The sequence below is a fragment of the Garra rufa genome, chromosome 21, assembly GCF_049309525.1.
Source record: "Garra rufa chromosome 21, GarRuf1.0, whole genome shotgun sequence".
In the NCBI taxonomy this organism is placed as follows: domain Eukaryota; kingdom Metazoa; phylum Chordata; class Actinopteri; order Cypriniformes; family Cyprinidae; genus Garra; species Garra rufa.
The window spans coordinates 24537802-24660953 of NC_133381.1; the positions used below are offsets into that span (position 1 = coordinate 24537802).

At 37.4% G+C, this 123152-nt stretch overlaps 4 protein-coding genes across 8 annotated transcripts; 3 read left to right on the forward strand and 1 right to left on the reverse strand.

Annotated features, from left to right (window-relative positions):
* Window positions 1–23228: 23228 nt before the first annotated feature.
* calm1a (calmodulin 1a) lies at window positions 23229–34705 on the reverse strand. The gene is made up of 6 exons (XM_073826499.1): window positions 34578–34705; window positions 29188–29218; window positions 27983–28126; window positions 25130–25236; window positions 24603–24738; window positions 23229–23446 (listed from the first exon to the last, which is right to left on the reverse strand). Exons 1-6 carry the CDS (start codon window positions 34578–34580, stop codon window positions 23418–23420), a joined length of 450 nt encoding a protein of 149 aa, XP_073682600.1. The 5' UTR covers window positions 34581–34705; the 3' UTR covers window positions 23229–23417.
* Window positions 34706–37110: 2405 nt separating this feature from the next.
* Window positions 37111–59493, forward strand: nrde2 (NRDE-2, necessary for RNA interference, domain containing). Of its 2 annotated transcripts, none has more exons than XM_073827125.1 (14): window positions 37111–37220; window positions 38270–38378; window positions 39644–39811; window positions 41341–41484; window positions 45630–46110; window positions 49342–49753; window positions 51665–51798; window positions 52766–52889; window positions 53140–53312; window positions 53493–53882; window positions 54914–55830; window positions 57929–58070; window positions 59070–59141; window positions 59250–59493. In XM_073827125.1, exons 1-14 carry the CDS (start codon window positions 37160–37162, stop codon window positions 59373–59375), a joined length of 3453 nt encoding a protein of 1150 aa, XP_073683226.1. In that variant the 5' UTR covers window positions 37111–37159; the 3' UTR covers window positions 59376–59493. The 2 variants fall into 2 exon arrangements, with proteins under 2 accessions (XP_073683226.1, XP_073683225.1); XM_073827124.1 differs by having other exon boundaries at window positions 37139–37220; window positions 38267–38378.
* Window positions 59494–62723: 3230 nt separating this feature from the next.
* On the forward strand, window positions 62724–101928 carry larp1b (La ribonucleoprotein 1B). Of its 4 annotated transcripts, none has more exons than XM_073826910.1 (19): window positions 62724–63443; window positions 73417–73478; window positions 76523–76582; window positions 78400–78625; window positions 81470–81592; window positions 82545–82707; window positions 89005–89149; window positions 89234–89408; window positions 89574–89794; window positions 91780–91884; window positions 91981–92343; window positions 94970–95087; window positions 95177–95334; window positions 96191–96297; window positions 96457–96620; window positions 97080–97224; window positions 98246–98355; window positions 98593–98720; window positions 100127–101928. In XM_073826910.1, exons 1-19 carry the CDS (start codon window positions 63086–63088, stop codon window positions 100523–100525), a joined length of 3330 nt encoding a protein of 1109 aa, XP_073683011.1. In that variant the 5' UTR covers window positions 62724–63085; the 3' UTR covers window positions 100526–101928. The 4 variants fall into 4 exon arrangements, with proteins under 4 accessions (XP_073683011.1, XP_073683013.1, XP_073683012.1 ...); XM_073826912.1 differs by having other exon boundaries at window positions 96460–96620; XM_073826911.1 differs by having other exon boundaries at window positions 78403–78625.
* Window positions 101929–104986: 3058 nt separating this feature from the next.
* On the forward strand, window positions 104987–118209 carry pgrmc2 (progesterone receptor membrane component 2). The gene is made up of 3 exons (XM_073826895.1): window positions 104987–105346; window positions 108459–108614; window positions 116220–118209. The coding sequence occupies exons 1-3, from the start codon at window positions 104995–104997 to the stop codon at window positions 116315–116317; spliced, it is 606 nt and encodes a 201-aa protein (XP_073682996.1). The 5' UTR covers window positions 104987–104994; the 3' UTR covers window positions 116318–118209.
* Window positions 118210–123152: the final 4943 nt, after the last annotated feature.

Here is a 123152-nt window from a genome sequence, read left to right on the forward strand (position 1 = left end):
AGTCGAAAGTTGAACTTTTTTTGATAATTGTTCATATTCGCTCTCCAGAGAATCTTTCTGCACTGGTTTGGTTCTGATTGAGAGAAATGCCTAGGACTAGCTTGCAAAAGTAGTTTTTTTAAAACATCCAAAATTTCGCCAGGCTCACGATTGAATCTGAGGCAAGGATTCCAATGACATAAGACACAGCGTTTTCGTACATTTGATCAATGTAGCGCCATGTCTGTTGTGTTGAGCCATGGTGACGTTATTGTGGTGTGAAGTACTACCAACCTTCCAAGTTTCAAGTCTCTACGGCTTATGATTTGGTCTGCACAATCATCACATTGAGACCGCTGATCCTTGGCCATTCTAGCAATTACAATAAGGTTTCAGCACTACGCACGTGAACCCTTAATAACACTGTGGTAAAACTACAAACCAGTGTGTTGATAATTATGATAATAAATTCAAATAATATGGTAAGACACGAAACGAGCTGTTTTGTACTGTTAAAAATAGCTGGATGCTGATGAGGATGACTTGAGGGTCAGTAAAAAATGGGATAATTTTTATTTTTGGGTGAGCTAACGTTTTAATTCTAACTCTATCATAACATTATCTCATATATTACTTTAAAGTCCCCATGAAATCAAAACAGATTTTTTTTTTTTTTGCTTTTAGTATGAATATGTTAGTCATAACATTGTCTATAAGCTATTACGCTCCAAAACAATGATACAGTTTGCATTTACAAGATATAAACTTTTAAAATATACAGTCTCTAACTTCTGTTAATATGTTTAAAGTATATTCGGCTGTACTTTTTCCCCATTTAATTTATTTTCCTGTCACTCACACACGTTTCCTTACATGCCCTGCTCACCTCAGCTCATGTATGTTAGATGAGCCCACTGTTTCCCTTACTCGTGGAATGGTTGAATACCTTTAAAAAGCTCTCAAAGATTGATGAAGGTCCAAAAGCTCACAAGCAGAAAAAAATAATGCAGAGAGAAAGGACGAAGGCAGCCGCCTTTGAAAAGTAAATGAATGACATGACCTAATAAAGGAGTCAGGGAGAAAGAAGGATGTGAGGTGGGAAATGTAGAAGGTGAATTATTTAATGCACTTACAGGCCTGCCTTAAACTAATGAGCGCTTGCCGCTTGCTGCTTTACGGGACAGGCCGCACTCCCAGGAGGATTCTGGGACGTACAAAGAGCTGCAGCAAGAGTTTGGTCGTTATTAAAGAGGTGCGTTTTAGAGTGTTTACGCCTCTTGAGACCACTTCTTTGACTCATTCCTGCTGTAAAGAGCCAACATCGTAAACAGCCCGGTACAGCCACACGCTGGGTCTTTGATCTGGGTCAGGAGCATGTTAAACCCTAATGAGCCCTCAGTGACAGCATTATTCCTCTGGCTTCTGTAAACACTAAAGGCTAGTCCTGACCAGTGTATCTCTGAAGGGTTTCCTTTGATCATCTTTAGTTGTAGAGCATTAGCGAGGGCTAAAAGATGGATGAGAGGTGTTAGCTGGATTTCACTGACCATTGTACAATGCAATACCTGATTGTAGGTCAGACTCCCAAACAAGAAATTGAAGTTGTAGTGCTTACTAAGGCAGTTATCACTATTATTAGTGCACATGCTTGTGGTTAGGGGTTTGGAATGACATAAGGGTGAATACTTAATGACAGAATTTTTATTCATGGGTGAGCTATCCCTTTAAATATACCCTAACACTACTAAAATATACCCTAAATATACCCAACACCCTAGCAACCACCCAAAATTTCATAACCAACCATTAGCAACACCCTAGCAATCATTCAAAATACTCGAACACTTAGCAACACGATTGCAACCACCAAAAATATCATATCCAACACTTAGCAACACCCTAGCAATCATTCAAAATACATTAACACTTAGCAACACCCTAGCAACCACCCCAAATATAATAATCAACATTTAGTAGTGCATTAGGAACCACATTGAACATCCTGTCAAACACTTAGCAATGTCCTAGCAAGTTTTTGAAATACCCTAATGCTTAACCTCGTAAAATATAAAAAAACTAACACTTAGCGACACCTTAGCAACCACCCAAAATATCATAACCAACAATTAGAAACACCTTAGCAAACATTCAAAATATCTTAACATTCAGCAACACTCTAGCAACCACCCAAAATTGCATAACCAACACATAGCAACACCCTAGCAACTACTCACACTTAGCAACACCCTAACAATCATTCCAAATATCCTAACACTTAGAAACACCCTAGCAACCACCCAAAATATCATAACCAACACTTTGCAATACCCCAGCAATCATTCAGAATATCCTTACACTTAGCAACACCCTAGCAACCACTTAAAATATCATAACCAACACTTAGCAACAACCTAGAAATAATTCAAAATATCCTAACACATAGTAACACCCTAGCAACCACTCACACTTAGCAACACCATAACAATCATTCCAAATATTCTAACACTTGGCAACACCCTAGCAACCACCCAAAATATCATAACCAACACTTAGCAACACCTTAGCAATCATTAAAAATATTCTAACACTTAGCAACACCCTAGCAACCACCCACAATACCATAACAAACACTATATAGCAAAAACCTCTCAGAAGACCTTAGCAACTGCATAGCAACACCCTGACGACCATCCGGCCAGAACACAGTGATATTGTGATATAATGTCAATGATCATACAATCTCAATATCTAGTGATTATAAATAAATATATGTGATATAGAATCTCATCTCTGAGGTGGTCTCTCTCTGGACAGTGGCTTGTGTTTCATTGGTATTATTGCTCTGATCCTGTCATTGATCGGCAGCCCAGCTGAATTCTCACATCAGAGAACAGCAAATCAATACTAGAGACTCCAGGGAGTTTGAATTTTGTAGGGTGAGCTCATATTCTCACACAGCCATGGGAATGTTTGTTTAATGTCCTGTCAAAACCAATACCATTAGAGACATTAATGTGATAGTTCACCAAAAAAAGTTTTGTCATCATTTACTCACCTTTCACTTGTTACAAAGTTTTTTTCTTCTGTTGAACACAAAGAAGATATTTTTAAGAATGTTGGTAACCAAACAGTTGACGGTAGCCAGTGACTTCCACTGTATTTTTCCCCTATAGTCAATGGCTTACCTTAAAGGGATAATTCTGTCATCATATTGTTTCAAAACCCTAATTTTACTGCAAATCACATACACATTCAGTAATTTCTCCAGAAGATCTACTATAGTGATTGCCCATGGATCCATATGCCCTCTCCCCACATGCCTGTCCACATGTTCTCTGGCGATTATCCCAGTGAGGGGTGTTGACAATGCTCAAGGACATTTACTGTCATTTGTCCCGACAGCATTAGCTTAGCATATAATGCACTCATAGTTTGCACAGGCTTTGGGACATGTAGGGGAAAGCTTGTCTTAATGAAAGTGTGTGTGAGCCGGTGAAACAGGGTAAGGTGACTCCTCTAGCCGTGACCCCTGCTGTTTCACAGACCTAGAGTGTTGATAGCAATGTGTCATCTATCACCAGCAGATTAGTGAGCATGTGAGAGAGAGATAAATAGAAATGTTGCTCATTGTTTCAGAGCGTGACAGTTCTTGGTGTCAGTGTCACACACTGGGCGTTCTCAGGGGTTGTGACCCTTCACTCAGTTCATGGGATCTGCGGTCTATACAGTCTTGCATTACCGTTTGGATCAGTATTGTGCCTTTGATCCATTTGTGCCTAACTGAATGTCTCCAATAGTCAGGATTCAGACATTTCAGAGATTTTCGATAGCTTATAGGTGACACCAAAGTGAAATACCCTAACACTTAGCAACACCCTATCAACCACTCATAATATCATAACCAACACTTAGAAATACCCTAGCAATCATTTAAAATACCAGAATACTAAGCAACACCCTAGCAATCATTTGAAATACCCTAACACTTAGCAACACCCTAGCAACCACCCAAAATATCATAACCAACACTTAGCAACACCCTAACAATCACTTTAAATACTCTAACACTTAGCAACACCCTGACAACCACTCACAGTACCATAACAAACAATTAGCAACACCTTAGAGCCAATCGATCGTCATTTTCATGCTTGATTGTCGCTGATGGGTTCGAGTAATCGATTAATCGAGTACTCGTGCACATCCCTACCTAACACTTAGCAACACCCTGGCAACCACCCACAATACCATAACAAACACTTAGCAACATCTTAATCATTTAAAGTGTCATAACCAACACTTAGCAACAACCTAGCAATCATTCAAAATATCCTAACACTTAGCAATCATTAAAAATGACAGAATACTTAGCAACAACTTACCAATCATTCAAAATGCCCTAACACTTAGCAACACCATAGCAACCACCAAAATTTTATAACGAACATTTAGCAACATCCTAGCAATCATTTGAAATACCCCTAACACTTAGCAAAACCCTGCCAACCACCAACGGTACTACAACAAACACTTAGCAACACCTTAATCAAATGATGCTAGTTGCTAGGATTTTGCTAAATGTTATGACACTTAAATGTCATAACACTTAGCAACACCCTAGCAACTACCCAAAATTTTATAACCAACATTTAGCAACACCCTAGCAATCATTAAAAATGCCAAAATACTTAGCAACACCTTAGCAATCATTCAAAATGCCCTAACACTTAGCAACACCCTACCAACCACCCAATATATTATAACCAACACTTAGCAATCATTCAAAACACCCTAACACTTAGCAACACCTTAGCAACCACCCAAAATATCACAACCAACACCTAGAAACACTCTAGCAATAATTTAAAATACCCTAACACTTAGCAACACCCTAGCAACCACCCAAAATATCATAACCGACACCTAGCAATCATTTAAAATACACTAACACTTAGCAACACCCTGACAACCACCCAAAATATCGTAACCGACACCTAGCAACACTCTAGCAATCATTTAAAATACCCTAACACTTAGCAACACCCTAGCAACCACCCAAAATATCCTAACCGACACACCATAACACTTAGCAACATCCTAGCAACCACCCAAAATATCATAACCAACACCTAGCAACACCCTAGCAACCACCCAAAATATCATAACGACACACCATAACACTTAGCAACACCCTAGCAACCACCCAAAATATCATCACCAACACCTAGCAACACCCTAGCAATCATTCAAAATAGCTGATTATGTAATATAAACATTTCATATTTATTTAATCACATGCATCAATGAGTTAATGTTTCCTCTAAGGAATATTTGTAACTGCTAACAAAAAATAATGAATGCATCTTGTCCTCTAAAAGTTCTTCTACCCTTTAAGAATTGTGTAACTTCTCTAATTAATACAAATCAACAAACACAAGACACGCACGCACACACACTAATTCTTACAGCTGTTCTACTCTGAAGCTACTCAAGACTGCTGACACAAGGTGGTACAAATTATGCATTTCCCACAGGGGTGTCCAGTCTGTAGCAAACTGCTACAGCAGATGACTGCCCTATCAGCACCTCCCTCCTACACACAACACAAACATACACATATCGAACCCTCACAATCTCCTCATCCATCCATCCATCTATCCATCCCTCGGATGGAAGCGTGGGAGGAGAAGGAACAGATGGAGACTGGGGAAAGAGACGGACATAGCAGGAACACCCAGTGAGAGAGAGATAGAGGGAGAGGGGATTACGGGAAGGACTCTCTGTACTCTGTTTTTAAAAAAATGAAAATTCAATTCAAGTTAATTAACTTTATTTATAGCACGCATAACAGTGGCGATTGTCTCCAAGCAGCTTTACAAAGTGGCAGAACTAAAGGCCCAAGTGAGCAACCAAGCAAAGAAATGCACTTAGACTGACATGAGAATACATCCTGGCAAGGGCCGCTTGAGCTGAAAATGGAGAGAATAGATCAAAGAGACACTCTGCTGTAGTCCTGAAGGACAGACTCCAGGGAAAACTGGTCTGGAAAAAAATTGTCTGACCGATCTTTGTTGAAGTTGCACTGAGCCTCAGAAAGGTGAATGATCATTAAAATGTTCTAATTAGATTTAAAAAAAAAAAAAAAAATCCAAATATATGGAAGAATTGGGATTGGTTAGCTGAATAAATAAATGCACTTAAAAGGGTCTGGCTATAAAAAATTAATCTTATTAAAGGGACAGTTCACCCAAAATTGAAAATTCAGAGTAATTACTCACCTTCATGTTGTTGCAAACTTGTAAAACATTCAAAATAAAAATAAATATATTTTTGGTGAAATCTGACCCCCTATAGACAGCAACGCTGCAATAAACATATTTATTATATAAATAAAAATATGTACAAAATAATAATAGTCATGAATTAACAAAATTTAAAAACATATTTTTGTGACACATTGTCTATATGTTTTCCTTTTTTTTACCCAGATAATTTTTATTTGCACATAGTTGTGCAATTCTAATATTTGTCCAATTAAATTAAATAAACAAATTAATTAAATATACAGTGATTATTTAATTACAAATACCAAAAAGACAAACCTGGAGCAAATCCAGTGTTGCCAAGTCTTTTACGTGGAATTGGGCTACTTTAACACTGTTGCCGCTGGTTGTTTTTCATGTCTGCGGGTTGAATCAGCCCCAATAACAAGATACTTAATCCTTAAAATGCAAATTTTACCAGGGGGGACCCCGCCAAAAAAAAAAAAAAAAAAAAAAAATTGTATTTTACCCCCTGGAACATGTTTTTACTGTTTTAAGGCCTCCGAATCTCAACAGGGCTAGTTTTGAGTAGCAATTGGGTGGGTTTTCTTGTAAAAACTTGGCAACCTTGTGAAAATCGTTGATTCTTCTTATTGAATGTGGTGCAAATGACAATTTTAGATTTGAGACTGAGACAAATTTCAGCTTTATTAATCAGTAAATATTTGGTTTATATGGCATTTATATTGGAAACAGCTGTAATGCTTTTCATTTATTTACTTATTTATTTAGAACCTGTGATACTCTTTTCAGGATTCTTTGATGAATAGAAAGTTCAAAAGAACAGCATTTATTTAAATAGAAATCTTTTGTAACAACATACAGTACACAACTTTTCAAGATCAGTACATTTTTTCTTTCTTTTTAAAAAAAGAAATTATTACTTTTATTCAGCAAGGATGTTAAGTTGATAAAAAGTGATAATAAAGACATACAGTGCCTTGCGAAAGTATTCATACCCCTTCATTTTTTTCACATTTTGTTTTGTTGCAGCATTATGTTAAACTGCTTTAAATTACTTTTCAATCTACATCTCATACACCATAATGACAAAGCACAAAACAGGTTTGTAACAACTTTGCAAATTTATTAGAAATAAAAAACTGAAAAGATCCCGTTGCATAAGTATTCATACCCTTTTCTGGGACACTTGAAATTTAGCTCAGGAGCATTCATATTGCTTCTAGATGTTACTACACTTCGAGTGGAGTATGAATGAGTATGATTTAGAAAGGCACACACCTCTCAGAAAAGGTCTAACAGGTGAAAATGCATATCAGAGCAAAAACCAAGTCCTGAGGTCAAGATAACTGCCTGTAGAGCTCAGTGACAGACTTGTGTTAAGGCAATGATCTAGGGAAGAGTTCAGAAAAAAAAATCTACTGCATTGAAGGTTCACAGAAGCATGTAGCCTCCATTATCCATAATGGAAGATGATCGGAACAACTAGGACTCTAGAAAGAGTCTGCCAGCCCCCATCCAAGCTGACAGAGCTTGAGAGGTGAAAAGGTGAGGCAAAGAATGGCAGATAATTGCCAAATGCAGATGTGCAAAGCTTGTCACTTCATACCCAAAAAGACTTGAGGCTGTAAAGTTGCTTCAACTATGTACTGAGTTAAGGGTATGAATACTTATGCAATGTACTTATTTCAGTGTTTTATTTTTAATACATTTGTAAAATTTGCAAATCTGGTTTTTGCTTTGTCATTATTATGGTGTATGGAGTGTAAATTGATGTGGGGAAAAACTAATTTACAGCAGTTTAACATAATGCTGCAACAAAACAAAATGTGACAAAAATGAAGGGGTATGAATACTTTTGCAAGGCACTGTATTTCTATATTTCTACACTGACTAAAATTATAAATGCAACACTTTTGTTTTTGCCCCCATTTTTGCATGAGCTGAACTTAAAGATCTAAGACTTTTTCTATGTACACAACACAAAGGCCTATTTCTGTCAAATATTGTTCACAAATCTGTCTAAATCTGTGTTAGTGAGCACTTCTCCTTTGCCGAGATAATCCATCCACCTCACAGATATGGCATATCAAGATACTGATTAGACAGCATAATTATTGCACAGGTGTGCCTTTGGCTGGCCACAATAAAAGGCCACTCTAAAATGTGCCGTTTTATCACTAGCACAATGCCACAGATGCCACAAGTTTTGAGGGAGCGTGTAATTGGCATGCATAACCAAATAATTTCTGCACAAACTGTCAGAAACCATCTCAAGGAAGCTCATCTGCATGCTTGTCGTCATCGGGGTCTCGGCCTGACTGCAGTTCATCGTGGTAACCGACTTGAGTGGGCAAATGCTCACATTCGATGGCTTCTGGCACTTTGGAGAGGTGTTCTCTTCACACATGAATCCCGGTTTTCACTGTACAGGGCAGATGGTCGACAGCGTCTATGGTGTCGTGTGGGTGAGTGGTTTGCTGAGGTCAGTGTTGTGGATCGAGTGGCCAATGGTGGCGGTGGGGTTATGGTATGGGCAGGCATATGTTATGGACAACGAACACAGGTGCATTTTATTTATGTGGCCTGTGGACCAACATTCCACAGGCCACAATCAACAACCTGACCCCCCCCCCCCCCCCCATTACAGTAAAACTGCACATTTTAGAGTGGCCTTTTATTGTGACCAGCCTAAGGCACACCTGAGCAATAATCATGCTGTCTAATCAGCATCTTGATATGCCACACCTGTGAAGTGGATGGATTATCTCGGCAAAGGAGAAGTGCTCACAGATTTAGACAGATTTGTGAACAATATTTGACAGAAAAATCCTTTTGTGTACATAGAAAAAGTCTTAGGTCGTTGAGTTCAACTCATGAAAAATGGGGGCAAAAACAAAAGTGTTGTGTTTATAATTTTGGTCATTGTATATTTCTATTTTTCTATTTCTTTTTCTATCCCTTTTCTATGTTCCACAAGATTTCTATTTTGAACATATGCTGTTCTAACTTTTCCTGAAAAAAGTATCACAGGTTCCAAAAAATGTTCAAACAACTTTAGTACACAAATAATTTAAAAGAGTTTTATAGTACTTTTATGGTGTTTTCGTCATTCTCGCCCATTCTCATTCGGTACATTGTTATGGTGAGTAAATGATGACATATTTCTTTAACAAAATTAACCATGGTTTTATTATAGTAAAAGTACAGTCGTGGCCAAAAGTTTTGAGAATGACACAAATATTAGTTTTCACAAAGTTTGCTGCTCAACTGCTTTTAGATCTTTGTTTCAGTTGTTTCTGTGATGTACTGAAATATAATTACAAGCACTTCATGCATTTCAAAGGCTTTTATCGACAATTACATGACATTTATGCAAAGAGTCAGTATTTGCAATGTTGGCCCTTGTTTTTCAGGACCTCTGCAATTCGACTGGGCATGCTCTCAATCAACTTCTGGGCCAAATCCTGACTGATAGCAACCCATTCTTTCATAATCACTTCTTGGAGTTTGTCAGAATTAGTGGGTTTTTGTTTGTCCACCCACCTCCTGAGGACTGACCACAAGTTCTCAATGTGATTAAGATCTGGGGAGTTTCCAGGCCATGGACCCAAAATTCAACGTTTTGGTCCCCGAGCCACTTAGTTATCACTTTTGCCTTATGGCACGGTGCTCCATCGTGCTGGAAAATGCATTGTTCTTCACCAAACTGTTGTTGGATTGTTGGAAGAAGTTGCTGTTGGGGGGTGTTTTGGTACCATTCTTTATTCATGGCTGTGTTTTTGGGCAAAATTGTGAGTGAGCCCACTCCCTTGGATGAGAAGCAACCCCATACATGAATGGTCTCAGGATGCTTAACTGTTGGCATGACACAGGACTGATGGTAGCCCTCACCTTTTCTTCTCCGGACAAGCCTTTTTCCAGATGCCCCAAACAATCGGAAAGAGGCTTCATCAGAGAATATGACTTTGCCCCAGTCCTCAGCAGTCCATTCACCAAACTTTTTGCAGAAGATCAATCTGTCCCTGATGTTTTTTTTGGAGAGAAGTGGCTTCTTTGCTGCCCTTCTTGACACCAGGCCATCTTCCAAAAGTCTTGGCCTCACTGTGCATGCAGATGCGCTCACACCTGCCTGCTGCCATTCCTGAGCAAGCTCTGCACTGGTGGCACTCCGATCCCGCAGCTGAATCCTCTTTAGGAGACGATCCTGGCGCTTGCTGGACTTTCTTGGACGCCCTGAAGCCTTCTTAACAATGCAGTGGAAAGTTTTTTTTCGGGATTAAGTTAATTTTCATGGCAAAGAAGGACTATGCAATTCATCTGATCACTCTTCATAACATTCTGGAGTATATGCAAATTGCTACTATAAAAACTTAAGCAGCAACTTTTCCAATTTCCAATATTTATGTAATTCTCAAAACTTTTGGCCACGACTGTATACTAACCATGTTTTGTTTAGCATACTTGATTACCATTTGTATAGGGGGTTTGCACTTACGTCACGATTTGGTCAGTTACCCGGATGCGCGGCCATATTGGCCACAGGAAAAAAATGTGTGGAAGCTGCTAAATCATATAGAGAAGGACTTAGTAAGCAGGAAAGGGTGTAATATTTTGACAAACTAAAGTTAATAGTTGATAACGATACATACGAGCAATATTAATTAAGATATTAACCTAATATTTCACCCACCTGAATGGAAATGATAAGAACAAACACGAATGTTGTCAAGATTCTTGCCCTGGAAATTCTGGTTTAATTTGGCCAATCACAATCGCCTTTGTGCCTCAAACAGTTTTAGCACTCTTCTGCATGATTTGTTATAACTTTTGGCAGTTTATAGTACTCCAAATGTTGTTCCCTGTCCAACCGATTAGTGCAGCCTAAAACATGACAATAATTTATCATTTTCAGCAGAAATAATCAGCAAAATATGCAAGTTTTGTTTGGTTCAGTGGCATTGTTTACGTTCAGTGCTGCCAATATGGCCAACTTATTGTTAAACTATGGTTAGTGTAGCAAAATTTGTGGTTACAATGGTTTAACTATAGTAACCGTGTATTTTTGGATTTATTTGTAGTAAAACCATGGTTAATTCTCATAAAGGAAGATCAAAGCTATAGATCAGTCATGGCATTAGCCTATATATCTCACCCCACCCAAGTTATTTTGAGATCCTACAACAATGCTGTTCAATGTGACCTGTTCTAAATGTGGATGCATTTTACAATATCTATCAACAGCATAGCCTTTACTCCATATACGTGTGTGAAGCGTGAACTGCGAACTCCCCTTTGAGCTGCTTGATTGTGTGTTTACGTGGATGTGTTCCGTTTCTCGTGTTACTGTAACGCAAGCCTGTTATCTTTCAGTTGCCAGTGTGTTGCTGCCCCGCAGTGTGTATGTGTGTGTAAAATATTAATGCAGCGTTTCACTTCAGCATCATTTAACCCCACAGTGCAGCCTGTCAATCAGTAAGCCCCGCATCTTGTGTTGAATGACCTCACTCTGTTCCGCTGTGCGGCAGCAGGGACTCCCTCACAAACACAGACAGGGAAGCGCGAGGTGGAACAGTTCAAATGCTGATGGCTGCATTCTTAAACAGCCCACTCGTTATACACTCATATCTCATTCCCCCCGCTGTGCATTTTTCTTCCACCATATGGGCTTCCCCACCTCACACACACAGAGAGACACACAGGGCTCCGGGTAGCTTTGAGTCTTTCCCAGACCACTCTGGAGTTGGGCCAAATGCGCATACACACTGCGCACTAACGGTGCATTCACACTACAGCTACAACGCGACTGCTTTGGGGAGTGTCTAATTTAGCATACCTCTGAAACAGTGTTCACACCCTATTTACGTTCCATTGTCTTCTTTTAACGGCGGTTCGCAAACTAAACTGTAGCATATAATGAAAACATGCAAAGTACATTTACTTTTGCTTGACTTTTTTATAATGTTATGTGATTTCAGCTCAGTAATCCACCAGTTTCAGTAACATGCGTCATAATCTTGCCTTGCCTACTTTTCACAGCGATTGGTTGTCGCCCGGCGTTTTGCGCTCGAGATTTGCATAAAGTTGAGGAATGCCCAACCTTTTGACGCTCTCAGCTGCTCTCAACGCTTCCTCCGCGCCGCTTACAATCCCAAAATGCACCATGCGACCGTTTACGCGCAACTTCGCCCCGCTCCCTACGTGCCAGTGTGAACGCACCGTAACTGATCAATTAGTCTCGCGTAGCCAGACCTTCAGACTGACGGCTGAAGGTCTGGAATTCATGGCAGCTTTAATTGGCCAAGGCCCGCCCATAAGGCCGTTTGACCGACATGTCAAACAACCAATCACAGTTCGTTTCGTTCAGCGTCACGTTTCAGTGCATGGAAATGCCTCAACAACTGAGGTGCAACAAGTCAGTCATTGAAATAACCAGTTAAATAAGAAGAGGGAGAACAAGCAGTAAGTCAGTAATTTGTTCGCGAACATCGCAAAAGTGTATAACAACAATCGAGTCTGCATAAGCACCTTTTAACAAAACGCAGAGTAAATCAGTCTGTGCTTTGTTTCCCGGAGGACCGAAAGCAAACGCGACACTCGCGTCTCCCGGAAATCCGGTCAAATTCAACTAATCAGAGGACGACTTCGACATTCCTGAAGTGTTTCCAGTTAATTGTACCATATGCATCAGACGTTTAGCCAACATTCCGTGGGCGTGACGTCTGAGGCTGAGACTACTGATCAATCAACTCCAGTGATGCTCCGTGGAGCAGAACCTGCAACACACACCAGCGAACTCAACCAACGAGTGTGTGCGCTCGCGCATTGTGACAGATGAACAAAAGTAAACGTAGCGATACAGAAAATAAACTCAAATTATGGGTTTGGGAGATTCACAATTTCGTTGTGTTCACATTAAATGTTTATTAAGGATAAACATGAGTGAAATGGATAGAAAAGGAATAGTTAAAGGTATAGTTCACCCAAAAATGAAAATTCTGTCACTAATTACTCAACCTCATGTAGTTCCAAACCCGTAAGACTTTTGTTCATCTTTAAGACACAAATTAAAGGAGAACTCCGGTGTGATATTGACCTAAAGTGTATTGAATCATGATACCGAGTGTGAACGTACCTTGCATATCTCATCTCGGTTTGTGTCCTGCAGTCTGAAATCTGGGGTCAGTTAGCCGATGCTCACAACAGGTTGTCAATGAGAGTCAACAGGGCATCAAAGTAGCCATGTAAATAAATCACTGTTTTACGCCATTTACGAGGCACAAAGTAGCTCCACACTTCATTGGTAGACTTCCAAGGGCCCTGACATTTAAAACGAGACATTGAGAACTCAGAAAAAGCACCGGTAGTTTATTTACAAGAAGATTTATACAGACAGTAACTGCAAGAAATTTAGCGGCCGCCGCCTACCGGTGCTCAGTTCTCAATGTCTCGTTTTAAATGTCAGGGCCCTTGGAAGTCTACCAATATATTATATTATATATTATATTATATTATGTTATATTGTATATTTGGGAGCACTGGGAGATATTCCAATGTCTCAGCTTTCAAAATCAGTCAGTTTTATAGCGAAATACAAACAATATGTTTATTACTATAATGTGTTTTACTGTGGCATGACAGATTGCTGTATTGAGCGTGAAAATTATTGCAAGACATATTGTTTGTATTTCACTATAAAACTGATAGATTTTAAAAGCTGAGACTTTGTTTTATATTAAAAGTACCAAAAGCACAAAGCTTATCGCTATTTTGGTGGCTAGCGCACTACAAATAAACCTAATGGATGCAATCAAAGATGTGAAAAATTATTTTCAAGCATACTGTCCCTGCGAGTATAACACGTGCTATGATTTCTGCCAATAATCCCACATATATTCAAATCGATTCCGATGGCCTGGCAAATTCTTTCGGTGCTCCCAATCTGGGCCATTTGCATGTGCAGGCTATACTCTGAAAATATTATAACTTTAATTGCTACAATTTCTCATAACTTTATTCTTGAAACATTTCAACTTTATTCTCGAAACTTTTCGACTTTATACTCGAAACATTTCGACTTTATTCTCGAAACATTTCGACTTTATTCTTAAAACATTTCGACTTTATTCTCGTAATTAAGAATGAACAAAAGCGAATATGATGTAAAAACGCAGTTGCAAGCATGCTGTTTTAACTTATTTTTCGACCTCTCATGTTTCAGCTTTTTCATTATGAGTCATGTTTTTTATGGGATTTGTACCCAAGGATTTTGCATCCTAAATCCAATTCCGTGCTGACTGAGCTACCGAACAAGCTTATTATGTCTGGAAAACGAAACGTATGGAGATGTAATTAGAACTGCATACGAAAATGATGACAAGTGCTCGTTGTTTTACTGCCTCTAGTGTTGATTTCTCTTGGAAACTGCAGTGATATGTACTTATTGGTTTCCACAGGTACAGTACGTTTTCAAAATGAGATCAGGTAGCGAAATTGAGATATAAACCACCTGTTAGGTTATCTTGTAATATAATTTAATGTGTCCAAATAATTTTCCCCAGTTGTATTTTCCATGGACCCCCTGTGGTACCTCCATGTACTTTTGGTTGAGATCCCTCTCTATTCATTTGAGCAGGTCAGGGTGTTAACAGATGACAAAAGCTCCTCTAATACATTTCATGGCGTGCTGCAGTGTGAGCTGTTCTGTACAGGCACATGACACATTGTCTGGTTTCTCTCATGACCATCCCTCTGCCCAGTCGGAGGGCCGCAGTGCTTCGTTTTTTTGTTTTGTTTCAGGACACTGCTTGTGCTTTAATGTTGTAGAGGAGGTGCCAAACCCTCGGTCAGGTATAAATTAAAAATACTCCTCTGGATGATTTGCCAGCTCAGGGGTCAGGGAGAGAGCAATTGGGATAAGATAACCTTATTGGCATTGTGTGAATACAATGTAGATGAATGCATGACAGGCCTTTAGAGTGTAATCCATGTGTGTGCTTTGAAGCAGCACACTAGGTAGAGACCTTATATTCAGCACTGCTCAGGAAGAGGTAAAAAGCATTTGATGGAATCTGTTCGACCAAGCATGAGTAAGCCTGTGTTTGGAATAGAATATGCCACACGACTAAAACCCTGGAGCAGTTAAAGCTGCAGTGTGTCATTTCAGCAAGACTGCAGTTTGAATCTATAACTTACTGATTACCATCTCAGATTTATTTCACATAGAAGACATTTACATATAGTCCATAAGAGAAAATAATAGTTGAATTTATAAAAATGACCCTGTTCAAAAGTTTACATGCACTTGATTCCTAATACTGTGTTGTTACCTGATTGATCAACAGGGCTTCAGGTATGGGATTAGATATCTGCCACAATTTTTGCATTTTGCACGCGCGTGAATTGAGTTTAGTGAAGAAATGTTCAAATCTCAAAGAAGAATTCATTTTGAGCGGACGAAAATCAATTTTGCTTTTAAAATAAGCTTTTGGATGTGTGCAGATCTTCTCTTTTGCGTGTGCAACGTTTCACTCACTTGCTCCCCTGATGCCCGCCCTCAGTGCTCTCTAAATGCTGACGGCTCGCTTGCTCAACACAACCCAGTACAGTGCATGCATAATTATTATGCAAGTTGATATCCTGATCATATTCCAAACAAAATAACTACTCTAAGTTTTGTATTTTAATCATTTATAAGTGATACAATTGTAATTGTAATATATAAAAGTGAATATAGCAATTGGAATTCAGCAATTCCAAACGACATAAATCTTAATAACTACTATTTATATTGTATTTATTATATTAAACTATTATATATAAGTGCAGGGCTCGCAAAATTTCAAAATCTCTGGTAGCCCTTCGGGCAGGTACCCTTCAAATTTTGGTAGCCCGAAAATTAATTTAACTAACCCAAATAAAAAAGCTTTTTTTATTATTTTTTTATATAGAGAAAATCAAATAGGAGTCTAAATTGTTTCAATACACAAATATAAACAAATATCAAGAAAGGAATTTTATTTCACTTTTAGTGTATATATGCAAAATTTTTAAATACCAATTTAAGGCAATTTATGACCCTTTTAAGAGCTGCACAAGTAAAATGAACACACAATATACGAATATTAAGCCGTAAAATTGCATGATTTATAATTCAGATAAAGGTTCACACAAAAACAAAATATCTTATACAATCGCATTTCAGCCTTTATACCATTATCATTTATTATATTTATTTAAAACATAAATATTACTTAATTGTTTAGATTTTTAGAAGGCACGTTAACTTTTCACATTTACAGCTCCGTGTTTGCTGCATAAAAACATGGGTCAGTAATTGCAGTTTATACAGCTGAAATAATGTATTGGAAATAAAATTCGCTGTCACGAGGGGGCGCTTTAGGAGCGATGAAATATTACGGTTTCTCTAGTAACCGCATGTACACAAAGCAGCATTAATGCTGCTTTATCAGGCATGAAATGAAAACGCCAACGACACGTTTCTGAGAACAGTCGGTTCCCTTCAGATACATTCATATAAAGACATGTGCCGCCTTTTGACTTTGAAACGTGCAACGCGCATAGTTGACATCATTGCCTTTTAAAGTTTTATCCAGCGATTCTCGTCTTTCCGTCCACAACTGTAAGACTCTTAAATTATAATTAAGGCTTTTCTTAAACTATTTAACACATTTTAAACTTATGGCCTTACATTTACAACTAAATTGAGGAGTTTTTAAGGACATGCAGGAGCCCTTGATATTAAGTCGGAAGTTGATATTCTGATCATATTTCTTTCCAGGCATATTGTAGCAATTACAAATGAAATCAATCTTAATAACAACTCCAGAAGAGCAATGTGACAGGTTCTCAGAGACTTAGGTTAAAGGGATAGTTCACCCACAAATGAAAATTTGATGTTTATCTGCTTACCCCCAATGCATCCAAGATGTAGGTTACTTTGTTTCCTCAGAAAAACACAAACGAATATTTTTAACGAAAACCGGTGCAGTCTGCCAGCCTTATCATGGAAGTGGATGGGCACCAGACCTTTAAAAGTAAACAAAAACATGCACAGACAAATCCAAATTACACCCTGCGGCTTGTGATGATACATTGATGTCCTAAGACACGAAACGATCGGTTTTTGTGAGAAACTGGACAGTATTTATATCATTTTTTACCTTTGATACACAGCCGCGTCCATCTCTCCTGAGCACGAGTTTGTCACAGTCACGTCACATGTGCACGCGCTTCTGGCGTAGTATACGCATATATTTAAAGATATTTAAAAAAATATTTAAAGATAGATTTTTTTAAAGGCTTTATAGATAAGTTTAGAATTACTCTTGAAGGACCACCACCACATCCTCGTGTGCCACTGTTTGAAGAATTTATTTCCAGAATATGGCAGTAAGTTTTGGAAGTTCATTTTTAGCCTATATTCACTTTTATATATTACAATTACAATTGTATCACTTATAAATGATTAAAATACAAAACTTATAGTAGTTATTTTGTTTGGAATATGATCAGGATATCAACTTGCATAATAATTATGCATGCACTGTATTTTTTCACTTTCGCTGTCATTGGTAATGCAGGGAATGTTGTGATTGGTTGTCAAGACAGCCAATCAGAATTTAGCAGCCTTGTCTCTGATTGGATGGAATTGTGGCACATTGTAACACTGGGTTGTGTTGAGCAAGCGAGCCGTCAGCATTTAGAGAGCACTGAGGGAAGGCATCAGGGGAGCAAGTGAGTGAAACGTTGCACACGCAAAAGGGAAGATCTGCACACATCCAAAAACTTATTTTAAATGCAAAATTGATTTTCGTCCGCTCAAAATGATTTCTTCTTTGCGATACGGACATTTTCTTTACAAAACTCAATTCACGCACGTGCAAAATGCACTTTTGTGCGCTCAAAATATGATCTTTCGCGCTCAGAATTGTGGCAGAGATGTAATCCCATATTCAGGTTCCACAAATTCTTTGGTTTTTTTAGCATTTTTGTGTATTTGAAACCTTTCCAACAATGACTGTATGATTTTGAGATCCATCTTTTCACACTGAGGACAACTGAGGGACTCATATGCAACTATTACACTAGGTTCAAATGCACACTGAAGATTCATTAAGAGCTGGGGGTGAAAACTTTTTGAATTTGAATATCAGGGTAAATTTTACTTATTTTGTTTTCTAGGGAGCATGTAAGTACATTCTGTAGCTTCTGGAGGGCAGTACTAAATGAAAAAAATATGATATTTAGGCAAAATACACGCCTGGCTCTGCATAATTTTTCTTTCTGAAGCATCCGTGAGCATTTCGACCTTCTGTAATAGTTCCCTCAGTTGTCCTCAGGGTGAAAAGATTCTGCAAGGTATGTAAACTTTTGACTTCAACTGTATGTGTGTGTCTAACTGTCTGTGCTCAGTTGAGGTCACAGCAGGCCACTGAAGCTCACTTGCAATTCTGACTGTGCATTCAGAGGATAGGGATCTGGGGGATGTTTTGGAGTATTACATTTCATTTGTTTCCACCACTAACAAGCTCTTTACAAATGTTTTGCACTTCCATGCATGTCCATATATGGATACTGTGTGGAGTACTCAAGTTTTATAAATGCATAAAGTACTGGATGACTTGTTACACTATTTTTAGCTCATTATATATGTAAAGCACTCAGTTTGACCTCCTATTATGTAATTGATGAATGAACCAGAATTCACTTTTACACAAAATGAGAAAAAAAATGTTAATTAAACATGCCAAAAAAGCCACTACTGAACAAACGTATCTTATGATTTTTTTTTTTCACTTCCAGATTATAAAATTTTTCTGATTTACTCATCCCAATGTTCTTTCTTCAGTTGAAAAGAAATGAAGGTTTTTGAGGAAAACATTCCAGGATTTTTCTCCATATAGTGGACTTCAATGGGGATCAGCAGGTTAAAGGTCCAAATAGCAGTGTCGTTGCAGCTTCAAAGGGCTCTACATGATCCCAGCCAAGGAATAAGACCCTTTTGTAGTGAAACGGTCAGTTTTGGTCATTTTCTGAAAAAATAACAATGTATATACTTTCTACCCACAAATGCTCAACTTGCACTAGCTCTACGATGTGCATTTGTGACGTCACGCATTACATAATTATGTTGGAAAGGTCTTAGGTTAGGTTAGTTCTTCGTCTGTGTACTTTGGTTCAAAAAGGTGGGGTAGGGGGAAAAACTCCATCTCATTTTCTCCTCCAACTTCAAGATCATACGACATCATTGTTTTACCTTTTTTTTTTTTAATAAATGACGTTTAACCTTTTTTGCATGTTCCCTTTCTCACTGGGTCAGTACTACATCACACCTGACCTTTCCAGCGTGACTATGTAATGCATGAAGTCGAGCTAGTGCAATACCAGCATTTGTGGTTAAAAAGTATATACATTTTTGAGCTGGGATCGTGTAGGGCCCTTTGAAGCTGCATTAAAACTGCAATTGGACCTTCAACCTGTTGGCTCCCATTGAAGTCCACTATATGGAGAAAAGTCCTGAAATATTTTCCTCAGAGAGCTAAATTTCTTTTCAACTGAAGAAAGAAAGACATGAACATCTTGGATGACATGGGGGTGAGTAACAGACAACATGAGAAAAAAAGGTTATTTAAACATGCCAAAAAAGACACTACTAAACAAACGTATCTTATGATTTTTTTTTTTTTATTTAAAAAATTAGTTCACTTCCAGAATAAAAATTCTCTGATAATTTACTCACTCACATGAAATTTTTATTCTGGTAGAAACTAATTCTTTTTAAATCAAATTTTGTAATGACTTGATTGAACTGCTTGAAGTTTATAAAAATAAGATTAAAATGCCCCAAAACTAGCAAGATTAAAATCTTACAAATTAACAAGTGGAATGCAAGTTTAATTTAAAAATTAACAGTTTGTTAGTGACCTTGAAATAGTGTATAATATTAAATATATTTTAAGAATAATATTATTCAAGATAATCTAGTGTAATAAATCTTTGATATAAAAAGAAATATATCTTTTTTATTTGTTTAGTTGAAAGCATCACATTTTTAGGATATTTTTGGACTTTTGGACCCCCATACATCTCTGTGTTATACCTCTGTGGTGCCATTCTGTGTTAAACATGCTACAGTCAAACCAAATTTTATTCAGACACCCTTAACATTTCTCACATTATCACAGTTTATTCATTACAGTTGTGCCGCATTTGCAATTAAATAAAAACACTTAAGCAAAACATGGTCAAGTCAAAGTAAAATTTAAAAAAAAAAAATTAGGTCCCAAATTTTATTTTTATGTTTTTTCTTTAAAGGAACACTCCACTTTTTTTGGAAATAGGCTCATTCTCCAACTCCCCCAGAGTTAATAAATTGAGTTTTATCATTTTGAAATCCATTCAGCCGTTCTCCTGTTCTGGCGATATCACTTTTAGCATAGCTTAGCATAGATCATTGAATCCTATTAGACCAATAGCATCACGTTCAAAAATGACCAACGAGTTTTGATATTTATCCTATTTAAAACTTGACTCTTCTGTAGTAATATCGTGTACTAAGACCGGCGGAAAATGTAAAGCTGCGATTTTCTAGGCTGATAAGATTAGGAACTACACTCCCATTCCGGCGTAATAGTCAAGGAAGTGTGCTGCAGTAACATGGCCGAAGCAGGCGGAGTAATATCACACAGCACATGTGCAAATGCTAACCTAGCTGGAAACTAATTTCAGGCGCTGTGTTATATTACTCCGCCTGCTGCGTCCATATTACGGCAGCAAACTTCCTTGACTATTACGCCGGAATGGAAGTGTAGTTCCATCTTATCGGCCTAGAAAATCGCAGCTTTACATTTTCCGCCGGCATTAGTAGACAATATAACTACAGAAGAGTCAAGTTTTAAATAGGACAAATATCAAAACTCGTTGGTCATTTTTGAACGCAATGCTATTGGTCTAATAGGATTCAATGATCTATGCTAAGCTAAGCTATGCTAAAAGTGATATCGCCAGAACAGGAGAACGGCTGAATGGATTTCAAAACGGTAAAACTCAACTTATTAACTCGGGGGGAGTTGGACAATGAGCCTATTTCCAAAAAAAGTGGAGTGTTCCTTTAAGTATTTTTAGGTATAATACATCACTGTTTATTTTGTGTCCTGAACCCACTAGTCAAAAAAAATATATCAAAAATGACATCTTGTGTCTGAATAATTTTTGATTTGACTGATGTTCATATAAGACATTTTGTCTTTTCTAGCTCAAAGATTCTTCCCACAAACCCTGAGAGGACACAGAGAGTGTGACCAACCAGTGCCTGCAACCAAACCATCCTGAAAGGAAAAGGCATCTAGCCATACCTCAGAGGCACTGAGCGACCAGAATATTCGACATATTCAGCCGAACATTTTCTGAAGCCCTTCAGCCATTCTCTGATTATTCTTCTTGGATAAAGTAATGCATTTAATGCACACACACACACACACACACACACACACACACACTTGGCCACGTGCAGCTCATCAGTCAGAAGGGCAGAGAGATGTGGGCTGTTAGCACTCTCTCTCTCTCCTCCCACACGCCTGTCACTGTATCCTGTTTCTCAGCGCCGAGCACATAGTAGACGCACAATCATCTCCACACCCCCCCAAGCACACTGTCACCGAGCTCAAGCTTTAAATAGCTGTAAATTAAGAGCGAGTCTGAAAACTGAGTGCAAAAGTCTTACATTAAATCGGATGCAAATAATTTCAGTAAAAAAGGGCCGTACTGTAGATTTGCTGAAGAGATAAACTCTGCCTGACTACAGGAGGTGGATCTAATCAGCTGTAGATTTTCACACACATGCGCGCGCACGCTCTCCATCTCTCCAGAGTCTCTTCTCCAGCTCCCACATGGTTTTTGATATCCCCCTCCATCCACCAGAGCCATAGATCCAGGTTGCCAGGCAACCCCTAAAATCCCCAAAGACAGACGCGCTCAAGCCTGCGCTCGGATAGATCAGCGCTCATGCAACATGACACATATATATACCGAGATGTACAGAAAGAGAGCGGTTGCCATGGTGATTTCTGTAGGTTGGCTGCAAAAGCTTCCCTAAATGTTGCTTTCTGTAAAGGACGAATGACAAAAAGGACAAACAAGGTTGAGAGCTTCAAGTTCATGTTCTTTTATTGGAAAAAAAATCAAAAGACGAGCATGTACAACTTGGAATGAACATAAACAGAACTGAAGGTGGGCAGTCGAAACAAACCCCTGGCAGCCAAAGCCCTCTTTCGCACTCTCCAGAGAAAAAAATAAAAATAATAATAATAAAATCGACATGCTCACGGTCAGAGCCCAGAGAAGAACTAAAGATAAAAACATTTATGGTACAGTCACCGTTGCCCTTACCGGAAAAAGCCTTCACGTAAGGTGAAAGGTCACGACGCCCTGAAACCCCCCCAAGTCAAACCCCTCCCGCTAAACGCCCCTACTGTCGGGCACAATGCACAAAGAAACAAAACTCCAAATATCCTGACATGCCAAACATAGTTGAAAATCTCTTAACTGCTCATTTTTCTTAAAAATATCTCTTTATTTAGTTATTGAAGCAAACTGCAAAGGTCCCATTCATTCGTCCTCGATGCAGATTCCGAAATCCCGCCCACCACCCGATCCCATATTCAAACCTCTTTTAAATCAGAACGCTCCGACAGACATCGCTGAGGTTTCCGCCCCGATAGCGGCTCTGAACTCAAGCTGCATGCATGTAGAACAGAAACAGGAAGTAGAAGACGATTGGCCAGCCCAAACATCGCCACTAGCAAATGGAACCAGTTAAGCAGTTCACCATATGCTTTTACTTTAGTTTCTGAAGGTTTGATATCAGGATTAATTCATTGATCTTTTTGTAGATGTCTAAGCAGTTCTTTGGGAACAGGACCACTAACCAGTACATGCAGGTCATTTATGTTTTTTTTTTCGTTTTTGTTTTATATATTTTTTCTATATATGGACATTTTCCTTTTTTAACATTCAGTTTTTTTTCTATACAGAAACAGTATGAATAAATGAATATTTTTGCGTAAGAGGTAAGTAAAACATTTGACTGATTTTTTTTGTCTTCTAAAGAGGTCAGGAGAGAACAGAAGAGCTTCACTTTGCCGTCATCATTTGTACAAATTCTGTGGAGAGAAAAAGAGATTTACACATCAGACAACAACCTACGTTAAATTCATCTCCATTTTTGTATATAGGTCAAAGACAATAAGTATAATACTGCTGTTATTTTTCCAATTTTTTTTTTTAAGTTTTCTGTTTAATTTAATAGCATTTTTGTTTTAGTTTTTTTTGAGTGAAAAATAAATATCATACATTTTTCCCGAATTTACAGAAGAGACCCACTAAAATGCTATTCAGTGTAACAATCTTGTCAGACATATTTACAACAAAAATCAATTTATGACATATTAAAAGACTAATTACTTTCACCCCAAATACTAATTAGTTGTAATTCTACATTTTTAAAAGTTGCCACTATCCTAGGTTTTGCCCAATTGTGACCCTAGACCACAAAACCAGTCATAAGTGTTTATTTTTCAAAATTGATATTTATACATCTTCTCAAAACTGAATAAATAAGCTTTCCATTAAAGTATCTGAAGGTGCAAAAAAATCAAAATATTGAGAAAATAGCCTTTAAAGTTGTCCAAATGAAGTTCTTGTCAATGCATATTAAATTTTGATATAGTTACGATAGGAAACTTAAATAAAAATATCTTGATGAAACATGATCACTACTTAATATCCTAATGATTTTTGCCATAAAGGAAAAAAAATTATAATTTTGACCTATAAAATGTGTTTTTGCCTATTGCTACAAAGCTACTCAAGACTGGTTTTGTGGTCCAGGGTCACATTTGTAAGCAAGAATTTACTCATTAAAACACAATAAAAATTTAATATGCTCCCTTATTATTTTATACATTTTAATATGTACAAGGCAGAATAAGCATGTTGTTTGAATTTTTACATAAATATTGTGTTACACTAAATGACAATGTAACATTGTTTAAACCAAATTTTGACATTTTATTCTCAAGAAACTTATTTGAAACCTTAAAAGTAACACTTTACTTACATTTAATGTCATTTCTATAGACATAAAATCACTTTTGTTAATTTGTTAACGTCTTTGACCCATATATACGCGAATAACCTTACATTATCCAAATCCGAACTACATTATAATAATTGAAGTGGCAATTCATAAAAGTAATGTTTAATCTGCGTAAAATGGTGACCCTTTCCAGGTAATCTCGGTGCACAGCTGCATCGTACCTTCGTAATTGACCTGACCGTCGCCATCAATGTCAGCTTCTCTGATCATTTCGTCGACCTCTTCATCCGTTAGCTTCTCGCCCAGGTTTGTCATGACGTGGCGAAGCTCTGCTGCGCTGATGTAGCCGTTCCCATCCTGCCAGAGACAACAGAGATCAACAAGTCAGTCGTGTCATGCTTTTAAAATATTAAAGCACTAAATCCAAAGTAGGTGATTTTGAAAACATTCAATGACGTATTGTAAGGGGCAGCAGTGGTAACATTCAACAAAGGGAAGCAACTGAGCTCGATGAGGATTTTTCCGAAACATTTGACAATCAGATGTCCCAGTAAACTTGTAGAGAGAAATGTCTGACTGTGGAAATGATTGTGCTATGAATCCTTTCAAACCAGCTGCAGCTTTACATGAAACAAGGGCTTGTTATTTAGTTTTCCAAGGGTTGGTTTGTTTTTTCCTGCCTCCTCACTCTTTCCATGGAAGCAAAAACATCATCTTCCCACAATGCACTCTTCTTTTCAGCACTGACCTTGTCGAACACTCGGAAAGCCTCGCGGATCTCCTCCTCGCTGTCGGTGTCTTTCATTTTCCGGGCCATCATTGTCAGAAACTCAGGAAAGTCAATGGTTCCATTACCTGAAAGAAACAGAGAAAGAATAAACAGATATGGTCAGAGATGTTTGGGAAAACTCGGATAATGAGTGCATAAATAGGAGTACACATGCAGGCGAACCAAAATGTGTTCAGATACCCTGCAAAATTTCTCACATTATCAGTTTATTCAGTATAGTTTAGAAAATGGTAATAAAATTACAAGAACTCAGAGTTAAACTGTGTCAGAACAAATTCATCTTGATAATCACAAATGAATTACAATCAAACCAAAATTATTCAGACACCTTCAAAATTTCTCCTGTTCTGGCGATATCATTTTCAGCATAGCTTAGCATAGATCACCGAATCCTATTAGACCAATATAGCATCGCGTTTAAAAATGACCAACAAGTTTCAATATTTTTTTAATTTGCTGCCGTAACATGGAAGCAGGCGCAGTAATATCACGCAGTGCCTGAAATTAGTTCCCAGCTAGGTAACTTCCAATGTGACCGGCGTGATATTACTGCGCCTGCTTCGGCCATGTTACGGCAGCAAACTTCCTTGACTATTATGCCGGAATGGGAGTGTAGTTCCTCATCTTATTGGCCTAGAAAATCACAGCTTTACATTTTCCGCCGTTTTAGTACACGATATAACTACAGAAGAGTCATTTTAAATAGGAAAAATATTGAAACTCGGTCATTTTCCATTTTCCAAAAAAAGTGGAGTGTTCCTTTAAAGCAGGTGGTAATTTGCACTGCTCTTGCTATTGTGCTGGTCATTATGGAAATGATCTGGCTGCATCTATGTTCTTTAATGTGTGAATTATTAGTAAATCACATGCTGAAATTTCCCCTTCCATTGGCGCTTTTATGGAATTGCGCTCTAATTGTAATTTGGCCTGTTTAGTAAATCTGGCCCTAGTAATTTAATAAAAGTAAAAAGTGACAGTGGACAAAATGAGTCAAAAGTAGCATGGATATATTTGTAGAAATAGCCAAAGTCAAAATTATAGATTTTTCTTTTATGCCAAAAATCGTTAGGATATTAAGTAAAGATCATATTCCATGAAGATATTATATATCAAAACTTGATTTTTGATTAGTAATATGCATTGCTAAGAACTTTATTTGGACATCTTTAAAGGCGATTTTTTGCACCCTCAGATTTCAGATCTTCAAATAGTTGTATCTCAGCCAAATATTGTATCCATACATTCAATTCAATCAATTTCAATTTCACTTTATTGTTGGAATTTCTTCCAAAAATTGTCTTGCATCCTATTTGCGTTTACTGTCTAACATTAATTCACAACAATACACATTACACAATACAAATACATTCAAAGACATACATGTCAATACCAATCCATCTACTGTTCAAATACTTAAGTATCCTCCCTTCCTCCGAGTATTACTGCCTACTTTGACCCCCAGTTCTGGTTAATTAATTTTACTGACTGATGAACAAAAGATTTCCGTAATCTATTCGTTCTGGCATATGGTACTCTCAAGTCTTCTATTTGATGGCAACGGTTGATATTCCTTATATAGAATATGGGAACAGTCAGACATAATTTTATGTGTCAAGGACAGCATTTTTTTCTTATACAACTCATGAAAACTTGGCTCAAGGCTTTGACCCACGGTCTTAGAACAGTTTGATATCAGCCTTGCCATCAATGGAATCAATGGAAAGCTTTCAGATGATGTATAAATCTCAAATTAAAAAAATTGACCCTTATGACTGGTTTTGTTGTCTTTATATCTTTAGCAACCTCAAAATAAAGATGCATTTTTAATGCTGTAAATGTACTTGTAGCATTTAAAATGATTTATTTAGTTTTTTGACTTTCATGTTTAATTCATTAAGACAAAACAAGGCCGAGTTGTAATATTTTTCCATTACTAATTTGATTCTAAACAAGCAATGTTGACAGTTGTTTTTTTCAGCCTGAAATGAGTTTTTTATTTCCCTTGACGTTTAACCAAGCTGAGGTGGGATATTTCCATTACACGGGACAAATATGACGTCCTCCTGTGTGCATGCATGTGTGAAAATGATCACTATAGCCATTCCCAGAGGGCTCACACTGCGTGTGTAATCTGACAATGTGGGTGTAGACACGTGCTTACGTATGTGTGTGTGTGTGTGTGTGTGTGTGTGTGTGTGTGTGTGTGTGTGTGTTTTTCTTCACATCGCATGTTCTTCTCACTGCAGCTCTTCACAAACACTCTCTCGATTCCATCGCCACCACTGCCAAAGTGGATTATGTAAAGGATTCCATGAGGCCTTTATTACCTGCTGTTATTCAACGGGCTTTACTGCTGTCTGACCTACAAAAATGACTCCATACCGCACAATCCCATCTGTAAATAATCAGTATATCAGAAACCCAGAGCGCTCTGCGTGATCTAACGACACGTTAAAATGACACTAGCGTTAAAGGACACCATTGCATACTGCAACACAGCTAATTACATCAGCTGTAACATGAGAAGCATCCCAGGCGTATTACATTTGGTGTTATCTGTGAGCTTGCTTGCTTGCACACAAGCTAATTACAAAACAAGATAACCGTTTAATCGCTGAGAACAACAGCTCTCGATAGGAAGGTGTCCCTAACATAATCTTTGGTCATTTGAAGCACAGTGTTGACTGCCTACTCTGCACTGAAGCAAACATTATAGTATAGTGTAGGTAGCATATCTTGATAGATAACATTACTTTTTGTCACAAATAGATCCATCTATAATTCCTAAAGTCTGAACTGAATCCAACTCACCGTCAGCATCCACCTCGTTGATCATGTCCTGCAGTTCAGCCTCCGTGGGATTCTGCCCCAGTGAGCGCATCACTGTGCCCAGCTCTTTGGTTGTGATGGTACCATCACCATCCTTATCAAACAAGGAGAAAGCCTCCTTAAACTCTGTGAGGCAACAGATGAAAATAGCATTAAAATCTCAAAATTTATTAGGGTTCTAAAGTACTTAAATTTGACTTTTAAAATTTAAAGCGTGGGAAACCCTTGAAAATAGCAATATTCATGAAGAGGTACTTGCAAAGTATCTTTTTACGCAATTCAAAAAACATCTTTTTTGCTTATTTCAGTTAATGTCAGAAAACTAGTGAGCTAAGCTTGTAGTAGTACTGACAGTATTGTGTGAACATGGCTGAAGGCGTGAAAAGACGAACAGATGAACCGAATCAACTGAGTGAATCATTTATGCTGGAACTGCTCTGTTTGATTCAAACTCATGACTTCGATCATTCTTTTAAAAATCATGTAGTGAGGAGTGAAAAAAACTCGGAATTAGTTAAAACACTGCGTCGCAAAATGTTTTGAGGAGCTCTTAACATTTCGCGTACCGTGAATCATTTGTTTCATATCGGGACTTCAGTTTAGGAATCATTTGATTTAGATCAGACTTTGCATATCACAAATGATTTGATTCAGATCGGGACTTCGAAGTGCGTTTTGCGAATCATTCAATTTAGATCAGAACGGGTTTGTGAATCATTTTGCAAATTGAACGATTCAAATCAAATGATTTGTGATACGCAATTTAAAGTCCCGATCTAAATCAAATCAATACACAAAGTTCCGATCTAAGTCGAATGATTTGCGATCCGTGCTCTGAGTTCTGATCTGAAATGATGGTCCGTGAATGACTGTTCAGATCGGAACTTCGGAATGCAGATTGTGAAGCATTTGATTCAGATTGGGACTTCAGAGCATGTATGGCAAATCATTTGTTTCAGATCAGGATTTTGGAGTGATTTCGTCAAATTTTGAAAAGTGAAAGTCCTGAAATTTAATTTTACATTATTTGTACAAACCCTGATATGTGAACCCCTTATTTCCTGAATCGTTTGTCCAAATGAAGGGCAGGTGTACTCATTGTAAGCAGTTAATATGTGACTTTCATCCTTGACAATGAAGTTAATTCAGGCCATGTTTACACCACAAACACACACAGATTGGCTTACCAGCAATTTGTTCCTCGGTGAGTTGGTCAGCCTGGAAAAGGAGAAGGGGAAAAAAGTGATGAGTAAACGAGTGTCATAAACATATATATTCATGGTTTCATTGTGCTAAGCACTTTAGAAACTGCGCAAACCCTAATAGCACAGATGTCCTGTCATGAAGACAACAAGTCACAAAATCGAGATCAAACCACTGCACATCCAAAGTCTAAAGCTTTCTTAAAAAGCAGAAACATCTACTTTATCTGCATCCTCGCTCCCTGATACTGACACTCAACGCTTAACCAAATCAATGCCATCAAACAAGAACAAGGCAAATTACCACTTTGACCTCTAATTCATAAACAGCTAAATGTATTCAAAGATAACGCAACCTTTAAACCATCAAACTGAATGTCGGTCAGATCAGCCACCAGCCTCTTCGCCTTGGGTTCATTGGCCCAGCCATCAGTCTTCTTCACATCTTGCCTGTCCATTTTAACTGGTGCCTTCCTTGGTTTGACCTCAGCTGTGGGGCTTTTCAATAAGGTCAGGCCATCGACCGCTCCTCGGACCATCACCAGACCTTCTGCCAAGCACTCAGTCCGCTTGGCGTTTTGCACGCCTTGCCGTCTGACATCCCCAAGCTCACTCCGGCAGTGTTGGAGACAGTTCTTCAAATCCTGGACATCTCGCACCACGCTGTCAATGCGGCTGTTGGTGGAGTCCACCAGCATCTGCAGGAAGGACTTGTAGTTTCTCTCCTGTAGCTCGATCAGCTCTTTATAAAAGAACTGCTGCTGGTCGAGGAGATCATACACCATGGTTAATGAGACCAAGTCCTCCTCAGGATAAATGACAGGTCTCTTTGGAGGCATTCTGGTCTTTGCGAGTAGACGTTACCTCAAGCACGTAGCGGCGAGTCTGGCTGATCAAGCTGATGAACAACGGACCCCGAGAGAGCTCACCTGACCCTGGAGGCCAGTGTTACTGTACCAACCTCCCAGGCCGCATTGGGTATCGCTCAGCAAGATATTAGGCCGATTTTAGAGAAGCTTAACGTCAGCAACTCACTACGGTTACAAAGCCGAGGGTCAGGGATCGCTTCCATTTGAACTTAGTCAAATGGGCGACCCATCAGGTCAAATTGGAATGTATTCAAAAGTACACAGTCAAGTACACAGAATGACAGCTAAACCAAAGGAAGGTTTTAAGGTTTGTCTGTCCTGTGGTCATCTCAGTTTACAGCAAGCCCTGGGTTTGCGTTTATATCTCTATCTCTTTGATCATCTGAGTGGCATCGCGTCTCTGCTAATTGTGGAAACACCTCTATCCGTCTGTGAACACAATGGCAGGTTTTACCTTTCCCTGCACGGATGCATTATCTCACCTGTCTCACTGTTCTTGTGATCAAGTTTGTTTTTCTCTGCCCTTCCTTCCCTGGGGGTCCTGTTAGCCTGAGGGTTAGGATCTGGGCTGCTAGCATAAAGATTGTGAGTTCAAATCCAGGTAGGGACAAAATATGACCTGGAGAGTTACAAAGGTCCCTTCTATGCTGTTGTGCAAGGCATCTCGGCACATGTTGCTCAATTTAGTGTCCATAATTCCCTTGAAATTTAACCTAAATATGAAGATATGTCCTTTACCCTTGTTAAAGTCCCTAATCATTAAAGTAGCTACAAATCATCAGAGTGAATTGTATTATTGAAAATAAAGTGTATGAGTGTGAAGATTTGGTGCAGTTCCTCAGATTATGACTTCCTGAATGCAAACTCATAATTGATTTTAAGGGTGTGTTCACACTTGTCATGTTTGGTTTGATTAAAATGAACTCTGGTGCAATTGCTCTGTTAGTGTGGTTCATTTGAGTAAGTGTGAATGCTGCCATCCGAACCCTGGTGCGCACCAAACAAGTGGACTGAGACCACTAAAAAGATGGGTCTCGGTCTGCTTCCAAACTGACTCTGGTGCGGTTCGAATGAATTATGAATGCAACATGGACCAAATACCTCTAAATGAACCAAAAACAAGAAGTAATGACAAGATGTGATGCGATGCTATGCGACATGATTTCACGAAGGGAACAAACGTTGTATCCAAAACAAAATGAGCAGAGGGCAAGCGTGGAGCAACAGGGTGGTAAAGTGCCTTTTATGAAGTCTTTGTGAGTTCGCAGCAGGGATGGAAATTAGCACCCGCCACCAGCCAAATGTGGGTGATTTTGTGTTGTGGCGGGTAAACTCGCTCCCCCCCAGACCAATTAGGTTGTGAACGTTATCACTATGTCTTTAGGTTCGGTATCTTTAGGTTCGCTGTAAAAAAAAGCGAGTGTGAATGCTAAGTGGACCAGGACCAAATGTATCATTTTCCTTTTTGGTCCGGACCAAATGAACCAAACAAACTGAACTACAAGTGTAAACAATGCTTGGAGAAGTCCCACATATGTCACCAGAGGAGTCTGTATTTTCACTGAAAGACTGAGTTACGACATTCTGAATAAAGAAAATGAGATGATAAAACAAATGCATGTATGATTCGTTCATTGTAAGATCAACAACATGCATAGGAAAAATGATGACTTTGTCATCAACTTTGTTGTCCAAAGTGTTTACACTATATGCACAAGAGTGATGACACATCTCTATCTTCGGTTGCACCAGCAGTATCCCATCTTCAAAAAAAAAAAAAAAAAAGGCTCTGGTAGCTTACTTCCCAAAATGAATTACTCTTAAGAGGCATTTCTTTTCAAAGTCAGCATGAAATGGAAATTGCAATCGTCTTTTTTTCCTTATTGTGACGTATATCTGACTGAAACTGCTTCTTGAATGAAGTAACATAGGGCAGAACTTGATTTTGTCCATTACGAATTTATTTGGATATTTCCCAATTGCTGAAATAGTTTTATTTAGTCACAAGTTTCTGAAGGGGAGGGATTAAAACTCATGAGAGAATGTTTCTTTTTTATATATACATATATATAATAAATGGTGCCTTTAATGAAAAGTTAATGATTTGAAACACTACCCTGTATAATTTACAGTACTGTTAGAGAGAGAATGGACATTATATTTGAAATGCGTCCAAGTTAATGAGAGTCAAATTGAATCAGAATTGGAATCATGTTGAAGCAAATCTACAAAATGAATCAAAACGAATATGGTAATCTGTAACAATATCCAAATGTGTGTTCATTTAGTAAACATTTCAGCTTCTTTCCCTCCAATAATCAATGTGGAAAATGCAACGTCTGCAGATTCCCCATGGACCCTGTCCATAAAGGATAATTTCTTCTCTCCAGCTGATGGGGGAGAACAGGATCCTGTACCTCTACTGGAAGCCTTCCAGGCTGTTTGCCATCCAGCGAGGCTTCAAACATTGAACACCACTGCCAGGAATTTGGCCTGGATCTGAAAACGCTGCGCAATGTTGCCTGGAATCTGGCCTTGATTTAGGGAGTCGCCAAGCGGCAGGAGCAGCTGAGAGAAGGCTGGCCTGGCGCTCGGGATGCCCAGTGTACGATAATGAGTGTGGTATTGCCACTTTCACACCATGTTAACAGGGAGTCCCCAAGGCCCTTAACCATCACGCTGACAGATGCAAACTCTCTACTGAGTCTAGTTCCAGTAACTGTCTTTCTTTACAAAATGAACACCAACATACCCACAACTTAGCACCTAAGACAGGAAGATGGCTGAATATAAACTCATGACCACAACTGTGAAAACAGCTTCCTTATGAACCAGACCAAATGTGTAGTGTAAAAACACTGAAAGAGCAATTCATTGATGGTTAATGGCCATTTCAGCTACCAGGTTACCCAATAAATTCTCTCTTATATATGCGTGTAGTCATTATTGTTTAGCAGTTTAGCTTGAATCTCATTTCAGAGGAGCTTCCAAAGGGCCCGTACGAAGAAGCACAAACTGTTTCTAGACCATTCTACATGATGGGTGAACAGAAAAAAAAAAAAAAAACATGGTTATTTTCCACAAAGGACCCACTGAATCCCATGGCACGACTGCCCGTACAGGCAGGACAGCGAAACTAGAGCTGCATCGTGGCCAGGAAGGTCCTGAAGACGCAACTCGAGGGAGGAAACAGACACCTCACACAGCAACTAGCCATTCATAGTTCATCACAGAGCTGAGATAATTCTCACCAAACAGCACAGGCACAAAAAAAAAAAAAAAAGATTTCTACTGAGCCTTCTGGCATTGTGCTGCGGAAAAGCTGAAGCAGAAGCGTTTGTATGGGCTCATTTAGTCGGCATCGACTTTATTGAACACACTCAGGACATTCTTTCCATGCTTCACGAACAATGTTTGCTTTCTTGAGCTAAAATGCACCATTTAAACAAAGGTTTGTTTATTTTCTCGTTGGGTATCCAGCTGTACGATTTATGAACTCTGTTTCGAGCTCTCATGAGGAAAGATATTCAAGCCCTGAGCCCAGATAATAAACAGACCTGTTACTTTCACAACAAGTCTGAAATGAATCAAATATGTTTGTGCCAACCTAAACTAATACATAAAGCCAACTTGTGGTGCTAGTCCTGCTTATTTTTGACAGATTTCAGTTATTTAAAATTATAATTTTAAGAAGCCTAATAAAACAGCAGCTAAGATGAATAACATGGTCATATATGTAATAATGCTTTTTCTTCAAAAACGAAGCAATGGTCAAACCTTCATTTCACTAACGCTACACTGAACAAGAAACACTTAAATCAAATAACCTCTGTCATCATTTCATCTATCTATCTTTCTTCTGTGAAACAAAAGGAGACTGACAGCACAGTCACCGTTCACTTTCATTGCATCATTTTCCATACATTCAAAGTAAATGGTGACTGAGGCTGTCATTCTGTCTAACAAACATCCTACAGGTTTCCAACGAGTAAATGATAACAGAATTTACATTTTTCCACTTCTTTAAGATCTTTCTATACTCTTTATTCAGACTGGCCTGATTTTGTACAGGAGCTGTCAGTGATGTCTACAGCCAAATCATTTGCTAAAGCAAAGCAAATATTGTCTCAAACATATCAATTACAAATGCAAGCACAATGCGTTCTTATTTAACAGAACGTGAGCACTGATCATCTGTATGCTGCTGTCCAGCACATCACACCATAATAAAACGCGTATGTCACATTTCCTGCCGCACTATGACATCAATAAAACACTGCAACACGTTGAAAATAATAATCAGACGCAACCACCGCTTGCGAAGTGCAGTGAAATACAGAACCGAGTCTAATGCATAATGAAATCAAATTTGCTGTTGCACGAATGCAAACGCAGAAGAGGAAGGCAGGTGGTTAGTCATGTCTATATTAACCGCAATGCGTTAAATACATAAAATATAAACATAGGTTCATAAATGAGTAGTGTATGATAAAAGCCTATACATACCATGTCTGAGGGTGGAGAGTGGACTAGGTTTGTTAATCTACACTAGACTGCAGCGATGCTCCGCTCTCAGTTAAAGCTCCACCTGACCGTGCGACTGTCGCTCGCAGAGTATTGAAGGTGATCCGGTACTATATACAATGGTGTATTCCTCCGCTGTACGGACCCATATCACTCACTTCCGCATAGAGCAGTCATAAGCCCCGCCCACCTACTTATAATAACCACCTCAGTCAGTCCTGAGAAGGAAAAGTGTTTATTTATAATAATAAAAAAGTAAACGAAAAAACATATAGAAATTCAACATTTTCTCATCGCTGTTGGAACAAACACAGCATATTTACAGTGTACTGCATGTAAAAAAAACTTAAACTTAACAGGTTTAATATTATTTACATATAAGTTTAGTGCCATAATTAGTATTTTCTTATTACATAATTTCAATATGTGATCCTGGACCACAAAACCAGTCTTAAGTAGCAGGGGTATATTTGTAGAAATAGCCAACAATTTATTGTATGGGTCAAAATGATCGCTTTTTCTTTTATGCCAAAAATCATTAGGATATTAAGATCATGTATTCATGCACCCATGAAGGTATTTTGTAAAATTCTTACTCTAAATATATCAAAACATAATTTTCGATTAGTAATATGCATTGCTAAGCACTTCATTTTGGACAACTTTAAAGGGAACTTTCTCAATATTTAGATTTTTTGCACCCTCAGATTCCAGATATTCAAATAATTGTATCTCAGCCAAATATTATCCTATTCAAATCATACATCAATGAAAATTTATTTATTCATCTTTCAGATTATGTATTAATTTCAGTCTCAAAAAATGTATATGTATTTTTGCCTGGAGCAGTTTACACACTTATGTTTTGTAGGTGTGTAATTATGACCAATTAATATGTTTTGTAAGCTAAGTTGGGGAGAAACATAAAAGTTGGCCTGACTAAAATAGAAAGTAAATTCATACGATATACAGAATGAGGAGAAGTGTGCCTCCTTCAAAAGAGCAGGGCCCTGATAAGACTCTGAAAATGATGCAAAATGTACAGAAAGAAGAATATTATAGGCTAATAAAAACATCCAACATTCACATTCAAAAATTTTAGCCTTTCTGTAAATTAAGTCATTTATATTGTTATAAAAAAGCAATTCCATTGGCCTTTAATTAATTAATCAAATAATTCCCAGTGAACAAAGTTTTAGGAACATATGATACAAATTAAAGTCAGTTATTCGTTAAAAATAACAGAATCTATATATAAAAATGAAGGACAAATCGACATCCAGTATAAATTTTTTTTAGGCTCACAGTACTAAAAACAGTCTAGGAACACTTTACATCTTGAGGGACTACTTCTCAAAAAGGCACTAGTTTCTTTGGTCGGAATATTACTTATTGCATCAAGTCCTCTGTCTTTGTTGACGCCAGAGAGATTTCGCCTCAGCATGTCACAGCTTTTATGATTGGCCAGCTGAGACCTGCAATCCGCTCGTGACTGTAACGGCGTCTCTGATTGGTTACGTTAGACCTGCAATGCGTCAAGCCATTGCGCTCAGTGTGTCCCGGATCACGCAGCAGCACTGGAACCGACGGGCCAACAAGCCCTTCGGTTAGACAGGACAGGGCTGATTAAATTTCTCTCCCGGGATCAGATCTCATATTATAAACTCACCGTGAGACTCCTTCACATCCAGAAAGTTAGGGTTTAATTGAGTTTCTAGAAAGCAATGGTAAGCACAGAATGCAGTGCTCTTTGTATTTAGCGAATAGGACACAGTTGCAGATTTAAAATAAATAAGACTTCAAACAGGGTGAAATGAAGATTGCGGCAACGAAAATAAACAAATATGTAATAATAATGTTATGATAATAATACAAGAATTAACTTACGAGGACCAACGCTTTGTTAAATACATGCAGTAAAACTTTGCAAAACTATTACTATAATAGATTAACTTCTTTGATTTTAAACTACTGTACAATAAAACGTATTAAAATGTCTTAATGGCCACTGTTTCCCCTTCTTTTCTGTCAAATCCTCTAATAAATCGGCTGAACCAGTTAAAAAGTTCAACGATTCCTTCACGCAGTGAACTGAATCAGTTCGAGAGGTTATCGAATCAACAAATCACTGATTCATTGAACCGAATTCACAATGTGCTGAGAACCGATTTGATGTGGATGATTTAACAGGGTGAAATGCAAGTTTACTATATTAGCAGGAATATTACAAATTAAAGGAGCTGTAAACATATAAACATATATGTATATATTACATAAGACATATTGGTTTTAACATGCTAGAACTTTTTTGAGGTACAAGATTTTTATTATTGTAAATTATGCTTAGATTCTACATGTTTGAACCAACTCTTGTTGGGTATGTCGTAATTAAGTCATGACATAATTGAATTGCTGAATCATTTCTGAAACTGGGTCCTTAAGACAAACTGTTCGAAAGAACCGATTCGCAGAAACGAGTCTTTTTTATCACCGCATGCTTTTCTATCAGGTCGCAGGCGGATGACGCAACCGGAGCGCGTCTGTTTTGATCTGTGTGAAGAAACATGGCTCTTTTCCCGTCCTTTTCTGGACTGTCAAGCAATAATAGCTCTACTGGGGATAGAGGTAAGCTCTCTCTGACCTGCCTTCAGAGCTTCATACAGGAGAAAGTCAGGTGTACTTGATATTGGATGAAAGAAAGAGAACCTGTAAACGAAGTCTAAAAGTTGTTCTGATTATTACTATAACTGCTATATGATTTACTGTAGCGTTACACGTAGATTAACAGTAGTAATGTGTGCATAACAGCCTTTATATTTAGTGTTAATTTAAATGTTAAAACAGTTTTGGCTCATTTGTAGTATTATACTTATATATCAGTGATTTGTGATTAATCTGTTGGAAAGTACTGCATTGAATCCTATTTGAAGCACATCTGCTCTGCATTTTCTTAAAGTAAAAAAACAGTGCCACATTAATAGTTTTAAAATGTAATTCATTCAAAGTACAAAAACATTCTGCATCATTTTAAGAACTTTTTTTCTGTTGTTTCTGTGTATGAAAAATGTAATTATGTCCATACACAAACTTTTTCAACAAGTTACACTGCAAGGTTTAATACTTAGGGTTGAATCAAAGTGCGCAATAGTTGGAAGAATGCTTACAAGCACCAATAACCAGCACACAAATGATCTTGTATGCCAAATCCTGGACCTTTATGGACCTGGCTGCAGTTCAACGCACTGTAATCAGTCAGCCGTTCTGTTTGAGTGGATCCCATCATCAAGCACTTAATAAGCTAGATGAAGACACACATTCCAACTAATCAATATCAAATTATTGGGAAAGGACGGTTCTCACGTTGAGTACAGAAGAAAAGAACAAACTGCTCTTGCATGCAGATAACCCCTGCTGCCGTGCGGAGATTTGTGCAGAATATCGGCCAGGTCAGCAATGCATCTGGCTCCTTCCCAGGCTGAGTAACAGATAGCATCATGCTTTTGTCCTTCTCACTTCTTAAAGGAACCAACCGTTTTTCTGCATGCGAATCACATCTGAGTTTTTTGCTTCATTTGGACAGGCTGTCTGTCATGACTGACTGATTTATTCAGTTGTTAAGAGGCCAGCAGAGCTAATTTGGTTTGACTAAGTGTTTCTTCTCTCTGCTCCAGCAGATCTAGAATGGCTGAGTAATCAGAGCTTCAGCACAGAAGATGCTTTAAAGACTCACCAGCGCTCAACAGAGAGGGTGAAATTGGAAGCAGAGGAACCAGCAAGCCCAAGGTCACAGACTCTCAAAGCGCAGTGCAGTTAATCACTCAATAAATTCACTTTATCACCTGTGGAACTTAATGTGTGATTAAAGAGCTTGCTAAAATGAGATCAGTTTTTATTTGATTTATAAATCTTGTAAAATAAAAAAACGCTTCAATGTCCTTTCAACATTAAAGTGTATTAAGTCAAATTAAAATGTCATGTACAAGTAAATGAATCATAAATTTTAATGTTTAAAACTAAGTAAGCATGTACGTTAATATAGTACTCTTCCCGTTCACATGTCGCGCCTAAAAACGCGTGGAAAACGCTAGACGCGCCGCTTTCTTCCTTAACAACAAAGCGCTCGGGCGCTTGCGCTCCGGAAGCGTCTGCCGTTTCTAAGCAACCATCAGCTGCGCTCTAGCTCCAAGCCTATGCTTCTCCATGCATTGTTTCTTCTATTAGCGTCAAAATAATGGGGGCTTGACAAATCATAAAGTTCAGGAAATCCCTGGACCACAATGATGAGCTGCTCCTCCATGTTTCTACAGAGGTTTCAATGTAACGGAAAAACGTGAGGAAGCTGATTGGTTAGTTCATGTCACATGACCTGCGGTGCGCTTGCGACATTCTGAAAAGTTGAGATGTTATTAGGTGCGTTCGACTTCATGCGGCGCCGCAAGAAATCGGCTGCTGCCTTACAAAACAATGCATTCTGGTAAGATCATTTGTCCGACTTTGATCGGCGCTGCAGCCGCCTTTCGATCACGTGTGCCATCAAAGTACCGTGAGAGCAAAACGAGAGCAGTCGCAGAGGTCAGGCGCTGCAGCTGCTTAAAATCGGCTGCGAAAGCCTTGATGACGACACACTTTATTCTCATTGGTCAGATTATGTGACGACAAGCACGACGTGTGCTGCGTGTTTTTTCTTAAATAAGTTTCTGTATGGAATCAATCTTTATATCGAATATCTAATATTCAAACAAAACATTATTGATGAAAATGAATTAGGAATTATCTTGATGCGGCGCGGACGCGCCTGGAAAAAACGAGCGCGTCGCTTTATGCGCGTGCAAGCCGCGCGTCTACATTTGAAATAACGAACTTGAGCGCGCAAAAGATGCTACATGTGAACGGCCCCGTATGCCTGTTATATTGACATGGCTTGAAATGCATTAACAAATATTTACATATATACCATATTGAAAACACATTAAAATATTAACTTGACTGAAAACAGAGTGTTTGTTTAACAGAGGACATATTGAACGTTCTTTTCTATGTCTATGCAGAGAGCAAAAGCGTAAAGAGAGAGAAGACAGCCATGGCAGATCGAAAAAGAAAAAGAAAGACAAAAAGAAAAAACACAAGAAGAAGAGCAGAGATAACTCGGAAAGCAGTGGATCTGAATCAGACACAGTTTACCCCAGCGACCTGCTAAAAAAGGAGAACGCTGACAGGTGTGTTCATAGAAAATCCTGCAGTACATTGATCTACAGTCGGTCTTTGATCTTTGTACCCACTTACATCTATATCAGGCTTAAAAGGCTTCACACATTTAATCTCTTAAAGGGACAGTCCACCCAAAAGTCAAAATCCTGTCATTATGTACTGATCCGCATGTTGTTTCAAACTGCATGACTGTCTTTCTTCCACTAAACATGAAAGTAGAAGTTTAGCAGAATGATAACACAGCAATTTTGTACACAACAAAAACAGGATGTGTCTTTTTGTGGCATGTTATTTCAGTTTTTGGGTGAACTGTTCCTTTTGGGGGAATGCAAAAGATTTTGCATTGTGTTAGAACATTGAAATACACAAAACATCAACCAGAATTCTAGACTGTCTATTTAAAGGGATAGTTCACCAAAAAAATGAAAATTCTGTCATTAATTACTCACCCTCATGTTGTTCCAAACCCGTAAGACCTTCGTTCATCTTCGCAACAAAATAAGATATTTTTGATTAAATCTGAGAGCTTTCTGATGGCGCTTTTCCACTACACAGTACCAGCTCGACTCGGCTCGACTCGACTCGGCTCTGTTTGGTTTTCCACTGTGTAAAAGTTGTACCTGTACCGGCTTCCAGGTACTTTTTTTCGTACCACCTCCGGCGAGGTTCCAAGCGAGCTGAGGCGATACTAAAATGTGACGTGAAAACACAGCAGACTGCTGATTGGTCAGAGAGAATCGTCACTATTCACTGCGTTATCATTGCACGCGCCAGCAACAGTATCCAGAATAACCCCGCCATTTTTAAAAAGTTTGGCCAGAGATTGCGTGACATATCCAATCCATTACATATTATGGCAACTCGGAAGAATACGCCGTGGTCAAACGAGGAGGTGCAGACAGCGGGTGTGTGTTGCGTAGAAGATTACATCACGGCAGTTTCTTGCAGCGTCGCTATGACAACCAGGTACTATTGTGGAGGTACAGGTACAACTTTTACACAGTGGAAAACCAAACAGAGCCGAGTCGATCCGAGTCGAGTCGAGCCGAGGCGAGCTGGTACTGTGTAGTGGAAAAGCGCCATGACTCTGCATAAACGGTGCAGATGAAAGTGCACGCATGCATCGTGGTACTCTCCAATATGGCGTTAGGGTGATGCAGAGGAGAAGAATTGTTGAATAAAGTCATTATTTTAGGTTTTTTGTGCGCACAAAAAGTTTTCTCATAACTTCATAAAATTACTGTTGACCCACTATTTTGTCAATGTACTTTACTGGACCTTGAATGTGGAAGGACCCTTGCTGTTTATGGAGGGTCAGAAAGCTCTTGGATTTGATCAAAAATATCTTTTTCAAAATTTAAGTTCTGAAGATGAACAAAGGTCTTACAGCTTTAGAACAACATGAGGGTGAGTAATTAATGACAGAATTTTCATTTTTGGATGAACTATCCCTTTAAGACACTTTTAACCCTGGATTTTTGGATAATGGTGTGTGTGTTGTTTTTAATGCCCTTGTCTTTCATCTTCTTGGCTGCAGGGAGGAAGCTCAAGTTCGGGTGAGCGAGACCTTTATGTGGCTGGATGACCTCCAGACCCCCACTGACTCCCCCTTCTGTATCGACAGAAGAGCTGACCGTGCCAACTGGGAATACAAATCCCTCTATAGGGGAGACATAGCCAGGTAACTTTACTCACTATCTCTGTGTGTCTGTCTGTCTCACACACAGATGCTCTCCTCTTTCATTCTTTCTGTTTAGCTCTGAAGGTCAGCCAGTCTCAGCAGCAGCAGCAGGTGCCAGACGCTCCATAATGCAGGGGAGCACTGCGACTGTGTGCATACGAGAGAGCTGTAGTGTGTGTTGCACTGATGTGTCTCTTTCAACTGCTTTTATAACCCCAGCTTCTGTTCGCAGAAACCTTTTGAAATCCACATGAAGTTGTCTGCATCTAACTCCAGAAGCACTTTTTGTTCTCCCTTTGACACTTTTTTTTACTCCACACTTGAAATTAATTAAATAATTTAACATGCAGACTCCATTTAAACTTTGTTCTGCAGATAATGTGTGTGTAGTCTTTACTCAGAAAAAAGTGTGACATTTGCAAGAAAGGGAAGTGTGAGACGAGTCAACTAAATAATACTGCTGCTGTTAGTCGACTTTGGAAATACTTGGCATATTTATGTTTTGCTTTATATTCTTACAAAAGCTATGTTTAAATTACTGTATCACACCAAAATGAAAACCGTTTGAAAATGAAAAGTTTTTTTTTTTTATGAAATCCGAGGGCTAATTGACCCTGCATAGACAATGCAACTGAAATATTCCCAGGTCAAGAAACGTAGTAATGAATCATTAAAATAGTGACATCAGTGGTGTAACAGTAATTGTACGAAGCTACGAGAATCATTTTTGTGCCCAAAGAAAACAAAAATAAGCACTTTATTCAACAATTCTTATTCGCAACATGCATGCATCGTGGTGACTTGGAGAAGAATTGTTGAATAAAGTCATTATTTTTGTTTTGTTTTTCTGGACAAAAAGTATACTCGTATTTTCATGAAATTAAGTTTGAACCGCTGATGTTACATTTTAATGTTGCTCTAACTATGTTTCTAGGCTTGGGAATATATTTTAGTTGCATTGCTGTCTATGCAGGGTCAGAAAGCACTAAGATTTCATCACAAATGTCTAAATTTGTGTTCCAAAGATTGAACAAAGTTCTTACAGGTTTGGAACGACAAAAGGGTGAGCAATTAATGACAAAATGTTTGGGGGAACTATCTGTTTAATGTAACGTGTTAAAAATAATACATTGTTTGTATATCTGAAATGTCCACTCAGATGATGAGCAAGGTGAGGGAGTATTATTACCTACACACAACTTTTCATTTTTATTCTATGTCAAACTGGTATATAACAATTAAAGTTACTTAAAGGCTATAAAGCGTTATGAAATTTTGCACAGATTTAATGGAAATAATATGAATGAAATTTACTTGACAACAACACTAGATTCTATATCAATACTCTAATGAATAGAATACCCTTAAATAATATATAGTTGCCTATACACATCAAGCATTTCCTGCAATTATATGTACAAATATTTTTTTATACACTGCCATGAACAAACAGTTCCTTGATGTGCTAACTTATGTTAACTAACTTTATTTTAATTGTAGAAATATATACACACTACAGATAGTCTTGACAAAATCAAAAGATCCTCCTAACTAACTATGTGAGGGATTCTGTTTATAATAGGCTACTGAGTTTGTACTTATTGGTCACTGCCTGTTGATTAAGTTCATTTTAATAAATATTGGTTAATTTTATTAAGTATATGCTTAAAGGTGACATATAATGAATATATGACTTTTTCCATGTTTAAGTGCTATAATTGGGTCCCGGTGCATCTACCAACCAGAATTTGTGAAAAAGAACAACCAAGTAAATTCTATTGGTAAGCCTTTATCTGCAAGCTTTCTCTTGCAGATTTCGCTCCCCCGTGACGTAGAAAGATCTTATTGTAATATTAGTGCCCCTTAATCTGCACATTTCCACCCACAGCACTGCCATTGTGTTTTAGCAACCAACAATGGCGTACCAGTTTGACTAACTGATTCATAAATTAAATAGGTGATTTCAAATTGATTGCTTATACAGACCTATACAGGGTTTTTTTGCCTTCTATGGGATTTAAGTGCGATTACAGTCTGAGTACATGGAGTGTGTTTATATCCATATCTTACATCAATTATGCTTAATAACATGACAATTTGTAAGGTTATGTAAAAACCTTTAAAAGTGTTTTTTAAATGGTTCGAGTAAAACCTTGTCAGGCAATAAGATTTTACCTGTTTGCCCAGTTTTTCTTTGTATGTAAACATTTCCACGGTAGTCTGTAAATCTGCACTTGTCTGTTTATGTTTTGATAGCTATCAGTTTAAATGCACTCAATTTTAAAATGTTTGTGATGTTGCATACTGCAGAGCTGTCCAAACCTAAGAGTTTAGCTCCAACACACCTTAAAGGATTAGTTTACCTCCAGAACAAAAAGATGTTCATGTTTTTCTTTCTTCAGTCGCAAAGAAATTATGTTTTTTGAGGAAAACATTTCGGGATTTCTCTCCATATAATAGAAATGTATGGTGCCCCCAAGTTTGAACTTCCAAAATGCAGTTTAAACACAGCTTCAATTGGCTCTAAACGATCCCAGCCGAGATAGAGGTTCTTATCTAGCGAAACGATGAGTTATTTTAAACAAATTGACAATTTATATACTTTTTAAACTTAAATGCTCATCTTGTCTCGTCTCTGTGATGTGCATGTGTAGTCTTGTAATCCGGGTCAATACAGTTAGGGTATGTCGAAAAACTCGTCTTCAACGTCAAAATCGCCCTACAACGCTGTTTTACTTTTTTGTAAAGGATGTTTGATCTTCTTTGTATGTTCACTTCGTAAACACTGGGTCGGTACTTCTGCAGTGATGTAAGAAGATTTTGAAGTTATGGAAGAAACAAGATGGGAGGTTTTCAACATACCCTGAAAACAGTACCCATAACTGTATTGACCCGGATCACACAGACTATGCATGCGCATCGCAGAGATGAGGCGAGCATTTGAGGATAAAAAGTATATAAATTTTCAATTAGTTTAGAAAATAACCGATCATTTCACTAGATAAGTCCTTTATTCCTCGGCTGAAATCGTTTAGAGCCCTTTGAAGCTGCATTTAAACTGCATTTTGAAAGTTCAAACTCGGGGGCACCATAGATATCCATTATATGGAGAGAAATCCTGAAATGTTTTCCTCAAAAAATAATTTCTTTTACGAAAGACATGAACATCTTGGATGCCAAGGGGGTAAGTACATTATCTGTAAATTTTTGTTCTGGAACTCAACTAATCCTTAAACCGAAGTAATGAAGGCCCTCTAGGAGCAGGATTGGGCACAACTGGCATACTGAATAATTATTGGTCTTCTCTGTCTTGCATCTATTCAAACTTCTATAGCCAAGCTTTACTGTAAAGACATTGTCAATTTATCCATTAATTTTCATGCTCAGCCGTAAAAAAATCAAGATGCGTACTGAGTGCCATGATAATGGCAAAGCGGTTCTGATGGCTCATTTAATTTATGCAAAACTAAAGCCTAAAACTTCTTCCGCTGCCTTGCAAGCACTGATGTTACCTTCTGGAAATGTAAATCTCATTTACTTTGATGTCAGCATGCAGCTGTAGTTACGGTTCTGTACCCCTGCGCTCCATAAGCATCGTTCTGGGTCTTATTTACTCCAACGTTCTGGCACCGCAGGCTATAGTGAAGGGTTTATTAGCTGCTCGGAGGCAGCAAATCTCACACCTGGCAGTTCTCCAGCTCCTATCAGCTTTAATCTGGTGTCAGAGCTGCCATCTGTAACTGAAGAGACCACAATCAATACTCACATTCTCTCTCACTGTCCCTCTCTCCTGACATCCCCCTCTCACATACACACTCCTCTAAAGCTGATCGGTATCATGCGTGAAGAGTGTGTACAGAATGAGTGTACAGAGGTGCAGCACAGCACTCTTTTCTTGAGAAGGTCAAGTGCTGCTCCGGAGGATACAAATCCCTCGTCTTCGATCTCTTTCCTTCACTTTCTGAAGTTATCTCATCCGCACTCAGACACCTGCCAACTCCTGTTTTTACTTTGTCCTTCATCTGTCAGTAGGCCTGGATGGAATCTAAAAAGTTTCTTCATATTTTCTGCACTGTTTCTGAGGAAAAAGCTCAGTGGTTCTTCACCAGTTACGTTAAAACCTGTCCTATTTTTCTGCTTTTCAGGTATAAGAGGAAGGGAGCCTCATGCCTGGGGTTAAACGCCAAGACCCAGGCTGTGAACTGGAACGATGGAGGCCCAGAGAAGAAGCGCGTGGACAAGAAACCCGAGCGCTATTTCTGTCCTTCCACCCGTCAGCTGCTTCGGTCAGATAGTCAACCTGCTTTGCCCATACTCTCTAAGGGTAATGCCGTCAGCTCTGATTCCTACATCAAACTCTCAGCCTGCACTGAAGAGCAGGGCTCTTCCACCCAGGCACCTGTATCATGGGTAAATCCACTGGGCATCTATGACCATGGTACCTCTCTGTGGCTGGAGGGCAAGGGTAAACCGGAGGTAAAGGGAGATCAGCAGGATGTTGAGGCTGAAGGGAGCAGCAGCAGCAAAAGCAGCACCTTCCTGAGTGCACGGGTGGAGGAGTTTAACAGGAAGCTACGGGAGAATCCTTCAGACATCAAGCTGTGGCTGGACTTTGTACACTTCCAGGTAGGCCTCCAAAGAGGAAAAGTGGCAGTTTCATTGTTTCCTTACCTAACTTAAAAGAATAGTTCGCCCAAAAATGAAAATTCTGTCATTAATTACTCACCGTCATGTCGTTCCAAATCCGTAAGACCTTTGTTCATCTTCGGAATACAAATTAAGATTTATGATGAAGTCTGAGAGCTTTCTGACGATCCATAGACAGCAACATAACTGCAATGTTCCCAGGCCCAGAAATGTAGTAAAGACATTGTTAAAACAGTCCTTGTGACATTAGTGCTTCAACCGTAATTTTATGAAGCTATGAGAATACTTTGGATGAATTAATTGAACAATTGTGACATGTGCTGGCAAACTGAGTCGGAATGGGCAGTTTCAAACAAGTTCTTTATATTTTCATTCTCCATTAAAATACCTTCTAAATGATATATGACTTCTTGAAATCTGACTAAAAATACTTATCAGCCGTTTTAAGGCGATAGAGTTGATTTTGAAAATAAAATCGAGTTGAAGTTTTCTGAAAATTCTAAAGCAAAATCACCAAGCAATGTTGCATATTTTCCTCAAATTCTTTTCTTAATAATAATTACTATATTATTAATCACAATATAGCTGTTTTTTATTTTGTCTTTGTTATTAAAAAAAGAACAAAGAGGCAAAAAGTCAGTAGTTTAATCAAAAGCACCCAGTGATTCGTCTTTTAATGTTTGGTTAACATTGAGAAAAATCTACATCAGGGTTCCCCAAATCTTACCCTGGAGGTCCAATGCGCTGCAGAGTTTAGCTCCAACCCTGATCACACTTACCTACCTGTTATTCTCTAATGATCCTGAAGACCTTGATTAGCATGCTCAGGTGTGTTTGATTAGGGTAAGAGCTAAACTCAGGAAAATGGATCTCGAGGTCCAGATTTGGTGATTCCTGATCTACATTAAGACCTACTAATGCATGGATCTAATATAATGTTACACATCAAATTTTTCCCCAACCATTAACTAAACGTTCATGTAAGACATAACAGATTATGTTTGTGTGAATCTCCCAAGACATATTTCACGTTAATGTACAACCCCAATTCCAGAGAAATTGGGACGTTTTGAGAAATGGCATAAAATCAAGATTATTTTATTTATTCTATTCTATTTAACCTTTATTTAATTCACTAAAGTACAAAGAAAATTTTTTCGAAAGTTTTCAGTGGCCAACTTTAATTTCATTTTGAAAATATAACCAAATTTTGATTTTCATGGCTGCAACACACTCCAAAAAGTTGGGACAGAGCCATGTTTAACACTGTACCACATCAACTTTCCTTTTAATTACTATGTGTAATTGTTTCAGAACTGAGGATACTAATACTTCAAGTTTTGCAGGCAAAATTGTTGTCCAATCTGGCTTAATAAATTTTTTTTAGATGCTTAGCAGTCTGTGATCGTTGTTGTCCATTTCTCATTTTCATGATTGGTCATACATTTTCAATAAGAGACAGATCTGGACTGCAGGCGGGCCAGTCTAGCACATTCAGTCTGTGTCTACGAAAGCACACTGTTGTAGCACATGCAAAATGAGACGTGGCATTGTCTTGATGTAATAACCATGGAATTCCCATGAAAGACGTCATCTTGATTGATTCCAGTATATGTGTCTGTACAATCCCAATACATGCCTCCATTTCAATTACCTTCACACATATGACAGTCTTTGGGTTTGCATGTGTTGCTGATGAAAGTCTGGATGCTCCCTTTGGTCTTTGATACTGAAAACTCAATGTCCATTTTTTCCAGAAACAAGCTAAAGCATGCACTCGTCCCACCACAGCACACATTTCCATCATCTTTTTGACTATCTGAGATGAGCTCTGGCTCAGAGAACCCCATGGCATCACTGCATAAAATTGATGTATGGCTTTCTGCTAGAGTAACAGAAATTCAAGTTGCATTTATTGATGCAGCTGCAGAATGTGTTTAGTGACAGCAGTTTTCCGAAGTACTTCTGGGCCCATGTTGCTGTATTTAACACCACAGCATGACAGTTTCTTATGCAATGCCATCTAAGGGCTCAAAGGTAATGCACATTCACCCGAGGTGTCTTGCCTTGCCCTTCACAGACTGGTATTTCTCTGGTTTCCTTGAATCTTTTCACAATATTGTGTGTGGTAGTTGGTCGTAGACCTAAATTCTTTGTGATTTTATATTAATAAATTAGATTTTTTGATTTGTTTGACACTTTGTCATGAAATTTGGCACATAGTGATGAGACATAGTCCAGCTTCTCTTGAAAAGACTGAAATGCTTTTTTATACCCAAACATAATATCCTCACCTATTTCTATTTCACCTGCTTACTGTGAACTGTTTCAAAACAGTTAAACTTGAATATTCTATAACCAATTGTTTTTATTTGCCTCTGTCCCAGTTTTTTAGAGTGTGTTGCAGCCATAGAAATCAAAATTTGGTTATATTTACAAAATAAAAAAAAAAAGTTGGATGAAAACATCTAATTAACAGAAAACATATTCTTGATTTTATGGCATTTCACTAAACATTTCTGGAATTGGGGTTGTACTAGGGAGATCGCATGCCCTCTGAGAGGGGCATGTTATGCACATGCTTTGCAAATGTCAGTCAGCGTGATTGTTTTATTTTCACAGCATGGGTTTGAAATTCATATTTCACTGGTTTGTACTCATGTCGTTAAGAATTCAACACAATTTTTCACAAAGCCATAGACCTTCAACTTGTGGTGAGAAGCAGCAGCAGTCATCCAGAAGTAAGCAGAGAAAAAGGTGGTACTCTCAAAAAACGTACAAATAAAGATCATTTTAGATGTTTAATTACTATTTGGAGCATTGGGATCACTAGAAGAGCAAAGAAACTCAATGAAACCTCAAATTTTACTTTTAATTTTTCATATCTTTTGCCTGTAGCTCAAAATTAGACAGTGTGCAATCAAACTTATTTTGCCAGCAGCACGGGTCACAATTTTTGTTCTCCAAGTCATGTCCTCCGCCATTATCAAGAGTAGGGCCTACCTTACTACGTTTCTGGGTCTGGGAACAGTTCAGTTGTGTTGCTGTCTGTGGAGGGTCAGAAAGCTCTCAGGTTTCATCAAAAATACCTTATTTTGTGATTCGAAGATGAACAAAGGTTTTACAGGTTTGGTACAAAATGAGGGTAAATATTTAAAGACAGAATTTTCATCTTTTTTCAAATTTCTCTCTCTTTTTGTTTTTTAACAGGATGAAATGGCCTTTGGTTCTGGTTCATTCTTTGCTGCCAGTGACAGTGACGATGGTGACATGAAGAAGATGTCTTTTCGTGCCGTGCTGGAGAAGAAGCTGTCCATTGTGGACAAGGCAGTGGAAAGTAACCCTGCCAACGTGGACCTGAAACTGGAGAAACTCCGCCTGTGCAAAGAACTATGGGAGCCTGCCACCCTGCAGAAAGAGTGGAAGAAACTAGTGTTCATCCATCCAAACAGCGCTCCTTTATGGAGGAAGTATCTTCTCTTCACACAGAGTCATTTCAGCACTTTCTCAGTGTCAAAGGTCAACAGCGTGTTCGGAAAGTGTTTAAGCACACTCAGTGCAGTCCAAGATGGCAGTATGGTGTCTCACCCTCCACTTCCAGGCACCCAGGAAGACCTTTTAGGTATAGTGATATTTTATACTTGTCAAATTTAGATACTTACCAAATCTAGCAAGTGTTGGCATCTTTTAGACTTTCCACCTTGTTCCTATTAAAGTCTCCTAGTGTCCTCAGATAATATTTGCATTGTCATAGTTTGAGTTTCACTTGTTTAGATGTGAATTTGCAGTCGTGGGTTATTTTTTCTCTCCCTCCCCTCATGTTGCTGTGACAGCAGTTGGTGGAAACTGTAAACGTGTTTTGATTACATGCAGAAATATTTGTAGAGTTAAGCACCTACAATTTGTGTATGTTTCGAGCTGTCCTCCTTTTTTGTGTGTGTGTGTGGCAGGGATCGACTGGCGAGCAACAGTAAAAGGTGATGATGTGGTGTTTTTGAAGTGGACTGGCATGTTGTTTGTCAGCTAGTTTAGAGGGTGTATTGTGTGGGTCTGTTTAGAGAGAGGCAGACAGTGAGTCGGAACATAAACATCACTGTCCTGGGCTTCCCCGTACTGGGATTCGCCGAAATGAACAGGCGTTAAAACCTCTGTGACATTGTGTATGTGTGTGTGTGGATGAATGATCAGATTTTGAGCCAGGCCCCTTGCTGTTCTGTGCTCTCTATCACTGGCTTCTCGATTAGCCTAATTAAACAATTACCTCGATAGATTGGGTCAGTGTGCAGCATGTGTCTAGATCAGCACTCCCTGAGCCACATTTGCTGAACTGAGCTGTAATTTACACTCAAACATACAATTATTTTTGTACAGATTGGACTAGACAGATTATGTTGTGTATAGGGAAATGCAAATGTTTTTTTTAAAGAAGTCTCTTTTGCTCATCATTGTTCGATTTATTTGATCAAAAATACAGAAAAAAGTAATATTATGAAATATTAATATTTCATATATTAAAATAACAGCTTTGTTTAATGTACTTTAAAATAATATTTATATCTGTGATGCAAAGCTGAGTTTTCATCAGTCATTACTTCAGTCTTTAGTGTCATACAATCCTTCAGAAATCATTCTAATATTCTGATTTATTATCAGTGTTGGAAACAGTTGTGCTGCTTAATATTTTTTGGAAGCTGTGATGCTTTTTTTCAGGATTATTTGATGAATAAAAAGTTCAAAGTACTGCATTTCTTCAAAATAGAAATCTTTTCTAACAATGTAGGTCTTTACTATCACTTCTTATCAATTTAACACATCCTTGCTGAATAAACGTATTAATTTCTTTCAAATAATGAATAAATAAATAATTGTACTGATGCCAAACTTTGAACGGTAGTGTATATTGTCACAAAATATTCCTATTTTAGATAAATGCTGTTCTTTTTAATGTTTTATTCATCAAATAATCCTGAAAAATGTATCACGGGTTCTAAAAAAATATTAAGCAGCACAACTGTTTCCAACACTGATAATTAATCAGCATATTAGAATGATTTCTAAAGTATCTTGTGATATTATAGACTGAAGTAATGATGCTGAAAATTCAGCTTTGGATCGCAGGAATAAATTAGATTTTAAAAGTATATTAAAATAGAAAACCACTATTTAAAATTGCAACAATATTTCATTGTTTTCTGTATTTTTAATACAATAAACAGCCTTGATGAGCAGAAAAGACTTCTTTAAAAAAGCATTGAAAATCTTGCTGATCCCATACTTTTGAACAGAGATGTAGTTCATCTAGAAAGTAAAAGTCATAAAGGTAATGAACAACATGTGTGTGAGTAAAAGATAATATTTGGGAAAATGATTCCTTGAACGACTCTGTGCTGCTCTCTTTTGCTCAGAGGTGGAAATGCAGTATCAACTATGTATGTCTCTACTGGTTACATTTTCATTTCATTCATATTTATTCTCATTTCACGAATATATCTGTGATCATAAATAAAACAAACCGTTTTCTCTTGTCTGGCAGATATATTTCTACAGCAGTGCCATTTCCTACGGCAGGCGGGTCACACCGAGAAAGCTGTGTGTCTTTTCCAAGCCCTTCTGGACTTCACTTTCTTCAAGCCAGAAAGTGTAAAAAACCTGCTTACTAGACAACAGGTACACACAAACATAAATTTAATAAAAATTTATTTTCCTTTAAAGCAACACCATACAACATCAGATTAATGTTTTTGACATTCTGTTCCATTCACTTGTGCTCTGCCTCATTGTTTTTGAACATGTCTTATGTCAGCACACCAATGTGTCCAACTAATTATTCAGTCAACCCACAAACTCGAAATGTAGTTTTCACTGTGCAGTGAAACTGTAACCCTGCATAAGTTCAGATAAACATGGGATATGTAGTAAAATATTCAACAGCCACATACACATTCTGCTGAGCAAGACTTAAAGATTCCTAGAAAGTCAAAACGCTACCTGACCTAAACTTAATATGATCCAAAACTTATTGTTGGTTATTAAAAACATGATTTGCATTGTGATAGACTGCTCATATTATACCCACCTCACATTCTTACTCATTGTAAATAACTGTGAAACTGCATTCTTTTTGCATTTCTTATCCTTGAAATTTAGGGACATCAGTCAGTTACATGACATGGTGTGTAGTGCACATCGCTGCTGCATTAATCTTCCAGTCAGCGTGTCATTGGCTGATCACTCCTGGTGTCTTTCTGTGATTGGTTGAACAAGTTTTCAGTGCTGGTTGGGTTTGGTGCTGCAGTATGAGGTGGTTTTGGTTCTTGGCAGTGTTAGGTGATAACTGCAAATAAAACAAGACTTCACTGTTCAGCTGAGTACACGCTTTATAGCACTTTTATGTGATTGGGACTGTTGCTGCTAGTGATTCTACAATGGATTGCTTATTGAAAACATAGAAATACCTGTCTTTAAAAATCCAGGAATGGTAATATTTCTTAAAGAAAGAGTAGGAATTATTTTAAAAACATTAAAAACTAGTATTCGTTAAATTAGTTTGCAAAGCCATTGGTCAAAATGTGTGGGAACTTTGTACTACTTGCTTTTATTTGTTTCTCTACTTTGTATTTCTTTGTGTGTCCAGGTGGATTTTTTTGAGCCTTTTTGGGACAGTGGAGAGCCCAGAATTGGGGAACGTGGGGCTCGTGGATGGAAGGCTTGGATGCTTCAGCAGGAGAAAGGAGGATGGGTGATTCCACCTGAGCCAGGTGTTCAAACCAAATGCATGCACACACAAATGTAGATCATTGCCAGTTGACTGTAGTATAGCTAGTGGTTCAGAATTTGGTGCACATGCATTTTGATGTTTGGTATTTCTGACTATTGTACTCAAACATGGGTAATAGGGAATGACAAAGATAAAGCAAGGAGTTGACCACCACATCTAAACCTTCTATTACCCCCAAATTAGTCTCAGAATCTGAGAGCTAACGTTACAGTAAACTCTTTGGCCTGCAGATGATGATGACGAAGAAGAGCAGGACGACTCAGAGATCAAAGACAAGACCTGGCCTAAGTGGAAGATCTGGTTAGATGTGGAGGCATCCCGAGAGGCAAACCACTGGTTGCCATGGAGACCAGATAAAACCAAGGGCCAATCAGAAGAGGACTGTGAGGACCCTGACAGACAGGTGCGATGTCTGGCCCAAATGAAATATGCAGATGATTTTGCATTTTTGTTCAAAATGGATTTCAGCATGCTTAAATACCCTCTATGTTTATAATTTAATACATAGTCAAATTAGCTAAAATATTTCTAAGTTCTTATAAATGTTCCATTTGTGCATAAATCTCTTTCTGACTCCATGCAGGTCTTGTTTGATGATATCGGCCCATCTATGATTCGTGTGGACAGACCAGATCTCCAGCTGCAGTTGATCCTGTCATTCCTGCAATTCCTAGGTCTGCCTGGACCTTCGGGGAGGTTCTCTCTCTCTTCCTCAAACATTCTACTGGACGATCTGACCTTCCTTGAAGAGGGTCCAGATACGGAGCGACCACTGACCTTTTATGACCTCCCAATAGCTGTTACTTGTGCAGTGGGTCACATGACATTTCTAAATGACTGCAGGAGGCAGGCAGGGCTGTGCAAAGCAGGGGAAGAGTTTCTCCAGAACGTTCTACAGCAAACTCTCCCACTCGTCTCCACAAAGGATCAAGCTGCTATTACTCTCTGCTGGCTCCAGTATGAGAAACTAAAGGTATGTGTGTATGAGCAAAACTATAAATATGCATTTCTTGAAAAAACAGGTCATATTTCATTCAAAAAAACAAACAAACAAACAAACAAAAAAAAAACAATACATTGTGACATTATTTTCATAATAATAATAAAACATTTTCATGACTATTAGTCATATCCCCCCCATTATTATATTAAATACAATGTAAAATTCAATGTAAAATGCATGTTATTTTTTATTTAGTACTGACCTGAATAAGATATTTCTCATAAAAGACTTTACATACAGCCCACAAGAGAAAAAAAATGACTGTTCAAAAGTTTACATACACTTGATTCTCAATACTGTGTTCTTACCTGAATGATCCACAGCTGTATTTATTGTTTAGTGATAGCTGTTCATGAGTCCCTTGTTTTTCCTGAACAGTTAAACTGCCCGTTATTCTTCAGAAAAATCCTTTATGTCCCACAAATTCTTTGGTTTTTCAGCATTTTTGTCTATTTAAACCATTTCCATCCATGAATTTGTAATCCATCTTTTCACACTTAGGACAACTGAGGGACTCGTATGCAACTATTACAGACGGTTCAAACGCTCACTGATGTTACAGAAGGAAAAACGATGCATTAAGAGCAGGGTTGTAAACTTTTGAACAGAATGAAGATGTGGACATTTTTCTTATTTTGCCTAAATATCATATTTTTTCATTTAGTACTGCCCTTCAGAAGCTACAGAAGATACTTACATGTTACCCAGAAGACAATTTAAGTTCAATTTTAGATATTAATGCATCGTTTTTCCTTCTGAAGCACCAGTGAGTGTTTGAACCTTCTGTAATAGTTGCATATGAGTCCCCTGAGTTGTCCTCAGTGTGAAAAGGTGGATCTCAAAACCATACAGTCGTTGTTGGGAAGGGGTCTAATACACAGAAATGCTGAAAAAAAAAAAAAAAAGTTTGTGGGACCTGAAGGATTTTCTGAAGAACAGCGGACAGTTTAACTGTTTTACTGTGTTAGTCTGCAACCTTCTTCTTTGCTTTTCTATCGTAGGTGCTGAGATGTTTACGCAGTGGAAATAAAAGGCGCCTGAAGGCTCAGGGGAAGCGTAGTAAACGTCTAGCAAAGCGACTGCTAAAAGAGCCAGATAACAGGGGCAGCCTGGCACTTTGGAGAGAGTATGCCCATCTGGAGTGGCTTCTGGGGAATCTGGAGGAGGCACGCAAAGTATTTGACACTGCTTTGGGCATGGGCGTGACTAGAGGTCTTAATGATCCTGTTCTCTGTAACCTCTGCTTTCTTTACGCACAGTTAGAGGTAGAGCAGGCCACAAACAATGGGACAGTCCCCACTTCCAAAGCTGTCTACATTCTCACTAAATTAGCTGAGGGTGCTGCCTACACACCTTTCGTTGACCAGATTAGCCCAGTGACCATACTGAAAGCCAGAAAGACCTATGAGCAGACACTGTTGAGCTGTTTACCTGAGCAGAGCACTGGAGCTCCAAAGAAACTCCATAGGATGTCCAGCCTGGTTGGATGTTTTGGGCTTTTTCAGTATCTCACAATGGGGATAGATGCAGCAGATGCTGTGTACAATCAGGCCATCCAAAAACTGATTTCTAGCAACTTGAGTTCAGAAGTGACAGATGGATCTCTGAGGAGACCCAAGGCCTTTCCAGACTGGGAGTTTGTTGCTGTCCAGCATGTAGCACTGCTGCGCCACCACGCCAACACCAATGTGTTTCCTCTCTCCCGGCTAAGACTGGCACTTACAGATGCCCTCTCCTTACTGCCCTCCAGCGCTTCATTATGGCAACTCTACCTTCAAACAGAGAACCGCTATCACAGCGCAGGCCGTGCCCGCAGGTTTTTCCACAGTGCAATAAAGAAAACTGACAGTGTTGTGCCATATCTTTTCGCCATTACTGCAGAGCGACGACTCAAACAGATGCTGGACTCTGTTCAGAGGTGAGGGTGGAGGTCTTTTTTTCTGCTGTTCAAAAGTTTGGGATCAGTAAGATTTAGGGATGCACCGATCCGAATCGGCCGATCATGCTTGCGCGTTTTGTCAGTAAAGCCGGTTCTGTAATCAGCGGTAAATGCCATCAGGTGCGTGATTTCACGTTGAGCCGTATATACTACACACAGCCGTTGTTTACCGACTAGCTGCGCAAATCAATGTTCATTATCAGTGTGAATGTGCGCAGCTCGTCAGTGAACAACGGCTGTGTGTAGTATATACGGCTCAACGTGAAATCACGCACCTGATGGCATTTACCGCTGATTACAGAACCGGCTTTACTGACAAAACGTGCAAGTGATCGGCCGATACGGATCGGTGCATCCCTAGTAAGATTTTTAATGTTTTTTAAAGAAGTCTTTTCTGCTTATCAAGGCTGTGTTTATTTAATTAAAAATACAAAAAAATATATATATAATAATAATAATAATATTGTGAAATATTATTGCAATTTAAAAAGTGGGCTTCTATTTTAATATACTTTAAAATAGAATTTATTCCTTTGATGCAAAGTTGAATTTTTAGCATCATTACTCCAGTCTTCAATATCAAATAATCCCTCAGAAATCATTCTAATATGCTGATTTATTATTAATGTTGGAAATCGTTTAATATAAGCTTCTTTTTTTTTTTTACCTGTGATACTTTTTTTTTTAGGATTCTTTGATTAATTAAATGGTCAAAAGAACAGCATTTATTTCAAATAGTAATCTTTTGTAACAATATACACTACTGTTCAAAGTTTGGGGTCAGTAAATTCTTTCTTTCTTAATTTCTTTGAAAGAAATTAATACTTTTAATACAGCAAGGCTGTGTTAAATTGATAAAAAGTGAAAGTAGCAATTTATATTGTTAGAAAAGATTTATATTTTGATAGATGCTTTGCTTTTTAGCTTTTTTTTTAATCGAAGAATCCTGAAAAAAGGATCACAGGATTTCCAACACTGATAATAAATCAGCATATTAGAATGATTTCTGAAGGATCATGTGACACTGAAGACTAAAGTAATGGCTTATGAAAATTCAGCTTTGCATCACAGAATACTGTAAAATTATATTTTAAAGTATAAAAATAGAATTAAAATGGAAAACTGTTATTTTATAGCAATGATATTACTTTTTCTTTATTTTTGACCAAATAAATGGGACTTTATTGAGCATAAGAGACTTTTTTTAAAAACATTACAAATCTTACTGATCCCAAACTTTTGAACGGTGGTGTAGTTTCAGTTTTGTTTTTTGTTTTTTTTCTTGTTCTGTTTTGTGTGTGAACACAAACACTTCTGGCAAAGCTCAATCTAACACATCATAGCTAATGTGTCAGAATACATTTCAAAATGTGACACAAGTGTGCTGCATTCTCAGGGTCACAGAAAAGGTCACTATAGCAGCCGTTTAATATAGGTCACCTTACAGCCACAGTGGAGGAACAGTTAGTTGAGATCTTTTGCAGAGCCAATTAATTTAAGGGTTATTTCACCCAAAATGAAAATTCTGTCATTAATTACTTACCCATATGTCGTTTCTAACCTGTAAGACCTTCGTTCATCTTCGGAACACAAATTAAGATATTTTTGTTGAAATCCGAGAGCTTTCTGACCCTGCATAGACAGCGACACAACAGAAACACAGCAAGGACATTGGTAAAATAGTCCATGTGCATGAAGAGGAGAAGAGTTGTTGAATAAAGTCATTATTTTTGTTTTTTTGTGCACATAAAGTATTCTCGTAGCGTTGTAAAATTATGGTTGAACCCCGGATGTCACATGGACTGTTTTACTGATGCTATGTTTCTGGACCTTGGAACATTTCAGTTGTGTTGCTGTCTATGCAGGGTCAGAGAGCTCTCGGATTTCATCAAATATATCTTAATTTGTGTTCCAAAGATGAATGAAGGTCTTTAGGCTTTGGAATGACTTGAGGGTAATTAATGACAGAATTTTTATTTTTGGGTGAACTGAACCTTTAAAATTGGTTGAAAGTGAAAACATTAATCTGGTTTAGTGGCAATAATCTGGTTTAGTAACTGATGTCATCTTTGTCCAGGTCTCGTCTTCCTGGAGAAGCCCTGCCAGCCCTCCCAAATAATGGTCTTTGCAACCGTATCCGCTGTCTGTTTGAAAACGCTACAGCAACAGAACATGGAGCCCACTGTCCTCTGCTCTGGAGGATGTATCTGAACTTCATGGTAAAGTTATAAACACCATTCAGTTGAGAAATGTGACCCCGGACTACAAAACCAGTCTTAAGTAGCACATGCTATTGTAGCAATAGCCAAAAATACATTGTATGGGTCAAAATTACTGATTTTTCTTTTATGCCAAAAATCATTAGGATATTAAAGGAGTAGTTCACTTTCAGAACAAAAACTTACAGATAATGTACTCACCCCCTTGTCATCCAAGATGTTCATGTCTTTCTTTCTTCAGTCGTAAGGAAATTATGTTTTTTGAGGAAAACATTTTAGGATTTCTCTCCGTACGGTGGACTTCTATGGTGCCTGCGAGTTTGAACTTCCAAAATCTAAATGATCACAGCCGAGGAAAGAAGGGTCTTACAATTGATGTACTTTTTAACCTCAAAAGCTTGTCTTGTCTAGCTCTGTGTGTACTCTGTAGAGATTAAAAAGTATAGAAATTGTGAATATTTTTAGAAAATAACCGATCGTTTTGCTAGATAAGACCCTTCTTCCTCGGCTGTGATCATTTAGAGCCATTTGAAGCTGCATTTTGGAAGTTCAAACTCGGGGGCACCATAGAAGTCCATTATATGGAGAGAAATCCTCAAATGTTTTCCTCAAAAAACAGCATTTCTTTACGACTCAAGAAAGAAAAACATGAACATCTTGGATGACAAGGGGGTGAGTACATTATCTGTAAATTTTTGTTCTGAAAGTGAACTACTCCTTTAAGTGAAGATATATTGTAAATTTCTTACCATAAATATATCAAAACTTAATTTTTGATTAGTAATATGCATTGCTAAGAACTACATTTAGACAACTTTAAAGGTGATTTTCTTCATATTTAGATTTTTTTGCACCCTCAGATTCCAGATTTTCATATAGTTGTGTCTCAAACAAATATTGTCCTATCCTAACAAACCATACATCAGTGGAAAGCTTTCAGCTTTCAGAAGATGTATAATGTATGGGAGTGTGAACTGTTTCCTTGTGTGTTTTCTACAGGTGTGTGATGGGAATCTTGAGAGGGGCAGTGGGATCTTCTATAAGGCCCTACAGGCAGTGCCCTGGGTAAAGGTAAGATTCACTTTACTTGCACTAGTACTGTAGTACTGTGACAAAGTCTGCACGTTTAGCGCTTTACTTTCAGACTCGTAATGTGTGTTTGTACATGTTTATTTGCAGGGCTTGTACATGGATGCAGTGCAGCTATTTCCTGAACGTGTGCAAGAGTTTTTAGACCTTATGACTGAGAAGGAGTTACGTCTGAGAGTGCCCATGGAGGAGGTGGACATCTTACTGGAGGACTAGGCATTAAATCCCTTTCTGTAACACACTAGAGCAACAGCTGTAAAAAAAGATAAACAAGGTTTTTATTTATTTGTATCTTTTCCATGATTTTGGAAATAAATTATACATAGAGTATTAAGTTGTCTTTCGTACTTGAATATAATGTTTGTTCGAATTTCTTATGGTTTCATGTTTCATTTAGCCAAATGATGTTTTATTATGAACCAGTTGAAAGCCACTTACAATCTGCAAATACTTTCTTTTGTCCAGCAGAGGGCATCAATACCTTTTCTCAATGCTCTTAATGCTGTCCTGAATTTGACCCACAAATTTACAACCTCAGATTATGATTATCTTCAAATACCAATTGGTTGTTGCAGTGTTTTAAATTGATCTTTGGACTGCATCTTAGTCTTTTCATCTCCCTCTCGCTGAACTTTCTACTTAACTGAATGTACTGGATTTGAACCTGATATTTAAGACTTGCATTGAATTTATATTAAATTGTTGGTGAGGGAAGGAATGCTTTTTGCATTAAATTCTTCAACCAAGCTGTTCAAATGTATTCATTGTGGCAGTGTGAGTGTGCCATGGTGAAAGGGGGATTTGTTTGGATCTTTATCACAGGTTTGCTATGTGCCTCAAAAGTATGAGATGGAGCTTATGTCATAATGTCTCATGAAATGTTACCCAACAGCACCTCTGGGGTGGGTATGACAAAGCTAGCAAATTTCTTCACAGCTAATTATTTTCATTTTACTGTGTAAGGTCACGAGGAGCTGACTAAAGGGCTCTGGAACAGCATGGTACATCATCACTATTACATAAACACGACATCCACAGAACTGGCATCTACTAGCTGAGTAACTAATTTAATGTGAATTTTCTTTGAAGAGATTATTTTATATCCGGTATATACATTATCAATCAAAATGTTTTGAATAGTAAGATTTTTTATGTTTTTTTTAAAGAATTCTCTTCTGCTCACCAAGTCTGCATTTATTTGATTCAAAGTACAGCAAAAACGGTACAATTTTAAAATAATTTTACTATTTGAAATAACTTTATATTTGAATATATTTTAAAATGTAATTTATTCCTATGATTTCAAAGCTGAATTTTCAGCATCATTACTGCAGTCTTCAGTGTCACATGATCCTTCAAAAATCATTCTAATATGCTGATTTGCTGTTCAAGAAACATTTATTATTACCGTTAATATTATTATTATCAGTATTTATAGCAGTTGAGAACATTTTGTTTTTCAGGATTTTTTGATGAATAGAATGATAAGCATGTATCTTAAATAAAAAGCTTTTGTAACATACACTACACCATTCAAAAGCTTGGAGTTAGTATATTTTTTTTATCAGATGTGATGTTGAATACATTTACAATGTTACATTACATTACATTTTTATTTCAGATAAATGCTGTTCTTCTAAGCTTTCTTTTCATTAAAGAAGCCTGAAACAAATCTACTCAGCTGTTTTCAACATAAGAATAATAGTAATAAATGTTTTTTGAGCAGCAAAGTAAAATAGAATGATTTCTGAAAAATCATGTGACTGGAATAATGATGATAAATATTAAGCTTTGAAATCACGGGAATAAATTCTATTTTGAAATAAATTCAAATAGAAAACAGTTGTTTTATTAGTAAAAATATTTCAAAAGTTTACAGTTTTCCTCTAGTTTGGATCAAATAAATGCAGGCTTGGTAAGCAGAAGAAACATTAAAAATCTTACTGTTCAAAAACTTTTGACTGGTAGCGTACCTTTATAAGTAAGCTATAGCTAAACAGTGTACTGCTTATTTAAATACATGATTGTACTGTAATGTATTAGTGGTTTCAGTATTTTACAAGATCATATTTCATATTAATTATCTGAAAAGCAGTAACTTAACATTTTAGACTGTAGTTGCAAAGTGTGACAGCAGGTGGCGAACATAAACACAACATTTCATGTCACACCAGTCGTTAGAAGGTATTACACAAGAATTATCCCTGCAATGCTTTCTTTAACAAATTTAAGGAAGACATCTTATTACCACTCTGCACTTTGTCAAATGCATTCAAAGCAGAAACGAGATTACAAATTTCATTTAATGAGATTATGATTTTTTTCAAAGTGCCAAACTGTAAAAAAAAAAAAAGAAAAAATTGGATTGCAATAGTTTTAGGGTGATGACACACGGGGCAACTTTTTAAACAATGTTGCTGGGCAATATTGCTGTCAACAGGCAACCAAGTGAGACACAACAGGCCCCACGACCGATCTAAAGGATGGAGATTTTTGTGCCCAAACAACATAATTCGGCAACATTGCTCAAAACGTTGCCCAGTGTATTATATTTAATCCTATCACGTGATGTCTTTTAATAATAAATAGAAAGGTGTGGCACAATTTTGTGAAAGAACCCCACCTGGTGGTGTATTAAAAATATTTTCATTACCATTTTCTTCTTGGGTAACATTAATAATAACGGTTAGTTTCCACAATTTCTGATTGATAAACAGTACTTGAGTTGTTGTTGTTGTACTCTCAGTGTGATGCTCAACACACTCCGCTCACGCGCTAACGTTACTTATAACGTCTATCTGTAAACGTGTTCATATTTGTAATTTGACAAACAGTCTGAACCGGTTGATGAAATCTGTGTGATATCTCTTTTGATGTTTTTTCGGTTTTGTAACAATCTGTGACTGTGTGTTGACTGGGGGAAAGGCCACGTCAGACTGCCCCTGATCATTGTTGCCAGATCGCAACAAGAAAACCAAGCCATGTGACCAAAAGTTCCCCAAACAACCATTAAACCTCATTACAGGAATTACAAAGAAAATTGCTTTAAGTAATTGATATGATATATTGTAAATTAACTTGCATAATACATAAATTAAACAAGGTAAAACTGCATCGTATAAAGACCATCAGAATAAAGGATAAATCAAACTAGTTCATCTACCTATGGAAGGGGAAAAATGAGTGAGACTGAGGCTAAAGAGAATAACGGTAACTGGATGTCATATTTTATTTATTATTAGTAGTATTATTTTGGAAATGAAAACACTGAGTTAGGCTACAGGCATACAGTTTGTGACTTTGTAGTTTAGGTTTTAAAACTTTGAAAGCAAATATATATAAATTTTTTAACAGCTTATATTAATTAATGGACAGTCGTACTTTGTGGTATGAAGTCCTAATATATTCTGGAAATAATCAACTGCCAACTTTATAAATAAAACAAACCTCTTTTAGAAAGTGGACATGGCAACACAGCCTTTGATCAACCACGTTCTACCGTTCTGCAGTACCGCCGTTTGACCGCGAGGGACGACAGAGAGGCGCCACACACTCGTCCAATGACTCGTGGCCGTTCGTAGTATTTCCTTTTATTTAGGTGAGTTGCAGATCAGCCAAATCGTGAAGTGGGTTGAAAACATTGGCAAAGTTTTTTATTTCGTTCGTTTGACTTACTGTAATGAGTTAGCGTGATCGCACAACATGGCTTCTTTAAGGGATCGAGCATTTTGACATTTAAGAACACGAAAAAGTCCGATGCAGCTCTCCGCCGTGTTTCAAGCTGCTGGCTGTCAACTTGTGCTCTAGCTGCAACAGCTTTGACCGAGTCTTTTTCTTCATTCGCGCTGGGAAATAACTATTGAGGGATAGTAAAAAAACCAAAAAAACAACACACAACAACGCGTGGGCGTTTGCTCTTTTGAACCATGACCACTGAAGTTGCGAGTGACTTGGACGTGACAGTCAGTTGTTTGGGCGAAGGGAACCAAAACAAGTCGGACACGGATCGACCCAAGAAACCTGATCGAGCGAGCCACGAGGAGGGGCAGCAGGATCCTCCTCAGGTCGACTCTAAACAGCAAAAACAGGGGGTCATGGAAAGCAAAGCGGATGAGTTAAGCACGGACAACACGAACGACAAGGAGAACGAGCAGAATGCATCAAGCCCCAAAGCAGAAACTGCCAAGAAGAAAGTGATCGAGGCTCCTCCGCCAAAAGTAAACCCGTGGACGAAGAGGAACGCGTGCCCTCCTAATAATGCCACCAACAACTCGTTACAAACAGGTAGGGAGTTTATCCTCACAACACACTCGTTTATACCTCCAACAGCATTTATTCTCATGCACACATGTGCTCTGTTAGCTCACATGTGCTATTGCAAACAGGAGCGGCCATTAAACTCCTGTCAGTTCACTTTTATGACCTTTTTCGCGTGCTCGTGCACGCGTGCTTTGAAACGTACGATAACATCGGCCATTCTCTCAATTTATGATAATTCATAAACTTTGTGCCCATATTCGTAAAGTGTGTTTTTCATACATGGTCAGAAGTACGGACCAATCAGTGATGGGGGCGTGGCTTGTTAGCTTTAGCACTGGTGATGGGACGTCCGACTCGTTTAAGAGAGTCGGTTCCTTTGAACACTTCGTTTGATTGACTGATTCAGCCATTGTTATATGCAACCTGGTGTGGCATTAGCCGTAAAACCGCATAATAAAAACGCATTTTGCACGCTTATTGCGGTTTATTAAAGCTTTATGTTTTTAGTTCGTTACTTATGAGCTGGGTTCATATAATAAACTATATTTAGTATTTTTATAATTATTTTTTGGGCATTCTGACTTAATAACAGCGTTTATTGAAACCAGCTGTGTTGTGTATGCACATTGATAAAACTGTCATTAGTTAAAATTGTGAACATCTTTCCAACACGTCTTATTCAAAACGTAAACAATTCACAGATCGCTTTGGTCCTCATTGAAAGATTCGACTCCTAAGAATGATTCATTTACGAATCGGATATCATTGTTTAGCACCGCGCTAACACCCCAGATCGTTTAATCCGCTAAAGCGGTATAAAACAATGAAAGTCAAACTACTCTGCTTTATTTACTCATTTCAAGTGATTTATAGGTAGTTGTGACTTGTCACCGCAGTGTTTTAGACTTTTAGTCTTGGAGCTTCGTTTGTGGTTTGGCTGACATATGCTGTGCTGTCCTGGCTCGCCTGATGAAAAACACTGCTGTTGTTAAAGTTAGATAATACATAAAACTCACATATAAGTGTCAAAAGGGAACCTGTTCATATTATGTTACTCAAGCAGGTTATTTTAATAGGTTTTGTGCTAGGTTTAAGTCGTTTCAGTTAGGTTAAACGCACTGCATGTTGTTGTCAGGAAGCCCAGAGCTTTCTTTTTTGGCCATTTGTGATGTGACCAAATATGGTGGTAATGGGAATAAACGCCCATCAAAACGTACGTTCCCACATCATTCTGCCGACAGACCCGTGTGTGCCTCGATCATTTGGGTGTATTTGGACAGACCCCTGTGTGCCTCGATCATTTGGGTGTATTTGGTCAGACTTGCTGATGTGGGCAGATTCAACCCCTCTCCCCACCCCATCTGATCGAGTTGCACGGGAGCACGTGGAGTGCTGAGCACTGCAACTCCAGCAAGAGCTCATGAGAGGCCTTTACACCCTCACCACTCCACACTGGAGTTTCAACCCCACTCATACAGCTGCTAAACACTACATCAGTGCTTGAACACGCTGTGTTTTGGATCCACATAATGTTTGTGGTAGTGTGCAGCTCACCTGTTGAGCTGACTTATGACTATCTGGTAGTTTTAAACTAAGTAACATGTAATATTAGACCACTCCCTAAACTGAATATTACTGTGTATGCTGATAAGACCATCTCATGGGTTTTGTTCATGTGAGAGTGTTAAGAACGTGCCTGTATGTACGTATTGTACATGTGTACATATTTCTAATAAACAGAGACGTCTATAATTTGGCTGTTCGTAGTTTAATTTCTCTGATAAAGTGTAAACACTGTGGCACTCTCTGCTGTTTAATTTAAAATAGATTGGTTCAAACAATGCCAACGGGTTTGACCAACACTATCTGTTTGTCCAACTATGGTTGATGGGGGAAGTGTTTAGGAAACCTGTTTGGAAACAGGTAATGTTAATGCGATAAAAGAAGGCTCTTTACCTTTAAATAACTTGGTTTGACTAAATAAACATTACTGAGAGTTGTAAGGAAATCACAAACCAGAAAAGCAAGATATTTGCAGTTTTGTCCATAAGAGAATCTCATTTAAGCACATGATCGAAACAACTTTAAAGTCCCCATTAAAAAAAAGTTTTTTGGCTTTAAGTATGAATATGCTAGCCTTAAGGTTATCTATAAGGTAATGTGTTACAAAACAATGACAAAATTCGCATTTGGAAGATATAAGCATTTAAAACGTACAGTCTCTAAATTTCGCCAATATGGATCAAAGATTTTGATGATATCACCCTGCACTTTAGCTTCTCATCAAACATTCTGTCCAATCAAATGCTCTCTAGAATCCGATGCGTCCAGCCCCCTATACTATAAATAGACGCTGAAGCTGCAGCTGAAATCGGTCACTTGTTTACAGAATTAGTATTTTCTGTATGGTGAATGGCACGTAGTGCACTATATAGGGGATAGGGAACGATTCAGACAGTGTAAATATGCATTCCGTTGGGGCGAATGAAGTCTGGTTTTGTGCGAACTTCCACAAAACGCACATAGTCACAAAACATGTGGGACCAATTTGATTTCTACACAGAATGCTATATTTTATAGTGATGTGGATGAGATTGTGGCTGTAGTACAGTGTCAAATGCGGCTTTACCAAGCTCAGCGGCTTTGGCCTAAGCTATGATATAAACAAAATGCAATTGGCTATTTAAAAAAAGGGGGTGGGACTGCCTGATATATCATGCCCTGTCTTCCTGTTTCAGTTGAAATTTCAACACATAGAATAATGCTGCATGTTTCAAAGCACTTCAGTGGACTTTCATTTAAGAAAGTTTGTTCTCCTCAGAAAAAAGATCTGATTGTTTTAAGTCATTAATGTCCGTTCAGCTTTGCAGTGTTTTTCCAAAAATAGAGTAAATATTTTGAGTTTTTGATTCCATAAGCAAAATTTCATCAATTTTGTAGACAAAAATGTGAATTGTTTGTTGTCAATGGTGTGTAAGAAGGAAAGCTCTCACAGAAGTCACTGTCAAACCAAGCAGCTTTCTGTTGATCAGTGCAGCAAATTCACATGACTTGAAAATGAATAAAATTTGCATGTGGACATTTTCGTTGACATGTGAAACTCCTGATCACACAGGTTTCTACTAGAATGACTGTATTTCGTCCATGAAATTTCACTGGGCAATGGTAAATACGGCCACACCTTTATGTGTATTTGGATACCAGCTAAACTAGTATTAGTTTGATTGGATGGGTTCACACCTAATACCTAAAGTAAACCATTTATTAGTGACATTAAAAGGGATTTTTTTTTCACCTGACCAGAAATAAGAACAAACTCAAATGTTGTCAAAATTCTTGCGCTGGAAATCCTGGTTCAGTTTGGCCAACAACAAACGCCTTTTGTTCCCCAGACAGTTTTTTTGCACACTACTTTTTTATTTGTTATAACGTTTGGCAGTCTATAATACTCCAAATGGTTTTCCCTGACTGTCCGATTAGTACAGCCCAAAACATGGCAATAAATGTTCTTTTTTAGCAGCAATAATCATCAAAATATGATAAATAATCTTGAAAAACTTAATTCCACTCTCACTTTTCAGCTGAACAAATTAACATACCACACTGCGTTAACCTTTTGTAGCTTTTACACATTGTGGCTGTGAAATAGATGCTAATACAGTCAAGTGCGAATTAGATCAGTTTCAGTCAATGATTTCGACCATTAAGACCCATTTTGGTTTAAAACTTTATTTATTGTCGGTTCGGCTGAATATTTTTGGTTGCCGAACCTATTTTTGGTTGTGTATCACTTCTGTTTTTACTTTTTCTTCTTTCTGTCTGGTGTAGTGATAGACATCATGTCAAATAGGAATGATGTTTTCAAGGCAATCCAATCAGTGATTAAATTCCTCTGTGTCAGTCTTGGAATGATTAAAGTAACCCCTTCAGTTGAGTATCTGAATTACATGGCCAATTTCCTTTTTCCTTGTGAAAAAACAGTTGTCCTCAGTGTGAATGGAGACATGTCTTAAATGAGTGTTTCTCCTTTTGTGGTTTGACTGAACCAATGCAGTCTGTTGTTGTGTGAGTTATGTGTCAATCCATGTGCATTGCACATGTCACTGTTCTGACGAATAAACAAAGCTAGAGATCTCACTGACCTTGTTAGCAAAAGGTCTTTGTGCTTTCTGTAAATGTGGGATACTTGTCATGATTCCAATTGGGACTGAAGCTCTTAGGTATATCCTCAGGGAACTGTGTTGAAAATCAGAAATGTGTGCTTTGCTCTGAATGATCAGAATGCTGTCAGATGACATATGGACTGATAGCAGTGTTTTAAACAACCATTGCTCTGGTCTTAGAGTCTGTACACATGACTTGTTAGCTGACATTTGAGAATAGACTGCTCCCCTGTCAAACAACCATTGGGTTTGTTGTAGACAGCTTTGTCTGTTTTGACAGCAGTGATACCTGTATGTAGTCATTTTTAAGGTTGTAAACTTTTGACTTGATGTGAATTTCTAGTTTTTGCTGGTGCAATATTTGTATTATGTACATTAAAGCTGTCACGATTCCTCGATTCATGGTGTCACGAGTACTCAATTAAAAAAAAATCCTTTTTAGTAAAGTGGTGCATTTCACGAACAAGACCATGGCTGCATGATATATTAAACTCATTTAAAAATCATAATAAAGCATAATTCTATTGTGGATTCACAAACGCTATGATTTAAAGAAATAAATACATACACTTTAATTGTTTATATGAATGGAGGTTACGTACATGTGTGTCAGAGCAACTCCGTTCACAGCAAATGCTGCTCCACACAAACTGTTTTCATTTACATGCATGGAGCATATCAAACTCAATCTCTGCATATAATTTTGGGTTTGGGTTTTATTATAACATTCATCTAGGAATGCAATGTGTGCCATTTCATCAGATTTGTTGGGTAAATCATTTATAAACCAATGCGAATACATCAGTATCATTCTCAATTTGCGATATTAAAATACATGTATAAACCCTCTCTCTAAGTTTACATATTTTGATGTCCACATATTCAAGAGATTACAATGGCTGTAGCATTTCTGTCTTAAAGAATTGTCCAAATATTAAAGATTAAATGGATGTTTGAATTAAATATTCTTTAGTCAATATTAAACAAGGATTGGATAGTGCGGTAACGTGTAAAAACAATCCGCCAGGACTCATTGCTATTATATATGGATTTTAAGTCATTTTAAAGGCTATTGTTTGTTAAGGTCTATTTTTATTACTAAATTAAAATGAATTCTAATTATCCGATTACTCGATTAATCGCCAGAATAATCGACCGATTACTCGATTACCAAAATAAGCATTATGGATGGTATTGTGTTTTTGAAAGAAGCCTCTTACGGTAAAGACTGCTTTTATTTTTAAAAAATAAGCGTTGAAAAATGCTTAAAACTTGGTATTATGAGCACTTCCTTTTTCTTCTTTGCTTCTTTAAGATGAATCGCTTGATGTATTCCCTAATTTTAAGTCGCTTTGGATAAACGTGTCTGCTAAGTGAATAAATGTAAATGTAAAAAATGCAATAAAAGCGTTTTAATTACAATTTAAAATAACTGTTTTCTATTTTAATGTTTTTTTTTAATCAACAGAATGTCTTATTTGATAGTTACACTTGACATTTTTAAACAAATTAAGTTTAAACTTCTTGAAAATGGTTTATGAAACGCTATTAAATCAACATGAATACCAAGAGTACATCTCTAATATGTTTCAAACAAGATTGCTGTTGGCTTTTTAATACTGTTTTTTTTTTTTCTTTAGCGTGGACGCTCTTAAATGTCATTGACATAGTGACATAGTAATAGCAACCCGACTGGCTTTACTTAATGTTTCTGGCGTGACATTTTAGTGATTTAAATGATTGTTGGCATCAGATTAAGTTATTAAGCCTTAGGCGGTATTTACTGACAGAAAGGTGTCGACGGGACAGTATCAGTAAGTTTGTATGTATGGTCACACCCCACACTGTCAGCAAGCGCCCAGTGCCTTATCATACAGGCCATCCTTTCAGTAATGATAAAGGACCCCGGACACTCCCAGGAATGGGCGTCCCTCTTTATTGCCTGTTTAATCCCGACAGCTTTGTGTGTGTGTGTGTGTGTGTGTGTGTGTGTGTGTGTGTGTGTGTGTGTGTGTGTGTGTGTGTGTGTGTGTGTGTGTGTGTGTGTGTGTGTGTGTGTGTGTGTGTGTGTGTGTGTGTGTGTGTGTGTGTGTGTGTGTGTGTGTGTGTGTGTGTGTGTGTGTGTGTGTGTTAAAGAAAATGTAAACCGGTTTTATTGGCAACTCCAACAAAGTAGTGTTTGATTCTCCCACAGGGAAAAAGCTTTAAATGTTGCTGTATTTCTAAAGAATAAAGCTGATTTGATGTGATCGTTTAAGGCCAGAATGTTAATATCAGTGGTTCATGATTGTTTCTCCACAAAGATTTTAAACACCTCCTGTGCAATTGTGAAGCTTCTGATGTTGCAATGGACATCAAAAGTCATATATGTGTTAGTGTGCTAAGCAAGAACATTCGTGTCTTTAGTTTATATAGGTTAGACTGGACTACACCAAAATGAACGCTGTTAGCGTTAACATCATATTCCTTTTTTAAAAAAGCTGTTGGTGTGACTCTGTAGGTCTGTTATTATGATGGGGCAGTTTGTCAGGACGTGGTCGAACGCTTTGTTGCTTGTGTGAACAGAGGCACAAATACCCATAGGGGCCGTGTCATTGTGTTGTGGGGGATTTGAATACCACGGATGACTCCACTTTCACTGGCCCTCATAGAACTGTTGTTTGCTGCTCCATCTTGCAGAGGAAGTTAATGTTTTACGCGTGTGTATGTGTGACCTTGCTGTGCAGGTGCCGGCGTGTGGCTTTACAATCTAAATGAAGCTGTTCCTAGATAATTGACCACGGCACTTAGTCCGTATTGACCTGCCACACTGGACACAGAGAGATGTTTCCAGAATTTAAGTGCAGATTTTTTAAACCCAGAGGATGAAAGTCCAATAATCATTCATGACTCACGTGAATTAAGAAATGCAGTATTTATGGTCATATTTTGAGCTATTAATTAGCTAAGTTTGTAGCCTGGAGGTGTTTTATAGAAAATCCAGACAGTGTGCGTATGTATTTAACAGCTGTTTCTAAATAATGCCCTGCGAAAAGCCTAGAAAGGTGTTTTACCAAGTGTTATAAGTATATAAGCTATGACGTTGCACAACTATTTCACAATTTGAAATAGTTTGAACAGGTGGTTACTGTACAGATGCCTGTGGAATATGTAGGAGGTTTGGTTTGGTTTAATGTGTAAATGCCCTCAAAGAGTCATTATCACTTTAGTTAAACTTACAAGGTTCAGGTCATACTGCACGTGTCCATTGGCAAAGACGAAACTAGCCAAGTTGACCAAGAATCCAGAGTTCTTCCTCTGTGGAGGTGTGTACAATGATGGTGACTGTCCTACAGTGTGTTTTATTAATGAATGATTAATAAAGGCATTATCTAAATGTAGAAGTACACTTACGCTAACTGCATACAGTGTCAGCTAAAGTCTTTGGATGCTTTCATACTGCCTTTGAAAGCTTTACAGGGCTGGGTAAAAAATATCAGTTTCTTGATTTTAGTTGATTCTCATTTTGATGAAATGATATTGATTCTCAAATCCAAGAATCAATTAGTAATGAACAGAACATTTTAGTGACTCCAATTCAATAAACTGCAATCGAGGGTTTGCATTAATGTCATTATTTGGTCAGTAACCTGTATGCCTGGCCATATTGGCGATACTCGGATGTAAACAACACTTTTATATACTACTGAATATGTTGTTCTGCTCATTTATGCTGTCCCACCATTCTACATATTTTGCATGTGTCTCTTAGTTAACACACCTGATTCAGATAACCAGCTGGTTAGAAGTGAGCCCTGTGCAGGAACTGTGTTCCGATTGACATGGTCCCTGCACAGTGTTCATTGTTCCCTACTCCCTGAGTGGGGAAATCTGTTTACTACACTTCAAAACGTTCAAAACGAGGACTGGAATTGAGAACCGCTGGTCTACACCATGGAAAAAAATGTGTGGAAGCTGCTAAAGTCTTAGTAAGCCTTAAAGACCAAGTCTTAAAGACTTAGTAAGCAGAAAAGGGCGCAATATTTTAACAAACTGAAATAAATAGGTTGTAAAGATACGTACAAGCAGTATTAGTTAAGATATTAGCCTAATATTTCACCTACCTGACTGGAAATGTTGAGAACAAACATGAATGCTGTCAAGATTCTTGCCCTGGAAATCCTGGTTCAAACGGCTTTTGTTTCTCAGACAGTTTTTGCACTCTTCTCCTTGATTTGTTATAACGTTTGGCAGTCTGTAGTACTAAAAATGTTTTTCCCGGTCTGACTGATTAGTACAGCCCAAAACATGACAATAATTGATCATTTTCAGCAGAAATAATCCACAAAATACACAAGTTTTGTTTGGTTCAGTGGCATTGTTTACATTTAGTGCATGACGCATTGTGAAAACAGTCTATAAGCTTTTGTTACTTTTGATATAAAACAAAGTCTTAGATTTAGATTTCAAATATTACAGTATTTAAACAATAAATGCTGTTTTGGTGCTGTTTAATGTGGAGGGACAGAGTGTAGCGTCTCAGTTCAGGAGAAGCAGCAACGCAATGTGTACGTAAATCGATTGTCTCCTCTGCTTTACTACCAGTTACAGCACAAAATAAACATGAATAAACAACTGAATCTATTACCAAAATCTGTATCCTGTCTCATGTAATCGCTCAATCAGTGTTTCAACTGTGGAAAGACATCAATATAGCAGCTTGCAAACAATGTCATGCAACATTTACCTCAAAAAAAAAAAAAAAAAAAACATTTGGTTACCATAAATGTTAAACAGCTAGAAAATGAGCTTCCACTCCAGGAATTGGAGTGAAAATATGATTATGTAATTGTAAATGTATTATTATACAAATAAATTGTGTAATTGAAGCATTTGTATACATATCAGTTCATTTTAACTTTCAATATTATAGCAATGTAGGGTGACCAGATGAGATTGGTTGAAATTCGGGGGGGGCTATATAATAATAAAGATAATGAATTTCAAACGAAAGTGACTGAACCAATCATGTTTTTATTAATATAAGTAGCCTACATATACATATAATTTTATATAATATAGAAGTAACGTTAGGCTATTTTATACTTCAAACTGAAGTTAATGAACCAATCATATTTTTATTAACAAGTACATATGCATATGCATATATTATTTTGAACACGGTGCCTCGCTCTCGACCGGTCTGACTTCTTCACGCGACTTCTACACCAGCCATGTCAATTTCATGAATGAAAATTTGCTTATCAGTGCATATCTTAATGCGCGCCTACGGTATATCTAAAAAAAAAAAAAAAAACAAGATGCTGCAGCCAATGAGCAGCCGGCGGGGGCTGGTTGCCAGGCTGCAGGATGACTCAACCTCGCTCCACGGACAGTTTTTTTTATGTTTTATCAGACAATAACTATTTAAGATTTTGCTTTAGTATAATTTTCGGGACAATTAGAGCGGGATTCGGGATTCGGGACAGCAGCTTAGATTTCGGGACTGTTCCGAATTTTTCGGGACGTCTGGTCACCCTATAGCAATGTAGTACAACTGACTCTCATGTATATTTTACAGCATTAGTTGAGAAATTTTGTTTTTTTCCTTGAGAAAATTTGGGTAAAATACATAATATCAAATTGAATCACATGTTTGTGAATTAGAATCACAAACTTGAATTAGAATGCCAAAACCCTAGTATGTAACTTTTTTTTTTTATATACATTTTCATTTAGACATTTATCACAGTGGTTTATGATATGATATGATTCTGCATTTATGTAGCTTCTTAATTTTCTTTCTTTTCTACATCGAACATAATCACTCTCTTGTTTTTGCTCTGTGTCCACAGAACCCCCAAGTCCTACTAAAGTTGTCCGTGCCAGCAAACCCAGATCCAGGAAGACCAGTAAGGTAAGTCAGTTATATGCTGTAAATCGTCAGCTGAGGCCATGTGACCGGTATTTATTTGTTTAATTGACCTGAAACAATAAACGTTAATGCCTGCCATTAATTATAGATACTACATGAATCCATACAGGCAGATTTTTTTTTTTGTCTATCTATTAGTGTAAATGAATAGTTTTTTTTTTTTCAGTCTGTTTGTGTAACAGTGTCTGGGATGTCCTGGATCAGGGGTCAACAGCAGCCAGTAATTGAGCAGCTTGGCTTGTGTTTGTATTTAAGTGGATATTTGTTCGTTCTGTTAGGTCTTTTGTGTGGGTGGCAGTCAACAGAGAGTCAGCACATGAGTTTTTGACTTTTACCTCAGCGGGACATTCCAGAGAGAGCACATAGAGGGCTCGAATTCAGTCCTAATGGGGGCAGTAGAGTTGTCCCCATGACTGACTCCAAGGCATGTCAGTTTGTCTCCACTTACTCATGTATAAAACACTTGACAGGTTCCCTTGTACATTTAATAACCCCTAGCATGAAATTCTGTGTTCATCCCTAATGCATTTCAGTTTTTTTGTTTAAAAATGCCTTAAAGTTTGGGTTGTTTTGACCAGCCTTGTTAGTTCACATCAGTTACACCATTTTAACTCCAAGGCACTGCTTTGCAAATTTGGTTTGTACCATCTAGCTTTAGCATCTGGGACACCCAGGACCCATTTCAGGACGATAGTGGAATCCGATACGGCGCTTGGAATTCTGGGTTGCTTCTCGGCCTGAGGAATGATTGACGTTCCTCCGGTAATAGAAGTTGAAATGATCTCTGCAAAAGGAACAGCCACACTTCCCCCACGGTGTCCAAATAATGTTTTATGTGTTAAATACTGGCAAAGTTGTCGTGTAGGGTGGAAACTCAACTTGAGGAGTATTTGACGCACTGACGTCAGTAGAGTGAAGCAGCTGGCTTTCATAAATCATTCAAACTGGACGTTGAGATAGTAGTGTTGGGCGATATGCTCAATTTTCATATCGTCCTATCGTCAGCCTGTGAGATCGCCGATACACGATACTATCGTGCTAATTTATTTAATAATATGTAAATATGTCAATATGTAATAAATTCCTTATTCGTTTGCAGAATATGTGCAGAGCGCTGACGGTAGCTCTGTTAGAGAGGTTCAAGTTTACTTTCGGTTTCATTCTCTGCTATCTTCAGGGAGCGGTAAATGTGCGTGCGTGAATGTAAATTAATCTTTCTTTACCCGTCATATGGCGATAATGTTACCGCTATATGTCTGATCTTTGTCATCACATTCTATATGAACTGAACTACAACATGAACTGGAGAAGCAATGTGCGTGTAATTCACGTGCATATGTTTAGCGCCATTTTATCGCATCGTAAAACGCATACAAATATTACTGAAATGAATGTTTGTTTACTATACAGACGGATTCTCATATATCGTATTTAATTCAGCCTAAACCACATTTTACTACCTCTGTTATCCTAATGACTGCCTACACTTATGTCCACACTTAATCTATGTACACTAAGGGTGTCACGATCCTCCAAATCCTCGATTCGATTACATTTTCGATTCTGAAGTCACGGTTCAATTCGATTCTTGATTTAAAAAAGAAAAATTTGAAAGCACAAGCTATGCCATTTTAAGACTTTTATGCAATATAATAATATCTGACCTTTGTTCGCAATGTACCACACACTACATTGTCAAATTTAAAATTAGGGCTGGACAATATATCGAACGATATTGTGAGGCGCGTTTAGTCAATGAAGCCGGTGCTTTGATTAGTAGTAAATCTCCATCACGTGCCTTCCGCTCAGGTTCCACTGGAGCGGCAATTAATACACAGAGACGTATATCTCTGACAAGCTACGCCATATCGAGCTTAATATCGAATGCGATATTGAGCGCGATATTTTGTAGCGTGGTTCTAGCACGCTAATTAAATGCCGAAAACCGGAGTTTTCTACCACTGAATTAGGTCGCATGTCCGCGGCTATAAATACTCCTACCGCGCTTGTAATTGTCTTTTTACTTGGAAGTTTTATTCCAAATGAAGACGGGAGAGTAGTTTGTGTTACACTTGTCGGTTTAACAGATAAATCTATGTTTTTGTGGTGCCTGCGGAGATGCCCTGCCATGTTAGTCGTGCTGCCGGTGGAATAATGTGGTATACGTACATAGCAGAGCTTTCAAACTGTTTTTTTTTTTTTTTTTTTTGTCGACAACACAAACGTTGTCAACATAACTCACTGGAAATCCAAAATACTTCCACACCGACGACTTCAGTGAAAGAGGAGGGGGTTCAAGTTCTGTCGACGGGTCTCCTGCGTCTGCAGTTGCCATGCTATCTTTTGGCTGTTTGTTGTAGGTTGACTCGCAGCACTTCAACAAGCCTGTTTTTTTTTTCGATTGGCAAGCCAAGCTGACGTGACATGGGGGCGTGGCAGCATCGATGATTCCATTTTTTGATTCGATAATCGAGATTGAGCATGAATTTCGATCGATTTCGATTTAAAATCGAAATCGTGACACCCTTAATGTACACTGTATGATGAATAAATGTCTTACCCATTTTCACTGCACACATCTGCGGCGCAACGAAGCCACTGTATGCGTGTGTTTATACCGCGGTAAGTTTCTGAGGCATCCTAGAACCGACTCTCCACGCCGCATCGTTAAAGTTAGGTGCCTTTTTGACGCATAATAATAATAATCGTCTTACTATCGTCAAAGGCATCAGCAACAGGCGATATCTCGGACTATCGTCGATACACGATACTATCGACTATCGGCACAACCCTATGAGATAGCATTCATCTGGACATTAGCTTTTAGATGGCAGTTATTAGGGAGTAATGTTGCTGTTTTTATTTTTCTGTTTGGTCAAATCAAATAAGGGGGTGTTAGTTTTGTGCATTTCCCACTCATGTCCTAACACAGGAATTGGCTGTTGTAGTAATACATCATGATGAAAGATTGGAGCTTTCAATACACGTTACTTAAGTTTTTCTCTTTCATTTACTCCCATTTGCAGTCGAGTGACTTCAGTGACATCACAAACTGGCCTACCCCTGGAGAAATCGCCAATAAGGAGGTAAGAAAGACACTGCATTTTAATGTAAATCTAGTTGTTTTGAAGAGTACTGAAGAGTATCTGTGTATGATTTCTACTGTTATTAAATCTTTCTAATTATTGTTTTTTTTTTTTTACTTTAGTGTTGAAAATCCTAGATGCTGCATATGAGTGAATTTTAAAAATCATTTTTATGTCAAGTTCAACAATATTTTATAAAGTATAAATTGCTATTTGTGGAAAAAAAATTAAAAACTGTATATCTGGTAATCAGGAAACATTCATTCATTGGTTGTAAAAAAAAAAGTGAAACGTGAAGTAATTGTACACTGTAGTTCTTGAAACATCAGCTTGGAAGGTAGGTGTCTATGAGTCAAGAAGTTTTAGGAATAGTTTATCAAGAATATATATCAAAAAACATTGTTTACATTTGTTAAATGAAATGAATCCTGGCATTTTTCAGCCCCTCATATTTGTTAGGCTTTTTTTTTCTTCTGAGAAAGGCAAAAGGAGGTCTAGAAGAACTTCTGAGCTGCTCTTTTCCATGCAACTAAAAGCGGATTGTGACTTAATCAGATTACTAGTGAAGTAACACATTACTTTCGAACTTACAATGAAATATCTGAGTTAATTTTTCAAATAAGTAACGCAAGTTACTTTGTCTTCCCATTTATTCACTTATACCTCTCCTGTCCTTATATTGAGAGAAATTGGAAGTAATTGCTGAGGTATTTCCTTTAGCCTGAAGCTTATTCATTTCACTTTTGGTGTGAAAGCGGCTATACACTTGTCAAATATGTAACTTTTGGTGTTTTTGTTATTAAAAAACAATTAAGCAAACCCATCCCAGGTGACAAAAAGTAACATAAAAGTAATAAAATGCATTACTTTCATAAAAAGTAACTAAGTAACAAGTGTTGGGGAATAACTAGTTACATGTAACAGAGTTATGTAATGTAATTAAAAAATAAATGTAACTGTAATTTGTTAATTGTGTAATTATATTGTTGTTTTCTTTCTATTTTGGTTTATGCATATGCTTTATTTTTGAAGATGAATTGTTCCCAAGGTGTTTACTGTCATAGCTATTCAAAGCATCATAGCTATTAAACTAGATCTTATGATTTTAAATCTGCATTTGACCTCAGAACAATCTCAAAGTAAAAAGAGGTGTTAAAGTCTGATTTTGTAGTGGCTGTGCTTTAAAATTCAATTATTTAATTTTAATTTAAATGATAGAGTTTGAAAATCTGTTAGTAATCAGGGCTGAGTACGACTGTAACTACATCCTTATTACATTTTAAATAGAGTAACTTGTAATCTGTACCCTATTACATTTCCAAAGTTACCTTCCCAACACAGCAAATAACACAATTAGTTATGTTTTAATTATGTTCAGTTAGTGCCTTGAGTAATTTGTTATAATTATGGAGTAACATAATATTATAATGCATTACTTTTAAAAAATAATTTTCCCCAGCACACAAATAATATGGAAAACTGTTAAAATACTCTTTAATTGACCATGACTGTATAGATTCCCATTCACTTTCATTCAATGGGAAAGAGCAGCCTGGACATTCAGCTAAACATCTACTTTGGTGTTTCATGGTAGAAGAATTTTTCCATGAAATGTCTTGAGTCTGGAGTCTCTTTCTGCATATGTTTGTTAGTGTTTAGATCAGCATTAAAATCTAGGAAGTGAAATTCCATATCACATTCCTTCAGACCTGTGGGAGAAATGTATATGTGTTGGTTTTCACTGACTGCACTGCTGGCTTCATTCTGCTAAGTTGTGGTTTAATTTACTAAGAGATTGATTTGATTGCGCTCCTCAGCAGCAGCAGAATGTGATAAACACACAGGGGAGGAAAGTGACGTCCGGACGGAGGGAGAGGAAGAAGGATCGCGTGGGAGAGAAGAGAGAGAAGGAGAGCGGAAGTGATGGGAGTGACAGTAAAGAGAACAGGGAGGCACAGTCGGATCCAATCACAGGACTTTCGAATGACCAGGAGACAGAGGATGGAGAGGAAACGCACAGCAGTGCCCCCCGCAGGAGAGGAGGTGAGACAAACTGACAACACTAACACATAAACAGCCATTCACAGTCACACTATATACATTGCCTTGCAAAAGTATTCATACCCCTTCATTTTTTTTCACGTTTTGTTGCAGCATTATGTTAAACTGCTTTTAATTATTTTCCCCACATCAATTTACACTCCATACACCATTATAATGACAAAGCAAAAACCAGATTTGCTAATTTTATAAATTTATTAAAAATAAAACACTGAAATAAGTACATTGCATAAGTATTCATACCCTTAACTCAGTACATAGTTGAAGCACCGTTACGTCTTTTTGGGTATGATGTGACAAGCTTTGCACATCTGCATCTGGCAATTATCTGCCATTCTTTGCCTCACCTTTTCACCTCTCAAGCTCTGTCAGCTTGGATGGGGGCTGGCAGACATTTTCTGGAGTCCTAGTTGTTCCAGTCATCTTCCATTATGGATAATGGAGGCTACATGCTTCTGTGAACCTTCAATGCAGCAGATTTTTTTCTGAACTCTCCCCTAGATCATTGCCTTAACACAAGTCTGTCACTGAGGTCTACAGGCAGTTATCTTGACCTCAGGACTGGTTTTTGCTCTGATATGCATTTTCAGCTGTTAGACCTTTTCTGAGAGGTGTGTGCCTTTCTAAATCATACTCATTCAAATGAATTTGCCACAGTTTAACTCCACTCGAAGTGTAGTAACACTTAGAAGCAATATGAATGCTCCTGAGCTAAATTTCGAGTGACCCAGAAAAGGGTATGAATACTTATGCAACGGCATCTTTTCAGTTTTTTATTTTTAATAAATGTGCACAAATGTTAAAAACCTATTTTTTGCTTTGCCATTATGGAGTAGGGAGTGTAGATTGATGTGGGGAAAAAAGTAATTTAAAGTAGTTTAACATAAGGCAGCAACATAACAAAATGTGAAAAAAATGAAGGGGTATGAATAATTTCGCAAGGCACTGTATCCATATGTGATGTTCATGTTAGGAGCAGAGCTGCTTGATCAGTTATTTTGACTCTTGTGTGTCAATCAAATAATAGACTATTTTCAGTACTGTATTCTGTATACAACTTCATTCACAGTCCTTGAAGGTGTACAAATGGCAGTGGCCGTTGGGTTCCCCTTGGCTTGAATGCAGCATTATGTGAAAGTTACTGATTACTGAAGCCATTGTAAAAACATCCTATTCGCAGGTTCATTTATTACCCATGATTAATTTATTCTGCAAGAGAACACATCCGGTAATAGGGGGTTACCCAGCGTTAGTTATCATGATGGGGAACCTCCCTTTGTGTGGAATAAAACCGCATTGCTGGGATCATTACACACTCACTCAAGTGATCCTTTTAGCCTGTAGATGGATTTATTGTTAAAAGGAAACATCTTTTTATTAGACAAGATAATAAATGTTCAAATTTGTAAGATAATGTATTTTGATTAAAAAAACAACAACAAGGGCATGTAAATTGAACAGTCACGTAGAGTTATGGGTAAGGGTCAAAGGTAATTACCCATGTAACTTAAAACCCTGAATGGCTAAAAATGGCTTTAAACATCTGTCTGCTTTAGTAAATGTCATGTATCAAGTGGTTAAACAATCTTGTCAAAAGTACTACTCATTTCTGTACGTGAAAAAAAAAAAAAAGGGTTGGAAAGTGGAAGTGGGGAAAAAAGACTTGGCACCTTCATCACACTTATACAAACTTTAGGAAAAAAAATTGTAAACTTGAACATGATCACACGTGTACCAGCAACAACCTCCAGCTAAAAAAGAGAGCGAATAGACATACAAAGAAAGAATGGAAGAGTTTAGAAATTCCCATGATGTCTGGACGGGTTCCAGTCATGTAAATGCTTTAAATCACACACAGACGCATGTCTTAACACATACACACATGCACATAGTCACACACTCACACTCAATGTCTTTGAAACATTACACAATTCTGATTACTTAATTAAATGGTTCCTTAATTGCTTTGTAAATCCTAGATTATGTGTTATTAGATGTTAGTGTGGGGTAATTTGCAATGAGTTATTTTCTAAATGTTATGGCAGGATACATGCAGGAGGATTTAAGGCATTACTAAAAGCCCCTAGACTGGTTTTGGAAAAGTTCTTTCTCTTTCTGTTTGTTACATTGGAACATATAGATATGAAGAGACAACAATGGTTTACAGTTAAATGTTAAGTCAAAAGTTTACATGCAGAATCCGCAAAATGTTAATTATTTTACCAAAATAAGAGGGATCGTACAAAATGCATGTTGTTGTTTTTTTTTATTTAGTACTGACCTGAATAAGATATTTCACATAAAAGATGGTTACATATAGTGCACAAGAGAAAATAGTAGTTGAATTTATAAAAATGACCCCGTTCAAAAGTTTACATACACTTGATTCTTAATATTCTTTTGTTACCTGAATGATCCACAGCTGTGTTTTTTGTTTAGTGATAGTTGTTCATAGTCCCTTGTTTGTCCTGAAGAGTTAAACTGCCTGCTGTTCTTCAGAAAAATCCTTCAGGTCCTACAAATTCTTTGTCAGATGTCAGATGTTTTTGCTTTCATTGAATCTCAAGACTTTCAAATCATGCTGGAAAACATGATCATCAGGTTTTACACAAACGTGAGGTGTTTGTGCAGCTCAAGAGCTGCTGCCATTAAAACAGTAGAGCAGGGATCCTCAAATCTGGCCCACGAGATCCACTTTCCTGCAGAGTTTAGTTCTAACTCTAATCAAACACACCTGAGACTTAGTGTTCATTAATTCAAAACCATGGTGAATATTTTACACTACACTGTAAATGTTGAGTTCTCATTTTGACGTTTGTTCCTCAGGCTGGCGAAGAGAGAGAGATTTCTTTGATGACACAGCGAGTGTTCGCAGCGAGGGCAGCAATGTACGTGGAGGCCCCAGGGGCAGGGGCAAAGGTCGCGGCCGAGGCAGAGGTCGTGGAAGAGGTAACCAATAAACATCCCTAAACAACGGTTCTTACAGTCAGACTATGTTAAAATGGTTTATTAAGGAAGATTTGTATCGTTACGATGTTCTAGTAAATAAAATGCACTAACTTTGCTTTTCCTTGAAAGACTTTCCATATTTTTTTTGAATGTGTGTTGCAACATAAGAAAAGCTATAAGGATCATAGTCACCTTAAAGGGACAGTTCACCGATAAATAAAAAATCTGCCATTAATTACTCACCCTCATGTTGTTCCAAACCCGTAAGACCTTTGTTTATCTTTGGAACACAAATTGAGATATTTTTAATGAACTCCGAGAGCCTTCTGACCCTGCATAGACAACAATGCAACTAACACATTCGACGCCTAGAAAGGTGGTAAAGACATTGATAAAATAGTGACATCAGTGGTTCAACCATAATGTCATGAATCTACATCTTCGACATATGTGTTCATGAGAGTATCACGAAGCATGCGTGTAGTGCAGCTGGCACAGTAGCCGGTGTTCTGACACCTGAATGGTGGCAGAGAGTGCATGGACAAAATGTGCATTGCGCACAAAATGTATTCTCATAGCTTCATAAATTTACGGTTGAACCACTGATGTCACATGGACTATTTTAACAATGTCCTTACTACCTTTCTGAGCCTTGAACATGTCAGTTGCATTGCTGTCTACGAAGGCTCTCAAATTTCATCAAAAATAGCTTAATTTGTGTTTCAAAAATGAACAAAGGTGTTATGGGTTTGGAACGACATGAGCGTGAGTAATTAATGACAGAATTTTCATTTGTGGGTGAACTATCCCTTTAAACTTAAAAATCAGTCTTTAGTGTAAAGTGTGAAAGTAGTTTAGTTCTACAATTTTGTTTTAGGGTTAAAATTTCACTTGTTCAAAGTCTAGTATACTTAGAAATGCACATTGTGTAATAACTAATATCTCTCTTCAGGTCGATATGACTACTCCCACAGTTACCGGGACTCGTACCTGGACGGGTCCTCAGTTCCATCCGAGTTCGGCGCTAACATGGTCTATTACTATGATGACGGTAATCGCGTGCAGATGTATACGATTGAGGAGAATTTGCTTAAAGAATACATCAAACGCCAAATGTAAGTTCAAAATATCTTTTCTTTTTGAATTTATACAAAATACACCGCTTAGTTTGCGTTTCCAGCTCTCCAGCTTTCAGTTCACCACATGGTTTCTTTTTATTGGTCATGTCACAACAAATTTAAGACTTCATGAGGATTTGCAGTTTCAAGGTTTGTCTGTAGTTCAGTAAAATAAACCAGTCAGTCCACACGCAGTGTTTTGCACATTAGCGCCAGTAGGGGGAGCAGCTGCAGCATTGGGCGGCCTGGCACTGCCTGTCTGTGTGTCCTTAATTTAGCTCGTCTGCCTTATGGATGATGGGGAAGGGGTCAGATGATCTGGGTCAGAGAGATTAGGACAGAGGACACTGTGTGCGCGTGGGTGTTTCCTAGTTAGTCAGAAATAAAGACTTTCATGTGGAAATTAAAATCTGCATAGGTGTGCATAGTCGAACTGTGTGTGTGTGTGTGTCTCACCCAGCACGAGGTTACTGTTTGTGTTTGTGCGTTCCTGCCCATGTAATCTTACTCAGAGTTCAGCCAAGCTTACTGCACTCAACACTCTGATCATAATGAGCTAAGAGTCCACAGGGAGCTCACACACACACACACACACGCACACGCACGCGTACTGGCTGTTTAAAACTGATCTGAAGCCTGTCTTACAAAAAGCCTGTCTTACTGATGAAAAACAGTTGACAGATAAGTAAAAAAAAAAAGACTCCTCCTATGCAGACATTTTGATGGGGTTGAAAATACCACAGATGATTTTTAACTGTTTGTGAAAAAAAGCAAATTTCACAACAGAGTACTCTAAACCACAAACACGTTTTTGTATTACATAAAAAGTAACAGTTGCTTCCCCAGAGACTTCAACTTTCATTTTGTCTTAAAGGGATAGTTAAAAAATAAAAGCTAATTACATTATCATTTACTCAACCTCAAGCCATCTTTAGGTGTATTTTCATAGACTGTTCATTTGGTGAGCTGTCCCTTTAACTGTTAATTTAATTTAATGTTGCGTTATAATAGTGTTGCATAAGACTGCGATGATAAATAGTATAGTAATAGTGCTTTTTCAACATGTTTTCTGCTAAGTTCAGCATGTGCTGTCTGGTAAAAATTGGCTCTTCGCTGAAACTCTGTTTTTTTTTTAGTTGTGTGTCTTGGATGTTTTTGAGGTGTCTTAGGCAAAATGTTAATTATATTACCAAAATAAGAGGGATCATGTAAAATGCATGTTATTTTTTATTTAGTACTGACCTGAGTAAGATATTTCACATAAAAGATGTTTACATATGGTCCACAAGAAATTATAGTTGAATTTATAAAATGACCCCGTTCAAAAGTATACTACCTGTTGTTCAGAAAAATGTATTTGAGCTGGGGGTGTAAACTTTTGAACAGAATGAAGATGTGTACATTTTTCTTATTTTGCCTAAATATAATATATATTTTTTTCATTTAGTACTGCCCTTCAGAAGCTGATCATCAAATTCTAAAAGTTTTAACCCCTGGCTCTTAATGCATTGTGTTTCTTCTGAATCATCAGTGATTGTTTGAACCTTCTGTAATAGTTGCATATGAGTCCCTCAGTTGTCCTCCACGTGAAAAGATGGAACTCAAAATCGTACAGTCATTGTTGGGGGGTTCAAATACACCACAATTCTGAAAAACTAAAAATTTGTGGGACCTGAAGGATTTTTCTGAAGAACAGCGGACAGTTTAACTGTTCGGGACAAACAAGGGACTTACGAACAGCTATCACTAAACAAACACACATAAAAAAACACACAACTGTGAATCATTCAGGTAACAACACAGTATTAAGAATTAAGTGCATGTAAACTTTTAAACGGGGTATTTTTTTTTATAAATTCAACTATTTTTTTTTTCTTGTGGACTATATGTAAACGTCTTTATTGTGAAATACCTTATTCAGGTCAGTACAAAATAAAAAAATAGCATGCACGAAATAACAAAAATAACATGTGTTATCCCTTTTATTTTGGTAAAATAATTAACAGTTTGCAGATTCTGCAAGGTGTATGTAAACTTTTGGCTTCAGCTGTATTTCTGTATCTGTTTATATTTAATGTCTTTTGTTTATTTGAAAAAGATATAAATGTCTCCATTTGGCACGTTTCTAAATTACTTGTCCTGGATGTTCTCCCAGGCCAGCTTCTCCTCAAACCTAAACATACCAGTGAGTAAAACTTGCACAACACCTCTGCCGAAACTCCCCAGAATAATTTTTACAATATGGCACATGGGGCGTCTCGACCTCCGCTGACTAAAGCTGCTGGAATGTTAGGTGTGTTCTGGGTGGAGGCTGCTGCGTTTCTTCCTAGAGCACTTCTGCTTCTTGCAGAAATCTTAGCAAATGTTCACCTATGTTACACATTAAGGAGGCTTTGGATTGGCTGATGTATTTCATTGGTCATGCCTCTGAAGTTCCACCTTCAGGTGCCTCATCAAGGTACTTTGTAGGAACTTGTATGTGTTAGCAGGACCGCTTATCCACAAAGTGTCTAAAAGATTACAATACAATACAATACAATATTTAAAATAACTGCACTATCACTGCTGAATTTTAGACTCACTGCACCTGGTCTCACTGGAATCCTGCCAGAGGCTCTGTGCCGTCTGCTGTGGGACTGCTGTGTTTGTCACCTTACACAATACACAAACCCAGAGGACAGCGATGGGGAAAAAAGCGTTGCTGATCTGTGAATGCATATGTTTCTGGAAAAAGAGAGGGAGGGAGGGAGGGATAACTAAAGGGATGTGAGATTTATTCCCATGACGTCCAGTCAGTTCTGTCCTAGCACATATACAACAGTTAGTGTAAGTGCAACCGCCTGCAGCAGTTATAGAACAAGTCTGAATCTAAACATTTAGGATTTTGAAAAATTACACAAATTAAAAATATTTAATTCTGTTCATGCAGCGTATGTGCTACTGTTGTTAAAAGTACACATGCAATGCTCATATTCTCTGAAATATAAATCGTTCAGTTTAGTATTTCACTTGATTTGATTGTAATATAATTTAGATAATAATGATTATAATAATAATAATATGCACTACCAGTCAAAAGTTTTTGAGTAGTTTTTTAATGAGTACGATTTTTAATGTTTTTTTTTTTTTTTTTTAAGGAATTCTTAATTTTCATTTAGGCCAGACTTCAGTATCACATGATTTCCTTCAGAAATCATTTTATTATGCTGATTTGCTGTTCAATTTTTTTTATTATTATTACTATCATTAATATTTCAAACAGTTGATTTAGTTTGTTTCAGGATATTTTTTTAATAGAAAGGTCCAAAGATCATCATTTATTTGAAATACAAAGCTTTTGTAACATTATACACTACCATTCAAAAGCTTAGAGTCAGTATACATTTGTTTTCCGGGAAAGAAATTATAGAAATTAATATTTATTTACCAACGGTGCTTTCAATTACCGAAAAAAGATTTCAATTTCAGATAAATACTGTTTTTCTGAACTTTGTATTCATTAAAGAAACCTGAAAAATTCTACTAGGCTGTTTTCAACATCATAATAATAATACAAATAAATGCTTTTGAGCAACAAATCAGAATATTAGAATGATTTCTAAAGGATCATGTGACTGGAGTAATGATGCTAAAAATTCAGCTTTGAAAACACAGAAATAAATACAATTTTAAAATGTATTCAAATAGAAAACAGTTATTTTAAATAGTAAAATATTTCAGATTTGCACTGCTTTTTCTGTTCTTTAGATTATATAAATGCAGGCTTGGTGAGCAGAAGAGATTTCTTTTAAAAAAACATGAAAATCTTACTGTTTAAAAACTTTTGACTGGTAGTGTATGCATTATAAATTTGCTCTAATGATTTCAGACCTTAGGTTATCTTTAAAAATCTGTTTTCTTATCTGTTGTCTTTTTATACAGTCGTGGCCAAAAGTTTTGAGAATGACACAAATATTAGTTTTCACAAAGTTTGCTGCTAAACTGCTTTTAGATCTTTGTTTCAGTTGTTTCTGTGATGTACTGAAATATAATTACAAGCACTTCATACGTTTCAAAGGCTTTTATCGGCAATTACATGACATTTATGCAAAGAGTCAGTATTTGCAGTGTTGGCCCTTCTTTTTCAGGACCTCTGCAATTCGACTGGGCATGCTCTCAATCAACTTCTGGGCCAAATCCTGACTGATAGCAACCCATTCTTTCATAATCACTTCTTGGAGTTTGTCAGAATTAGTGGGTTTTTGTTTGTCCACCCGCCTCTTGAGGATTGACCACAAGTTCTCAATGAGATTAAGATCCGGGGAGTTTCCAGGCCATGGACCCAAAATTTCAATGTTTTGGTCCCCGAGCCACTTAGTTATCACTTTTGCCTTATGGCACGGTGCTCCATCGTGCTGGAAAATGCATTGTTCTTCACCAAACTGTTGTTGGATTGTTGGAAGAAGTTGCTGTTGGAGGGTGTTTTGGTAGCATTCTTTATTCATGGCTGTGTTTTTGGGCAAAAATGTGAGTGAGCCCACTCCCTTGGATGAGAAGCAACCCCACACATGAATGGTCTCAGGATGCTTTACTGTTGGCGTGACACAGGACTGATGGTAGCGCTCACCTTTTCTTCTCCGGACAAGCCTTTTTCCAGATGCCCCAAACAATCGGAAAGAGGCTTCATCGGAGAATATGACTTTACTCCAGTCCTCAGCAGTCCATTCACCAAACTTTTTGGAGAAGATCAATCTGTCTCTGATGTTTTTTTGGAGAGAAGTGGCTTCTTTGCTGCCCTTCTCGACACCAGGCCATCTTCCAAAAGTCTTGGCCTCACTGTGCGTGCAGATGCGCTCACACCTGCCTGCTGCCATTCCTGAGCAAGCTCTGCACTGGTCAAAGTCCTTTTAAGACAAGTCATGTCACTCGGCGGCCATCTTTGAAACGCTACTCGGGCATTCAAGTGCAACTCCTATCTCTTTGAATGGGGAAACATCAAATTCTCCAAAACTGTTCACCAACCTCACGATTAAATTTCATATTTTAAATCTGCAAAGAAATCCAACAAGAACTGCCTCATAAATATGGTTCCTTGTGCTCCAATAGCGTTAAAAAACGCTTATTTTTCCGGCTAAATGAGCCAGTGCGCATGCGCAGTACTGAGCTCACGTCTCAGAGCGCCGATTGTTTCTATAGCAACCGGGACTTCTAACGGCAGCTGCAGTGACGCGCTGACTTTACTAATCAACGATTGGCTCTTTCACTAAGAAGGCGGAGCTTCGCGGCCATGATGACCGTTGCATTTTTCCCCATTCAAAACTACACGAGTGACATGTCTTTGGTATTCTATAGTCTTTGACTGGTGGCACTCCGATGCCGCAGCTGAATCCTCTTTAGGAGACGATCCTGGCGCTTGCTGGACTTTCTTGGACACCCTGAAGCCTTTTTAACAAGAATTGAACCTCTTTCCTTTAAGTTCTTGATGATCCTATAAATTGTTGATTTAGGTGCAATCTTAGTAGCCACAATATCCTTGCCTTTGAAGCCATTTTTACGCAATGATGGCTGCACGCGTTTCTTTGCAGGTCACCATGGTTAACAATGGAAGAACAATGATTTCAAGCATCACCCTCCTTTTAACATGTCAAGTCTGCCATTCTAACCCAATCAGCCTGGCATAATGATCTCCAGCCTTGTGCTCGTCAACATTCTCACCTGAGTTAACAAGACAATTACTGAAATGATCTCAGCAGGTCCTTTAATGACAGCAATGAAATGCAGTGGAAAGTTTTTTGGGGGATTAAGTTAATTTTCATGGCAAAGAAGGACTATGCAATTCATCTGATCACTCTTCATAACATTATGGAGTATATGCAAAATGCTATTATAAAAACTTAAGCAGCAACTTTTCCAATTTCCAATATTTATGTAATTCTCAACTTTTGGCCACGACTGTAGTTTTATACACATTAAAGGTGAATTGCATAATAAATTATATCTCATTGCCATTATACCAAATGTCCATACAACTAATAAAACTATTAAATGAGCCTCTGCAAATATATATTTGTATGCGCTTCATAGGTATTATAGTCTTATTAGGTATTATATTAAGTACACAGCTGAAAATATGTGATATGTGTGTAATTATATCTAAGTAGCATGTAATTACATCTTAATTGTGCACATACGTGACATGCAGCAGTTATATTTAGTAGTTTAGTAGTCTTTAAATACACTAATTATAGGCAGCAAATGTGAAGCTATGCTATTTAATTGTTATTTTGGAGTTTTCAAATGTCTCTTTGTTTTTAGTGAATACTACTTCAGTCTTCCAAACCTGGAGCGTGACTTCTTCCTCCGGAGGAAGATGGATTCAAAAGGCTTTTTGCCCATCTCTCTGATCGCCAGTTTCCACAGAGTTCAGGCCCTCACCACTGATATCAACCTCATTAAGGAGGTGACTACTGATCCTTAACCTCTTCTCTACCAGAAATTATAATCTTTAGGTTGTGTTATATCTGGTTTTTGTGTGTATGAGCAGGCGCTGAAGAACAGTGAAGTCGTAGAGCTTGTTGATGAGCAGATCCGTAGGAAAGAGGAACCCGAGCATTGGCCCATCCCGGGTCCACCTCTGGACTCCCCACGCACAGATTTTTCCCAGCTCATTCACTGCCCCGAGTTCATCCCAGGACAGACGTTCACCTCAATCACCACAGGTTCTGATGTGTTCCACTGTTTAGCTTTTTTAAAATTCTACTTTTAGTTGTTTTGCTATAAATTATGCTGTTTAAGTGCTTGATTGTGAAACTAGCAGCCCTGCTTTTAGTCATTACACTCACTCACTCGCTTGTTTGCAATCTCTTTCTCGACATGTGACACAGTGTCGTCCTCCCCTGTCAGTCAACACATGGATGAACCCGCTTTAGTGAATGGCCAAGCTAGTGATGACACAGACGCGGCCAAACCTCAGTCCAAAGAATCTTCTCCCTCTAGTGAAAATGGGAATACGTCTAAAGAGCGATCCAGCAGTCTCTCGGATCCAGAAACCCAGCCGTGGATACAGGTGGAAAAACGTCACAGAAACTGCTCTGGAAAAAATAAGGTACTTCCACAGCCGATCCTAATATAGTGATATATGTCACAGTGTTTTGTAGGAATGCACGAAATTCTGATCATTGTGAAAATTGTTTTTTGTAACAGTTTTTAGAATTAAACACTATTTTGTATTAAAAAATGTAATTAAAAAGGTAAACTAGGCACAACAAAATAAATGCAGGGTCAGAAATTAGCAGGGCTTGTGGCCAAAATGCCACGAATATCAGCTAAAATGCCCCATAAATTCAAAATGCCTTTACGCATTACATATGTATTACGGTTGTCGGAATTAAAAAGAAACGTGAAAATGAACAAAGTGTCAATTCGCAGAATCATATTTAGATTTGCTCACACTGGATTAGATTGCTTTTACATGCTGTTTTGTGCAGCGTTAAGCCTTATAACCAATCAGACGCATTTCTGTTGAACTTAGGAATGCATTGGCCAATCAGAGATGCTTGGAGCAGTCAGCACTGAAAACGCTTGAGCGAAATCCCTCATTATAAAAAAAACAGTGCAGATATGATGTAAATAAAAGATTAATTTAAAAATTTAAGTGATTTTTGCATAACTTGCTAGGCAAGCAATAAAAAAGCAGTAATCTACAATAATGATTTTTGTGTATGTTTAATTTAGATACAATTTTAAGCAGTCTGTTGTTTTTGGCAACAGCTTAAAATACTGATTAAATTAATTAGAAAAATGTATTTTGTATAGGTAAAAGTATTTGACATTAAAGACATAGTTTGGTGATTATAGGTGATTATAATAAGGTTATTATAAAAATTGCCCTCCCAAATGTAAAAAAAAAATGCCCCTGAAAAGCAATTCCAGGGGGCAAATATAATTAAATATTACATATTAATGGAAAAGTTCATTTCTGACCCTGGCTACAAGTGAGTTTAGCCATCAAAACATTATAATGTACAGTACTGAATTGGATATTCAGTTTTAGATTGGGAAAAGATGACATTTAACAGTGTTTTTAAATTGCCTTTTTTTTAAGATGAACTTTAAGTGAGTGTTTAGATGACCACAGAGATAATCTAAATGAATAACTATGAAAAATTACCATGAACAATTCAATTTACACTACCTTTCAAAAGTTTGATGTCGGTAAGATTTGTTTGTGTTTTTGAAAGGTTTCTTATGCTCACCAAGGCTGTAAAGAACTAAAGCAAAAATAGTAATATTGTCATATTACTAACGTTTAAAATATCTGTTTTCTATTTTAATGTTTTGAAATTTATTTTATTATGATTATTTTATTCTAATATGAAAACTTAATATTTTTGTGGAAGCCGTGATGAATTTTTTTCAGGGTTCTTTGAGAAGAAAGTTCAAAAGAACAGCGTTTGTTTGAAATAGTATTATTTTGTAACATATAAAATGTCTTTACTGTCACTTTTGATCTATTTAGATTTAGATCAAATTAGATTTAAAAGTATAAAAACTTGTCATTAGTTAATGTATGAACTAACATGAACGAGCAATGAACAATACCTTTATTAAACTATTTATTAATATTTGTTAATGTTAATAAAATAGTTGTTTATTGTTAGTTCATGTTTACAGTGCATTAACTAATGTTAACAAACACATCTTGAGATTTTAATAATGCATTCGTAAATTATGAAATTAACATTAACTAGATTAATAAATGCTGTATAAGTATTGTTCATTCTTAGTTCATGTTAACTAATGTTCACTAATGAAGCTTATTGTAAAGTGTTACCAAAAACATTGCTGCCTTCAAACGATAGTGTACAAAATCAATAAATGAAAATATCGCCCAATAACTGATATGCAGTGCATGAAGCAAAATATGTATGCGTACAAAAATCAATTTGAAAAAAAGTTCCTTTATGTTCCTTTATAACTCATGAGTCTGCTTGAGCATTTTAATAACTCACATCTTTCCTTTTCCTACTCCATATCTCTTCATCCATCATTTCCTCTCTCCATTTCATCTCCTGTCCTGTGGGTGTGCAGACCTCAGTAACTCCTCTTCCTCCTAGCCCTCTTCCTTCTCCTTCTCCTCCTCCTCCTCCTTCTTCTTCTCCTCCTCCTCCCCTTCTTGAGTTGTCCCCATCTGCAGTTGAGTATCCCCCGCCTGCTTTCTGTGTTTTCTGTTTGCAAGATTTATTTCATGTTTATTGTAAGTCAATAAGATATATTTTGTGTTTGCTTCAGGAGCGGACAGAATCAATTCAGTCCAGCCCAAAGCAGCAGCCTGACGCAGACCAGGAGGAGCTGGACTTCCTGTTTGATGAAGAAATGGAACGACTCGCAGCGCCTCGCAAGAACACCTTCACTGATTGGTCAGATGACGATTCTGATGATGAACTTGATGACCGAGACGTAAACAAGATCCTGATTGTTACTCAGACGCCCCCTCACCTGCGAAAGCACCCTGGGGGTGATCGGACGGGAAACCATGTGTCACGTGCCAAAATTACCGCTGACCTCGCCAAAGCCATTAACGATGGATTGTTCTACTATGAACAGGATCTTTGGACACAGGACGAAGGGCAGCAAGAGTGTGCCAATGCCAAGGTGAGATTGGTTGTGCTTTTTAAATTATGCTTAAGGTCAAAAGTTTGCATACACCATGAAGAATAAGAGGGATCATACAAAATACATGTTACTTTTTGTTTAGTACTGACCTGAATTATTTAATTTCACATAAAAGATGTTTACATATAGTCCACAAAAGAAAATAATAGTCGAATTTATAAAAACGGACCTGTTCGAAAGTTTACATATGCCTGTGTTGTTACCTGAATGATCCACAGCTGTGTTTTTTTGTTTTTTTTGTGTTTAGTGATAGTTGTTTGTGAGTCCCTTGTTTGTCCTGAACAGTTAAACTGCCTGCTGTTCTTCAGAAAAATCCTTTAGGTCCCACAAATGCTTTGGTTTTTCAGTATTGTTTGTGTGTTTGAACCCTTTCCAACAATGACTGTATGATTTTGGGATCCATCTTTTCACACTGAGGACAACTGAGGGACTCATATGCAACTATTACAGAAGGTTCAGGGTAAATTTAACTTATTTTGTCTTCTAGGAAGAATGCAAGTATCTTCTGTAGTTTCTGAAGCACAGTACTAAATGAAAACAAATATGATATTTAGGCAAAATAAGAGAAATATACACATCTTCATTCTGTTCAAAAGTTTACACCCCTGGTTCTTAATGCAATTCTTTCTGGAGCATCAGTGAGCATTTAAACCTTCTGTAATAGTTGTGTGTGAGTCCCTGAGTTGTCCTCAGTGTGAAAAGATGGATCTCAAAATCAAACAGTCATTGGTGGAAAGGGTTCAAATACAAAAAAATGCTGAAAAAACAGGATTTTACTGAAGAACAGCGGGCAGTTTAACTGTTCAGGACAAACAAGGGACTCATGAACAACTATCACCTAACAAAAACACAGTTGTGGATCATTCCGGTATTGTTAATATTGTGAAAAAAATGACAATTTTAAAACAGCTGTTTTCTATTTTAATATATTTTTAAGTGTAATTTTCTCCTGTGATGGCAAAGCTGATTTTTCAGCAGTCATTATTTGTCTTCAGTGTCATATGATCCTTCAGAAATAATTCTAATATGCTGATTTGGTGCAAAAAAAGCATCAATTTTAAAAACAGTTGTGTAATATTAAGAGGTCTTTGATGTATAGACAGTTCAAAAGAACACCGTTTATTTGAAATAAAATTATTTTGTAACAATGTTAAAGTCTTTGATAAATAAAAGTATTAATTTCTTTTTAAAAAAAAGTCATATTGACCCCAAGCTTTTGATCCATAGTGTTAACAAAAAAGGTTCATTTTAAGAGAAAATGAGTGTGTAATAGTAAGTAACACAGAGAAGATCATACTGAGTGTTCAGCATCTGTTAACTTCAGATAAATATCCACACTCAGCAGTAACATGGAAATTTTCCACTGCAAATGTTTGAATTGCTCTGTTGTGACCAAAAATATCCTGAAATATTTGCTTAAGATCTCCTATCTCACAGTAGGCGGCACATTGTATCTTTGCTGATTTATTTCTCAACCAACCTGTGCACTCTAGGATTTGGCATGTGATCACATACCTTTTAACGGTTTGTTTTGTGCTAATATCTTTTAATATCTCATTATAATTCAGTTTGATTAGTACATTATAATTTCATCTGAATGTGTCTGGATTGAATTGTGTTTGGTTAAACCATTAGCCTTATCATTTGTTTTTAACAGAGCACTGACAAATACCTCCACCAGACAGCCATTCAGATGAGAGCTCTGTGAAAGCATATGATCTAGGATGTGATCTTGTTGTTGTTAAAAGTTTTTGTCTTGATTAGCTTCTCCAAGATAAAACTCATTTATTGATGCAGAAGCCAGTTTATACTAACATTAACAGAATCTGAATCATTTGCAAATGTCAAAAACCCTCAAAGAAGACTCTAATTTGAATCGAGTGGATCATATTGAGTTTACAGTTTATGTGTTTGAACTATACAGCGGTGTCGGGGGTACCCGCATGTTCCCGCGCTTGGGAGTCATAACACCTGTGTTAACTGTGCCAAGGTCTCTGCGGGCTGAAGTTCACAGTAAAGACACCTGATAAACAGCTGTACAAAATGACAGAATAGAGCACATGTGGTTTGTTCAGATCAGATCAGTTAGAGTTTATGATGCCACTCTCAAATCTAATTAAAATTAAATGATCCCTCATTTTGAGAGTGGTATAGTTAGTGTGGCTTATTTCTGTGTACCATTTGTGACTAATATGAATTTATATGTCAATCTGATATATATCAACATTGCCATTATGTTCTTTGTAGACTCTTGATCCACTATGCTATGTTTGATTGAATGCCTCTGATAGGCCTAAAAGCTTCACTTTCAGTGGCCAAATGGATTTGAGTCTTTATGATGGACTATAAAAATGTCATTTCTGAAGCGCTGCAAGTAATAACCGCTGGTAAACCTGATCAAGTGCACTGCCTGCGGTCAAATACAGAGCGCTTATGACTTCATTGTTCATACAGGCAGAAACCGGAAGAAACCGGAACACTTTGTCTTCCTCTTTGTTTTTAAATGAAGAGTGTGATGCTCTACTTGTAGTTGTTATGCTTTTAGCACACTTGAAGCTATTTGTTAGTACTCTCTATAATGTGTTGATATGGTCCATGTTTTCAGGAAGTGGAGAACTTTAAAAAGCTCAACTTGATCAGCCAAGACGAGTTTGAAACTCTGGCCCCTAAACTTCCTGTTGACCCCAACCAGGAGGTCCCGCCCCCTCCACCATGTCAGACAGGTGATCTATCTATCTTGATTAATTCATTATAAATCAAATAATTTATTTATTTAAATGTTTGTTTTTTTGTGCTTGTTGTTGTTTTGTAGATGATTCTAGCATGGCTCATTCTCTCCCCACGGATGTCCCAGAATCCTCCAGTGTGCCTCATACCCCACGTACACCACGCACCCCTGGAAGACAAGACCCCACCAAAACCCCACGCTTCTACCCTGTCATCAAAGATAGCGGCAACCTTGATGGAAAAGTATGTTTGTGCCAGGCGAACATATTCTGAGATTATATATATTTTCTTTTCTTTTAAAGGATTAGGGTTTATTTGATTAAACATACAGAAATATTGTGAAATATTATTCCAATGTAAAATAGTGGTTTTCTATTTTATTAAACGTTTAATAGGAATTTATTCTGGTGATCCTAAACTGAATTGTCAGTATCATTACTTGAGTTTTAAGTGTCACATGATCCTTCAGAAATCATTCTAATATGCTGATTTATTATCAGTGTTGAACACAGTTATGGTGCTTAATATTTTTTTGGAACCTGTGATACTTTTTGCAGGATTCCTTGATAAATAAAGCATTTTTAAAAAAAACAGCATTTATGTAAAATAACAATTTAAACCACCGCTCAAAGATTAGGGTCAGTAATTTTTTTTAATTCTTACTTTCTTTGAAAGACATTAACACTTTTATTCAGCAAGGATGTGTTAAATCGATAAAAAGTGATAATAAAAACTCATATTGTTAGAAATTGTGTTTGTTTTAAATAAATGCTGTTCTTCTAACCATTTTATTCTTCAAAGAATCCTGGGAAAAAAAGTATTAAAGATTTAAAAAAAAAAAAATTTAAACGGCACAACTGTTTTCAATATTGATTATAAATCAGCATATTAGAAAGATTTCTGTAGGATCATGTGACACTGAAGACTGGAGTTATGGCTAATGAAAATTCAGCTTTGCATCAGAAAAAATATATATGTATAGAAAATATAAATATATATAATGAATATATATATATATAAAAATTTATTTATAATAATATATTGTATAACGAGGTGCATATTCATAATTTTTCTTTACCTCCCCCTCCATCACTTTCAGACCCCCAGAAAGAGGAAAACCCGTCACAGCTCTAACCCTCCTCTGGAGTGCCATGTGGGCTGGGTGATGGACTCAAGAGAGCACAGACCACGCACTGCCTCCATCAGGTTTGTGGTTTTTTTGGTTTGTTTTTTTTATGTCATGCCCTCAACACTGAGGTGCCAATCTTTCTACTTCTTGAGAAACATCAGCTAATTGTTTCAGAAAGTTGGCTTTGCTTAACAGTCTCTCTTTCTCTCCCATTATCTTCTCTGTCCTCTGTACAGCAGCTCCAATGCATCTCCGTCAGAAGGAGCTCCCGCGCTGTCAGGCAGTTACGGCTGCACCCCGCAGTCCCTGCCTAAGTTCTGGCATCCATCCCATGAGCTTTTGAGAGAAAACGGCTTCACCCAGCAAGTTTACCACAAATATCGCAGACGCTGCCTCAATGGTACAATGATCTATCTATCGATATATTTACCTGTCTGTCTGTCTGTCTGTCTGTCTGTCTGTCTGTCTGTCTGTCTGTCTGTCTGTCTGTCTGTCTGTCTGTCTGTCTGTCAGTGTCTCAGTCAGTCATTGTCTCTGTCAGTGTCTGTCTGTCAGTCAGTCAGTCAGTCAGTCAGTGTCTCTGTCTGTCTGTCTGTCTGTCTGTCTGTCTGTCTGTCTGTCTGTCTGTCTGTCTGTCAGTCAGTCAGTGTCTCTGTCTGTCTGTCTGTCTGTCAGTGTCTCTGTCTGTCTGTCTGTCTGTCTGTGTCAGTCAGTCAGTCAGTCAGTCAGTCAGTCAGTCAGTCAGTCAGTCAGTCAGTGTCTCTGTCTGTTTGTCAGTGTCTCTGTCTGTTTGTCAGTGTCTCTGTCTGTCAGTCAGTTTTACCTGAATTTCTCAATTTTGTATATTCTCTTTTCTCAGAGAGGAAGCGATTAGGTGTGGGTCAGTCTCAGGAGATGAACACACTCTTCAGATTCTGGTCCTTCTTCCTCAGAGACAACTTCAACAGGAAGATGTATGAGGAGTTCAAGCAGTTTGCCGTAGAGGATGCCAAGGAGAACTACAGGTAAAGTCATAGTCCTGAATTTTGTATTTTATCTGCAGACCTTGTCTGGAGAAGTTATCAGCCTTTGAGAATTCAGGCAGCGATGTTCAGAATAACCAGGCAGTAAGTCAACCAAGTTCATCTGACGCCTTCTCAAGTGCCCTCAGTTTGGCAAGAGGGTGCATAAATGACATACCGAAAATAAAAGCGTTCCTGCTCGAGTCCCTCAGACTATATACATAACCAGTGGTATATACCATAGGTATTACAGGCGCTTCAAAATTTCTGATTTGTTTTACAGAATAAGCTACAGAACACATGAAAAATGTCTATTCTTAAAATGATCAAATATGAAATCTTAGCTATCGTAGCAGTTTCTCATGAGAGAGTGTTAAAGCTGGCATTCATGTTTGACCTACGTGACACACAACATACAAACACACCCACATTAAAATGGCTGCCAAGTCTGAACATTGTTCTTTCTGGTCTGTCTGGTTACTATACAGAGATGCATAAACTCTTCTAGTTGTTTACTCACAGATTGTTTGTATTAGTTATTAAGTAAGTTTGTATATTTCAGAACTAAATCCTGGATGCTAAGGACTTGGGCTCCTATTTAATAATATAATATGAGTACAAAATGCAATCATGTACAATATCGAAAGGAACATGAACGTCAAATGCCATCAGCATCACAAAACTTGCTGATTCTTAAACAATAAATCAGGTTTCATGCAAAAAGGCAATACAAAAATGTATTGGCCAGCATTTTTATGGTAACAAAATCATTTTTTTCTGGGATGCCAGATGATGCAGAATAATATTTCAGATACTTGTGCATGTTATTTGGGTGCAGAATGCAGTCTTGAGACAAGACAAAACTACTATCTCTGACTTCCTACATGTGTATTATTTGCAATGTTGATAGTCATGCAAATGATTACACTGGTAAAGGATGTATAAGGTTTTTGTATACTACCTATTGTGCTACTTTGGAAAGTCAACGCTGGTTTCCTAATGTGTGTTTAAATGTTTCACACAGGTATGGACTGGAGTGTCTGTTCCGGTTCTACAGTTATGGTCTAGAGCGGAGGTTCAGACAGGACATCTTCAAGGATTTCCAAGACGAGACCATTCAGGACTATGAGAAAGGTCAAACACTTATAGTTTGGCAAAACAAAATAAAAACATGCAGAGGCAGAAACGTGTATTGTGCCGATTTAACTTATCAAACGAATGCATATCATCCACCAGCTTGGTGTTTTGTGGGTAAAATTCACTTACTCTGCGCATTACCCGAAACGTATTAGTAAATCAACTTTTTTTTCTTTTTTTGATGTGTCACCATGTGCTTGCATCTGATGTTTGTGGGTTTGTGTGTACGTCTAGGTCAGCTATATGGACTGGAGAAATTCTGGGCTTTCCTGAAATACGCAAAGGTGAAGAATCAGACCATTGACCCCAAACTCCAGGAATACCTCAGCAAATTCAAGAGCATTGATGATTTTAGAGTAGATGTGAGTATAAGTATCACATAAGCATGTGCATGTTGATCCCAAAACAATACATTAATTCTGTAAAGCCTTATTATAAAACGATGTTAATCATTAGATACTCTCATTTTAACATGATTTTAAAAAAATTATGGATTTTTAACCCTTAAATATTACTAGCAAAGCTAATTACTAGACACATTTACCATGACCTGAAGGTGGTGTTTTTTAGAATTGTATTAAAAGTATAACCTATTGATCAGAAGCCAGAATACATGTATTACATAAATAATTTGTGTCTCATATATTATACAGTAGGCTTTATAGGGTAAATATGATTAGTCTACAGTTGAAGCCAAAAGTTTACATACACCTTGCAGAATCTGCAAAATGTGAATTATTTTAACAAAACAAGAGGGATCATAAAAAATGCATATTATTGTTGTATTAAGTACTGACCTGAATAAGATATTTCACATAAGACATTTACATATAGTCCACAATAAAAAATAATAGTTGATTATATAAAAAATGACCCTGTTCAAAAATGTACATACACTTGAGTACATGTACATGATTTTGAGATCCATCTTTTCACACGGAGGGCAACTGAGGGACTCATATGTAACTATTACAGAAGGTTCAAATGCTCACTGATGCTTCAGAAGTAAAAACAACGCATTAAGGGGTGAAAACTTTTGAACAGAATGAGGATATGTGCTTTTTTCTTATTTGAAATTGTAGATCAGGGTAAATTTAACTTATTTTGTCTTCTGGGGAACATATAAGTATCTTCTGTAGCTTCTGAAAGGCATTACTAAATGAGAAAACATGATATTTACGCAAAATAAGAAAAATGTACATTCAGTTCAAAAGTTTTCACTCCCAGGCTCTTAATGAGTTGGTTTTCCTTCTGAATCATCAGTGAGTGTTTGAACCTTCTGTAATAGTTACATATGAGTCCCTCGGTTGTCCTCAGTGTGAAAAGATGGATCTCAAAATCATACAGTCATTGTTGGAAAGGGTTCAAATACACAAAAATATTGAAAACCAAAGAATCTGTGGGACCTGATGGATTTTTCTAAAGAACAGCGAACAGTTTAACTTTTCAGGACAAACAAAGGGACTCATGAACCACTATGACTAAACAAAAAAACACAGCTGTGGAGCATCCAGGTAACAACACAGTATTAAGTATCAAGTGTATGTAAACTTTTGAACAGGGTTCGTTTTTATAAATTCAACTATTATTTTCTCTTGTGGACTATATGTAAACATTGTTTATGTGATGAGATATCTTATTCAGGCCAGTACTAAATAAAAAATATGTGCATTTTGCATGTCCAACATTGTATGTGCGTTTAATCACATTCTAACTCATAATATTAGTCTGTTGAACTCTAAACCCAATGTAATTTTCCTTCTCTTAGCCACCAATGGCAGAGGAAGGAGTTAGGAGGAAAGCACACCCCGCCTCCGCAGGAGACGAGGTGAAACGTAGGCGACACAACTCAAACTCATCATCGAAACAGACCCCAGTTGCTAAGACGTCTTCAGACAATCAACCAACCGCAGGAGTGATGGCAAAAACAACCTCGTCGGATCAGGCCGCTGCCTCAACGACAACGAAAACCACCAATCAATCATCAGCCAAGCCAGTCGCAGCCAATCAGAAACCAGCACCACTGACCGGCAAAAGCAGCACGGCTAATGACCCGTCAACAAAAGCCCCACCCAAAGAGAATGTGAAAAAGAATACCTCATCAGATGCTCGCAAAGGAGAGGTGGCGACGAGCAAAAACAAAGATGCCCAACAGCCAAAGAAATGAAGCCCTTATTACACTATATACAGTATTTGAGCGTGATTCTAACTCTAGAGCTGTGAAAAGATTTTCAGTGCTGGTGCAGGCTTACATTTTTACACCGTAACCTCGGAAGTGAGCCAGTCAAACCGTTAGAGCAAAGACCAACTGTCAGACCGCTGCGTTCACGAACTGAAGAGTAAACCAGAAATATCTTTGTGTTGTACAAGGTGCTTTTTCTGGACAGGTTAACTTCCATAAGATCTTATTTTGTTTTTTTTCTTCCTTTTTTCCCACAGTTAGTAGTTTCAGAATCAAGTACGCATGGTGAACTTTTGTTTGCACAAGATGCATTCCTACATGGAATGCAGTTTTATCTCTTTTACCTTTGCAAATGCCTTACATTTCAAAAGCAACAAAAAAATATATATATATTTTACGGCTCTCTCAGCATAATTAATAATCTCTTGGTTTTAAGTGTTTTTAATTTGCGAAATGCACATATTTAGTTTATTTTAAAAACTCAAAAAGCTTATCAAACAAAAAAAACTTGAACTGAGGTTGACACAAGATAACACACTATATAGCTTATTGAATTTTTTTTTTTGCTCTTTTAGCTTGTGTAGGAAATATGACAGTGATGGAATACTAAGTTCTTTATGCTTTTATGATTAGCTGAGTGTCTGAGCTGAATATCAGAGAAGTACGTACACATCAGTGGCGAGGGATTGTAAAAAAAGTGTTAACATCTACAGGAACTACACGATGTTCCTGCTTTTAATTGAATATTGACAATGCGCAGGTGGCCATCTCAAAGATGCCATGGAAAAGGAAAAACACCTTTGACCTTTTTGATAATTTTGACTTAAATTGGGAAAACATCTGTGTACTTGAAGTTTCTAAGAAATGTTATCTTTTTGAGAGGAGTTATTCCTTCCTTTTAAATTTTGAATCCTATTGGAGTTGAGTTTGAGATAATTTATTGTTTTACTCTCTTTTGGAAGCTTAATTGATTATAATCGTTTTTTTTATTGATATTACTGAGAGAGTGTGGAAGACTGCAAACATTGTGGCCCAGAGAATACTTTTATTTGCGTTATATTTTTATTTTGCAGGTTGGATAATATGGCTGATAATATTAAATCAGTGTTTTTATTTCTCATGTATGATCATTAATCAGACACTGAATTGATGTCCCGATTGTATCATATTTGCTTATGAAAACTGTACATAAAAAAAAAATATTAGAAGCAGCTCTCTAATTTCAATCAATTCATTTTTATTGATTCATTTTATTGTGATATTTTTGTTTGTGTGTGCTTGTGTGTTGGTATGCATGTCGGTTTAATTTTTTTCTTTCCTCATAAATTGTAAAATGTAAAAAAAACTTAAAATATATTAAAATCTGTTTATAAAACCCCAAAATAACATACAGTATATTGTACTTCTTGTGTAATTTTTTTGCTGCGTCTTCTACATTTTACACATTACAAATGTATTACCTTTCCAGTTATTTGGAAGAAATAAAATAAATAATCTGCACTCACAAAGAATAATGTACACTACCAGTTAAAAGTAAGATTTTTTTTTATGTTTTCTAAAGACGAATCTTCTGCTCACTAAACCTGCATTTATTTGATCCAAAATACAGCAAAAGCAGTAATATTGTTAAATATTTTTACTGTTTAAAATAACTGCTTTCTATTTTAATATATATTTTAAAATATATTTAATTTCTGTGATCACAGTAAAATTTTCAGCATCATTATTCCAGCCTTCGGTGTCACATGATCCTTCAGAAACCATTCTAATATGCTGATTTGCTGTTCAAGAAACATTTATTATTATTATTATTTTTATTTTTATATTTTAAGTATATTTTTGTAACATTTTTATAATAATGAATAGTTTTATTTAGCAAGGATGCTTTAAATTAATCAAAAGTGAAGATAAATACATTTTTAATATTACAATAGATTTCAGATAAATCTAAACTTGTCATGTTTTTAACGTAAATGTTTTGGAGCAGCAAATCAGAATATTAGAATGATTTCTAGAGGTTTATGTGACACTGAAGGCTGGAGTAATGAAGCTAACAAATCAGATTTAAAACCACAGGAATAAATTACATTTTAAAATATATTCAAATAGAAAACAGTTATTTTAAATAGTAAAAAATATTTCAAAATTTTACTCCATTTGCTGTACTTTGGATCAAATAAATGTAGGCTTGGTGAGCAAATTTTTTTTTTTAAATCTTACTGTTCAAAAACTTTTGACTGGTAGTATGTATATACTCAATATTTTAAGTCACGGATAACCTGAAGCATGTGTGTTCACTACAAGGGTTTTCATAAGTTCTTCTCTTAAAATTCTCTAATATTTCCATGTTTTCCATTACTACGGGAACCCTCTTACAGACATAAACACACTGAGAGAAATCCAGCTGCTCCGTTGTAAACAATACATTTAGTATACACTATAATCAATTACTTTAGGCATTATAAAGAATATACACTTTTCAAACAGTGACAATAAATGTGTATACAGAAACTTGGGGTCAAGAAACTTGAATACATTTTGTACTTCAGCAGATAAAGGGCTCACAAGGGATAGTGTTATCTTTGTAGAATTAAGGAGGTGAAGTGAGGCCAAGTATGGTGACCCAAACTAGGAATTTGTGCTCTGCATTTAACCCATCCAAGTGCACACTGTTGTGAACTTTTTCTTAGAGACCAGGAGACGTTTGGATATCGTGAAGCAGAAGTTTCTCTTTATTGAGATACGAGCTGTTCGTCGCTGCAGTCATCAAAAAGTCGTCTGACTAAGTCAGATACATTATAGTTTATATACATTTCCAAGGGGGAGGGATACATAGAGGTGGAGTCAATCTAAACAAAGCATGCAAATGCAGTACAGGAATCAGCCCGTTACCGGAGTCTCAGCCCTGATCTCATTATCATAACAGTGTCATTCAAAGGCATAGGTGCTAATCCAATCAGTCTGACAATATTGCCCATACCTTCACATTATCATAGAGACAAAGGCATATGTGCTAATTCAATCAGTCTGACAGTATTGCCCAAACCTTCACATTCAAGGGCATATGTGCTACAGTATTGCCCATACCTTCACATTATCATAGAGACAAAGGAATAGTTGTACCTTGAGAACAAAAAGGTTAATGTCTCAGACACCGGGGCTGCCCGATTTGATCTTCTTCGAATGTCATCATCTGTACCTCTAGAAGCTAAATTCAATGTACTTCACTTTAGGTTTTCCTGTGATGCTATGTAAGAGTCTAGGTTCAGCATATCATGAATAGATTCTTAAATTTGTAATCCTTCAACACACACAGTAGTGAACACACACACACACACACACACTGTGAACACACACCCGGAGCAGTGGGCGGGGAGCAATTGGGGTACGGTGCCTTGCTCAATGGACTCACCTCATTCGTGGTATTGAGGGTGGAGAGAGTGCTGGTTATTCACTCCCCCCACCGACAATCCCTGCCGGACCTGAGACTCGAACCTTTGGGTTACAAGTCCGACTCTCTAACCATTAGGCCAGGGTTGCCCCCAAAATTATAGGTTTAAGTTAGTTAAGCCATATAATATTTATCAGTAATATAATAATCAGTTTTGTGTTTAATACACATTCATGTTTTAATGTGTGCATACAGTCAAACCAAAAATTATTCAGACACCAGATATAATTTTTTATATTTTTGTCCTGCACTAGTGGGTGCAGGACACTATAGTTCATTTATGTAAGCGAGGATAGCAAAATAAAGTAAACTGTGACATATTATACCCCAACATTATTTATACAATGGACAACCAGTACAGACCAAAATTTTAATTTGATACCTTGACCTGACCATGTTTTGTTACATACCGTTCTATCAAATGTTATCTGACATTATCAAGATGATTTTTTTCTGTCGCAGTTTAACTCTTGAGTTCTTGTCATATTTTAGTACCACTTCCTAAACTCGTGAGAATAAACTGATAATAGAGAAATTTTGAAGGTGTCTGAATAAATTTTGGTTTGACTGTAACTCGTTTGTGTTTATCAAGATGAATTTTCTTCTGACACAGTTCTTTTCATAATGTATTATTTTCTCAGCTATAGAAAATAAACTGTGATAATGTGAGAAATGTTGAAGGTGTCTAAATAAATTTTGGTTTGACTATATAAAACACACTTTTGAGTTGCAGGTTAATTAAAAAGCAGATTTTCTGCATACTTCAGGTTTTCAGCGCGGTTAGCTACTGATAAATATAATCATAACAATTAGCGCCTTTTCATTATCTCAAGCCTTTGTTTGCTCGCATGCGCTCGGCGGTCTTGTAGGCGCCACTCTGACAGAAAACTACAAATCCCAGGAGGCAACGCGGTTTTCCGGTGACAGGCAGCCAATCAGACGCGCTGCTGAGTGCCAGCTGGGCGGGCGGGTGCGCGCGGTGGGAAGGCGCTATCGTTGCAGTATGGCGGACGATGGGGACGGTAGGAGTGCAGCGGCGGACACTAGCGGCGGGCAGGGGACGACGGAGGAGTTGGATCCGGGGGCCGGTCTCGGTATAAGCGGCATGCTGCTCGATCTCAGCGTTCTAGTGGTCCTGCTGGCCGCGTGTTATGTGGTTTACTCACGGTGGTGGAGGAGGGCGGGCGCGGACGCGGGCCAGGGCAGCGAGGCCTCGCCGCTGCCCAAGATGAGGAGACGCGACTTCACCCTGCAGCAGCTGCGCGAGTACGACGGCGTGCAGAACCCGCGCATCCTCATGGCAGTCAATACCAAGGTCTTCGACGTGACCAGCGGCAAAAAGTTTTACGGACGCGGTAAGGAGAGCGCACGGCTCTGGCTCACACCCACATTCAGCGGGGTTTTTTAACTTCAGCACTGGAGAAGCTACTAGTATCCAGTCAGCAAAGTCGACTGAAGCTGGAATACGTGCTGGATAGTTACTAGTGACTAATAAACAAGTAACTGTTATTACAGTTTTAATGTCACACGTTACTATAGCACTAGCAGTACATTATGCATAACTACAAGCAACTAACCACAAACCATAACACTATAGCAACACAGTAACGTTGCTTATTTGTGTAACTACCGGTACACTGTAACAAGGACATCTTAAAGTAACCATGTTTCTTTTTTTGTTTTTGTTTTTGTTTTTCCTTTTCCTAAAACTGGAAGTACCATCAACAATTGGAATGCATACTAGTCTGATGGAAATGTTTGCCACGGATTTGTCTCATTTTATCATAGCAATTTCTAACTAACGTTACTAATAATGGAATAGTTATGTCACAACACGATACTTCCTGACTAGCATCTATTGAATAAGTACTAGTGACTAATTGTATAGTTACTAATTCATAATAAAGTACTAATGTCTAATGACGATGAGTAGCTACTAGTGAAGTAGTGAAGCATACAATTAGATTACTGTTAACACTTTTTGTTGTACTTGTTACACATGTACTTTCTGTAGTTAGTAGTAGTAGTAATAAATTATGCATAATTTAAATCAGCTAGACCTACTAGTTAGTTTTAAGAAACAGTTTGCTATAGGAGAATAGTTTGTGTGGTAACCAGCTTATACTTGTCAATACTCTGGCCAGAGGAAAGCTAATACTGGTAAACACTAGTCAGGGTGATGCACATGGTGGTCTGAGTTAGTCAACACCTTGACATGCCCTTTTTGTCTTATTCATAACTGTGGTCACCTTTCTGCCACTCTATTTTGCCTTGGTGAACACTTTCCCAGGCTTCAACCTGTCATGTGAGTGCATTTTTGATTGAGAGCCATGTGTAACGTGGACTTACAGGGTGAGAACCATGTGTTGGCACACCCATCAGGTATGCACTGCACAGGTAGAGCCGTACCACGCAATAATCAATATGCTTATTTTAAACACATAAATCGAACAGCTTGATTTGCTATGATGAGTATTAGGTCAGCTAAGTTTAGCAGTGGCCTTGGTTAAGAAATCAAGCACTGGGCTTCATTCCTTCCTCCCTCCCCTGTATTTTAGGAGTGGTTTACAGGCTGTCCAAAGTAGCTGTTTGTTACACAGAAATATTTGCTCTCAAAGCAGAGAGTCCTTTGTCTGTCTGAAGTCTATATTTGGAGACCCGGGTCAGAAGTGAAACCGAGAAACTACCAAGATCGTCACAGCCTTTGGTTGCGTTTATTAAGTTTTGATTCACAGTCCAAACTAGAGCCTCTGATTGGGCCTCACATCTCCCTCGGCTATATTTGTATATGAGATGTGTTGTCTGACCATCTGTGGCGTTTATGGGGAAGCGCGGCATGTTCAAGGTGTGGAGTCAGCAGTAGGCCAGACTCTGACCAGTTCGTCATTCGTTTAGACACCTATGTGGCATCTTGCAGCTTTTCACCCAGACACAATATGAGTTTTATTTACCTGTTGTTGCATTCATTTATAACCCAATGAGTGGGACTTCAGCTGAGGTTTGTACTTTGTTGGCAGACGTGGTGTCTTATCACTAGACCATAGGGCAGCTTGTTCTTTTTGGTCAATGTTTGGCTGGACCTGCATGGTACTTCTAAGACAGTTATTGCTCAACTGTTGAAAAAAGAGAGTGTGTGTGTGTGTGTGTGTGTGTGTTTGTGTGTGTGTTTGTGTGTGTGTTTGTGTTAACTGGATTTTGCACATGGAGATCAGATGATGAACCAAAAAAAGCAGTATCAAAATATGGCCTTCTGATTGCCCCTTCTGTTCTGAATAAACAATGACTAAAGCTCAGTCTCTCTGTCCAGAAAGAGAACAGAAGAAACTACACATGCCAGAGCAGCCTAGTCATCATCAGGCCTGATCTGAGAGGTTTTTGGCAGTAGTGTTATTTATGATTCATGGATTCTAGTTCCTGTTCAAGAGGTTATGAAGTAAAGCTCCTAATGCTGCAAATATCAGAGACGTGGCTGTCCTCTTGTCTCATTTGATCATATCAATTTGTTTGTTTGTCTTGATTAGGTGACTAAAGTTCATTGGTCTGTTGTGCTCATCTGTCAGGTTTCAGGTTTGGTTGGAAAGGTGTGGCCTGAGCGGTTTGTGCACAGCTGGAATTGATTCTTGTTGGTGTGGTATGGTTATGGTTATGTGGTTATGGCACCTCACATTCATTTCCTTAATCGGTGCAGTGTGTTGTTCACAGAGTCTCTCACGGCGGTTTTGGAGTACCTGTTTGTTTACCTGCATTCCTCTGGTTTGCCAGAGCAGCTCTGTTCATCTCAGCTGTTTGGTTGTTTTTGAGATGGCACTCCACTTTGGTTTCAGCTTGTCTGGGTTTGTCTGACCAACTGACTCCACAACTGTTTTCTTTTTGCAGGTTCATAGTTTTGTTTTGATTGCATTTCAGCTGGGTTCTTTTCAGACTTGTTGCATAAAATAATAATAATAATAATGATAATAATAATAAACTATTATGATTGTTATTATTAATAATAATAGTAATACTAGTGCTTAGTAGGAATAAAAATAATAGTAATAGGCATACTTAATTGTTGTCTATTCCGATTAGTTACGTAATTACAGTTATTTTAAACACTTTACGTACTTTTACCTTAATTGTTTAACTTCAGACAGTACAATAATTAAGTTTTTTTTTTTCCCCCATTCTAATTTAACTTTTTTTAAATTTTAACTCTTTCCCAGTCAGTGTTTTTTGAAAAAAGTTGCTAGCATTTTTAATCATTTTCACTAAAACATCCGGAAACAGTTACTATTTAGCTTAGTTTATTAAAGTTTACTATATTAAAGTTATTTATATCTTTTATTTAATGCATTGTTGATTTAATTTTACAAATTAATATCAGATCAGACACTGCATTTTCATTTCTATTTCTTGTATCTATAACGTGCAGAAGTTCCTGAATTTGTCTTGCTGACCTTTATGCTCACACTATGTCTGTTGTTCCAGAGGGCCCCTACGGGATCTTTGCGGGACGTGATGCTTCTCGGGGTTTGGCTACATTCTGCCTGGAGAAGGATGCGTTACGAGACGAGTACGATGATCTTTCAGACCTGAACGCTGTACAGATGGAAAGTGTTCGAGAATGGGAGATGCAGTTCATGGGTAAGCAGAAGAATTCCAATGTGAAATCAGAATGGATACGTATGCACTACCAGTCGAAAGTTTTTGAAAAGTAAGATTTGTAATGTTGTTTAATAATGTTTTCATAGTGAGCAGAAGAGACTTCTTCTAATCAATAAAACCTGCATTTATTTGATCCAAAGTATAGCAAAAACAGTAATATTTTGAAATATTTTTACTATTTAAAATAATTATTTTCTATATTAATGTATTTTAAATGTAACTTATTCATGTGATTTCAAAGCAGAATTTTAGCCTCAATACTCCAATCACATTCTTCTTCAGAAATCATTCTAATAATCTGATAATATTATTTATTATTATAGACCTTTTATAGGTTTCTTTGAATAGAAATTTTAGGAGAACAGCATTTATCTGAAAGAGAAATCTTTTGTAACATTATAAATGTCTTTATCAGCACTTTTGATCAATTCAAAGCATCCTTGCTAAATAAAATTGTTAATTTCTATCATTTCTAGACTCTATAATGTTACAAAAGCTTTATATTTAAGATAAATGCTGATCTTTGGATATTTATATTCATTCAAGAAAAAATGTTCTCAACTGTTTTAAATGTTGATAATAGTAATAGTAGTAAAAATAATAATAATAAATGTTTCTTGAACAGCAAATCAGCACTGGCAGTGTAATTTACAAAAAAATCTAACCATGTCAGAAAAATGGCCTTTAGGGCAATTGGGTGTAGTAAAGTTATGCATGTTAGGTAGGTAGCTAGTTAGTTGTCACTCATCCTGGTCCACGTGCTTAGCATGTTGTTCCTGTTGTGCTGGTTAGGGCTGATCTCTACATTTACTGTAATCACAGCTGATGCAGGAATGGGATACTGGGCAAAATCTCCAGATGATAAGTGATGGTAATCTTTAATTGTCCTGTTCACTCTTGTAGATCAGAGAGCTATAAAAAACGTATTGCAATATATCAGTGTTTCCTGCATCATTATTCATCGGAAGTATGTCAGACAGTCTCAACTAAATGTGATAAAATAAAAAGACTGGGTATTTGGTACCATGAAATAAAGTAAAAAAAAAAAAAAAAGACTTTTTATTGCCTTGTCTTCAATAGCTGCACTCAAAATCAAATGCAACTTATAAATCACACAAATGATTCTTGATTAGTTCCAAATGAGGTCCCCTAATGTGCTTGTGTGCGTGTGCGTGTGCGTGTGCGTGTGTGCGTGTGTGCGTGTGTGCGTGTGTGCGTGTGCGTGTGCGTGTGTGCGTGTGTGCGTGTGTGCGTGTGTGCGTGTGTGCGTGTGTGTGTGTGTGTGTGTGTGTGTGTGTTGGGGAGTGAGACTCTTGTTCTCTAGCAGTATTCAATGAGGTTACTTGACTGATCTAGATTGATTGATTGAGTGTAGCACAGTCTCATGTCTGTTTGTGTTGCTGTGTAATATGAGGCTTGACTTCCCTGTCGCCGCCTGTGGGGAAAATCAGTCATGCAATATAACAGATTAATGCTGCTTGACAAATAATATAAATTGTAATATTTTGTGATAAAGCACAAAACTTTCACACTGCTTGTTTGCTTTCTACCAGAGGTAGCAATTCATGATTCATTCATCCCTAAAATAATTTGTTAAAAATCTATTATAAAATTGTTAAAATCAGTATTGGCAAAAGTTTTACTTTTAAAAGTAATGCAATAATGTATTACTCCATTAAAAAGTAACTAAGTTGCATTACTTAGTTACTTTTTATGAAAAGTAATGCATTACGTTACTTTTGCATTACATTCTGTCACCTAGGGTGGGCTTGCTTATTTGTTAAAATATAACCCAGAAGTTATATTTTCGGCAACTGTAAAGGCCATTTCCTTTTGCTGAAGGAATTGCCTCAGTAGCTTGTTTTCCACCCAAAGTTGTGAATTTAACTTGTGCGCAAAATTGGAATATTGCATAAATTTGAAAAAAAGTAGGGCTGCAAGATATATAGAAGAATTATCGCTATCGCGATATTAGTATACGCGATATCAATATCGCAGAGAGTTGCGATAATTGACATTTAATTATGTGCCAAACATTTGTGCGTTGCATGCATAGGTTGTCCACATTTGACCAAACAGCTGGGCGCTTACTCTTTTTATACCCGCCTCCCTAGTAGGTTCTATGATGCTATTGGCTAGAACGGGCGAACAGGTGAACCTGGTGGCTCAGAGCAGAGAATGAAAAATAAATACGGCAGGAGTATGAAGGGAGAAAATGACAGCAGCGCTGAACTTTACGTCTGAAATATACAGGGATCAAAATTGCGACCGTTTATGCTCCCAAAATTTAATCTGCTCAACCTCAAATTATATTTGGGAGCATTTGTGCGAGTGCGAGAAATTGTTGTGGTGCGACGTAGTTTCATTTCTTTACAAAACTTTTGTTCACCTAACTACTGCACAGACTGCTGTGAGCTGATGCGTTCGCCGTTCTCTCCAACATTACATAAACATTTAAACTTAATCTTTGTTACCTTTAATGAAGATTTGAGATATTAGCCGTCTTCCTGTCACTGATTTTAAGTAATTCATAGTGATTTAAAGTCAATTTTTGCAACTTCCTTGATATAGTTTTTTTTAGCCTGAATTAGATTTAATTTGGATGACAGAAGAATATCTATTACCTGTTTATTTTAGCATGATCATTACTAGAGGTCGACCAATATTGGTTTTTACCGATTCCGATAGCTAGGTTGGACCACAGTGGCCGATACCGATTAATTAACCGATAGTTTTTGAAAATGGATACTGAAAGGCAACTAAAATAGTGCTCTACTATTTTTTAAAAAAGTACTAAACCATACTTTGTAAATTAATAAAAATATTAATATTAATTATATATTGATCATTAAAGTTATTTCATAGTTCATTAATGTTAACAAAATAAACTTCAAAATGTAACAATATATCAGTAAATGTTGAAATTAACACTTTCTAACAACACTTCTATTCTACAGCTTTCATCAATCTTAGTTGATGTTACAAATGGGCTCATTGTAAAGGAGTGGGAATCTTTATATTTTAACAATATGTAAAATTGCAGTTTCTATGCTTTTTGTTTATATTTGGAATCTCTGTATGTCAGTACTGCCATCTTAAAATTAAGATTCAATTTAATCACATTTTATATCAAATTTATTTTGTGCAAAATTTACTTTATTTTTTTATTATATAAGCAGGCTACTTTTTAAAACAGTGACATAGACAGTGGCTGCTTTAACAGGCTTCAATGAATGCACAAATATTTCGATATATCAGTTTTGTCCTGCTCTGAAAACATAACTGACTGTGTGTACTGTACATCAGTTTCGTATAAAAGTATTCGAAAATGCAAGTGCATTTAACCGCATCCACAATCGAGCTTTTTCGGACGAACAAACACAAAGCGCAAGTAAAAAAGTCTGTCAGTGCGCGAGTTTTGTGCATCTAATATACTGCATTACAAACGGCAGAAATGAAGGCATATCTAAAGTAAAACACTGCGGGTGGAAACACACACTGTCAAGCAATGCGCACTTGTCTCATAGTGCAAATTCTGTGCAATGAAGCCCGCCGCGTCTCTAGCGTGCACGTGCCAAATGCAGGGAAAACACAAGCTCATTGAAGAGAGGATTGCGATGCGTCGGAGAAACCATTTTTCACCCACCCTTAATGAAACTGGACAAAAGTGCAGCCTACGTTGCGCAGACAACTCGCAGATATCTCACACACACACACACACACACACAGGACGTGTCGCGTGTAGTTCAAGGGGAAGTCTAAAACTGTTTATTTAATCACCAAACGGGCAAATGTTTACTTAAAGAAAGATCAAAAAAGCGGCAAAGATTAGTTTAAACAACAGATCTAACGAAAAGAGAAAGAGCTATATATATTCTTGTAGCCATTTAAGATTTTTTTTTTCTGTTTTACATTGTTTAAATATTATTTGCTTGTGTTTTGTTTCAGTTCAATATGTTAATCACGAAAGAAGTTTGTGTAATTTGTAAATGTCATAAAGGACGTGGTATGAATTGGACGGCAATAAGCCGGGAGAATTGGAGAGGGTCAGACACAATTTTTTGACCACTTCATACGTTTTTATTTGTGAAAAATCCCTTCTTAAACGAATTTTGTTTTGTATAATTTTTATGTTAATTTTAAATATATATTTTTTGTTGATCAGTTATTAAAAACAAGGAAAATTGGCATTGTGAAATAAAGTGCGTAACTACCATGCTTCAGCGGTATGAAGAAAAGGCTAAAACATAAATTATAGCTCTATATGAAGCATACAGACTTTATTAGAGCAAAAAAATACAAACGTTTCGCTTAAATGCACAATGCTCAATCTTCCAGTCCAGGGTCAAGTCTTTATGAACATAAACAAAGATTTGGGACAGATATGATGTAATGTAAAACTATGAATGGTGCGCTGTGGTGCAGCAGGATTTCTGTCGGCTGAATGAACACAGTTTGCTTTCTCACGTCACATCTTTAAATCTGCAACTTTGCTGGCTAACAATATGGCCAGCTGGATATAAACCAATGCAAATATATGGTAAGAATCCTGACATTAAGCATTGGTGTCGGACTTAACCTCTATGACAGCTGAGCGTGAGCTGCTTCAGCAAAAAACGCAACCCGGAAAAACTGATAGTTCCGCCAATCAACTATCGGTGCCGATTAATCGGCAAAACCAATACATCAGTCGACCTCTTATCATTACATATATAAATTATTTAAAAAAAAAAAAAAAGATAATAATAATAACAATAATAATTATTAAAGCATTTCTCTAGGGAAATGTAATATTGCAAGAAATATCGTTATCGCAATATTGAACACCAGTATCGCATATTTTCCCAATATCGTGCAGCCCTACAAAAAAGCATGAGTCAAAGAAAACAAAATCGCCACTTCCTGATAAGTTGCCATTAAATATCACTAAGAAAAGTAGAAGCCGCAGAATGTAATAATTTGTAAACATGGCTGAAGATGCGAGAAAAAGGGACAGATGAACCAAATCAATTGAGTGAGTCATTTACTCTAGAACTGCTCTGATTGATTCAAACTTGTGACTTTGATATTTTTTTCAAGCAGACACTAGCAAAAACCATTTCAAATATTTAAAAAAAACCCCATCATTTTCAAATTTCAACATCAATTATAACAATTTTAAAAAGCACGTAGTGATGGGTGAAGCAGAGCCTTTTGAAAGTCTGAATCAGTTGAACCATTTCTCCAATCTGGTTGTGTATTACGATCATTTGATTCAGATCAGGACTTCAAATCGCGTAATACAAATCATTTTATTGGAGTAATGTTTTCATTACTTTGGAGTAATGTTTTTGACTTATTAAATAATTCATTCAAATGATTTAAAGTCCTGATCTAAATCAGAAGATTTGCGATCTCCAAGTCTTGATCTAAAATGATGGTTCGCAAATCATTATTCAGGGATATGTTTACAAAACCAACTATGGTCGTAAGTTCGGTTGTTACCAATAGAGTTCAGCAGAACTAACGTGCATAGTTGGCTAACAATGCTTTTGGGAAACGCACCCCAGATCGGTACTTCAGAGTGTGGATTGTAAATCATTAGATTGGAACTTAAAAGCGGTTTCGCAAATCTTTTGCTTCAGATCAGAACATCAAGTGTGTGTGTGTGGACTTTGGTGCGGGTTTGCAAAACATTTGTTTCAGATCAGTATTTTGGAGCGTATTTCACAAATCTTTTCAGATTTGTTTTCCTTAAACAGTAGAAAACATCAAACCATTCAAGCAGAATAGTTATAAAAACAAAACAGAAAAAAATATACAAAAATCCTTTAAGAAAATTAACCATGGTTTTACCATAATAAAAGTGTAGTAACTTTATAATACTTTAGTAGAAATCCTTTTGCATTTGCTTCACTTTATTTTTTTTTATTAGTCTATTTTTATTTATCTATTTCTCTTTTAGAATATGAAATGGAAGACATTGTTCAATAAGTGAGATCTGATTAAAGTCCTTGAAAATGAAGTAGTGCTTAAAGTCCTTGAAAGTCCTGGAATTTCATTTTTCAGTACACAGCAAAAAATCCCGTGTGAAATTAACTCTCCTGGGAATACACATGTTAAATTAACACTGAAGCAGAGTTAAAGTTAATGAGGTAATTAAGTGATTAATTAAGTGATGACTGACCATTATTGAAGACACCTGATGTTAATAAGCAGAATCACCAAAGACGAAAATCACAATTTTTATGACACCATTATAGAGGTCAGCGTTGGCTTTAGTTGGGCTCTTGACCCTTACATTTTTAAAGACATGTTTTGCTTGGCTGATATAACTCCGATTATAACAGACAGACAAGTAAAGATAGGGGAAAACTGTCTATCTGACACTCATTCAGAGCCTGATCTCTTGAGTTGGATCTTTAGTGTTGATTATAGCAGCCTTGTGATTCTTAATAACATTTCCAATACAACCTGAGGTATTTATTAAAAGTTGTTTGATTATATAAAAAAAAAGCTTAAAAATGTGTCAATTCATTTAGACACCAACATCAAGAATCAACCTGTGAATCTCAACAATGGTGACAATCGTAAAAGCATGTTGCGGTGTTTTCTTGGTGCCACCAATCAAAATCCTTTTTCTGAATATGCTTTTTGTCACCATTTCATACACTGAGTCTTGATATCTGAGTGTGCCTCAAAAAAGTATTTTTTTAATTATCCCAACAACTTTTAAGAAATTATTTTAATTAGTGAATACTTTAGAATCACAGAGCTGTTAAAACCAACCAAGAAAAAAAAAAACAAGAAATAAAAGTTAAGGCTCTAAATGAGCTCAGTGACTCAGGTCAAATGATCATTTTAGAAAAACATAACCAACGCCACATGATCATTTTTCCCCCTCTTCGCATGTCTGTCTGTTGTAACTTAGTTATAACAGCCAAACAAAATCTAACTTTAAACATTTAAGGATCAAGAGCCCAACTAACGCAAATGCTGACCGCTATAATGGTGACATAAAAATAGTGATTTTCTCCTTTGGTGATTCTGCTCCTTAACATCAGGTGTCTTCAATAATGGTCAGTCATTGCTTAGTTAATCACTTAATTACCTTATTAACTTTAACTCTGCTTCAGTGTTAATTTAACATTCTGATTTTAACACTTTTGAGTGTGGTCTCATATGTACTCCCAGGAGAGTTAATTTCACAGTGGATTTTTTGTTGTGTATCTACAAAGCCTAATATGTGCCAATTTTTATTAGGTTTAGGTAAGATTAGTACTTCAACTAACTTATTTTAGTTCCCAAAGCTACATTGTAATGTTTTTTTTTTTTAATTTAAGCTTTATTTCAAATACATAATTTGTAATAGTTTTAGTTTAATTAACATCACTGATGGGGAAAGATTTTGCAGCCAGATTATGTTTTACAGCCAACAGAGGAGAACGGGTCCATACTGACTTCTCCCTGGTTGTTACTACCAAAGTTCAAAGTCCAAATAAGAGTCCTTCCAAAAGTCTGTGCACAAGATAAATAAACACACAATGTGCATGAACGAGAAATAACATTTTACTAATACTTTTCATTTTGTTCCTCCTCCTCCAGAGAAATATGACTACGTTGGCCGTTTGTTGAAGCCGGGAGACGAGCCGTCTGAGTACACAGATGAAGAGGACATGAAGGATCATCAAAAACACGAATGATCTGCTGAAACATCACAGCAGCTGAAGCCCAGGACTGAGAAGGCCACCATCCAGAATAGTTAAACCCCAGCAAGAAAACCCCTCAGAATCTGCCCTCGATCGTACCGTGTCCCCACGACTGCTCCACCACAGAGATAAACGCATCTGTCTAAAAGCCCCCTGCTGTTCTGACTGTTCTTCTTCCAAAACAGACCAATAGCCTGTCAGAGTTTCCTGTACTCTTCTTGTCTGTTCTTGATACTTCTCCTTAATCCAGCTCCTCACACCCCAATCTTCATGTCCCAACTAAACACTCAATTTACACCATAAATGTCATCAAACACTACTCCCTAAATTCAGTCATACAGTCTAAACTCTCTGTCATTTACCCTACAGTCCGATGGGAAGTGAAACGCACCTGAGGCTTTTATAGCATCCTGCACATTTGCGTGTTCAGACTTGGACTGACAATGTGAAGAGATGTGAAGTAGGAAGGAGGAAACACTGAATACACATACATTTTTCTTCACTTAATTTTCTTTGGGGACTTCACCGTTCGTGACCTCAAAGGGTCGCGTACATAGAGCGGGGCAGATGCCTGGATTTCGGTACACAACAGGTTCAGAACCGCGACTGGGGTCTCTTTTAATTATTTTCGTTTCCATTTCAGTTCGTTGTTTTTTGTTGTTGTTGTTGTGCGTGTAATTATTGTACCACAACACATGTCTCAAACACTTCTCAAGCATTTAAATCTCATGCTTATTCGTCGACTGTGAGAGCGTTGTCGTTTTAAATCAAAGTAAATGTCGAATGGATATGGTAACCAATCCAAAAGCCAGATTGTCTGCCGTCAGCCAATCAAATCCAAAGGTTGGGAGGGTCTGGGGTGGGCGGGTGCTCTTAGCAATTTTTGTATTGTGTGCACCACTAGCGTGTAGCGATTTTTGTCACAATGTGATTGTAAAACATTCAGGATGGGAAATGTTTGTGGGTGGGAGGGTATCCGTTAGCATTCTCGCCATAAAACTGTTGTTTTATTTGAACTGTATAAATCTGAACGGCTGGTTGGGATGCAAAGGGAAGATCAGTACGGTAGTTTAATTGGATCGGCTTGTCTGCTCATTGGTCAACAGAACTCTCCCTTCCCCTGTTAACGAAACAGTCAGCGTAGTTATTGTGCCTTATTTCCATTTAATTTACTACAGAATAGTCCAGAGATGTAGAAAGATACAGGAATGAAAACTAGAGGGAGAAAACGCAAAGATAAAACATGTTCTGCTCTGCCCTTTCCACATTATATACTCTTAGGGGTTATTTTCAAAAGCCAAGGCATCCTTCCCCTCCATTTCCTCACAGTTCGTACGACAAGGCGCGTTTGCGTCTGTGAGCGGATCCGACAAGAGAGGCTCGACCGCCATTATCGTGACCTTGTACATAGACTTTATGAGCTATTTCAGTGTTACTGCCATATCTGCGCTGTTATTAAACTCCACGCACTGCTGTGTTGTACTGGCCAAAAGATCCATTGCTCTTTCTCTGTTTCCATCTCTTTTTCCCCTCTTTTATTTTTTGTTGTTTTCTCTGCTGAGTTTATTTTTAATTGTGGGTAATTTTCAAATCCACCCTTAAGTGTTATATTTTGTTTTTTTGTTTTCTGGAGAGGGGAACTATGAGTTTGGAAGAACTTTTCTGTTTTTGCTGAGGGGAGGGGGATGAGGCGAAATTCGAAAATTGTGGATTCTGTAAATATGTGTATCATTTTATTAAAGCATGTGCAGCAAACAGTGAGGTAATGCTGGCTCTCACGTCATGTATTTAAATGGAGTTTGCAAGGATGTGTGTGCGTGTGCGTTCGGGGGGCGCGAGGAGGACGAGAACGTGTTGTTGCAGAAATAAATACATTTGGTTAATAACTGCTGTTATCCTTTCTGCCCCTCTGTGTCATCTTAAGTGCAAAAATAGGCTTTGTTTGTCACCAACAGCATTATTATAAATAAAACGACTATGAAAGTGGCAGCTGAGGCTAACCACTGAAATGTAAAATATGGCGAGAAACCGCTAGGCTGATTTGTTTACTAAATGTACACTACCAGTCAAAAGATTTTTAGTGTTTTTTAAAGAAGTCTCTTCTGCTCACCAAGACTGCGTTTATTTTATTCAAAGTATGGCCAAAACAGTACAATTTTGAAATATTTTTATTATTTAAAATAACTTTTCTGTTTGAATATATTTAAAAATGTAATTTATTCCTGTGATCAAAGCTACATTTTAAGCATCATTACTCCAGTCTTCAGTGTCACATGATCCTTCAGAAACATTCTAATATGCTGATTTCAATGTTTAAAACAGTTGAGTATTTTTTCAGAATTCTGTGATGAAAAGAGATCCAAAGATCAACGTTTATCTAAACTAAAAAGCTTTTGTAACATTATACACTATACCATTCAAAAACCCAATGAGTATTATACAAATGATAGAAATTAATACTTTTATTTAGCAAGGATTTTTTAAATTGATCAAAAGTGATGATAAAGACATGTATAATGTTACAAAAGATTTCTATTTTAGATAAATGCTGTTCTTCTAACCTTTCTACTTGTCAAAGAAACCTGAAAAATGTCTACTCTAGCTGTTTTCAACATCATTAATGTTTTTTAACAGCAATTCAGAATATTAGAATGATTTCTGAAGGATCATTTGACTGGAGTAGTGATGCTAAAAAATCAGCTTTGTAATCTCGGGAATAATTACGTTTTATAATATAGTACAAATATTTTAAAACGTACTGTTTTTGCTGTACTTTGGATCAAATAAATGCAGGCTTGGTGAGCAGAAGAGACTTCTTTAAGAACAATAAAAAAATCTTCGTGTTCAAAAACATCATGGATCTATCATTCTACCGCTGTTTATTGGGAGTTTTAGACTAGTTAAAAGAGTTTGCACTTCCATAGTAAAGCATTTAGCTTGCGTGAATGATGTGGTGAAGGAATAAGGGAGGACATTTGTGGTTGGTTGAGGTATTTGTCATGTTCCAGTTATACAATTACTGAGAGTGCATATGCAAAAATGTAGATAGAGTAGTAGCTGTAGTTTGTCCAGATATTTTTTTATGGACTTTCAGACTTAAATATGTTTTCAATCATTTTATAGCTGTGTGAAATGTCTCACGATCTTGTTAGAACTGAAAGCAATTTACTCAAGGTTATTTATCATTGTTATATTGTTTCTTAAAGACGGGGACACACCAAGCCGACTTCAAAGAACTGGCGGCGACAAAAGCCGGCGGTGTTGTTGCTTGGCGTTCACTGATGAAAGTTTCCTGATAATTTACTCACACCCATGTCATCCAAGATGTTTCTCCATATAATGGACTTCAATGGTGGCCAATGGGTTGAAGGTCAAAATTGCAAATTCAAAGGCCTCTACACGATCACAGCCGAGGAATAAGGGTCTTATCTAGTGAAACCAGATCACCATTTTCTTAAAAAATGAAAAATGAGATACTTTTTAACCACAAATGCTCATCTTGCACTAGCTCTGCGATCTACAGTTCTTCGTCTGTGTACTTCAGTTAAAAAATGTAGGGTAGGCCAAAAAACTTCAACTTTTTCCAACCTTTTATTTGTAAAGGATGTTTGACTTTCTTTATGTGTTTGCTTTGTAAACACTGGGTTGGTGCTTCCACCTACGTCACGCGTGCATGATTGTGTAACGTGTGAGGTCCGAGCTAGTGCAAGATGAACAATTGTGGTTAAAAAGTGTATAAATTTGTATTTTTCTTTGAAAATGAGCAATCGTTTTGCTAGATAAGACCCTTCTTCCTAGGCTTGGATTGTGTAGAGCCATTTGAAGCTGCATTAAAACTGCAATTTTCGCCTTCAACCCATTGGCCACTGCTGAAGTCCACTATATGGAGAAAAATCCTGGAATGTTTTCCTCAAAAACCTTAAAGGAGTAACGTTCACTTTCAGAACAAATATTTGCATATAATGTACTCACCCCCTTGTCATCCAAGATGTTCATGTCTTTCTTTCTTCAGTCGTAAAGAAATACTGTTTTTTGAGGAAAACATTTCAGGATTTCTCTCCATATAATGGACTTCTATGGTGGAGTTTGAACTTCCAAAATGCGTGTAAATGCAGCTTCAAAGGGCTTTAAACGATCCCAGCCGAGGAAGAAGGGTCTTATCTAGCAAAACAATAGGTTATTTTCTAAAAAATATTTACAGTTTATATACAGTCGTGGCCAAAAGTTTTGAGAATGACACAAATATTAGTTTTCACAAAGTTTGCTGCTCAACTGCTTTTAGATCTTTGTTTCAGTTGTTTCTGTGATGTACTGAAATATAATTACAAGCACTTAATACGTTTCAAAGGCTTTTATCGACAATTACATGACATTTATGCAAAGAGTCAGTATTTGCAGTGTTGGCCCTTCTTTTTCAGGACCTCTGCAATTCGACTGGGCATGCTCTCAATCAACTTCTGGGCCAAATCCTGACTGATAGCAACCCATTCTTTCATAATCACTTCTTGGAGTTTGTCAGAATTAGTGGGTTTTTGTTTGTCCACCCGCCTCTTGAGGATTGACCACAAGTTTTAAGATCTGGGGAGTTTCCAGGCCATGGACCCAAAATGTCAACGTTTTGGTCCCCGAGCCACTTAGTTATCACTTTTGCCTTATGGCACGGTGCTCCATCGTGCTGGAAAATGCATTGTTCTTCACCAAACTGTTGTTGGATTGTTGAAAGAAGTTGCTGTTGGAGGGTGTTTTGGTACCATTCTTTATTCATGGCTGTGTTTTTGGGCAAATTGTGAGTGAGCCCACTCCCTTGGATGAGAAGCAACCCCACACATGAATGGTCTCAGGATGCTTTACTGTTAGCATGACACAGGACTGATGGTAGCGCTCACCTTTTCTTCTCCGGACAGGCCTTTTTCCAGATGCCCCAAACAATCGGAAAGAGGCTTCATCTGAGAATATGACTTTGCCCCAGTCCTCAGCAGTTCATTCGCCATACTTTTTGCAGAAGATCAATCTGTCCCTGATGTTTTTTTGGAGAGAAGTGGCTTCTTTGCTGCCCTTCTTGACACCAGGCCATCTTCCAAAAGTCTTGGCCTCACTGTGCGTGCAGATGCGCTCACACCTGCCTGCTGCCATTCCTGAGCAAGCTCTGCACTGGTGGCACTCCGATCCCGCAGCTGAATCCTCTTTAGGAGACGATCCTGGCGCTTGCTGGACTTTCTTGGACGTCCTGAAGCCTTCTTAACAATGCAGTGGAAAGTTTTTTTTCGGGATTAAGTTAATTTTCATGGCAAGGAAGGACTATGTAATTCATCTGATCACTCTTCATAACATTCTGGAGTATATGCAAATTGCTATTATAAAAACTTAAGCAGCAACTTTTCCAATTTCCAATATTTATGCAATTCTCAAAACTTTTGGCCACGACTGTACTTTCTAATCTCTACACGAGTACACACAGAGCTAGACAAGATGAGCATTTGAGGTTAAAAAGTATATAAATTGTAATTTTTTTTTTTTTTTTTTAGAAAACAACCAATCGTTTTGCTAGATAAGACCCTTTTTTCCTCGGTTGTAATCGTTTAGAGCCCTTTGAAGCTGCATTTTGGAAGTTCAGTTTTTTTATATATATAAAAGGGTACATCAGACTTTACTATGTTGCAGTTTAGACTTTTGATAGTCGCTGTTAAATTTTTGTCTTCCCACTATAAATAATCCCTTCCTGGTAGATGATTTCATTAAGGACTTGGTTTTTGTTTATTAGACTAAAATTAACATCATAGAGATTGAAATCGTTCGGCATTAACCGCCAGATGTCACTGAAACCCTAAGGGTTCTGGCAGAGTAACAGTGATGGAAGTAATTTCGAGTCCGACTCATTTCTGCGAATCGGTTCATTCCAGCAGTTCATTCCAACCGGTTAATTGATTCCAGCGATTTTTTTTTTGTCACGCCATAGCGTCGTTCGTGATATCGGTGTCTCAGATTACATGCTTTCCATATGTAGGCATTTAATGTATTTTATGTGTATTGTGGTTTTCAGTCAAATGGATCAGTCAGATTCAAACTGAACTGGTTCTTCAAATTAACTGAAAGGATTCGACTCAAAAGAACACTACGTTCAGGAATCGGACATCGCTATACAGAACATGGGCACAGTGGGATTCTTTCGTATTTTGTCTCGCGAACGGTGCTGTTGTATGAAATGACTGTCAAAACAGAGTCGAAATTGGAGTAGAATTTTCTAGAACTGAATTGCATATCAAACCGGCAGTCTTTTGTTGGGTAAGTTTGGTTCTTTTGAACTGTATAAACAGTGCATAGAGTTGTGGAAGCAGGTTTTAGACTATGCATATGTCGATGTCTTGCAGCTTTATACAAAATATCTGCGATCGACTATTATTTTCACAACACTGTGATGAATGCATCATTATCGTGTATATCTAGATACACGTTCTCGTGGGGAGCTCGCATGAATGATTTTGTGGCTGGTTACACAATGCATTGCTGTGTGGAAGTGTGTGAACCACAGATTCAGATGAACCTCCTTTGTGACCCTTGACCACAAAACCAGTCGTAAGTAGCTCGTGTATGAGTCAAAATGATAGTTTTTTTTTTCTTTTATGACAAATATCCTTAGGATATTAAGTAAAGATCATGTTCCATGAAGATATTTTGTACATTTCCTATCTTAAATATATCAAACCTTAATTTTTGATTAGTAACATGCATTGTTAAGAACTTAATTTTGGACAAATTTAAAGTCAGTTTTCTTAATATTTACCCTCAGATTTAAGATTTTAAAGTAGTTCCATCTCGGACAAATATTGTC

What these genes read in the sequence shown, in the direction of transcription:
- calm1a (XM_073826499.1), bottom strand. An exon ending in CACCGAGGAACAAATTGCTG is followed by an intron (nt 28,127 to 29,187) that starts GTAAGCCAATCT and finishes GTTGCCTCACAG; the next exon opens with AGTTTAAGGAGGCTTTCTCC. An exon ending in CTTTCCGAGTGTTCGACAAG is followed by an intron (nt 24,739 to 25,129) that starts GTCAGTGCTGAA and finishes TGTCTCTGGCAG; the next exon opens with GATGGGAACGGCTACATCAG.
- nrde2 (XM_073827124.1), top strand. Translation starts at nt 37,160, where the DNA reads ATGGCTCTTTTCCCGTCCTTTTCTGGACTGTCAAGCAATAATAGCTCT. An exon ending in TGGACTTTGTACACTTCCAG is followed by an intron (nt 46,111 to 49,341) that starts GTAGGCCTCCAA and finishes GTTTTTTAACAG; the next exon opens with GATGAAATGGCCTTTGGTTC. An exon ending in GGTGATTCCACCTGAGCCAG is followed by an intron (nt 52,890 to 53,139) that starts GTGTTCAAACCA and finishes TTTGGCCTGCAG; the next exon opens with ATGATGATGACGAAGAAGAG.
- larp1b (XM_073826910.1), top strand. Translation starts at nt 63,086, where the DNA reads ATGACCACTGAAGTTGCGAGTGACTTGGACGTGACAGTCAGTTGTTTG. An exon ending in TTGAGTTGTCCCCATCTGCA is followed by an intron (nt 91,885 to 91,980) that starts GTTGAGTATCCC and finishes TGTTTGCTTCAG; the next exon opens with GAGCGGACAGAATCAATTCA. An exon ending in CCCTCCACCATGTCAGACAG is followed by an intron (nt 95,088 to 95,176) that starts GTGATCTATCTA and finishes GTTGTTTTGTAG; the next exon opens with ATGATTCTAGCATGGCTCAT.
- pgrmc2 (XM_073826895.1), top strand. Translation starts at nt 104,995, where the DNA reads ATGGCGGACGATGGGGACGGTAGGAGTGCAGCGGCGGACACTAGCGGC. An exon ending in CAAAAAGTTTTACGGACGCG is followed by an intron (nt 105,347 to 108,458) that starts GTAAGGAGAGCG and finishes CTGTTGTTCCAG; the next exon opens with AGGGCCCCTACGGGATCTTT. An exon ending in ATGGGAGATGCAGTTCATGG is followed by an intron (nt 108,615 to 116,219) that starts GTAAGCAGAAGA and finishes CTCCTCCTCCAG; the next exon opens with AGAAATATGACTACGTTGGC.